Here is a 114412-nt window from a genome sequence, read left to right as displayed (position 1 = left end):
GTGCTGATCAGACTGCACTTTGAAATTTTTATTGTAATCAGCCGACAAGATTGCAGTTTGCAATTCGGAACGCAAACTGCGGACCAGTTTGCAGTTCGCAGTTGGAAACGCGAAATACGAACTGCAGACTAATAATGAAATGCATTCTTGTCCGCAATGCGCTGGACAGTGCTTATCAGACTGCTCTTTGAAATTTGATTCGTAAATTGTAGCCCAGTTTACAGTTCGCAATACGAATCCCGAACTGAAGAGCAGTTTGCAGTTCGAATTCGAATCGCGAACTGCAGACCAGTTTGCAGTTTGCAATTCGAATCGCGAACTGCGAACTGCAGACCAGTTTGCAGTTCGCAATTCGAAACGCGAACTGCGAACTGCAGACCAGTTTGCAGATCGCAATAAGAAACACAAACTGCGAACTATAGACCAACTGTGAAATGCATTCTTGTCTGCAATGCGCAAGAAAGTGCTGATCAGACTGCACTTTGAAATTTTCATTGTAATCAGCAGACAAGATTGCAGTTTGCAATTTGGAACGCGAACTGCGGACCAGTTTGCAGATCGCAGTTTGAAACGCGTAATGCGAACTGCAGACTAATTATGAAATGCATTCTTGTCCGCAATGCGCTTGACAGTGCTGACCAGACTGCACTTTGAAATTTGAATCGTAAATTGTAGCCCAGTTTACAGTTTGCAATACGAATCCCGAACTGCAGAGCAGTTTGCAGTTCGAATTCGAATCGCGAACTGCGAACTGCGAACTGCAGACCAGTTTGCAGTTCGCAATTGGAAACACAAACGGCGAACTATAGACCAACTGTGAAATGCATTCTTGTCTGCAATGCGCAAGAAAGTGCTGATCAGACTGCACTTTGAAATTTTTATTGTAATCAGCAGACAAGATTGCAGTTTGCAATTTGAAACGCGAACTGTGGACCAGTTTGCAGTTCGCAGTTGGAAACGCGAAATGCAAACTACAGACTAATTATGAAAAGCATTCTTGTCCGCAATGCGCTGGACAGTGCTGATCAGACTGCACATTGAAATTCGAAACGCGAACTGCAGACCAACTGTGAAATGCATTCTTGTCTGCAATGCGCAGGACAGTGTTGATCAGACTGCACATTGAAATTTGAATCGTAAACTGCAGACTAGTTTGCAGTTCGCAACACGAATCGCGAACTGCAGACCAGTTTGCAGTTCGCAATTCGAAACGCGAACTGCAGACCAACCGTGAAATGCATTCTTGTCTGCAATGCGCAGGATAGTGTAGATCAGACTGCACGTTGACATTTGAATCGTAAAGTGCAGACCAGTTTACAGTTCGCAATTCGAATCGCGAACTGCAGACCAGTTTGCAGTTCGCAATTCGAATCGCGAACTGCGAACTGCAGACCAGTTTGCAGTTCGCAATTCGAAACGCGGACTGCGAACTGCGAACTGCAGACCAACTTAACTGATATTCTTTTATGTAGTTATATTGAAACGTTACGCGGAATGTAAGAAAATGGATGATGGTAACCAATGTTATTTGAAATATAGTTGGGTGAAAGGTTACTTGTTACGGCCATTTTCAAATAAAGAAACTGGCAGTTTGATTTGTAATACCTATTTTTCAGTTTCCGTTGATAATTTGTTGCTTATATACTAAATCTAAGCTCTAAAATTGTTCAAATTTCAGTAGAAAATTGTGGTTTCTTGAATTGAATTGATATTGCCATTAAAACGAAGTCCGTGACCTATATATCTAAATGAAAAATTCAAAAGCGTTGACACTGGTCTATTTAAGGAACACAGCTTCGGCTTTTTATTTTCATTTCAACAATATCCATGAGAATAATGACAGCATGCTGAACGATTTTTCCATGAAAAATGCCAGACGAAGGGTACTGCGGTAAGTGTTTTAATTTGTAAAATTTGTTTGAATAAATGCAAATAGCACGAAAATATAACTAACAAATAATATGTTTTTTAAGCTACATTAACAAGAAAAATAATTTTATTCAATATTTTTTATACGAAATTAGGACAAAGAGCAATATATAAATTATTTTAAACGTCTCTGTTGCCATGGTTACTTTAAACTTTAAGAAAGATAGGGTACCATGTAAAGTGCTTCGTATTTTGCTTATATAATTACCCAAATATTCCATGCTGGTCATTAACAGAATGGCACTGAAGCCGTCGAAAGCCCCGTTTTTATACATAATTGTTTAAAATTGAGAGAAAATGCGTTTCAATGGAAACACGAGCCCCACGGCATATACATTTTAAACTTATATTAGAAAGCTAACGCGCATACTAGTAAAATTATCAATTATGCAGATTTCTACGGATATCAATGAACATTAAATACACTGAAAAGTGTTAAATATCCGTGTTTTTTTGTTGTTTTTTTTTCTTTCTTTCTTTTTTTTTACTTGCGATATCATTAAAAGGTTAACGATATATTTTTTGTATGAGTTGTCGACCGTGACACTAAAATTAAAAAATAGCCGATAAAATTACGTCTGTTGTGAAATCTGGGCATGGTAAAATTTTCGTTTTTCTACTAAAACGTTTCTTTTTTTAAACTTTATTTCGTAGTAAGAAAATTATTATCTAATGTTTGATTTTACTCATCATTGCTTTTTTATATTCAACGGGGAAAAAACCCATTAGAACATTATGGCATGAAAAAAACGAAGCACCTGTCATTCCGTAACAAATCTATGTATTTAAATACAGTTCAATTCAGAAATTGTCTGCATGCAAACGAGTGGCAGAAATGTTCAATTCAAATTACATTGGTTGCATGCATAAAAATGCCAGAAATGTTCTATTCAATTTACATTGGCTGCATGCATACTAGTGCCAGAAATGTTCTATTCCATTTATATTGGCTGAATGCATAAGAAGGACAGAAATATTCCATTCCAATTACATCGGCTGCATGCATCGGAATGCCATAATATGTTCCATTCATATGCCTGCAAATGATAGAAACGTTTTATTCAATTTACACTGAATGCGTGCATACGAACTCCATAAATGCTCCGTTTAAATTACATCGACTACATGTATATGACAGCCAGAAATGTTTCATTTAAATTATCTAGAAAGTTCATAATTTGCGTTCTTGTTATGAGGATGGCTCATGTCTTTTGTTTTTGACTATAAATAATTATGCAGTAAGCTTTTGCAGAGATGTTATTTCCTTTTGGTGTATTTAAAATGTACATCGATGTTTCTTTGATTGTGTAAACATCCATGAATGTAATTTTTGCTTTGTGTATACAATTGGTGGCAAAGTCCAAATTATGCATATTTAGGTGAATTTGGGACTTCCAATTGTAAAGAAAGTATGTAAAGAACATACTTAAAGCTTTGGAATGAGAACAAGCCTTTCCCATTTAAGCGTGTTATGCACGTTAGATAAACCGGAAGTAATGGCGTAATGTCATGTATCAGGATAACGTGGAATAAATCATTGACTCGACATACGGGAATGAAAATCATTTTATAAATACGTGTTAACTTGTATATAATTTATTTAAATGGCAGCCTTACTTTCTTTCTACAAATTAAACATACTATTAAAAAGTTTGATACGTTAAATTATTCCAAATTATGACGAATCAGCTTGAAAATAGTGGATGTCTTTACTTAAAGGCAAATATCTCAAAAACAAGCACACGGGCCCATACTTTTTATGTCGCTGTATTATAGAATGTATGTTTATTTACGACTGTGAAAAATTGTAGAAAAATTCTTTTCAAAAATATTATCAAAATTGTGATTTTCCAAAAGACTCTCATTGTGAAAACTTTTGTAAGATCAATTTTTTTTTTCAAATAAGTCGGCCCTATCATTTTTGTTTGCCGAATTTTCTTATTATATGCCGAAGTTTTTCTTTAAAAAAAAAAAAAACAGGGTTTAATCAAGCTCTACATCGTTGAAAAACATTTAATAATCTAATTACCTTAAGAAGCATAAATTTACAATGAACAATATTATCAACCAAGCAGACACTCCTGGGCATTATGCGTAAACAGTTTAATTAATGATTTGGTATTTTCGTTTGAAGTCAAATATTTTGATACTGATATGTCCTTTTTCCAATGTCAAAAAGACACTTACGCTATCAGTTTATACAAGAATGGCATGTCACGCTATATTATATGCTACTGCTATAAAATATTAGGAAACCATTTGTTATGCTCGTTAACACTTAGAACTTTCCCACTCGTTTGCCATCGATTCAGTGGTACCAGGAGAGACAACTGTTAATTTAAACTGTGTTCTCAAAGGTCTATCGAATCTGGATATCATTGTCTTCTCTGACGCTTAGATTACTCCGATATTCGAAGTGAATAAAAACGGTCTACAGATTGGCCTGCTTTGAACAAATTTGCTTAATATTTTATCCTGAAAAATAAATCTTTCTTGATTAAACTTTCTAAATTCTATAAGAAACGTTTCAGAAACGACCACATACTCTTGTTGCTACAACTGTTCCTGAAAACTGTTCCGTTATATGTACATCTGTAACCATGCGGCTGTCTACACGCATTTATGTTTTTATCATTTTTATGTAAATAGTTAAATGGCAAAGCCCGTATTGTACAGAATTGCTGCGAATTAAACCAAACGTTTTATGTTCTCAGATTTTTGTACGTGGCAAAATGGTAACGACGGCTGAGTTCAGATGTCCTTCGCCGCGCTGTGGACTTGAAATCCCGCAAGCGATATATAACTCGTTCATGTGAAGTTTGTTTATAGAAGGTTGTTGACTCTACCCATGTGCCCCCATATGCCTGAAGAGTGATCCGATTGTTTTTTCACCATTACAAAGCTGCAAAATTGCCGCATATCACCTCGACTGAGAATCCAATTAAACACATTCCACAAAAGAAGTAAAACTATGTATGTGTCTTTAACATAAACGTATACGTATGTTTATCTTTCCAGACTAATCGCTTTTGTGTCTGTCCTTGTTGTTATGTCTATTTTGACCTCCATGGTTTACTTAAGTATTGGCGATCGCCATGTCTACCTAACTGTACGATTTAACGATGATGAACGGAACTATGCTGCTGCAGTTGAATACAACAGGAAGATACATGATGAATATAACATGGAAATAGACGGAAAGAGATACCAGAATGCGTCCTTAGAAATAAGACAGCCAGTTACAGAAAACACTAAAATCAGAATGTGCAATTTTACGGCGACTGAAGATATTGACTTGATGAAAAAGGTATATTTGTTTGAAAGTTTCGTGATTCAGAAAGTCAGATATTACAGCCAAGCATCATAATATTGGAAAAGCATTTTATTTCAACGTTCTAACAATTTACCATGTTCATTACGTATTCCAACGTTAATTGATGTTATACTTAAGTCAATTATTAGTAAACTTAAGCGTCATCCTTGTCCAGGGTATTTCGTTAACCGTTATAAAAAGTAATTTATCTTGCATTTGACTATATGTAAAACGTTACACATTTGTACTTTTGTTTTGAAATAAGTTATAAAAGCATTGTATATTCCTAGATAACATTTAATATTGTATAGTGGAAAAATATTGCCCTGAAATCTATGGTCCTCCAATATAGCCCTCTTTTTAATACCAACGTGTATTTTATTAAATACACTCTAAGAATATCAGTAATGCTTTTCCACTTTTCTAGTTGAAGAAAAATATTACGTACTGTATTTTAGAGCTAAACTTTTTGACAGAATTTTACTCATTATTGATTTCAGCCAAAACTGCCTTTTATTGAAAGATTTAAGAACCCATGTTGGTATGAAGGCGAAACACTCCTGTGTTTGCCATATATGTACCTTGTCGGTGCTGCTAAGTGTGGTACAACTGACCTATACATGAAGATAGCACAGCATCCTGATTTTATGCATCCAGTGAGGAAAGAAAATAACTGGATGAATAGTAGGCGATTTTGTAAGTACTGGACACAGTACTGTAAGTATATTACAGGTCCCTGGTGTGTATTCATTAACATCAGAACATACATGCTAAACTGAAACAAGAACTGAAACTGAAATTGTCGGCAGCTGAACGAGTCTAACGTTGATCAGTACGGGCAAAGTGATTACGTGTAGTACATTATTATTTACATTTTTACATTTTTAATTCAAAAGTTGTATGATTAACATTTAGATGTCGTACGAAATACAAGCTATGCACTAGTATATAACCGCCATTTTTCCGTTCAATCTATATGCATATTTTTCTAATCGAAGGCAGACTGTGTATACTTTCAAATCAGAAATGGTTTATTCCATTTGTGTGCGTAGTAGTTCAAAATATCGAAGCGAAGATCGAACTCACGTGGACGCCAAAAGATATACTTTAGAATATACTGCGTATATACGACTTCACTGTGCAGATATGATGGTAGTAAACCGTGACTATGCTCTCCATGAAACACCCGAATGTTGTCCGTATTAATATATAGTGCAGTAAAGACCATTTCCATACCAGATAAAAGTTTCATCAAAGGAGAATTTCTATGGAAGTCGGCATTTTCCTACCGCATGCTCGATAAAATGATAGCGTTGGAACTTTAAGTCTCGGAAAAAAACAACATTGAAAGCGAAGACGGTTCTATTTAACGAATTGTAGCTTTCATATATATATAACTTAACAACACTTTTTCTTTTTATTTTTCCGTAGAAACGATATAGTTCTTTACGGGAATTAAGTCTCTGAAAAACTTGTATGCTAGAAAATTAAAAATTTGACATAAACGTGATTTATATGAAATAAAGCACAGCCAAATTACGTAATGTTCAAACTATAAGGAACACTACATGGCTGTTTTGCCAGCCTCCTCGAAAATCAATCGAAAGGTTATTGATCAATTTCAAACGATGTAAAATGACGTAATGTCTTTAAAGTCTTAAAGTTCATACATCTTTTTGACTTTAGACCCATTTTATGACCTGAGGAGACTATTCTAGAAGATTATTGGACGTAGCAAGTGCCTTTTGTCACAATTCAGCTTTAAAACTGTTTCAATGTTATTGAAATTAGCACTTTGTAATTGAAAATAACAAATACTTTGACGATTAAATAGACCCTGAATTAAACATGCATGAAAAAGATTGTTTTTGCACATGGCTATATTTTGCATATCTCTTGAACGGGGTGATCTGTATTAAATGCTCATTTCTCCAGATTTTCTCAATATTTTTGAACAAATTAAACAAATCATTATGAAACCAGTGTATCTTGAAAATGGATGCTAATTCCGAATAAAATTCAAATAAAAGGTTTTCTTATAAACTGATCACTACCAAATCAAATGTAAGCCTACGCTTAACACATCTTTTTCTTTCTCTATAGTAGCGATATATATATACACACAGAAGAACAGCCGGATTTAGTGGTGTTAAGCCATATCGGCCATTTTGATATTTTATAAACTGTGACGTCGATGGAAGTCTTGTACAATAGGAACAATATAGGAAAGACACCGTTGACTTACGATATCAATTATATTCATTTGACAATAAAACACTTTCATATTTTTGAGCGTCAGCAAGCTTCATTAGTACGTCATACATACATAAGTACGCATGGTTAAAATGTTAATGCGCATGTCAACTCTTTATTACAGTAACTGTATAATGGCATTTTACTTACAGTTGGAAATAGTTCCTTGTCCTTCTACGCTTCATACTTTTTCCGTTTCATTCGTGAGAGGCTAGACAAGGAAACTGGACCTTCCAACCTTATCACAGGTACGTAAATATAAACTTTAAGATCTTAATCTGAAAACCACCGCTTTTGATACAATGTACATGTATGCATTCATTCAAACTTTCAAAACAACATGCAGTCTACAGATATCTAAAATATTTTTTTCTTATAAGTCCAAATTTTAAAGCAGTTCATAGTCGCCACTTTCGGCACTATCGTCCCTTTCAAATTTTTTTAATAAAAGGACAATGACGTCAGATTCAATATTCATGCTTTAAGCCTTAAACGATCAATTATGTAAAACAGACATGTTGAAAAACTGAATATTCACCTTTATACAAAAAACACAAGTAGTAACGTTTAATTCGGGATTTTTATGTTCCAACATTAAAATTTGTTGGGGAATATAGTTTTCCCCATGTCCGTGTGACCGTTTGTCAGTACGTACATGTATATGTTTGTGTACACAAAAAACGTGTCCGGCCGATAGCTTTGTTATGCATTTTCTGATTTTTTAAATAGATTGGCGCAAATAATCACCATAACGAGATAACATTTCGAGAGTTATACTCAGAACCCTAGCGAATACGTCATGATCACTATGGGAGGTCGAATGTTTATTGTAAATGTTCTTGTGTACTAAATATATCCATGGATATTCAAATAATATACCTTGACTCTTTTATCATAACAAGAGAAATGGCCATGTTGCGTTTAAGGCACATACCCCTACCTTAATTGTCATTGTAACACTTACTTGTCAAAAATTAGACCTACATAGGAGATACTTAGTCCTACTTAGTACTTAATATCCCCTGCGTATAGGAGATACTAAGTCCTACGTAGGAGATAGTATGTCATGCGTAGGAGATACTATGTCCTACAACAGAGATACTAAGTCCAACGTAGAAGATAATATTTCCTACGTAGTACTTGATTTCTCCGAACTCCTACGTAGGAGATACTAAGTCTTACGTAGGAGATACTAAGTCTTACGTAGGAGATACTAACACCTACGTAGGAGATACTAAGTCTTACGTAGGAGATACTAACACCTACGTAGGAGATACTAAGTCCTGCGTAGGAGATACTAACACCTACGTAGGAGATACTAACACCTACGTAGGAGATACTAAGTCCTACGTAGGAGATACTAACACCTACGTAGGAGATACTAACACCTACGTAGGAGATACTAAGTCCTACGTAGGTGATACTAAGTCCTATGTAAGAGATGCTAACACCTACGTAAGAGATGCTAACACCTACCTAGGAGATACTAACACCTACCTAGGAGATACTAAGTCCTACGTAGGAGATACTAAGTCCTATGTAAGAGATGCTAACACCTACCTAGGAGATGCTAACACCTACGTAGGAGATAGGAGATACTAACACCTACGTAGGAGATACTAACACCTACCTAGGAGATGCTAACACCTACGTAGGAGATAGGAGATACTAACACCTACGTAGGAGATACTAACACCTACGTAGGAGATACTAACACCTACGTAGGAGATACTAACACCTACGTAGGAAATGCTAACACCTACCTAGGAGATACTAACACCTACCTAGGAGATACTAAGTCCTGCGTAGGAGATACTAAGTCCTATGTAAGAGATGCTAACACCTACGTAAGAGATGCTAACACCTACCTAGGAGATACTAACACCTACCTAGGAGATACTAAGTCCTACGTAGGAGATACTAAGTCCTATGTAAGAGATGCTAACACCTTTGTAAGAGATGCTAACACCTATCTAGGAGATACTAACACCTACCTAGGAGATACTAAGTCCTACGTAGGAGATACTAAGTCCTATGTAAGAGATGCTAACACCTACGTAAGAGATGCTAACACCTACCTAGGAGATGCTAACACCTACCTAGGAGATGCTAACACCTACCTAGGAGATACTAAGTCCTACGTAGGAGATACTAAGTCCTATGTAAGAGATGCTAACACCTACGTAAGAGACGCTAACACCTACCTAGGAGATACTTACACCTACCTAGGAGATACTAAGTCCTACGTAGGAGATAATAACTCCTACGTAGGAGATGCTAACACCTACGTAGGAGATACTAAGTCCTACGTAGGACATACTAAAACCTACGTAGGAGATACTAACTCCTAGGTAGGAGATGCTAACACCTACGTAGGAGATGCTAACAACTTCGTAGGAGATACTAAGTCGTACATAAGACAAACTTAGATGTCTCTGCTGGCACCAGGATGCTGCCATGCCATAATTCTTTACTGCCAAACATTACTGCCAAGCATTAATATTTCTATTCAATGAAATTTGTACAGGTCAGTGGTATTCATTTTATTACTGCTCTAAGTTGTAAAAACTCTTTCTTCACAATTAGGTGATGCGACGGTTTTTAACTTACAAGGTGCGATAAAATGGCAACACCTTGGACAGAATATTGGCAAAGACGAACCGGTGGAAAACACTGCAGATTATCTGCATCATCTTAACAGCAACACCAGAATCCTTATCAACGTGAGAAACCCAGTTGACAGGTGGGATTTTAATTTTTATAAAAACGAATTATACTGAGCAGTGAAAATTATATGTTACATCTATGGTGATTTGAAATAATATAAATTTGACTTTCAATGAATCTACTTGAATTATTATCTAACCAAGTCAAAGAATTAAACAAACTGTAGTAAACTTTGTCTTGTTGGCGACAATTGTACAGCGTGTCGTGCGCAACACCCAGATTTTCTGTTTCAGAAATTGAAATTGCATTTTAGGGTCAAAAAGAAATGTCTGGTCATGTCCGGACTGCTACTGCGACATGCTGAAGTCATTCTATTTGTAATTGAAATAAACAGTTGTCACAGTAAGACGACCTTTTTTTGTTCAAGACATAGGGGTTTGAGGTCTATTTTGTTTGCAGTGACAATATCCATCTTGTAGACATGTTTGTCTGAATGAGACGGCGCGTCTTTGAAAAACACAGACCCCTTCCTCAAACATCAATGTTATAGTCAGGGGCCAACTATTCGAAATTTTAACAGACTGTTACACTAATCGCCTGTTGAATTTTGATTCAAAATACTAGTCTTGTTGGGAAACACTAGTACGATGTTTCAGTTTTACTGTAAAGACGTTTTAGTGTTCATAATACTTAAATCATACATTTGTTTTTTCCAAGTTTTCTAAAATGTCAAAATATTACTCTAAAAGTTAATCGACTGTTAGCTTAACAACTGTTAAAGTTTCAAACAACTGGGCCCAGGTCTGCTTTTGTCGAGACTCTTAATTCAACATGCATAAACATAATGCGCAGTTATATTTACCTCAACTAGCAGACGAACCGACCTCAATACCCAAGTCTCCATCTCAAACGCCAATGTCACACTTATTTCTAACAAGTATATACTAAAACAAAGCTTGCTCGTGGTCTGATTTTGACATTTACTGAATATAACTCAGTGGTTCAAGGAGTCGTAAAGCACAAAATCCTACGTTCAAACACAGAAGTCAGGCCCTTCATCTCCAAACTCACACTAGATGTTATGGTTCATGTCTAACACAATCCGCGCTGTCACTTCAACTGATGAAACATTTTTTTTCATTAAACCCTCTTTGTTTTAAAATTTCAGAAATTACTTAGAAAATTCGACATATAAAAATAAAGACAAGATCACGTGTTTGATTTCTTGCAAGGCTGATTTGAAAAAAAAAGGTTGGACCTCGCGGAAGTTTTCATAATGGTCGTCTATGGGAAAATCACAATTTTGATGATATTTTCGCTAATAGAAATTTTTCTAAAATGTAGACTTTAATGAAATTTCTCAAGTTGTAAATAAACATATGGTCTACAATACGGTTAAAACAATAGACTTACAAAGTCTGTTGAGATCAAGTTATCTGTATTAAAGTTTATTCTTTCTTCATACTGACACTAATATTTTCCAAGAAAAAACATTTTCTCTCTAGGCTCATCTCAACAGTAACAGTTAGAGTCAGAGGTTAGAGATATTGTAAAAAATTTTAGAAAGTGCTATCAAAGAGGATTGATTTTATGGCCAAGTGCTTTACATTTAATGACTCTAACGACTGATGCCAGTCTATTAAAACAAGTATAGGTCTATTTGTTTGTTCTGAACATTACACGCCGATTTTAAGAGAGTTTTTACATTTTTTTAACTTTCGAAACATTAAACATCATATTCTATCTTTAGAAGATAGTAAAATTGAAATCTTACTAAATTTACTCACAGGTTTGCCATTTATTTATAAATCAATTTTCATTTCAGTATTCCGAGTCCAGGCTTTATTCTACGTTTTCCGAATAAATAACGTTACGCAATTATCTCGGTTTTTCAAACGTGCAGAAATAATCTATTTAGTCTTGGAATTTATTGCGAGAAATGAACACTTTAATGTGACCCTGGACTCAAGTTTCATTCTTCTTTTTTAAGGATTAGACTCTAGTTATTTATGAATTATTTTAATTCAGCCACGAATTGCTGACAAAGCATTGTTGCCCATTGAGCATCAAAGTTACTTAAAGAGTTGTATCTGGCACAAATGTTGACTTCAGTTATAGTTCTCACGAATATGTTTTGCTTGGAAAACTCTCGTCCATTTTAGCGCCATTCGAGGACAATAGACATACGGTTAAATGTGGTATACCATAGTCATTCATCACATTTTGCTTTATTTTTATGACTAACAGGTTATGGTCAGAGTACCTTGCCCTTTCCAGAACTCGAGAAAAATCAGCAGTACGTTTTCACGAGATAGTTGTGAGGCAGTTACGCTTGTATAACGACTGTCTGAAGAACAGGACACTTAGAAGCTGTATATACGATATTGGTCTTGCTCAGCTAGCAATGGTAACTGCTTTATCGTCATCACAACGTCATTGACATTATCATCAATAAACAGAACAGTATCAGTATCAAAGTCATCACGACACGATTCATCATTTTTAAACAAAGAAGGCTGAAAATTGTGACACGGTAAATTTTTCTGACATACCAATTACTACGTCATAGCGTCAAACGGCATAGCGGCGCGGTGGGAAAGAAACCAACAGAAAACAAGGAAATATTTGATAGATGCCGTTAATGATGTACTAAAACATCCTTGATAACGTATGAGAATCGATATGATATATCTCATTTAGTGATTTTATCTTGAATAAAATCATTGTCTCTCGTTCGGATGCGAATTTTTATATGCGCCCCCGTGATACAATTCCTTCGCATCTAATCTTCAAACAATTTTATTCAACGACAAATCACAAAATGAGGTTTCTTAATTATAATTATATTAATGCGACCTACGTATTTTGTTTAAAAGTAAATAAATACTATGACATTGTTGACCACTCAAGATTGTAAGCTGCACACTTTTGATTGGTCAATATAAATTCAAGTTGAGGCTCCAGAACATTAGTACTGCGTCCTTCGTGCCTAACCTCTTTAAATCGCTGGTATAACAACGGACTTCGAATGACTGTAACACACACCAGGACCATATCACTTTAAACGTTGGTAACTTACACTGTCTTGAAGAACATTCCGAGTGCCGAATAAAAATCAAAAGAAAAGTTCATGTCATGTTCATGGGGTCATGTTTGATAAAAGAAAAATGTATACAGTCAACAAATACACTGTAACGAGATTTCATGTTGTAGTGCTGATGTATCACCGAAGTTTCTGTGACAAATTTTGTAATGCTATTATTTAATGCCACCTAAAATGTCAAAAATAGACCTGTAATGTGATTTCAGCAAAAATAAATGCAATGAAGTTAAGAAAAATAGCTCTACATAGAAAAAACCAAACTGAGAACTATCTGAAACTTCTATTTTGTCGCGCCATTCCCTTAATTAGTGTTTGTTTAACTTCACAGCGACCTGAATTGATATTGCTGTTGTTATTGTTGTGAACTACATGGTAATTTTAATTTCAGTTGACTGACAGAGAAATTGCCTTGAAGCAAGAACGATGTACGACTCCACCAACTGAAATAGTAAGCATAGATTTTCAGTGTTCTGAATAAAACTGTAAGGAATAAGGCTCAACTTTCGATATCACTAACCAAGACATAGCATGACCGACAGAAAGAAAACAAATCCTTTCGCAAACATTTTGCGTTAAAGAATACAATTCATAATGAGTTTTGTTATTACTTTGTCGCTACTGTTGTTGTGTCATTGTTGCTAAAAGTTAAAATGTCGCGTTAGCAAAAATTTATTAAACAACATTCTATTTAGCATTTAAACAATAATTACCTTACTAACATCACTAATATATTTGTGTACTTTAGCAGTTGTGTCTCTGTCAATATAAACACTTTTACAGATATCTGAAAATATTCGAAATTCTAACACTTCCCGATTTCCTATTTAACGAAAAAGGCTTAAAATTGCGTGTTATCTATAACCTATACTTATACTATTTTTAAAATGTATGTTATGTAAAAGAAAATTGCTAATCCATGTTTGCATATTAGACGAGTGTATAATCTAAACTGTTTCTGAAATCCCTTCTCTCAACAATGAAGCATAGAGGCATCTCTATGTTGTCCTTTATGACTAGATGAAATATGCTACGGATTCACAGAAAGTTCTACGCAACACAAGTATATAACATTACTTTGGGCTTAAAAGGTTGGTTGTTTGATCGGTGTCTTTTGTATTATATCTAGATCCAAAAAGCTACATATCGAGCTCTGAAACTTTTGGCAATGTTATATTTCACATTATTATACCTCACATAAATGTCTAATGCAAATTTCCAATTAGTTTAACTTGAATAATATATCATATTCCCCAGTGATTTTATATCACATGCGCAAAATCGTTATTTTCAATTTCTGCGCAGGTGATATGATCCATAATTTCATGTCACATGCGCAACAGCGTTATTTTGTTTTTCTGCGCATGTGATATTATTTTTTCATATCACCCGTTGAGAGATTGATACTTTCGCATTGATTAAAAGACTGAGTCGATAAATTTTCAGACGAGGCGCTTACATAATTGTACTTTAGGATTAATACCCTTTTCTGGCATGTGAGAACACGGCCGAATTTTCTTTTTTATGCTACGTGCAAAATATTTCGAAAACAAATTTTCATCAAATATCGAATCGAAACTACCACAATAAGTTTGGAAATGATCTGACTAAGAAAATAAGTGCTCACACTTATATGTTTCGTTTAGAAAAAAGAAAGTTATCGCTGTTTTTCGAATGCTACTGATTGACACAATGTTGAAATATTAGAATAAATATAGAGGTCAGCGATATGTAAACGTCCCGACTAAATCTATAAAAAAAGTCTTATTACACAGCAAAGTCGCCACAAATTATGAGTGCTGACAAGTAAAGAGTCTTTAATTCTGTCTTCATTATTTGGTTAGTAATTACTTTTTAATGTTAGATAAATCATTATGTTGATTTTCCAGTAAATGCTTTGATCCTTATAATCTTTCGGTATAATAAAATAAATATTGCATTCCTGAGAGGGTGATATGAAAAATGTTCACCCCTCGAAATATGAATATAGACCTCGGCTGGCGCCTCGGTCAATATTCATATATCTCGCGGTGAACATTTTTCATATCACCCTCTCAGGAATGCAATATTTATATAATATTGCCATTCGTTATCTTCAAGGGTACATTCAGAATGAATCAATCAGGTACCAGAGTACTCCACATGTTCATTCTCTGAAGCATGAGATTCCACTGCCTACATATTTCAAACCCATTACAACATTTCAAATAATGTTCATACATTCCAGGTGATGTTACGTACTGGGGTATACCATGTATTTATCAAAGATTACCTCAAGCCATTTCCACGTGATCAAGTACTTATACAAAGGCTTGAAGACATTGCAGCCGATACTGAGGGCTCCACACGACGGACGTTTGAATTTCTAGGTTTAGGTATGTCTTTTTCAAACATTGATAAACAAAGTCTAACACTAGAAAAAATCAAAAGATATATTTAATAGAATATATCTTTGAAACAGACGGGTCAGTCATTAAATTTATGTATCATTTAGACATGTTCAGACTCAGCGTCCCAGCTAATGGGTAAACATAAGTCCGTGTACGAAAATGCGGAAAAAACAAGCTCTGTACAAAAAAGCAATGTTAGTCGTTCCAGAGTCTTCTTTTGATAGGTTATATTTTGATTTCAGTTCTACCTTATGCGTGGTAACAGGAATTGTTAAAATATTTTTGAATGAAATCTACGCATATGATAACTAACCCGAGAATGGCTATGGGTCATATTAAGCACGTGACACCGATACGTCAGACGTACATGACAATGCTACACATATTTTTTTTTGTATTTTCAGAAATGCTATCAGATGATAGGATGAAAGAAATATCCATTATGGATGTATTTAATGCAAGAAGACCTGCCAACGTGGATAAAGGAGACATGTTTGAATCCACAAGGCGTATATTGTATCAATTTTACAAGCCACACAACGAACAGCTGTCAGTACTCCTAAATGATGCTAAATATAACTATGGACCACGTGATTAACATCAACACTTACCCGTGTTTAATTACTTTTCGAGTACCAAAGATGGAAAACATTATCGACATCAAAAGATTTACTCAACTGGTTTTTAGTTATAAGACTTTCTGTAAAATTTTGCATGTACAAATAGTTTTCCCTTCTTCTCTTTAAAAGTCAAATAATCATATTATATTGTAAACGACAAAAATGTAAAAAAAAAAAGAAAGGAAAGGATTCTGTCATACTGTTTGTCTATAAAGTCATAGGTTTTACCAAAGTGTATATAGATCCTACAGATAGCTACAGAAAATTTTGAAGTGTTTCAGTATATTTTCTGGTTGGTGTTGCAATTACATGACTCCTTATACGAATTGCCGGTCGATAGTTTGTGCTATATATGACCGGCCTATATTCAACACAGGTTAATGGTGCTAATAAGTCAAAATGTTCGAAATAAAACTAAAAAATACTGTCGAATTCCATGTAATTAAACACTTACTGTATGGTTTTCCGGTCAGTAGTCAAAACTATTAACCCTCTGTCCTCTGGACCTCGGGCAATAATTATAGGTTATTAGCTTTGTATCTGCGCGACTTTAGGAGCGCAGTATTCTTCCGCTGAAGAACGAGTGCATATTTCCCGATGCAAAGATATAACCTTTTTATTACATACGCATCTACACGTATAAATATTATGTACATATCATAAATATGTTCAATAGCCTGAATAGGATTGACAATACTGAACTAAATAGAAAAAAATAGTGCAACAACACACACTAAATTACGTCACGCACCCGATATGAAATTCAGGCGTCAGTGTATGGAAAAATACTGACGTTTCCGGTACCAGTGTAACTTAACGGGGAATAGAAACGAGTATGTAATCATTTTGTCTATTGAGCGGCATACCATTCAATAATTTTATATCATAGTACAAAGGACATTTGTTTGTTTCCTCGAGTGAAAATCAGGAGCAATTTTTTCATGGGTGGCGTAGTCAAGGGTGCAAATATAAGATATTTTTGTTCACGAGTTGTAAAGGTCGTTGATTTACAACGTAATGCGTCTTATGTTAGCCACTTTAAGTCAGACAAATAATCTATTTTGTTTCAAAGTAACATTAACAACTTTTGACATTTATTGAAGTTTTCTAGCTTATTGTGGATATAGACTAAATGCGCACTTGATGGCCTGGCATCATTCTGTCAGCTGCAGTCAACTACGTAGAACAGTCAAATAGCAAGACAACGGAGAAAGAACTCGATAATCATGAGGTTGGAACCCACAGTAACGAATGGCAATCGATTTCTAGTAGAGACCACTAAAGTACGGAGGTCACAGAAAAATATACTTGATCGGGTCTGCCATCACGCGTCGCTCTAAATCTATTTCTTTTAAAGGTGATTTCATTAATTCTAATGTTTGTCTGTGTAAGTATTATACACATTTAGACCACTTGCATGCGCGTTAGTGCTTCCATAGAGTATCTTTGCATTGAAAGTTGGAAATTAGAATAAAGACAGATGAACGTCTGAATCAAGAGAAAAGCTCTTGGCACCAAAATTTACGACACAATATAACGAAATTGTCAGTCTGTAGTAAAACTGTTCTAACATAGCACTACATTCTCTGATTTCTGAAAAGTTCTATCAATGAAAATAACTTATACTCAACTGTTTTTATTTCGAAACCAGTGATAGCTGCACCACGGAAATGCCGACAGCTCCTTTCTTTAAGACCACATTTTGGTGGAGGAGCTGAGACTTTGTAGCCGTGCACCGTGCACTTCGCCAACAGCGTGCCAGTATCAGTGTGTAGTAGTAGCTCTTTTTCAGGGTGGAAGGGTGATAATAATGAAATGTATTTGCATTTTGTCACGCTTAAGTTGTCTAGCTTTATTAAATATGCCGCGGGCACACTACGATCTTATCAGCCATTATTACCTCCCTTTATATTTGCTTTAAGTATCTGTATTATCGACAAAAGTAGTGTATTGTTAAACCCTTCATTCACGTATAAAAACTTCTATTTAAATACGATAAAACTTCGACCCATGTCTAATACATAAGCGATAACGTCCTGCATATTTAACGGGTGTGATTGTATTTATAAACAACTTTTGTGGAGTGTTTAAAATCTGTCTAAATCAGTCAAACTCTGCTACTTGCGACCTTAATAGTTACAATTTATATTAATCTGGAAGTAGACTATCTATCGTTATCAAGGGGCGTGTCTGATCTGGTTATCGTGTCATACATCAATGTATTGTTAGATAATTTAAGTAGAACACGTAGTAAGCATATAGTAAATATCAATTCATTTATTTCGATTTTTTCTGAAAATGCGGATTAACATGTGATTATCACCTGCATAAAAGTAGTCCTAAATACGAATACATATCAAAGATAGCAAGTGTTCGGATAAAACTGATGTTCTGAATGAACTATAGAAGAACATGGATTTCAACAGGTGCGAATAAGTTCAGATAATAATAGGATAACACAGAAGTTTGACTTATGGGTGAAAGCGGAGGTCAGCCCGTCATGGACGAACAGTGGGTTCGAATCCAGGAGACAACGTTCAAAAACTGGTGCAATGAGCAACTGAAGGTCAGCGGTCGGTCCATAGAGAACCTGGCCACAGATATGTGTGACGGAGTTTGTCTGGCAGCCTTGGTGGAGTCCTTACAGGTACGTCACATAAAATAGGGGCATGGGGTTCAATCGTTTTATATGCAGTTGATATGTATGGCTACTAAGTAATGATTCAACTAGAACTGTGATAAACATAATTAATTCAACGTTTTGATTGTAAATTATATCAGTTACAAGCTCTGACATCAAAGTAATTGCAAACGCCGGACTTTGATTATCAAGTAATTTCAAAAGTCGTGACCGATATCAAGTAACTTCAAATGCTGCACCTGAAATCAGATTATTCCTACAAGATAAGGAATATACATGTAGTGCAACCTAACAAATAATGATGGACGTGATACCAAATAAAGATGCACTGTCGGGTAAAAACCGCATGCTGTCTGGAGGGGGCGGGGGGTCTACTGAATATTTCAGAGTTTTCCTTTATTCAGGGTGTATAAATTCAGTAGTTGAATGGCTAATTTTCTTTGCGATTTATATTGTTATACACAGTTGAAGTACAAACCTATACAAGTGTTGATAATTAGATGTATAAAGTTGAAGTTTCACGCATGTGAATGTCAAATACTGTAGGTGTATGATAAAAGGGAAAACTTTACACTCCATTGATTCGTTTACCCAAAACTTTAAGTATATGAATTATTTACGTCGGTATAGATACCATTCAGGGATTTTAATTTATACGCAGAATGACTCAAACGTTTCAAATTTACAACAAGCACTGAAATAGTTTTAATGCATGCTAATAAACCTTGTCGATATTGTCTTCCTACGTATATAGTATACAATGCTTTAAATTGCAACGGTTTCGTTTGTTAGATGATTTATACAAACGTTATATGCACCACCACGCCAACATGCAAACGCATTTCGTGTACAATTGTACCTTGAGACATTAAATGCAAAATATGGCGATATTTGCACTTTTAGTTGATGATATGGTAAAATCAAAATGTAACAAAATAAATCATATTTTTATTATGACGTAATTTAAGAACATGGAGAAACATTTTCATTGTACACGTTAAACTTCTGATTGTTCGGCATAATCATGTGTTTTGAGTTGGGTTTTAAGACACATGGACACAACTTTCGTCATATTCGCTTTTCCAGCGTCTGATAGTGGAGAAGGACCCCAGGTGCTCTCCGGGCTTTGTTTGAAGCATTGGTTTGCACTTATATAGAGCCACTGACCTTTTGTCAGCCACCTGGATGACTTCCTCACACGAAGACTTCGAACCCACATAGATGAGGGGCAAGTGGCACGAAGTCAGCGGCCTTAACCACTCGGACACAGAGACTCCTGAAATATAGTGTGCCTTGTTAAAAGAATGTAATACGATGAAGGTTTCAAACTCACTATCTTGTGAAATATGTGTTTTAACCACTGCACAATAATGCACACGTTGGCTTTAAATGCGTAGCGGTTTAGTTCAGGCTGATATCTGTTGTCAAGTCAAAGTAATATCTGATTTGCTCAAAAACTTGACATCCCAAATATAGTACATGTCAAACTATAATACTTAATTACAAATTGAAAAGTGCAAAAGTTTTGAATTTCATATCTGAGGTCTATTGTAAAGACATTTATTTTCTGTGCAATATATAAGTTGTTTTCGTTGTTTGCAAATGAATGTTTTACTTGCATAAGTTAGGTAAAAACTGATTAACTTTGTGTCTATTCCAGTTCCGAAAGATTGGACGGGTTTATACCAAACCTACCTCAAAGATTCAGAAACTACAGAATGTATCACTTGCCCTGAAGGCTATCACAGACGACAATGTTAAGCTGGTCAATGTGGGTAAGGAAGCATTGAGAGGTTGCAAGTTCAATACCTGAATGCGTTAAGTGACCTGTTGTGAATCACTGTATGAAAATAATAAGCGTCTGCTAAAACGTGTTTTAGAAATGATATATCCTAAACAGTGATTTATAGTTGAATAAAATCATTGTTTGAAGTACAGATGCGAAGGAATAATATCACGAGGGCATAGCCCGAGCTATATAAAAATACGCATCTGAACAACAAGCAATGATTTTATTCAACGATAAATCACTGTTTTAGATATATTATTTCGATTCTAACACAATATCAAGCATTTTATCTACATCTTTGACGACATCCATCAAATATTTGCATTTATTGCGTGGTTTTCTTTTTCAGTGTGCCGCTATCACGTTTGACGCTCTGACTTTATCGTCTGATTTACCACGGTTCAGAGTTCCGATGCGTAGAAATTGAACCACGAGGGCGTTAGCCCGAGTGGTTAAATTCTGAAGCATCTGAACAATGAACCGTGGTAAATTAGACGATAAATTACAAGAAGGCCTTGATTGTTTTCATTCTGACACGCTCATTGATATGTTTTAATAAATGTTATGCTGGACTTCATTTACCCGAGGAGTAATGTACCGGACGTCATGTGGCAATTTGACGTCATAACTGACGTCATAATGTTCTCTTACCGGTCCGCGCGTCAACCGTTGTTTATCGCAGAATATACAGAGCTTGATTTCTTTCTTTGTTTAACTGGAAATCAAACCGAGTCATGTTAGAATGAATAATAACATACAGTTTCAGTCTTGTTTGTTTAAGAGGAAAATCAACGAATTGCTCGCGCTATAGGCAACTATTGCAACTTCGACGTAAACCTTTGACGTCTACAACGTTTATACCCAGACGTCAGTCGAGATAAAGACTGAAATCATACGCGTACACGTAACCGTACAAGTACGAAAATGCAGCCTCTCAACGTTTTGTTTGTGCGGGCTACCAATCACATGATCAGTTTTGCCTGTCTGTATTTTAGTACATTATGTTTATATTTATTTTTGTACTACAATTAATGGATCTGTATTGGAAATATAAGAATAATTGCTTCATCGTTTAGAGTAAGAATCTAAACACCACCTGTATATCTGATGCGACCTGCTATACCTTTTCTCGATATGCTATCTTCTGTGAAAAAAAATACTTGGAAATTCAATCATAATGTAAATATTCAGTTTTTTATATGGTATTCCACGTACAAGTTCTACGTACCACTTAAGTAAAGTGAATACTTCCGCCCTAATATTTTTCAATGAATTTTACTCGATTAAAATATAATGATCATGTTCGCATAGCAGGAGCCAAGTTTACATTAGAGGCGGTCTATTTGATTATTTGCGATTGCACCTATCTTCGTTCTTGCAATCTTGACTATGTCAAATACTGAAATATTTCAAGTACACTTAAAGCTGTGACATTAGACTGATAACATGTTGAATTGCACAAAGCTAGCATTGATTTTTCAGCTATAATACTCGAATACGTGAGACACACTTTTGACTACATTGAATTTTCATTCAGCAAGTCATGTTCGTTAGAATGGAATGTGTGCATTAAAATGATCCATCCTGCTGGTTTTAGGAAGGTCTGTGTGCATTCTAGGTGTCCACAGGCCGGAGATCTACCTCAAACTGGTAATGTCGTCACATTACTTAATTAAGACTAAAATCCCAGTAAAATAAGACAAATATAGACTTGAAACATATTAGTTTTATTTTCTACCCAAATATTAATGTGCATTCGCAAAGCACATTTTGACATTTTGAAAAATGTAATAGTTTAAGCAAAAAAAAAAAACACTCCTAAGGTGGCGGATAGCATCAGAAAGTTTCTTGCAATCAGTCAGGGAAACACGATTGGACGTATATATAAGTTATACATGTAGCTTGCAGTTCTTCTGTTACCATGTCAGCCAATATGACATTTTGATTTAAAAAATAGAATGTTTTCTTATTTCTGCATATACTTCATGTTGGAAACAATTAGAAACGTTTGGTAATCAGAGTTACGACGAAATGGTTAATTGACTATTGGGAGAAATAACTGTTTTTGTATGTATTGCGATAAATATGACATAGAGGACGAGTATCATTTAATTTCGATATGTTCATGTTATACTGATTTAAGAAAAATCCAGTAAAAAGTATTACTATGTTGGACAAGTATGGACCAAGTACGTTTAAATTTATTGAATTATTAAATTTTCTTGAGAAAGTAATTAAAACTATGTTAAAAACTCAGTGTCGTTGAAAACTTCGGTAATCCATATGTAACAGAGTTTATTTCTTTACCTATACAAATGTATATTATGTACTAACCAGACCCTGGCATGATGATAAGTGGAGTGTAATCTACCAAATTACAATTACTTTATTTTTGAAATGTTATCAATGTTTTGTTTCGTAAATAGAAAATATGTACGCATACACATACCAAAATACATGTGACAATGTTTAGCTCTTTTTCTGATTCAAAATACTCTCTAAACCAAAGTTATATTTTGAAGAGTATGAATAAATTTCCTGTCATGATAAGATATGAAATTTAACATAGCCTAACATATGATTAATGAAAATTGTTTAATTATTATGTAGCTGACAAGTATGATAGATATCCTGTAATTACAAACACTTAGGGAAATAAGAAGTCTCAGTTTCTTGAAGTGTTGCAGATAATCAGATTGTGATTGTGGTTGAAATCTATGTAGTTTTATGACACGTTTATGTTGCCATATGATAGGTTGTATTTTAGATTTATTGCAAATGTTGCTTCAGTAGTACCCCATATTATTCATATTAGTTTTCTGCCTAGCAGTCTGACAAATATAGATTACCATGCAACTAAGCGCTTATGCATGTACCGATATAAAACAAAAAGCTTTAATCCTACTAAATTTACTCTTTTGTTCAAGAGAAAGTAAAATTCTTTTTTGCAGGCGGTGACGACATTGTTAATGGAAACATAAAAATTATATTTGGACTAATATGGAGCTTGGTGCAAAGGTACCAGATTTCCGGAAGGAAAAGTAAAGCGCCACCTAAGAAATTAATGACGATCTGGTTCCGGTCATTACTTCCGGAATTAGATGTGACAAATTTTACAACAGACTGGAATGATGGTGTTGCATTACAGTAAGTTCCTGTTGTTGTTGTTGTTGTTGTTGTTTCAAACTCACAGCAAGCGTGCACCCACGTGCAGACAGGGAGAGATGATAATAGGGAGAGATAGAATTAGAGAGAGTGTTAATAGGGACAAGGGTGATGGGAGGAAAGTATCTTACAGAATAGAGCTGGATAGATGATTTATGAATAAAACACCTTGTTTTTAACAATTTGTAATATACACCACCATTCCACCACTTTTCCTTATCGCGCGTCTGTTTTTGTATTTTCTGTAAAAGTTATGGCTTGTAAACCCATCAATATCAATATTAGAGTTCTTTTTTCATAAAATTTAGATCACACACCACCACTACAATTTGGGGTCTCATATTGTAGCTGATTTTGCAGTTTGCATGTTTGACTCATTTTTTTTCTTTCATCAATCACGACTCACACTTTTCGTTTGATTTTTATTCACCACTGAAAAGATTCTTCAAGAAAATGTTAGTTACATTTAAAATGTGTCACCTGATGTGTGCTGCAGCCACTGGAAATATGTCAATTTTATATAGAATAAAGGAAAACTGCTATTGAGTGTGTTGTAGCCTGCACCAGGAGAGAAATGGAATAGGAAGGCTTCAAATGATAAAGCATAAATGCTATCAAATGTTAGTTAATAACCACTGATGATTCTATTACAAAGGAATACCTGTGCTACATTTTTACATTGCAGCGCATTGATAGATCATCTTAAACCAGGAGCATCACCAGACTGGAGAAAACTTAACAGAAATGACAGGTTAGTAAATATGTTTATTGGAAATCATTAAACTAGAAGGGCCGTTCTTGCAACAATGGCAGATCTAATCTTCATGCTGTTGATTGATATAATAAAAACGTTTTTGTCCATTTCTTTATCAATTCATTTATTTCAGTATCATACACCGAACAAAAAGTGCTAAGTATCCCGATAGTTTACAACTATTTTAAGAAAATGACATGTAACTTTCAGGGAATATACCCAAAGCAACAAAACATTATCTTACGAAATCAAATGTAAGCAACTTTTGTTTAGATCGTTACATTTTGTAAATTGTGAAAATAACATTAGGTTATTTAACATTGTTCTGTACAATACGGTGATATATTTGGACGAGTACCCAGCTGAGAAAACCATATTGGACGAGCTGCTAGGCGTCCAGATTTCAAGACGCATAATCTAACTCTGTACACAGAGCGCCTACTTCATCCGATTTACATTCGGAACATTTTCACGCGTTTTGGGCTTTATCGTATGTTTAACATGAGACTGTTGAACCGTCAAAATACAGAAAATACAGGATTTTTTGTACGCACGTGCATCTAAATACCGTAATATATTGTACGGTCACGTGTTGCAAATGAACGTTCGCGATTGGATAGATAAAATAGGTATAGAATAATAATTTGTATAAGCATACTGATATTTTGGCTGAAAATTAAATAAATTTGTTTTTGGTCTACGTATTTTAACTACGATGAAACATGTGTTCTTATGCATTTCCCAAACACTAAAGAAAAGTATTACAGAATTCAATTTTCACCGTATTTCCGATTTCCATCGCAAATCTGTTGCTTTGTGAAGTTGATACTAAAAGAACTTCAGCAAAAAAATATTAAGGCTTATCATCACTTCACAAAATATATGATGATATTTACAACCATTTCAAATGTCATGCCCGTTTCAGTTGTAATAGGGAATCGATCCTACCGATTTTCGTCTCGAAGCGACGAAAATCGGGATCGATCCCTCTATATACCGAATGAGATATACTATCGAATTAAAAAATGTGGTCTTCCGGCACGTGCACAGAGCGTCTGACTCCGGATTTTTTGGAAGAATACGCTTTTTCCTTGTGCTTAATAAGCGTCCACATAACTTGTCCGAACCGCAACGTCTTGCACGTCAGTACAAATATGGGCAGTATTGTTCTTTATTCCAAAATCTGCCTTTAAATTGAAACAAACGCATATTTCTGAGCAAGCTGATGGACTGTAACGATTCCAGATATTTCATATTAAGCGTTCCCAAATTAGCCTGGTACTTAGCAATTTTGTGCAGTATATGCAGGACAAAATGCAAATCATGTGAACTCAGCTTGCGTTTTATTTCTGGTAAAATGTAATACAAGTCAGCTGACACGTCTTGATGATGCATATTTTTTGACAAATAGCCTTAATTATGAGAATTCATTTCATATGTACTATACATGATGTCGTTATGAAAGGTGATTATATTTACATATTTTTGTAGAGTAGAAAACTGTCGGCGAGCAATGGTTATAGCAAAAGAACAACTGAACGTGCCTCGGGTGATCAGTCCAGAAGATTTCGCCAACTCAGCACTGGACGAACTCTCCAGTATGACCTACTTATCTTACTTCGTGAAGCACGAGTCCCCGGGCTACTATCACACCCTAAACTGGGCTTGCAAACAGCTGAGAACAACAAATATCACAAATCTTACGGTACGGGATACACTGACGAATGTTTCCTTCCCTTTTTTGCAAAATATACACAGTTAGAATTTTCTTTAGTAGCTAATTTGATTTCCCTGAAGAAAATAACATCGTATGGAAAATATAGGAAAGAGAAATTATTTGTACTTTCATTTTTGTTTTACCCAGAAAATATAGTTATTTTATAATATATTTTTCCATATACGAACTTTTTTTTAATTATTGATACGGGTATACAATTTCTTTGTGGCGTGTTCTCTTTTACTCCTTTTACTTTTTGCTACCCTAGACCTTTCAGCTTAAAACGGGCATTTGAGTATCCCAGGAGCCTGAGCACTCCGCGTGTATTCACCTACAGATCATTAGTATCTTCTGTTTCAGACGGACTGGAATGACGGTTATTTTTTATGTGCAATAGTTCACTCCCTTGGTGGAAGTATTCCAGGATGGCCGAACCTTGATAGGAAAAATAAAGAAGAAAACTGCAAGAAAGGTAGCTTAAATTAAACGGTTGAATATCTTAAAGATAATTATCTCACACACTCCTAACTCGAAGGTCTGCTTAATCATGAGCTTATTTTATACTTACTTATTTCTTGCTTTAAGTTTATTTGAATCATTCTCGGATCTGCTATCTGGAAAACCGGTACTGGTGTCAAATGAGAAAGTGTGGTCGTGACAAAAGTGGGACTTGAATCCACGACCCCAGGTTAAACGGCCGACATTTTAACTACTAGACCAGTTCAGTTTAGTTATCTGGCAGAGCAAAGAGTCTTCATGGCGATTCAACATTCGTCTTGCACCTACGATTGTCGTGAAAATGCTGTCAATCGTTTGCGGAATTAGGCTGGAAATGGTACGCAGTCCTGGATTATTAAGGCTATAATCTGACAAAAGATTAAATGGTTCTGTAAAAAGGCATTAAAAAAGAAGAACGCATCACACTAATCAACAAGCTTGAGAGTAATGAATTGTAACTATCAAAGTAATTACTTTCTTTCAGGGATTGAAGGTGCTAAAGAACTTGGGGTCGAGCCTCTACTATCTGCCAAAGAGTTTATGGACCCACACCTTGACCACCTGAGCGTAATGAGCTACCTGTCAAGGTTCGAGTCTGTGCAGCCGAGGAAGAGTAATGCTGAAAAACTGCAAATAAGATTTAACTTTGACAACATAAAAACAGGCTCTACTGTAAGTGGTCGTCTAGACAAATTGTATAAAAAGTATATTTAAATCTAGCTTTTTAAAATGAAATACACTGAGCTTAAATTGGCCTATTTATGCATTTCGAATGCCTAAATTAATGCGGTAATATACTTTTTTTTAATACTGACGTAAAGAACGATCACACGTGAGATGAACAACTTGAAAAGGTATCTGATGACGGAACATGTGAACATGAAATTAAGGGAATAGTACATTTAAGTGGAAAAAGACCAGCGCATATCTTTAAATAGCCTGGCTCCCTGGCTGCATGGTTATTTTTTCTATAAATACAGGAAACATTTTATTAGAAAATTTTAAGACTCTAAAATAGCACAATTTTATCTGATGGCTGAACCATACCTATGTTTGAAGCCAGGGGCAATAAAAATATCAATGTAGAAACAACCTTCTGGAGTTACTTCCCTCTTAATGAAGAAAACTGATATATGTAAATAAGAACAAACATAGGGACGGGAGCCAGTCTAATCTTTAAACAATTTTGTCAAAGCGTATCGTTAAGGTAGTAGCAGACCTGTCTATACTGTTCAGTCAGTTGTGTAATTTAGTTTTTGTATTTTACCAAATTCAGGCTGAATTTCAACTAGTCAAAGCAGACGCCGGTTTTGACACGAGCAAAGTAACCGTGCAACTCACATGTGAGACTGGTGAAGTCACGTGCAATGTCGCGTGGTCAAATAAAACAGCCACGTGCTCATTTATACCAACTTCCACGGGTGAACATAAGGTAAGAGTCCTTGTATTTGATAGTATATTGTTGAATGCTTTAAAATTATCATGCTTTGTGGTTATACCGGAAGTTATGACTAAAATCGTAAACCTGCTACAGCTTGTTAAAGGACCTATTTTTCAAATTTGTTCGGGAACAAAATCAACAAAGGACACTATTGTTTCTCTTAACCTTTCATTATATTGCTAAGTTATGCAAAACAGCTACAATGTATTGAAAGAGACACACGTGATGTTGCGTCTTTGCAACGGCGTCAGGTTGTTTAAAGGTTGCAGCATCATGAAATCATACTTATAAAATATACTGAGAATGTCTCTTATACCCCCATCACACCAAGCTTGTTTTCAGTACGTTCTAAAAAATGTAGCCGAACGGGCTCAAACTGTGTGGCAACGGAACAAACGTAGAAGCGACGTTCTACAGTCTGTCTAAGAACTTTATGGACTGGCTCAGACGGGGTTGAACGGGAATGGTGCTCCAGAACTTTGAGCCTACTCAAAAATTTCTGCCGATCATTCCGTCCTACAGTTAGACCGACTGGCAACGTATTAAAAACGGGATGGACGTACTAAGAACTGAACCGCCGTACTTCGATCGTACTAGAGACGTGGTATAACGAAATGCAATCGGGCGTCAATTTAAGTACGTGTGCACACCGACCGGATCCGTTTGTAGCTCGTTTAACCCGTTCACAGAAAGATTTAACTCGACCGCATTACATCCTTAGTGCGTCGTTATTCCGTCTTAATACGATCAAAATAAAATGCTAAGTTTGCAATACGTTTCTAAACAATTCTAAGAGTTTGCAATAAGTTCTCAGTACGCTCCGCACGTTTTTAGTACGTTTATTCACAGTTCCTACAACGTCAATCCCGTCTGCAGTACAATTACACAAGTTAGGGTATAAATACATGCCGTTGCCGTACAGGTTCAAAATTTGGGCACAAGGTTTAGCCAAGTTTATGCCTTTGCTTTTTCTTCTTTGGTTTCTTAATCGGTCCTCCTTCCTCCTCGGACTTGGAGACAGAGTCGTCAAAAGGTGCAGGGAATAAATCACGACGCTCATCATCTCGACTTTCAAGTTCAGGGGCTGACTCAATAGACTCTGTATCAGCTTCTGTGAGACATTGGTCTTTTACAGCTTTAACACTTTACACGCCGTCTCTGTTTGGCTTCACTTTTCTTTGTAGTCGTATTGATACTTGCCTATTGCTGTGGATTTTTTTGTGTCTTGAGAGGTTGAAGAGAAAAACAAGAATGAGAACTGGGCGAAACGTGATGGCTTTTGATAGCCATCGGGCCAGAACGTGATTGCAATTTACGTTCTGAACGTACTAGGGAGAGATGAGCACGTAATCAGAACGAGTTAAACTGTCTGTGAACGAGTTGGTCGAGTTAACAATTATAGTTAGAACGTATTTCGACGTACTCGGAACGAAGTAGGACTAGTTACGAACTTCTTTAATCTGACTACAGACGGACTTGGACTGCCTACAAACGGTGTCCACATGAGGTTAACGGGCATTTTTTCCGAACTGAACTTACTGTAAACGGACTTCAAACGGGATAAAGACGTGAGGGAAGTATCGAGAACTGTTTAAGAACTAACTACGATCGCATTATGGATATTTTCCGGCCAAAGAACAAACGTTCTAGCCAGATCGCAGCCCGTTTTACAATATTTTAGGACGGGTTGTGACGTTTTGAGAACTAGTTTGGTGTGATGGGGGCTTTAGGTCCTTTTTCCTGGACCACCTTAGACTTATGGTTTGAAAATGACATTGATTAACACCCCGTTGCTCATGAATATGACATATTTTAAAAAAAAAATTGTTTCAAATATACAGTAGACTAAATTTAAAGAACAAAATAGTATCCAGGCAATATGATTGCATGAGAATTTACATGTAGATTGATGTGTTCTCGATATAAGCGTTTCACAAGGCATACCATCGGTACTTCTGGCTAGCTTGTCTGTCTTAGTTTAGACATATTCAAACTCTGATTAACCGTTAGCCTTTGCCTTTGCGACCTGGGCAGACCAAGATCAGTCTGCACATCCGTACAGTCTGATCATGGACTGCACTGTTCGCTATTCAGTCAGTAAATTTTCTGTGGACACCCCTTTAACTGTTATATGGTACTGCCGAAATTGAATGACGGATCAGTCCATTTTAGAAATTTAGTGGACTAAAGGTTAAGTGTCATTTCCATGGCATTTACTTTTTAAAGTATCATGTCTTGGCAGTTGTCTTATGTACTACATGTTATATTTTACAGCTTACAGTCGCGTACGACGGTACTGTAATCAAAGGCTGTCCGATAGATTTCATCACGAAGGGAGACCATACCAAAGTTAAACTGCTGACACAGTCATGTAAAATGAAAATGGGCGAAGTGTGTGACGTCAAGGTAAGGCCCAGAACTGTTCTTCTGTCCACCTGTTGATGATCTATTTTCTTTTATTCTTTTGAATCCTTGTCCATCGCCATCGCATAGATATTTGATCTATATTTAAATGTTATTTATGTTTATAAAAATTAGAATAACGGATTGCTTAGTGTGTACACATATGCCGTGTAAACATTTTGTCATAATCTTTAATATATGTAATTAATTGAGTGATATCTTTTTAGACAAAATCTTAATAGAAACACCAGGCCTAATTTCTGTAACTTTAAAACAGTGCTTACATTAAATCTATTTAACGTGGAAGTGAATCACCATAGAAATTGAGAATAATATTACATGAAAATCTATTTAGAAGACAAGACATATATTTACGCAAAACATGATTTAAGCGAATCTTGATCAAGTGAATATCTGAAGCAAATTCTTTTTCAGGTGGACACATCCGGCAGTGGCCGCGGCGAGGTGTTCATGGAATCAACATCACCTACCGGCGAACTACGCTATTTAACAAGTCTCCGAGAGGGAAATATCGTATCTGCCTCCATTCAACCTAAAGAAGTTGGTAGGAAATGTTCCAGTGTAAAATAAAAGGAGAAAATTTAGGAATGATTGACTTTTTTGGTTTTAATTAAAACGGCGTCTACACTCTAAAGCATTTTTCTTTTAAATTTGCAAGTCTTTGGAAGATTTTTTAATTGTTTTTTACGTATTTATTTTCTATGTACATATTATTCTCAAGAAGTACGGTTTTAAATAACTGGAACTCATGCTCAAGGTACTTGAACTGACATTTCAGGCATGTTTAGATTCAGAATTTAAGTTAGGTTTTGCTAGAGGAAAAGTTGAAAAAAAATGCCATCGTATTTTTAAGGTTTCTGTTTTAAATTAATGTTCTTTTACGGCTATTTTCATTGCATACAAATGAATACTATAAGGTTCACGCATTTTTTTTACCTTTTAAACAGGTATATGGGTGATTCACGTGTATTTCGGCGAGGATGAAGTCCAAGGTAGCCCAATTTCCCTGCGTGTAAATGACCCACAGAAAGCATGGTTGTCGGGGCCTGACGAAGGCAATGTCGGTGAAATGGTTGCGTACAAAGGTAGGTTCTACAGAACATGTGTCAAGTACAATCAAATGCTTTGTTTGCATTTTTGTTTTCTATAACTTGTGTTACACATGTAACAAAAGTATACACGTTTAATTATAACATTTCTAGCCTATTTAACATTAAGTTAGTAACTAACACTTAAGTAGTGCCGTTTTCTAATTTTTGTTTGATGTAGTGGGCCTGTAATTACACTCGGCAATTTCCGTGCGATTACGGTAAAACTTCGGCTTCCTTTGGACTTGATTGTAGAACACGTGTACACGTTATTCCGTAAAAACCGGAGAATGCCGAATTAGCGTATAGAGATTACGTAAATTGCCAATCTAAATTGTTGTTACGGGTCCACGAGAAGTATATATGAGCCGCGTCATGAGAAAACCAGCATATTGGCTTTGCGACCAGCATGGATCCAGACCAGCCTGCGCATCCGCGCAGTCTGGTCAGGATCCGTCCTGTTCGCTTTCAAATCCTATTACAATTAGAGAAACCGTTAGTGAACAGCATGGATCCTGACCAGACAGCGCGGATGCGCAGGCTGGTCTGGATCCATGCTGGTCACAAAGCCACTATGTTGGTTTTCTCTGGCGCGGTTCATATCATCAATCTATACATAATAACTAACGCACCTGTAGCCTGTAGTCTTCATTTAGTCCAAGATAGTAATTTCAGACATAACTGTGTTACTACTGATGTTTTATTATGCTGAATTACGACCACTTCTGCATATTTCTAAAAAAAAATAATGAGGTTGGATTACCATTCATCGAACAAAAAGAAGAATTATGATAGCCGTTTCTTGTGGATTATTATATGGACCGAGATTAAAGGAACGTCCCCGCAACTTGTTGGTGAAAATGAAATTTATTTACAAAAACTGAATTTTATAAGCGTGGCTTTTGATACTCAGTCAATGGCTTCTATTTTATAACTTTTCGCGAACGCGTTGAAAAAACCAACCTTTATTGCAATGGGTTGAACATTCCCTTTTTAGCTCATTTGATTTTTTGAAAAAAAATGATGAGTTATTGTCATCACTTGAGCGGTTGTCGGCGTCGGCGTCGGCGTCGGCGTTGCCTGGTTAAGTTTTATGTTTAGGTCAGCTTTTCTCCTAAACTATCAAAGCTATTGCTTTGAAACTTGGAATACTTGTTCACCATCATAAGCTGACCCTGTATAGCAAGAAACATAACTCCATCTTGCATTTTGCAAGATTTATGGCCCCTTTTGGACTTAGAAAATATCAGATTTCTTGGTTAAGTTTTATGTTTAGGTCAACTTTTCTCCTAAACTATCAAAGCTATTGCTTTGAAACTTGGAATACTTGTTCACCATCATAAGCAGACCCTGTACATCAAGAAACATAACTCCATCTTGCTTTTTGCAAGATTTATTGCCCCTTTTGGACTTAGAAAATCAGTTTTCTTGGGTAAGTTTTATGTTTAGGTCAGCTTTTATCCTAAACTATCAAAGTTATTGCTTTAAAACTTGCAACACTTGTTCACCATCATAAGTTGACCCTGTACAGCAAGAAACATAACTCCATCCTGCTTTTTGCAAGATTAATGGCCCCTTTTGGACTTAGAAAATATCAGATTTCTTGGTTAAGTTTTATGTTTAGGTCAACTTTTTTCTCTTAAACTATCTAAGCTATTGCTTTGAAACTTGCAACACTTGTTCACAATCATAAGCTGACTCTGTACAGCAAGCAACATAACTCCATCCTGCTTTTTGCAATAATTATTGCCCCTTTTGGACTTAGAAAATCATTTTCTTGGTTGAGTATTATGTTTAAGTCAACTTTTCTCATAAACTATCAAAGATATTGCTTTAAAACTTGCAACAGTTTTTCACCATCATAAGTGGACACTGTACATCAAGAAACATTACTCTATTCTGCTTTTTGCAAGAATGATGGCCCTTTTTAGACTTAGAAAATCATGGGTAGGACAATATTTCTATTACACAAAAAAATCAGATGAGCGTCAGCACCCGCAAGGCGGTGCTCTTGTTTATTTCTGCCAGTAAGTCAAAAGCAGGCAATCAGATAAAAGTTCATTCGTCATTTTCGAAAGTCTAGAACTGATATGCTTGATTTGAAATCGATCAGTAGTTTCACAGAAATGCCACTTTAATCAATTACTTAACTCTACTAACCATGCAATCACCATGACTACAGTTAATTGCAAAAGCGCGGGAGAAGGTGAGGTCAAGGTCAGTGTCTCATGTAACCATAGTGACGTACCATACGACATTGGCCGTGATACTGAAGATGGTGATAACTATACTGTGATGTTTTGCCCCGAAGAATCTGGAGTTTATGAGATTCGTGCCAAGTTTAATGACCTTGAAATCCGTGGTAAGTAAACATTGTATTGTACAGACGTCACTGACACGAATAAACAAACAGTGTGCCCATACCACGTGACTTTGACGTCATTTTATGGCTAAGACGGCAAGCCAAATTCCGTCGATTCGATTCTTCGAAGTGGCGTAAGTTCTTTATTTATTGATCAAATATGACCAAATAAAGTGCAGGCTAAGGAAAAAAGTGAGTACTTCACTCACAAGTAAACGGTTTTATCAACAGATGAACAGTTTTGGCCTGAAAACGGGAAAACTGTTTTGTTTAGAGAAAATGAGCATGGTAAGACGGCAAGCAAGGGTCCTTTTTGACAGAAAAACGGATGATTGTACACATCAAAGAAGTCGCACGTATTACCGATTCACAGGAATTTAATGCTGGCTCTGTGGGAGGCCTTAATTGACAAAAATGTAGCCGAATTATTTAAAAACTTTTTAAAAATCCAAAATATGCTAAGACGGCAAGTCCGCTAAGACGGCAAGTCATTTTTATTAGATATACCTGGTTGCACCAACTTACGTAATTCAAAACTTCCGTTGTTACAGGCCGTCCATCCTTCTATCAATCCGTCCGTCAATAACATTTTGACTATGTTTTATCAATGCTTGTGAAATAAAATAGAGAAAAGTGGAAACTTTACAGATCGCCCAACACGACAAAAACGAAAATGTTGCAGGCTCGGTTTGACTGAGCCTGTTCATGGACGGCAGTGGAAATGCATGCTACCGTCCACGCTCTCTAGCCCCGGGTTGAGCAGAACTCAACATTTACACATGCTAAAAGTACAAAAAGCAATTTAGAGACATCCGCAGATGTATTCAAACGGCGGTGAACATGGAACCTTCAATGAACACTTACATAAAAGTTCAGTGACATTCATTGATCATCTTTCATCTTCTCCTTAAATCACTAGTGCTGGGCAAAAGAGATATGAACGGTTTATCCTCACTGTTTTCTCATTAAGGTAAAACAATTATTTTAATTAACTTTGGACCATACACCGTTTTGGTGGAATTACACACTATCATTGAAATTACCATCTGCATCGCCGGATGAATACATCATCGGATGTTGCTAAATTGATTTTTAGGTTGAACCCACGAAGTGGTTGAGACCTATAATATACCGTATTCCAGAACTTGCAAAAATATCAGCCTAACCATTTTCACTGAAAGACAGATTAATCCGCAGTAAGGTTTTTGCCCGTTTTTTCGGGCTAATCGCCAGATATTCTTATTGATGTTTTCTGAACATTGTTCTACAGTCGGTTGATATTTTCATACATATGTAAATACAATAAGGTTAAAGAATGCGTCATTTCGTATTAAAATTATGTTTTTAAGTCTGTTGATCCATCGAGCACGACTAAGTTGAAAAGCGAAGATGTATTCCTTTAAAACAATTCAGAAAAACCTCAGACGTGACCGAAGCGCATAAAAATATGCCATGAAAAAAATAGTTCAAAACGTATAAGAAAGATTTCTCTAGTTTATCCTTAATACATAATGCACTCGTCAGTAATAAAACAGCATAATTTTGATCTGAATCATTTTTTCAAGTTGTATAGGATAAAGATCTGTATGCGATTTTTTCTACCTGTCCTGATTCGAATGACAAGGGAGATCACTGTGTATGAGTAAGTTAAATGATAAACTGCTTTATTTAATTTAAAAATAGATTTTCTTTCTGAATTACTTCCCTTTATTCTTATTTTACCCTTATTTTTGTACAGCTTTTATAACGACTGATTCATATTAGTTATTAATTTACATTTTGCTTTATCGTTTTAAAATCTCTGTAAGGCTGAGACAAAATATTTGTTTAAGATTTCCTTTTTATAAATAATTATATATGTAGTATATTAATTGCTACAGTGCTCCACTGTTACATGGAAAGCTACACGTTACAGGTAAAAGCCCTGCTCCGCGGCTATTCACATTCTTTTGTGTGTATGCAACCCGTGATTACAATAGGTAACAGTTAACGGCCACGTGCCAACCTTTAGCACGCAAAACCACAGGTATTTCATATAGAATTTCATATACAATAGACTCTATTTTGACAGACGTCACTGTTCATAGTCAGGATTTTCATGCTTTTTCAGTGACAATTCAATTTAAAAGGTAGGACGGGAGCAGGGCTTTAAGGAAAATGGTCGTGATGCAAGTACACGTTTGGTTAACTTACCTATTTGTCTCGATATTTAATGTAATAACCTATATTAATACTTACAAGATAAATAATTGACATTCCTTGCAAATACTGAATACATTTAGATGTTAGGGGTACTTTACTATGACTTTTAACAACATTACATCAGTCCCGGATTATTATAATTGTTACTGAATTGAAAAATTTACGTGAAAGTTGTCATTTTGATAAACGTTAATAAAACAGAGTAAAAGCTACAGAGTTTTTAAAATAGATTATGAAGCAAAATAGAATCATAACAGTACATAACGAGAATTCCTAGTCGGTAAAAAATCTCATCAGAGCTAATGTTACTTGTAATTTGACTTTCCGACTCAATTAATAAATCTTATCTTAGTATATCAAATGTTGATGTTTGCCTGATGTGAAGTTTCTAAGTATGTGTGCCCGATAAATGAAACTGTTTGATTTCTTTTAAGCAAAATTGAATCAAAGCATATCAACGGGGCATTTGCGTCTTCTCCCGATGATTTTCATGTGTATGGTTCTTTTTCTTATCTCAAAACTGCACGGAAGTCGAAACAGCAGGATCTTGGGGTAGATACAGGTCTAGTTTCCAGTTTGGCGGACCCCACTGACTTCTACTGTTGTTGAAGCAGGGTCGGTCGTTTGTACAAACATTTTAACAAGGTAGTGGAGTTTAAAGACAACAACCCATGAATTAAAGAAGTAGGGTTGCAACATTTTTTATGTTTTGGTGTCAAGATTACTTAAAATAGAAAAAAGTGGAAACTTCACAGGTCGTTAAGTCGTGACATCAGTACATTTTATTTTATTAGGCTCGGCTAAACAAGTAGTTGATTTTGCAGAAATGTGTAGAATTATACAACCCTTTCTCCAAGAATTGTGAAAGTTGGTGTATTTGTGGGTGGTTCCAATACTCCCGCTTTCATAGCCTTGGGTATTGTTTAATCACCCCTTGGATATGGTGTCTGCTTTTTAATTGTGTCTTTTGACTGTTCCTGTGAAACGCAGGTTCCATAACCTCAGATCCCCTTCCTAAATTCTAGTTTGTTTAGTTCTGCCCATTGTTTTCTCGTTTGGGGCAAACCCTTTATTTTATCTGGGGACCAAACGCCGCTCTTCATGGAATTACACGCCTCAACACGTGTATCACGTGAAGGTTCCATGTTCATCATCGTTTGAATACATCTGCGGATGTCTCTAAATTGCTTTTTGTACTTTTAGCATGTGTAAATGATGAGCTCTGGTCAAGCCGGGGCTAGAGGGCGTGGACGGTAGCATGCATTTCCACTACCATCCACGAACAGGCTCAATCAAACCTAGCCTGCAACATTTTCGTTTTTGTTGTGTTGAGCGACCTGTGGAGTTTCCATTTCTATTTTAATCTGTGATATCGTGTTAAATTTTGGGGAAAATATAAGATTTTTCTATTCTACTTAATACTTTGAACACAGCTACATAGAAATACTTTTTAAATCATGTCTTCTAGCTTATAGACTGAGTTAAGCATAAGATTCTTATTTGTCAAAACATTATTCTATATATCTGAAAATTGTGTTTTTGATTTGTGGAAGTCGACAGAATGGCTGTTCTTAATAAGTAGCCTTATTTTTAATACGTAACGATTTGTCAAGAAAACATTCACTCAAACATATGTACAACAGACTTGTGAACATATAAAGTAGTATTGATTAGGTCAAAAATGTGTATTATTTGTTGTTGCCTGCTGCATACTGTATATTTGTTCTTTAGTTTTCGAACCGCTTTAACATACTTTAATCTTAAAGACCGACACGCAGAGGTACATCCAAGATGATATACATGTGTAGCTTTTGAATTCTTAACCTTTCTAGAACAGTTCTCACTTATATGCCAATCCAGCTAGAGCAAATCATAATTCTCGTTTAATTTATCTATTAAGCCTCACAATTTAGCAACTGTACAAAAGAAAAAAAAAAAAAAAAAAAGGCATATAAGGTAGTTCAAAACATCATATGGCTTCACTTATATAACGGTTCTTTGATGTTTACCTATAGTTTTGACAAGAAGTAGAATGATCTACTATTGGTAAACATCCAGTGACCACTTATAGAGAAGTGCGACTCCATAGACGATATTACTATAAAAAATGACTTGCCGTCTTAGCGGACTTGCCGTCTTAGCATATTTTGGATTTTTAAAAAGTTTTTAAATAATTCGGCTACATTTTTGTCAATTAAGGCCTCCCACAGAGCCAGCATTAAATTCCTGTGAATCGGTAATACGTGCGACACCTCTGATGTGTACAATCATCCGTTTTTCTGTCAAAAAGGGCCCTTCCTTGCCGTCTTACCATGCTCATTTTCTCTAAACAAAACAGTTTTCCCGTTTTCAGGCCAAAACTGTTCATCTGTTGATAAAACCGTTTACTTGTGAGTGAAGTACTCACTTTTTTCCTTTGCCTGCGCTTGATTTGGTCATATTTGATCAAGAAATAAAGAACTTACGCCACTTTGAAGAATCGAATCGACGGAATTTGGCTTGCCGTCTTAGCCATAAAATGACGTCAAAGTCACGTGGTATGGGCACACTGACAAAGCTATTTATTTTACAGCGAGGTAATTGCCCAGTAGCTGATGACTAGACTTGTTTTATCCAGATTTATGTAATACTATATATATAATATTCATCAACCACTGCGTTTATTCTAAAAGTTAGACTTAGTTATGATGATGCAATTTTACTGATATGTCTGCAGCTCCAGGTGTACATTCAGGTAAAGTTTTCTTACAAAGTGTGCTGTTTTAATAAAGATGGACGAAAAGGAAACTTTTGCATTGCAAAGTCTTAAACACACCGTTGGTAAATACGGACACATGACTCTCGTTTTCGGTCTGGCACAGTGGATGCAAAATTGTTGTACAGGTCTAGCATTGTTATCTTATTAACACGGAACTTCCTGAAATACCTAGACTCAATATACAACACTCGGATCCGTAAACTCATTTTTCATCATCCCTTCTTTAGGTATAAATTGCTCTGAGTGTTTAAATCAGACCACAGTGTCTTGTCATTTCTTTCAATTACATCTTTTTACTATTTATACAATTGTGGCTCTATGTTATAAAATTTTGATTTTGTTTCCATAATTACGTTAATTCTTTTTCACTTTAATCCCAGTTTTTTGCCTTTGATTGGTATATGACAGGAAGCAGAGAACGTAGAGCTTTATACACGATGCTGATTTCTCATCACAAGTGTTCTGTAAATATAGACGTATAATTATGTGGGGAGACATATTGTTTTTGCCCTGTCCGTCCGTCCGTCTGTACGTCACACTTCATTTCCGATCAATAACTGGAGAACCATTTGATCTAGAACCTTCAAACTTCATAGGGTTATAGGGCTGCTGGAGTAGACGACCCCTATTGTTTCTGGGGTCACTCCGTCAAAGGTCAAGGTCACAGGGGCCTGAACATTGAAAACCATTTCCGATCAATAACTAGAGAACCACTCGACCCAGAATGTTGAAACTCCATAGGATGATTTGTCATGTAGTATAGATGACCCCTATTGTTTTTGGGGTCACTCCGTCAAAGGTCAAGGTCACAGGGGCCTGAACATTGAAAACCATTTCCGATCAGTAACTTGAGTACCACTTGACCCAGAATGTTGAAACTTCATAGGATGATTGGTCATGCAGAGTAGATGACCCCTATAGATTTTGGGATCACTCTGTTAAAGGTCAAGATCACAGGGGCCTGAACATTGAAAACCGTTTCCGATCAACAACTTGAGAACCTCTCGACCCAGATTGTTGAAACTTCATAGGATGATTGTTCCTGCAGAGTACATGACTCGTATTGTTTTTGGGGTCACTCCGTTAAAGGTCAAAGTCACATGGGCCTCAACATTGATAACCATTTCCGATCAATAACTTGAGAACCTCTTGATCCAGAATGTTGAAACTTCATAGGATGATTGAACATGCGGAGTAGATGGCCCCTATCGATTTTGGGGTCACTCTGTTAAAGGTCAAGGTCACAGGAGCTTTAACATGGATAACAATTTCCGATCAATAACTTGAGAACTACTTGATCCAGAATGTTCAAACTTCATAGGATGATTAAACATGCAGAGTAGATGATCCCTATTGATTTTTGGGTCAGTCTATTAAAGGTCAAGGTCAAGGGGACCTGGTCATGTAAAATCATTTCCGGAAAATAACTCGAGAACCACTTGACCTAGAATGTTAAAAATTAATAGGATGATTGGACATGCAGAGTAGATGACTCCTATTTATTTTGGGGTCACTTGATCAAAGGCCAAGGTCAGAGGAGCCTGAACAGTGACTTGAGAACCACTAGGCCAAGAGTGTTGAAACTTAGCGGGATGATTGGACATGCCAAGTAGATGATCCCTACTGCAGCCAACCATCAGTGTCTCTTTGACTTTCGCTCCTGACCCCTATTGACTTCTTGCCTATAGGACTTTGCATTGGGGGAGACATGCGCGTTTTTACAAAAGCAATTTCTAGTTTACAAATATGCATGCACACATGTGTACTGTTTTTTATATCCTATGTACATTACTAGTTTATTCCGCGTATGTCAAATATTATGGGGAGAATTCGAATTATTACAGAGAAAATATGTTGCAGAAAAAAAAAGAAAATTGAAAACCATGTAAAGAATGTTTTTCAGAGTTAGAGCCGAAACTAAATTCGTATTATAATGCCAAAAGTTATTAGGTATAAAGACATACAATGTGTTGCTGTATACCGGTATTTCAACTTTAGACAAAAAACTGTGTGTACGCTAACTGTATATGTATAATAATTCATGTCGCCTTTTGTAAATATTTTCAGTGATTTTTTTGCCATTTTGGGAAAAGGTCCGGTACCGGATAAATTAGGAAAGATAGCGAGGTTTTTACTTAGATTGGGAATTTTTATAGTTATTAAAATAATAACATTTAATATGCTTCTTCCTTTAATTCCATGCAAATAGCATCAAACAAACTGTTTAAATGGTTAAATCATGGTGAATGTCAATGTAAGTAAGTTTTCCTTCTGCAGTCATCAAAATGCAAACTTAATTTGGTCATTTGGGGAAATTTTGGATGATAATTGGGAAAAAAGATTGCATTTTTCAATCGGGAAAAGGTCCTTTTAGGGTTACTTTATAAAGAAGGAAAAAAATCACTGATTTTATTGTTTTAGCGATGCACATAGTGTACTTTTACTTCTGAATGTTATAGGGTCTCCAGGGCGTGTCACTATACAGGACCCTAGCCAGATATCAGTGACGGGTGAAGGTGTGGCACGTGGTACTAAAGGTGAAGAGACGTCGTTCACCGTGAACGCCAGTGGTGTCGGAGGCAACATCAAAGTGGAAATATCAGGTGAAATTTTAATTAGAGGCAGGGAATGCTGAACATATTGCCTTTGGCATATCCATAACTTATGAAAATTTGCAAACTTTAACAAATTCTCTTCAGAAAATTTACTTGTATATTGTGATTTGATTTATAAACGCTAGAATTCTTGTAATGCATAAACAGACATATTTTGCTATTTTCTTCTTGAATTGAGATACAGCAGCATTTGCATATATAGCATTGAATGTTGTTTTATATATATTATAGACATATCATTTGCAATCTTCCCTACATTACGTTAATTTGGTATTAGTAGTTTATTGTAAATCAAACACTGTTATATATCATAAAATTAAAAAAAAACAAACATAAAAATCACGTTATTAATAAATTATGTATGCTTCAAATACATTGAAGGCGTTGATATCCTGTAAGTGAAGGGTTACATCTGTGTAGAAAGTCTAAGGATCTTAGGGTGCGTTAGCCCTTCAGTGGAATGTTCACTTGATGACTTAACCTTTCTAACCTGCTATATGAAGCAACGAATGGCTATGATCAAATAAAACCTTAAGAAGAATAGAACGCAGTCGAAGTAACGTAATAGCAGACTCGGTTCGATTAATTCTGATAATGAGAGGCAATAGAATGTGCAAATCCCCTCAAGACACCTAGCACCACCATAAGCGGAGTCGTATTACAATACTAGTAAAATTGAATGTTCTCAATAGTCCCAAAGGACGTTCAGGCCTAGTGTAATGCCACAATATTGATTTGGTAACTTAGAATGTTACATTTATATATTTTAGCCAAAGGGACACCAATAGACTGTAAATGGAACCAGGTGAACCCCGATGTGTACGAGTTCAAATACCGACCTCCTAACGCCGGGGTGTATGATATAAAAGTCTTATGGAACGGCAGAGACGTACCCGGTAATAATTCAATAATAGTGTAGTCATGTCTAAAAGGGATAAAACGTTTCAAGTCTGTTTGGAATCCCAAACCCGACTTGTTTTAAATACAAAAGTATGTAATAGATATAAACGTTCTGACCCCCGAATCAAAATTGCAGATATTTCAACCGGGTGGTCCTTTGTAGTATAATGTCAAGGTGAGTATCTACGATTCTGCATGTTTCTCACCAAGATTAAAGAACAAAATCTTGTGGTATTCCGTTTTAAAAGAAGTAATAAACAGTTTACGAAAATATACACTTTTACCATTTTTTTTTAAATGGAGCAAGTTCAAAAAAGTAGTTAAGTTTCGTAATAATGAAGGCATTATTCAAATTTAAATGTGTTTTATTTTCCAGCAATAAAAGAATACTTTCTCACACGACGGCATACTTTTCCCGACATTCTGTTTCAAAGAATTCTTATATTTGATGTCCGATCTGTACTTAGTAAAACACCGAAAATCAATTAAGAAAACTTAATTTTAAAACAAAACACACTTATTCTGATTACAGTCACTGATCATTGGGCACTGTAAAACTAATGTTGACCGCAACTAGAGCATAGGTCAAAAATTACAAAACCAAACCGATCGATGTTTGTTTTCATTTTCACTTTATGGTCTTGATCGTAGAGGGGTTGTTAAAATGTGTAAATATGATAATACCTATTTACATTATTTGTACTTACCGTTTCAAAGCAATAAGACCAAAGATCAAATATGTCTATTTCTTTTTACGGGAAAGCTTCTCAAGTTTTGTGATTTGGACAGTTATGTGTTGCTTTAAAAAAATGGAACTGTAGTCAGATGCTTATTTCAATTTAAATTATGAAATAGGGGAAACGTGAGAAAAGACACAATTTGGTCTTGGACTTTTGTGAATTGTATGAATATAGATTTTGTGTTGTACTTTTCTATGGAATGCATGTCTTTTCCTAAATATAGTTACTTATAAAATTGATATACTTTTACCAGTTTGTTTTTGAATTGTGAAAGTTGCATTAGAAGATAATAGAGATTCTGTTTGTGTAGAATCCGTACGTAATTTAAATTCTGCGGTTTTGGATGTTATTTCAGGAAGCCCGTTTCACCCACAGATCACTGACCGCTCCAAGGTGTACCTGATGGATGACCTGACGGACCAGAAGGACGAGAATGACCACCTTGCACTCAAGTGTGACTCCGAGACTATCCTCAACTTTAACACAGGAGAAGCCGGACCTGGTAATCATATTTTTTCCGTACTACCTGTGCTATTCCGAGTTCTGTGAAGATAACTACTACATTTTCATATGATCCGCACCACGAGAAAACTAAAATAGTGCGTTTGCGATCAGCATGGATCCAGACCAACCTGCGCATCCGCGCAGTCTGATCAGGATCCATGCTGTTCGCTAACAGTTTCTCTAATTACAATAGGTTTTGAAAGCGAACAGCATGGATCCTGACCAGACAGTGTGAAATTAAATTTATAAAGGTAATTTTATATCCGTGAATATGCATAATATAGTTTGTACTTATTAGTACTGTGAAAGAAATGAGAGATGAACTTTTTAATGAAGTTTTTAATATGTCACCAGGTGTTCTGATTTGTCCTCTGTGGACTGCTGACGCTGCTGTTTCATGGGACTGAATCTTATTTGATAAATGCTCATTATATTTGAATGAATTCAATTTCAGGATCATTTACTGCTGAGGTCCTATCACCCGATGGCCGTCTACCGGTTAACATAAGGAAACCAGACCCGGGAAAAGTGCAAGTTGGTTTTACAGCTAAAGTTGAAGGTAAGTTGTTTATAAAATATTCATGTATGACACTTTCTCCATAAGATTAGTTTTACAAAAATTTTAATGTAGCATTATATTGTTTTTACCTATGGAAGTTGTCAACAGTTAATAGAGAGTACTACACATACTGATTTGAAATATCTTGGAATTACTGCTTTTCCTCGGGAAAAAATGGATAAAATAGCGTTTCAATCGAAAAATACCAGTTTTAGTAATCATCCTTTCTTAGACTAGCTAAACGATAGGTATGAGATATGAGTGAAAGAGTTTCTTGCGTAACATCTGATTATCTGTATTCCAGCGAAACGTGTTTAATTTTTCTTCAGGTGACCATTACATACATCTTTACTGGTCCTCCGTACCTTTGGAAAAGTCACCAATTCTGGCCTACTGTCCGGGTCCCGTGCTTCCCGTGAATCATGCGCACGTGCTTGTTACTGGTGATGGCTGTCGCACTGCACGTGCAACTGTCCCAACAGAATTTATGGTAGATGGGAAGAAAGCTGGTCCAGGTATAGATCTGTTGAATATTTAACAGATGTATCTACTGGTTGATTCACCTTTTTAACATGTTTGTTTTCGTGGATTTTGCAAGGTTGGATCACACTCGGCGCTTGTGCGCCTCGTGAGATCCGATCTGGCAAAAATCCACTCGAGCTATAACCGGTATTATAATAACCCTATTTTATAAGTTAAAATCAAAGTACAATACATATATCTATGTACATGTTCAATTATCATACCGAAACAACATGAAAATATTAGAATAGGCCTATCTTCATTACCATATCATATATAAATTAACATGCCTATAACTCAATCCAGTATGAATAAAATTAATATTCACTTCGTTTCTCTATTAACAGGCACTCTTGCCAGGCATTTCAGAAACGTATATTCTTAAGACTTGTTTAGCTTTATTTTTGATGTTTCAGGAATACCACGTGTACGTATGACAGGTGTAAAGACAAACGTTGACGTTGAAATGAGAGCCATGAAATACGACCGTTACAAATGCAAATATGCAGCCCCTTATCCAGGTATATTGTTTCATACATTTAGACATTGAAACTTAACACACATGTTCACTGTGATAATTTTACTTATTACATACTCGTTTCTATTCCCCGTTAAGTTACACTGGTACCGGAAACGTCAATATTTTTCCATATACTGACGCCTGACTTTCATATCGGGTGCGTAACGTAATTCCACGTGTGCTGTTGCACTATTTTTCAAATTTATTTCAGTATTGTTAATCCTATTCAGGCTGTTGAATTAATTCATGATAGTAACATTATATTTATACTTGTAGATGCGTATGTAATAAAAAGGTTATTATCTTTGCATCGGAAAATATGCACTCGTTCTTAAGCGGAAGAATATTGCGCTCCTAAAGTCGCGCAATATTTCCGCTAAAGAACTCGTGCATATTTCCCGATACAAAGCTAATAACCTATAAATACAATGTACATCTTCTGGACTGAAGATATACGAACACACACACACACACAAGCACACACGCACGCACAACACGATAGCTAAACAGAAAAGTATCCGCAATTAACTGAAATATTAACTAAAGTGTATCAACATCTTTGGAGAAATTATTGACTGGCTGAGCCACCAACCGTCAACACTTCACTAGTTCAAAGATGTTGCTATCTATTTAGAAGAAAATGTAATTTTTATATTTATCTGGAGTCATGTAAAATTAATATTTACCTAGTATCTGGTTCTCTTCAAAAGCAGCGACAAAGCAAGAAATTGGCTACTTGATTAATAATACTTGTCGAATTATATGCTTCTTCCGGACATTGGCAACTTTTAGTTCACTATTGAATATTTTATTGACTTGGTTTATTGTCAAGTAAATGTTAGTATATATTGAATATCATTTGTAATTTTCAGGTGGATACTTACTGCACGTAGAATGGTCTGGTTTCCAGGTGCCTGGATCGCCTTTCAAGGTCAATATCACGACAAAAGGTCATAGTGACAAGGTCAAGGTCGATGGACCTGGACTCAGGGGTGGCTATGTAGGACAGGAGTTACGGGCCGTAGTAGACACAACAGAAGCAGGAAATGGTAATATACTTGCTTTTTTTGTATTTTCTGACAAAAGTAGTGGTTAATTACTCATTTGTGTTGTCTGAGAACCATACCACGGTATACAACTTTAATACAAAAAATAATGTTTTTCCGTTTGCGATTCGTATTCAGTGTTTAGTACATAATGACGGATTTCTTTAAAATATATTTGTAAAGTACAAAATAAATTCTGAAAAAATCCAGAAAAATAAGATTTTATAGAAAATATACGAGACCATACTTCAATACAATGTTCTCCTTTACATTCACTTTTAAGACACTGATTTGCTTAATCTCCTGCCACGAAAGAAATCGTAAAGACATATATATATGAGCCGCGCCATGAGAAAACCAACATAGTGCGTTTGCGACCAGCATGGATCCAGACCATCCTGCGCATCCGCGCAGTCTGATCAGAATCCATGCTGTCCGCTAACGGTTTCTCTGATTGCAATAGGCTTTGAAAGCAAACAGCATGGATCCTGACCAGACTGCGCGGATTCGCAGGCTGGTCTGGATCCATGCTGGTCGCAATCGCACTATGTTGGTTTTCTCATGGCGCGGCTCATATATTATAATCCTGTAGATCACGAGTTTTTTTCTTTTCACTGAACATTTTCCTTGAAATCTATCTTTTCCTTAGGAGAAGTACTTGCCGATTGTCGCGGTTTACGGCACAATGCACGCTGTGACCTAATTGATCACCGTAACGGAAAGTACACGTTACGGATGTTTCCTACTGAAGCTTGTAGACACAAACTGGAAATTAGATACGACGGGGAAGATGTACCAGGTATGAACGGGATCATCATTCCTTTTCAATGTGCTGTTTAACAGAACAGAACAAAAAGTTGCATGCATGTTTTTGTTTAATCTTTTCTGTGCTGCAGTTTTGCACACTTCTTATAGACTAATTATATGTATTAGTGTCGTTCTGATGCATTTTCCTAAATTACTTTAAAAGTTCAAGTTTGTGATGCCATTGCAAGGAAATGGCGTGTGATCAACTTCAAGATTATTTGGCATCATAATCAATTTATATACCGTATTTTTTATGCTTGAATGAAAACAGAATTACATAATTCTCTCCAAAAAGCGCTAATCAATATTTCCTTAACATGGTTACAGGAAGCCCTTTCACTGTGCCTATTGGGGAGCCACCTGATCCTAGGAAGGTGAAGGTATTCGGTCCCGGTATCGAACCTGGCGTCATACAGAGGTTTGAGAGTAAATTTATCGTAGAAACGTTTGGAGCTGGCGCTGGACAACTGTCTGTAAGGATTCGAGGACCAAGAAGTAATATAAAATTTAATTGTTTGTTTATGTTTTAAGGTAATATAAAGCTTAAATGTGTGTTTATATTTTTAATGATAAAGACAGCATATCCGCATTAATCTCTCTCTCTCCCTTCCCGCTCCCCCCCCCCCCCCCCCCACTCCTTGCCCTCTCTCTTTTTCCGCCTTCCCCTGTCTCTCTCTCTCTCTCCCTCCCTCCCTCTCTTTCCCTCCTCTCTCCCCCCCCCCCCCCCCCTCTCTCTCTCTCTCTCTCTCTCTCTCTCTCTCCCCCTCCCCCCTCGCCTCAACCTCCCCTCCTCCTCTCTCTATACCTCCCCCATCCCCCTCTCTCTCTCCCTCCCCTACCCCTGTCTCTCTCCCTCCCCCTCCCCCTCTCTCTATCCCTCTACCCCTCCCCCTCTCTCTCGTCCCCCTGCCCCCTCTCTCTCTCTCTATCCCTCTCCCTCTCTCTCCCTCCCCCACCCCCCTCTCTCTTCTCTTCCTCCCACTCGTCCCTCCCTCTGTCGAAAAATAAACCTTAGATGCATGACTGATTTCTCTACATGTCAAAAACTACTTACGTCTGAGCCGCTTCATAAAAGCAAAATGATTTGAATTTGAATCTTAAGATTCGGAAGACATTAAATCATACAGGTTTGTATGTATGAAAGGTTATACATGATCCAGCTATTGAACACACGACAAGCGCTATAGTTCTAGCTGGTTGTTTCTCTTATTGTACGTTCTTTGGTGAAGTTTTTTTTTCGGTTTGTTGTTTGATGGGGAGTAGGGGGACGAAACTATGTAAAATGTGACGTCTTAATTCTGGATTCTTATCTACACTATTAAAGTTAATTCTTAGAATAGGCGTTTATTGATCAGTTTTATACTCTTTTGCAATTGATGACTAACATGTGTACAATTTAACAATACAACGTACAAGCACAGCGATCTGCACTTTGTTCTACATATGGTACAGACAGACGGATATAAAAGTAAATATTGAGCACTCAATTACATTCTTATACACGATCAAATCTGTGTATTTATTAATGAACACCCCTTTTTTACAGGTGCATTCCATGTGGATATGAAGAGAGACCGGGAGGAGGAAAGAACTATTGTTTGCCGGTACGACCCGGAGGAACCCGGTGAATATATCATCATGGTGAAATGGTCAGGTGTGCACGTGCCAGGCAGCCCATTCAGTGTACCTGTGTTCGAGTCTCTTGAGGCGCTATATAAGCATGTTAAACAGACTAAACAAGTTGAACTTATAGCAGATTATCAGTGGAAAGAAGAAATTTAGTCCCATTAATTTTCATGAAATGGAATCTGTTAATTTTTGCATATTCTACAGATGTGTAAAATAGACTGTCAGGCATTTTACCGTTATTCTGCAAACTAGCCGACAATCAGAATTGAAGGCCAAAGTTTAATATGAGCCGTGCCATGAGAAAACCAACATAGTGGGTTTGCGACCAGCATGGATCCAGACCAGCCTGCGCATCCGCGCAGTCTGGTCAGGATCCATGCTGTTCGCTAACAGTTTCTCCACTTCCAATAGGCTTTAAAAGCGAACAGCATGGAGCCTGACCAGACTGCGCGGATGAGAAAACCAACATAGTGGGTTTGCGACCAGCATGGATCCAGACCAGCCTGCGCATCCGCGCAGTCTGGTCAGGATCCATGCTGTTCGCTAACAGTTTCTCCAATTCCAATAGGCTTTAAAAGCGAACAGCATGGAGCCTGACAAGACTGCGCGGATGCGCAGGCTGGTCTGGATCCATGCTGGTCGCAAACCCACTATGCTGGTTTTCCCATGGCACGGCTCATATATATTTTATTAAAACACATTGAAAGTATAATACATAAGTTGTGAAAATATAAAAAAGAGCATGCCTTTAAGTGGACTATTTTAGATATACACGTTTTTTCTGGAATTACTTCGAAATTACGACATTCTAGTATGAAAGTATGTATTACTGAAACCCGTATGTTACTGCAAACATTTTCAGAAAATGATGACCGCAAGCCAATTACATTGTTTATATGAAGATACTATTATGATAAAATAAACTTTGTTAGGTATAATACTTGTACACATTTACCAACGTGAATGAAATTAACAGCATAAGGTAGATTTAATCGAGCGGTCAAGTTGACGTTTTTTTTTCAATGTATCTTAGCTTGAATTTATTGCCTTTTGTTCAAATTAAGCTTTGTGAAACTGTTGTGTTCATAGACTATACTGACAATCAATCAGTGTAGCAGAATCTATACTGTGCTAGATGTGTAATCATTGACTTACAGTACTGATTGATTAATTGGTTAACCAATCAATCAAAAGAATGATTGAATTAAGTTTATGACAATGGAAACAACATCTATTTCAAATAACGACAGGCATGTAATGTCTGTATGCATATTTATCAGCATTGTGTGCCGGATTAATTTAAAGTTCCATTTAAAGTAGGAACCTCCTCGCAAGTGACGCAGACAGAGGGGGAATGACGTTAGAATTCCTCGTAGATATTTTTAAGAAGAAACCATACTTCGGTGTTGGAGCTAATATCAAAAGAGATCTACATGCATGATGGACAATTGGAAACCTTAGTTTTTCGTTTATAGGACTTGATTATGTTATAGATGAATGTGCAGCTATTCTGTTCGATCGATAATATTTTCATAAGAAATATAAATGTTTATTTCATGCTTTTCAGTGGTTTACTGAAATATAATGGTAGATTATATCCTGGTAAACCCACAGTGAAATTTATCAAAATATAATTTTCACTGTGCCGGACTACTTTCTTCCCCCAATTGGACACCTCTCTATGTACATGTATATACATGAGGTGACAGGTTGGTTGTAGTAGCTTCCCTTTGTTTACATGTTTGTAACAACAACAACAACACCTGTCAAATCTGACGTCTGCTTTAGTATACAATCAAGATGTCTGTAGAAGAACTGGATCCAGAGGTCTTGAATGACATTTTCACAAATTTCTTTGACCAGGAGGAATATGGAGACTTTCAGGTTGCAGACAGGAACTTTAGACAAGTAGATGCTGACCAGTTTCTTAAAGAAAATGAAAATAAAAATACCCAAAAGAAGACAGAGAGTGACATGAAGTTATTCTTCTCTTTTCTGATGTCAAAAAATGAAATGAGAAAACCAGAATACATTCCCCCATATCAGCTTAATTCATTACTGTGTGAATTTATCTTGGGTGTTACCAAGAAAGATGGCAGGGAATATGAGCCTACAACTTTGGGGGGCTTTATAAGCTCTGTTGACAGGTATCTAAAAGCAAGTGGCAGCAATGTTGCCATATTCAAGGACAGAGAATTTTCCAAAACACGAGCTGTCCTTTCAAGAAAACAGCAACAGCTGAAAGGCCAGGGACTTGGCAATAAGCCGAGAGCTGCAGAAACCATGACAGAGTCTATCATTGACCAGATGCATGAAGCCAGGACACTAGGTGACTACACTCCAAGGTCTTTGTTACACTCCATGTGGTTTGTATGACAAACCATTTTGGAATGCGGACAGGCAAAGAATGCCGTGATCTCTGCTGGGGAGATATTCATCTTAGAATGGACGAAACTTCTGGTGAGGAGTATCTTATATATGACCAAGAGAGACAAACCAAAACCAGATCTGGTTCAAATCCTCGGGACATTAGGTACGTTTCAATTGCATTTTTATTTAATGGCTTTATTACACTCCCGCAACGTCGAACATGTGATAAATAGCGGATATTACATGAGTGTCTTTTCATATTGAATTTATTAAACTCGTTGAATAAAATGATAAAATGCGAGGCTCTGCCGAGCATTTTATCAATTTTATTCACGAGTTTAATAAATTAAATGTCGAAAGACACAAATGTAATATTCTTTTCATCACATGTTAGCTATTCATGTCGAAACATCAAAAATTCAACTTTCTTTTACTATACAAATAAGTCAATTTGTCCAGCGTCTCTATACTGTAAACGACGTCGACGTCAAAGCGTTATTACACTAGTGTATTATCATTTTTATTTAATGGCTTTATTACACTCCCGCAAAGTCGAACATGTGATAAAGTAATTTAATTCATATACAGTAGATCTACCATAATTTTTGTGTTGTTTTTTTTCAGTGTCACTGAATGAGCACTAAAATTAGTAATTTCAAAATTTGTGTCACAAATTGAAATATCTCATTCTTCCACTGATATTTCTTTTCGGTTTATTTCATGCACAAAATGCTTTAAATATTTTGTATTTTTGATACCATCTTAAAATATCTTTAAAATTGCACAAGCTTTCCTTGTGAAAATGTGAAATCTGTGAAATAAAAAAAAAAATATATGTGAAATCTGATATTACAGGAGTGTCTTTTCATATTGAATTTATTAAACAAGTTGAATAAAATAATAAAATGCGAGGCTCTGCAGAGCATTTTATCAATTTTACTCATCGAGTTTAAAGGCACTGACCTCCAGATTTGGATAAATAATATTTTTTCTTTCAAATTGAACTTTGGTCATATTACGAACATTAGAATATGAGTTTTTGTTTCTAAAATAATTTAAAAATCCTATTCAAGAAAAAAAGATGACCGTCTCGGCAATCGAACCCGGACAACCACGGCAATAAAGACATTTTCCCGTCTTCGTAACCAATAAAGCTATTGAGGAATTAGTGAGTTATGATTTCAAAATACAGATTTTTATAATTGAGACAGTTTACCTGGAGTAATGCGTTACAAACGCATTTCGATTTTCATCGTAAAAAGTAGAAAAAACAGCAAATTCTAATGTGTTTCCGTAACATGATATAGTTTGTCAGTAATTAAGTTTTAACCCTTCTTAAGAAATATAGCATTTATTTCCAGATATCTAAAAAATCTTTTAGTAGACTAGTAGAATGATCTGGAGGCCAGTCCCTTTAATAAACTCAATGTGGAAAGTCACAAATGTCATATTCTTTTTTCCCCACATGATAACCTTCCCTGGCGAAACATCAAAAATTCTACTTTCTTTTACTAGATTATATGAATAAGTCAATTTGACTAACGTCTCCTATACTATAAACAACGTCCACGCGTTTACTGAAATATAATGGTAGATTATTTGTAATGATAACGATAAACAACAAAACAGCTATCCAAACTGGGATTCGAACCCAGGCCTACTGCTACTTAGTAACAGCCGTCCTTCCGCTAGACTATTTGGATGCACAACTGTTGTATGTTGCTACAATCACCATTACGATTTAGAGTTTTAGACTTGCATTTTTTCTGTAAAATGTCTGTCAAAAGGTTAGAGACTGTAATAAAGATAAATGTTTTAATGATGTATAACAGTGTAAATTTCATTACTTCAGAGGTACAAAACCCAAAGCCTATGCCACTGCTGACGCCCAGAGAGATCCTGTACATCTGTACAAGCTGTACAGCCAGAAACGACCGGACGAAATGTGCAAACCTGACAGCCCATTCTTCCTTACACCAAATGATAAACCACAGAGATGCTGGTTCAAAAAAAACCCCACTTGGAATAAATAAACTTTACAACATTATGAGAGACATGAAGGCTGAAGCAGGAATTGAAAATCCCAGAATAACGCCTTACAGGTGTGCATATTATACATCTATATTCTTATTTTATGCTTTTCCATGGTTTATTCTAGATATAATAAATGAACAGCTGAAAATATCCTGATATAGCAACGTTTTATAAGCCTGATTTTATAGCCGATATTGTTCTGAGTTCCAAACTGAAAATTTTTCCCCCCATTTTTCTGCAAACATTTTCAATTCAGAGCTTTAAAACGACAGTTTTACTGGAATGTCAAGTACGTAAATTATAAGCCGTCATATGGATACTAAAACTTTTTCCGACAATCAAAAAAATTCAAATCTGACATCTATTGATCTTTTCTTTCCTTTTCAAATTCATTTCTGAAAAAAAGAAACACCCTAAAACTGTAAAATATCTACTTTTGAAATACCCTTACCAAAGTCATACCTGCATAAATTCAGTATATTTAAAGTAGTTTGATAACAAGAATCTTCAAGTACTTATCAGACTGTAAGCCCAGGCCTCCAGATAATTTTTCATGCAATTAGTGTTTCAATTCTTTGTTTTTTCACAACCAAATTCAATCAGTATTAGTTTTGCATCGCAAACATTTAATCTTTCTTAGTTAGTTTTTTTTTTTTTTTTTGCTGGAGGGAGTGCATCTATCATTTTTTGTCCGTTTTCAATGACTTTAGTAATTTTTCTGTTACGTTTTAGTATTTCGCTATTCATCATGGGCTATTTCCAACCAGAATCAATGACATTTGTTATGATGTCCGTACAATTCCACCTGCGATTTCTTCATTAAGATTTTTTCCGTTCTTGTCATAAAATTAACCATAGAAGGACATGCACTGTCAGTTTGATGCTTTGCTCATCCTCGCTTTCTTACTGCCGACGTCATATTCGCAATTTCTTAGAAGGTGATATCATTCTAGCAAGCTAATAAATGGCACGATTAAGATTTTATCGCTGACTTGAATTAGCCGTGAAATTAAGAAAATTTTAGTAATAAGTTCCCAAACATGGTTTATCGTAGAATAACCCGTGTTTTCTGTGTTCTTATGCGTACATGTAAGAATGTATCAAGAAGGCCGTATTATTTTAAATACTGTTTCGCATAAGAACGAAAAACTCGTGTTATTCTACGATAAATCACACTTGGGAACTTGTTATTTCGATTCTAACACTACATACTAGTATCAACAGTGTAAGAAAAAACTACTTTTTACAACCGTGCTATGCACCTGGATCGGTAACGTCACTGCACGCGAGTGGTTTATTTAAGAAATAATATATCTCATCGGTGATTTGTCGCTGAATAAATCACTGTTTGGAGTTCAGATGCGAAGGAATTATATCACGAGGGCGGAGCCCGAGTTGTATAATACTACGCAGCTGAACGACAAACACTGATTTATTCAAGAGCAAATCACTAAATGAGATGTATTATTTTGATTCTAACACGTTACCAAGGACGGGACACCTGCACTTTACCAGTACGCACATTAAATAAACACTCCCCATTTATTCTTATGGGGGCTACTGCCCCCACACCCCCGTTTTTCTGTTTTCTTTAATGAATAGATTATTGTTACAATTTATTTAAATGATTGTAACGAGCACATCCTACCTTTTACAATCCTAGCAAAAAGTGCGTACCAGTAAAGCGCATTCTAGCCCCAAGGACTTTAAAGTACATCTTTGCCAGCATTCATTAATTATTTGCCCGTTTTCAATCGGTTTCTTTCTAGCGCGCTGCTACGCCGTTTGACGCAATAATTGTGACGTCAGAACAGTGAATTGTTGTTTGATAATTCACTGATTCCAGCCTTCTTTGTTTAATAGTAAAATGAATCGGATCGTGTTAGAATGCAGAATGAGAATAACCCGAGAGCCCTCCATGTCAGCCAACTTAGAAAAACGAACTTATGCCTGCATACTTATTCTAAAGAAAATGCACTTGTACAAAATAATTTATGCCTTCAAATAATTTCATAGGTCAATGATATGAAAATTCCATTCATTTTTTTTTTCAGCTCCAGAAAACATCTGGTTCAAACTCTAAACGATGCTGGGGTCCCTGCCAACCAAATCATGCAAATTTCTGGTCACAAGAATGTGAATTCTATAAACAACTACAGTAAAATCAACAACGACCAGTCGAGAAATATTTCTAAAATACTGTCGAATCAGAGAAATGAAACCAACCTTCAAACTCAAGGAAGTGGTGCTGCCAGTGCTCCGGAGCCATGGACTGGGCCTTTCGGATCCAATCGCTCTCGCAGTCTTTTTGCAAGCAGCACTTTCCACGGACCTGTGACTTTCAATTTCCACAGTACATCTGTATCGGAAACACTGTCACAAATGTCCACAGTTAACGTAGGCCGAAGTAATGCAACTGCTGAAGAGTCCGTTTCCAACATGCTCGATTCGCCAGTTGCCACTGCCAGACCATTCAAACGAATAAGAATGATTCCAGAAAGTGACAGTGACTAACTGTAACACTCACGACACGAGAGTTTACATATAAGTCCATTTAAAATCCCACTGTTACACTGTTCGTATTGTTTCTCCAGTTATTTGTTCTAACTGTTTACCGATTGACTGAAGTAAACAAAATGGCGGACTCGAATTTTGACAAGCGCAAGTGCGCGTATCTGCGCGTATGAATTTCACACATTGTTTGTTTAAATATATCTGAAGTTACATGAATAAAATTTTTGAAGTACCAAATATATTATTATATCCCTTACAAATAAATTAATCTCCTTTCTTCTGTTAGACAAAACACAACCTGGACCAAATTTGTAGAACTATTTGGGACGCATAACACAGCGCTGACAGTCGTAAACAGTGGGGCTCCCTGCGGGGGAATTTTTAAAAAGTAAAACGATTTTATAAAAGAAACCACTGAATAAGCATGAAATAAACAGAAAATTTGTTTGTTTCGGTGAAAGATCGAAATTTATTTCATCTCGTGAACATCACATGTTAATATTTTCACTCGTGGCTTCGCCACTCGTGAAAATATTCATGTGATGTTCACTCGATGAAATAAATTTTCGATCTTACACCGAAACAAACAAATATCCTCTATTTAAAAAAGTGTATGTTTTATATTTTACAGCGAGGTCTCTCAACAACTGAGACTTTATATTATTTGAAGCTGATGTACAAGAATAAATATTATCATATGTTTGACGTCTTGAAATAACGCCATGCCATATTGTCGTCCCCAGCCGAAGTCGAAGGGATGTAGATTTGACGTTGTCTTTCCGTCAGTTTGTGCGTCTGTGCTTGCATGCGTGCGTCCGTCCTTCCGAAATGGAAAACTCTTATAATTCAAAAAGTATTTTAGCTAGAATCACCAAACTTCACATAATTGTTATAAAAAAACATGATATTTGTTCTCCCCTTGACACAGTAAAAGCAGTGTTTTAAAATCAGGATTTCTTACCTATCTGAGCAGCCTATTGATGCATCTTCTTGAAACCTAATACAAATGTAGATCTCTATGGGGCGGTGGTGCACGCGCAACTTTCGTCGGGAGCGTTTCAGTAACTGTTTAAATCATTGCTCTTTAATTGTTTTAGAATTCAGAAAATTCCTGCATAACAAAGTAACCAGTTGATGGATCTAGATAATTTTTAGATAAAGTATCTATCCACTTTTTTTCAAGATATATTCACTAATGTAAGAGTTGTTTTAAAGTCCTTAAATTCCAACATAAACCATAAAGCCAATTGATAGAAATCAATACTAAAACGTATTAAAGGACGAATTATTTTAAATCTTTATCATACATGTACGACTGATAATACCAATTCACCGAATTTGCTGGCTGATATATTCCTTAGTGAGATATCCGTTTGAGGTATGAAAGTCGTTGAATGAACTAACTTTGTCTACAGTATACTGCCTGCATGGGTGATAAAGACTAATTTCAGTGTTTCGACAGAAAAGGCAATAATACGATCTATAGATCACAAGCCTGTGTTTTTCCGTATTGAATTTATCAAACTCGCTGTCAGAATGAGAATGATAAAAAAGCCCGACAGAGACTCGCATTTTTTTTTATAAAACTCGTTAAATAAATTCAATATGAAAAGACACTCGTGAAAGAGATGCGTTTTAATTTGTAATGTATGGCGGCTGATATAGGACATTTCGTTTTGTCGTGTTGGCGTGCGCGTGCTTTTTGTTTATAGGTAGCACATTTCGTCGTGTCGTCCTGGCGCGTACATGAACGCTCCAGAAAAAAGAAAGTTGTGCGTGTCGTTATGGCGTGCGCGCCAAGGGACAAAACGAAACTAACATTGCGACACAACGTAACATATAACGTGACAGAGTGAAACTTTCTATTTCGTGTTCTGGTATTAATCATTTATGAAAACGTAGCATTTAAATAGATAGATAGAAACACGTAAACACATTGATACGGAAGAAACACATCTATTGTTCATACAAAGATCTGTTAGTAAGAAAAAGTTAATATTTTCATGACAGTTAATTGGTTCACTCATTAACCTTTACCCTGCTAAATTTCTAAAATCGACTGGTCTGTCAATCAACTTCGGCAGTACCTTTTGTTATTCGAAGTGGGGTTCACTGAAAATTTACTGACTGAACAGAGACCAGTGCAGACCATGATCAGCCTGCACGTGCAGGCTGATCTTGGTCTGCACTGGTCTCAAAGCTAGAATTACTTGCAGGCAGCAGGCTAAAGGTTAAATAATAAACGAACTGCTGAACTGACATGTTCTCCTGAACGATTAGTACAATTTCAATTGTCCTGTATTTAGTAAGTATGATGTACCGTTAGGGCCATCGCCTGCTTCCTATGAACGCGATGCGCGACGGTACGATGATACGATGACGAAGTGCGACAGTGCGATGACGATAACACGACAGTAAATACAGTAATAAGTTCTGAAATAGATCTGTGTGTGATGAATGTCTCGGGTAAGCAAGTATACGTGGAACTTTAAGAAGGGAGAATTTTACTATAATAAAACTATTTTACTGTGGGGTACGTACTTTGTTTATTTCAAGTGAGTTTGATCTATGCTGTATATTGAGGATTTAGAAATGTACCTAGTAGTGACTATGCAACCTCTAGGTTTACGGAAACGACACCATTAGAAAGAACAAAGAAAAGTAATGGAAGTCACATGATGATTTAGAAAAATAAACAACGTGTGTTCTTAGAGGGAGAAAACTCGTATACTCGATCCGCAGGCTATTTAAACTGGAGTTACTTTCCCTTCATAAATCAATAATAATCAGCAGAGGGCGACCTTGAAGTGATGCTGGATACATTGCAGATATAAAAGTGGAAACAAAATATCATTAAAAAAGTTCTTACACACTCTCTGATTGTTTTTACTGTCAAAAGTAATGGAGAATATATTTTGGAATATGAATCTGTTCGTTATAGGTGAGTATTGCTAATGTTTATAGATTTTCTGTGTAATGGTGAGAAAATATTTATGTGTTTTCAATGTTCTGACATTGGCACTCAGCCGAAATATTATATATCAGTACAGTTGTATGAGTGTATGTTGTTTTTTACGCTTAACATCATATCAGATCATATAAAACGTAACTGGAGACATGTATGCAAACGATTGTTAACGAGAATAAAGAACTATTATCGATCTATGTGTCTTAGCTGATAAGGTAGCAGATTGTTTCTAATCGCTTGGCAGTTCATTAATATTTAGACACATGTGCGTGGGTTCTTACCGGCGTTAATACATTTGTTCATGTTCCTTTATTACATATATTTCATATGCGTATTGCTTAATGCTATTGAGATACTTATGCAGCAAATTTTCATCAAAATTTTCCAAACTTGAAAAAAAAATCTCTTAAATTATATGTCTGATGTTGTGAAATAAAATACTATTTGAATGGCCTTTCAGTCAGTAGTCCAAACTATTGACCGACAAGCCATTCCGTAAGTGTATAATATGGATCTTTCTCACTGATTAACACACCAGGATATTGTATGAAGATCAAGCAAGTCGAGCACGAAAAAATAACAAAAGCAACAAAAAATGTTTTCGTAAAATAAAAATAGTGCATAAATAAAGTTGTTTAGCAGTGAATGCAAAATTTTTGTACAAATATATCTTGCATTCTGACAATTTATTGATAAGTTCTGAAGATCAATGATCCATTCTCCTTGCAGTTTAATTGCATATTCATGAGATGTTACATGCATGCTAGTATTTATCAGGGGAGTTCATTGTTACATTAGCAGAAATATTGTATTCACAGATACCTTGAAGACCCTTAAAGCTTTTGATTAAAATCTGACGGACACGTGGAATGTGCCCTAAAATTATAAATTATATGTATTGTAATTTTTTACATTATATGTTTCATATACGGTCCGGTGTGGTATCTTGGGTCTTTCTTCACCATCAATAACTGGAAAGTCAGTTTGACTTTAAGGAATAAAAAATATATTATAGCTAAAATCAAATCATTAACATACATTTGAGTATCGATCAAAGAAAGATGAGTCATTTTACATTTTACGCCTTCTGTGTGTATTTCTAACTTTTATAATAATACAAACAGTTTTTTTTTTGTTCAGGAAATGATTTTTTTTTTCAGTCTGATAGAATGATATAAATTATTAACGTTCACTTGTCCGGGACAGTCCAAATATCACTGTAATGTTGGTTATGTGAAATGGTGTACTTTCTTCATTTAATATAATGATTATTCTGCGGAATATGAATATTTCACTAGAGTAAATCAATGACTGTGACGGCTGCATTGTCTGTGGATCTCGCCCGGAATGAATAAAACATCAATTTCATTGTGTTTCTTGCTAGCTGATATCGACCAAATGTATTAATCATTCCATTTACAGAGAAAACTCATTCTCCCGAACGATTGCCCCTCTATCTACTCCCTACTGTGGTGTAATTTGTTATGACTTTCTATCGATCCGCTCCATCATCCAATATTGATTGATACAAGTAACTTGTTTAAAATGACTGTCTGCCGGTTTTAATTGAACCTAGGATTACGTATCGTATAACATGCTGCATGTTAGCATGCTGAAGCAAAAACGCGTGATTGTATCTCGTTATTCACGAATATTGAAGTTTTGCCAGGTGAATACATACCTCGAACTCTGTTTATGCCAACAGTGTGGCTAAAATTAGCTCTATCAAAATCATATAGCCTCACAGTATTCACAACATGTTGTTGATTTTATATCGTTGTCAATTATTTGTTGTTGCTTTTCTATAATAATTTACATTTTTCTGTAAAAATGCGGATGATTTCCCTCTTAAACAAGAACCTTGTGACTTTATACAGATATCTAACATGTCTAATGCGTATAGAACTCAGTGTAAGTAAGGGCATGGATTAAACTCAGATAAGGATTTGACAGTTTGTGTCCGAGCTATGAATTCTAGAAATGCTCGTACAAGTAACAAGCACCAATTTGCTGTAGGCTGGGGGACTTGTCGTGCGCTCGTCATACTACCTAACGAACACGCCACCGAGTCCTTTGCAAGAGCTAGAAAAAAAAACCCATGTTAACACCGGTCTTGTGTACATGTATGATGTTTGGTTTCTATACAGACCGAAATACAGTAATTTGGGTAAAATTCGCGATTTTAATTTCCGCAGATATTCGCGATCTCGTTCGTTCGCAAATTATAAAATTTTCGCATATTAAATTGTTATTACATTTAGTACAAGATTGTTTTCAAATCTCGAATTCTTGGTATCGTGAATAAAGCCTGACACTAACGAAAGCGAAATAAAGATGATTGCCCAGTCTGCAGTAGTAGGACATTTTCTTTTTTAACGGGTGGTAATGAAGTAGATATTTTAATCAGTATCTGTTCTGCGTGACTAACGCACATAAGAGTTTCTTCATTATCTTATTGACATAAAGAGTGTTTTGGCGGCGGTACATACTTTCCACTTATCTGCATGAAATTCGGCAAAGTACTTCCCTTCCTGCTGAAGTGTTTGTCAAGTTATGTAACTGCACTTGTGGTTAACTTGTATTTAATTGTAAGATGTTCATAACCTGTATTTGCTGAAGATGTTGTAAACTTCTGGTCTACTGTTGACTTTTATTTAATATTCTAAACTAATAAGAAATCATAAGGCACGGTGTGCAAATTCACTCCGGTAACAGGCAGCAATTCAAGTCACTCAATACATTCATGTAGCCTATTCATATCATAAAATGAGTCGCGCCATGAGAAAACCAACATAGTGGCTTATCGAACAGCATGGATCCAGACCAGCCTATGCATCCGCGCAGTCTGGTCTGTTCGCTTTTAAAGCCTATTGCAATTAGAGAAACCGTCAGCGAACAGCATGGATCCAGACCTGATCTGGATCCATGCTGGTCGCAAACGCACTATGTTGGTTTTCTTATGGTGCGGCTCAAATGGACATTTTTCTGTGAAAAAAAACCCCAACGTTTTAATTATACTGTAACTCATATATAGGGAATTTGCATATATATTTCATCTCTAGAAGAAAGATAATTGGGAATATTAATGTAAAAAAATGGCGATTGCATTCGTGCTATATATTAAAACGTAATTGAAATACGGCTAATTTGTCTGGGGCATATATCGATCATATTTCGGTTCATATCGTGATACAGTGTGTCATGACATATATAGAGGATATTTGTTTGTTTTGAGTGAATATGGAATATATCTCACCTCGAAGTAGCGCGAGTGAAAATATTTGAAATTTTCTCACTTCGAGGTGAGATATATTCCATATTCACGAAAACAAACAAATTTTCTTTTTATTTTATGCTCAGTTACGTTGAGATTTGTATTTTGCAACTATTTTTAATCTCAGCGCGGGAAACAGACGCGCGTAAACAGACATGACGTGAGACGTGCTGTGACGTTATAAAGACGCACACAACATAAAGTTCCATTTCATTTTATTTTTTGCTGCATAACGTTATGAAATTCTCTTTAGGTTAACTTATTTGAATCGAGAAATAAACTACAAAAAACAAAGTGCGACTACAATTTTCATCCTGTTTTAAGCAAATAATTTAAAATTCATACACAATGTAATGAGGGGGTGGTGCTATATCTCTCACAGTGTGAAAATATAGATTTCATATTTTCACAGTGTGAGTGATGAAATATGAAAATATTTAACTGATAGAATACAGTATTTCATTAGTTAGCATAAAATAAATGTATATTCAATGTCAAATGGTCAAGGTCATGTGAGCAGCCTCGGGCCATTTTGACTGCAGTGCATTGTTTACTTTCTATAAATTGAAGGACCGAGTGCGCTGGTTTTATAGTAAATATGCTTTCCAGAACAACTGGAGAAAATAAACGTTTTATATCTTAATGAGCCATTATTGAAAACATTAATTTTACATTAATGTTTCAAAACTATAATAGAAGAAATACTTAGGTAAAAAAATAACTATTTAAAGCGTGTCCTTTTCAGTAACTGTGCTATCATTGGTAAAATACGGGGTCCATGGTGGCTGCGTGGCTGATAAAACGGCAACGGTAAAGCCCTGCTTTGACCAGCTCAAGACAAATATGGAATCCCAGAATCCAACGGATATTAACGACTTTTTATGCGGGTATCAAACCTTTATATAATGTCATTCTGTACTTCTATCTAATTGTAACAACAGAGCAGATATTCTATTTACTGTGGTTATGTATTGTTCAATCCAGACTGCTTTACATAAATCTAAAGTCCTAGTGCTGATTACTGAATACAATAGTGGTTTTACGGCGAGTTAGTCCCATTATCAGGTGGACGTCCCCGCCATCGGGCTCTCCACGACGTCCAAAAGATATGCACAGACCGAGAATACCTGACTGGAAGAAGAGCTGACTACCTTTTCCATCTCTTCCTTCCTTCCATCCTTCAGTCTTTGACCCTAACCACTGTGAGCCTGATTCTCCATGCCGCCAGATGTCGCTTTGGCTTCCCGTCCGATGACCCAAGTGTAGCCACATGTGTACCAGTTTATTACACATTGTTATGATAAATATATTAGTAAACAACACTTTTTTGAGAATAATCATTGACAAAATAAAATAGTTCAATCTTTCTACAAAAATTGTATGATATTTCTTATTTCAGTGATTCGCAGAAAGATCGTCTTGACTGTGTTATTAAAGGTTTCAACGATTGCCGAGATTTTAAGGATGAATCTTTCATTGGCGATCTGAAACATGCATCAGGATTCCATGCAAAGGACCTTTTTCATGTTAGCTCAGCGGATGAGTTTTGCAGTAAGTTAACCCTTTCCCTGCTAAATTTCTATAATGAACTTGTCCATCTTCCATTTTGGACAGTACTATTAACTGTTAAAAGGGGTACTTACCAAAAGATACTGACTGAATAGCGAACAGTGCAGACCATGATCCGTCTGCACGGATGTGCAGGCTGATCTTGGTCTGCACCGATCGCAAAGGCAGAATCACTTGCCGCCACCAAGCTAAGGTTAAACAAGTTCATTTTGTAATTTTAGCTTAAACACAGAAGCCTGTGTTAAAGACCACATGAACATGATGGGCATGGACCCCGTCTGGATTTATAGACTACTGCTCTCATATGCGATTTGAAAACCTACAGTGTATTGTAACCTATGAGAAAAGACCACTTTCTGGCTTTTCTAAGCATGGCCTATATATACAGGGTTGACTATAACTAGTATCCACTGTTACGAGTTTGGTAGTTTCATTTTCAAAGCTTGAGGCATTGTATCCGTAATAGCATTCAGCAGTTTCCGTGTGATTCCCACTTTTAGGTCGTGAATGTAGACCATGCGAGCTGCGATTTCGACGACGGTTTTAAATGCTTTGAATTGTTCAGTTGTGTATCTATTTCATGAAATGCAAAATAGTCGAAGAACGTGTACATCTGTGTAAACACAAATTACTGCACTTCGATATTTTCTATCTGCATTTTTGCAATTGCCTGGCCATCTTACCTGAATTCTGTTCTAGTCTTCCTTATTTCAGATGTTGTTGTTAGCTCACCTGAGCAATGCTCATGGTGAGCTATTGTGATCACGCTGTTGTCCGTCGTTCGACGTCCATCGTCCGTGCTTGCGTGCGTGCGTCCGTCGCCAACATTTGTGTTTAAAAGACATCTTCTCCATAACCACTGAATGGATTTTGATGGAACTTGGCATGGATGTTCCTTGGACTGTCCTCTACCAATGTTTTTCAAACGGTTCCGCTTGATTGCACATAGGGGCCGCCAGAGCTAAAAATCGAAAAATCTTTAAACGACATCTCCTAAACTGATAGTCCGATTTTGAAATAATTTTCACACAAATGGTCCTTCTGTCACCGTCTACCAAGATTGTTCAAATTAAATTGTTTCGTCAAAAAACGGCCACCAGAGGGCGTGGTCACTTTTCCCTATATGTATATAGTGGAAACTTTAAAAGTCTTTTCGTGTGATACTGCTGGTCCGATTTTAGAATAATTTTACACAAATGGTCCTTTTGTGACCCTCTACCAAGATTGTTTAAATTATTTTGAGATGATTTGTCAAAAAACATGGCCGCCAGAGGGCGTGGTCACTTTTCCCTATATCGTCATGTCAGTGCAATAACTCAATAAGTGCATATATATTATATAAGCACTTATTGAGTTATTGCGCTGACATGACGATATGTATATAGTGGAAACTTTAAAAAATTTCTTGTGTGAAACTGCTAGCCCGATTCTAAAATAATTTTACACAATTGGTTCTTGTGTGACCCTCTACCAAGATTATTCAAATTATTCCGATTCGTCAAAAACCATGGCTGCCAGGAAACGTGGTCACTTTTCCCTTATGTATACCATACTTGTCTAAATTATTGCCCTAAGGTCAAAAGATGGCCACACCCCTGTGTCTGACATGTACTTACTATAGTCTACCGTAGTTGTTCAAATTATTGCCCTAGGTTCAAAGTGTGTGCGACATGTATGTAACATAGAAGAAACCTAACTCTGTACTTATACAAGCACACTTGAAGCCTTGTACACACGTGAGAGCTTTAGGGTCAATGACTCTCTTGTTTTGTTATCACTTACGTTTATGACTCCAGTTTTCATGTTTTTTTTTTATCGTTATCCCAGTATCGATGTCATTACTTCCTTCCTACATATGCAGTATAGGTTTCTTGTCTTTAAAACATGATTTTTTTACACAGAATGTGCACCAACATTTACTTGTATGGAAAAGATAGAGACGGAAAAGTTAGGTATTGACCTTGACGAAGGCCCCTGGGAGCAAATTGCCAATCAGGAATACATTTGCGGGTATGTATTATTCTTCAAGGTACTTGAGATGATTATGAGACTAACGGGTAATACGGATTTTGTTGTGCCGCCTCCGTTGCGTGGCAGTAACAGCGGGATCCCAATAAAGGTCTAATTGGCTGTTAATTAATAAGCGTCGGCGTTGATTTAATACAGTAGAATAACCCTATTTATTATGAGGTAATTGATACAAAGGTCAAGATCACAGTGACCTTTGAATGGAAAAAGTTTGCCCGCTCAATTTCTTGATAATTCCTATACTTGAGATCCTCCAACTTCATGTGAATATTGGTACTTGTTATTAATAGTAGAATAACCTGTGTCCTATATTAAATTAAAAAATGACCTTCAAGTAGAAGAGCTTGACCATTCAATATTTAACATTACCAGCATGCATCGATGCTTGCCAGAAACTGAACCCTATTCAGTTTGGAGGTCATCAAGGCAAAGGTCAAGGTCTCAGTGACCATTGAATTGAAAAGCTTGTCTGTTCAATATCTTGAAAATGTCTGCAGTGTCCAACGGTAGTACGTACTGAACAGCAAATGAACTTAAATCGTTTTTAAATCTTTTGCTGAATATTAAAACATTAAGTTTAGGTTCTAAAAGTCGCACATCTAATTTCAGTTTAGGCCGCAATAATATTGACTGTGTTGCCAAGTCACTTCCAACTTGTGTTGACTATTTACAATATAAGCACAACGAAACAGTTGGAGACAACTTGGAAGGACATGTGGACGTGAACAGCTTGCAGTATGCATCGAATTATGCTGAAAGGCAATGCAAAAACTGGCCAGATGGTATGATTTTTGATACTCTCACTAACTGTTAAAGCGCAATCTGGTATATTGTCACTATTTGTGTCAACTTCCGGTAATCGTTACAATTGTTTTCCTAATTGTACCAGCGAACGGTTACGGTACATATTACAGCCAATATTTGTTAAAAATGATAGTGTTTGAAAAATTTATTACTTAGTGTAATGGCTGATACAGACACCAGATTTAGCTCGAAGTTCGGAACTTTTGCCAAAACTTTTTTTGTTACATTCAAGGTAAGACTGTAACAGTTGTCATCTGTTGATACAGTTAGGACAAAAAGTGTTACTTTACTGACATATGTTGAAAAGCAAAGGTATAACAAAGATATACAATGTATACCTATCTTCAATTTAAGTTACCGTAACGGCCTGTATTTTTAAATCTACAACTTCTGTAGGAATCAATTTCTGAAGAGTGATTGTGTTGTTTGATACTTAACAAATGATAATATAAAAAGGGATTTGACAAGAGTGCCCTTATGTTGACCAAATAACGGAAGACTATTTTGGAAATGGTCAAATTTGTAAATAAGTGCGGAAATTGTGACATGGATTAATCCATGCATAGGCAAAGAAGCGAATAAAACAGATGCGTTCAGATGCGTCGTAAATAATCACTGAGGCATTCGGCTTTCGTGATTAGATTACTACGCATCTGAACTCAAACCCGTGTTTTAGTTGCCAACAAAGCACGCAAAACTAAAATATATTTCCCTTTTTTGTTCCAGCCCGGATTGATCAGTTACTATCATTTCTTGTCTAAATGAAAGAAGCAGAAAATGTTCAGTAATCAATAACATCAAGCATTTCTTGATGTTCGTTTCTTATTGATACACTAACAATTCACATATTAAATTATGCGCCTTTAACACAACAAAATTAATCAGTTTAGCATCACTTCTTTTATTATTGTTTGTGCATACTGTTGTTTTCCCCATAAATGTTGATTACCGCATGCAAACATTTCTTTGTCAGGCGTGGCAGGCTTTTCGACTAGTCGTCTGCTAATAAGAACAGCACACCCCTCCCAATATCCGAACATGTATTCAAATCGAGTGGTTTTAAAGATGTAAGCAGGGTACAAGTGATGGACTGTTCAGTTTCATGATCTCCTTAAATGTTAACTTTAATCTGTTGAGGTACGAATGTCATTGAGAACGAATGGCTCATCCATGCTGTCTGTCATCTGTTGAATACTGCGGAACACATAATACAAACTAAACTAGTAGAAACTTCTCACAGAAGCATATTTTCCATCGTTAAAATCGTTCGTCCCCGACTGGAGTTTATTAGTCTAAGAATAACTCAAGTGCCAACCTGAAATAATATTTACACGCATTAAAAGTTATTAAAACAGACTCCGTGATCTTACAGTTTACAGATACCGGGAATTATATCTGTAAAGGCTATAAAATGATGTGGTGTGAAAATTATTACTAATTTCAAAAAATCCAATACAGTTACCCAGCGTGAAATATGCCAGTTAGCAGGTTTAACGATATTTAAGTGTAATGGGAAACAACTACAACGGCGTACAAGGCAAAAAATAATTACCGACAAGAGTTGCAGTTCTCGTATATCTTACTCTCAAAGTTTGGAATGAATTTATTTAAGTGCTTCAAGTTGTTATTGTTGGTATCTTCATTTCCGTTTTATGGTTGAACTACATTAACCTCTATTTCCTAAAGCATATTATTTATAAAATGCATTGTGTTTATAGTGCTGTTACACATAGCCAGGACAATCCTTACCTCATTTCGAAAGATTGTCTTCAAATTGACAAAAATCAAAAGAGATTTTACCTGTCACAGTTGCTTACCTCAACAGCACATCAAAAGTGCAATGTTGTGATCTGCTGTTACTACTAATACTAAACTGGACTAATACTTATGATATAGTTTGATAACCAACTAAATGTTCATGCATCAACACATTTTAAAATGAAAACCATGATAAAAAAGATGGTTTATTACCCTGCAGATTCCTGATATTTGCTCAGTATCATTTCCAAGGAATTGTCTAGCAATAAATTAACAGCATGCAACGTATGTCATTTTAACAGAAAAAAAATGACTTACAGTAATGTTTGAGCTTGTGAACCTTATAACAAGCAAATAAACTCGCTTAGGTTGGCCTTTGTCTACTTTGACAAAAAAAAAGGTATCACGCAGTGTAAAGACACATAAACGGACAGGTTAATCATTCCAGTATATTGCTGTTGTTGTCGGAGTTTCCTGTCGTTGTGCGTGGTGTAATAACTTTTGTTTGTTGCTGCTTCAATTGTTAGTGACTAAGTCGTTTTCTATAAGGCATTTGCTTGCAAGAGGTACTAGCAGAAAGGGTAAGGGTAACAGGCATGGATACTGAAGAAGACAAGAATCCTATTGTGAAGCACAAGTCAGCACCACCTGTTGAGGAGAATATTGCACTGTATCAGAATATTTCGGGCCATAGAAATGGTGAAGAACAGAAGTGCATAAATGAAATTTAAATCTATAGTGAAGGATATGATAGCAAACATTACATTTGAAATGATGTTAAATGTTGCACTTACAAGGAAGACTGATAAATACCATATCATAACATATACAGGCATTCGTAAGGATGGTTATCTCTCTTCCTCCGCGATCAATCATTATCTTTACAAAATTTTTTCTAATAAAACTGGATTATAATATCTGTTTTGTTCAAAATGACAAACAATCCATTCTCTTAGAATTATTGCATGATGGGCATCACGCATACAACGATGCTATGGTACACTGGTGTGATGGCACAAAGGTGTGATGGTACAACGGTATCATGATACAACTGTGTTATGGTACAACGGTGTGATGGTACAACGGTGTTATGGTACAATGGTCATAGCGTGGATGTCCTTAGCGGTCTGGTGCAATGGTAACGCTACAGCATCCTGGTGTTATGGTCGACGATATATTGGTACAGCAGTAGCCGCAGTACAGCAGCACATGGATAGCTATGCACGATGATTCATTTCACTTCTTGAATCATCCAGTGTTGACTGCGCAAATCTAAGTCAAAACTCTATTACTCCGTGATGTAACTCTTGCACTATCTCTTAACTGATGTTCACTGATGTATCCGTGATGTCCGACTAGTGAACTATTATCGCCTAACTGATGTTCACCGATGTCTCCGTGGTGTTCCACTAGCAAACTGCTAACGCCTAATTGATGTCTCCGTGATGTCCCACTAGCAAACTGCTAACGCCTAATTGATGTCTCCGTGATGTCCCACTAGCAAACCACTATTGCCTCATTGATCTTCACCGATTTCTCCGTAAGGTCCCACTAGCGGACTACTATCGCCTAACTGATCTTCACTGATGTCTCCGTGATGTCCCACTAGCAAACCACTATTGCCTTATTGATCTTCACCGATTTCTCCGTAAGGTCCCACTAGCGGACTACTATCGCCTAGCTGATGTTCACCGATGTCTCCATGATGTCCCACTAGCAAACTGCTAACGCCTAACCGATGTCTCCGTGATGTCCCACTAGCAAACTGCTAACGCCTAACCGATGTCTCCGTGATGTCCCACTAGCAAACTGCTAACGCCTAACCGATGTCTCCGTGATATCCCACTAGCAGACTGCTAACGCCTAACTGATGTCTCCGTGATGTCCCACTAGCAAACTGCTAACGCCTAACCGATGTCTCCGTGATATCCCACTAGCAGACTGCTAACGCCTAACTGATGTCTCCGTGATGTCCCTCTAGCAAACTGCTAGCGCCTAATTGATGTCTCCGTGATGTCCCACTAGCAAACTGCTAACGCCTAATTGATGTCTCTGTGATGTCCCACTAGCAAACCACTATTGTCTCATTGATCCTCACCGATTTCTCCGTAAGGTCCCACTAGCGGACTAGTATCGCCTAGCTGATGTTCACCGATGTCTCCATGATGTCCCACTAGCAAACTGCTAACGCCTAACTGATGTCTCCGTGATGTCCCACTAGCAAACTGCTAACGCCTAACCGATGTCTCCGTGATGTCCCACTAGCAAACTGCTAACGCCTAACCGATGTCTCCGTGATGTCCCACTAGCAAACTGCTAACGCCTAACCGATGTCTCCGTGAGGTCCCACTAGCAAACTGCTAACGCCTAACCGATGTCTCCGTGATATCCCACTAGAAAACTGCTAACGCCTAACTGATGTCTCCGTGATGTCCCACTAGCAAACTGCTAGCGCCTAATTGATGTCTCCGTGATGTCCCACTAGCAAACTGCTAACGCCTAATTGATGTCTCCGTGATGTCCCACTAGCAAACCACTATTGTCTCATTGATCTTCACCGATTTCTCCGTAAGGTCCCACTAGCAAACTACTATCGCCTAACTGATGTTCACTGATGTCTCCGTGATGTCCCAAAAGTAGACTACTATCGCCTCCAACACGATGAAACCTTGTTTGAAATGCTTTAATGAATTGTATATAATCATTGTTCATTATGATAGGATTGTGTGGGTGAAAATTGTACTTCATGTAAGGATGCACATGTTTATTTAATTTTGCGCTTTTTTTTAAATACTAAGTCTATAGTCTGATGTCTCTAGTCTAGTACTAGTCTCGATACTATGTCTATATCGTTACGGTTATTATTTCGAAGAGTTTAATTGATTTTATCTATTTTCTAAACTTGAAATCATATTCATGTTCTTTAAAATAGTTCGACCTTAGAAAAGGCGAGACTAACATTCAGGGGTCAGATACTTTAGATAAAGTATGTGAAATGCCACAGTTGTACCTATCCGGCGTGGTGATACTTATCGCAATTATAAGATGTTACTGGACAGTTTTCCTTAATCAAATATGCCTTATTAGAATATATTATATACTTGCACCACTAAAATGGCATGAGCAATTATCCGCAGTTGACACATCATTCTTCACGATTTTGCTATATAACCCTGGTCTCTGTGACACTGTAGGTAGGGACGACGGAACACCTTAGCTAGGCGGCACTTTAGCTGCAGAGCGCCTTTAAGTAGCTTCCGGACAGAACTGCAAGATCATGGGTGTCTCTAAATTTTGGCATGTACGTTTCTAAAGTATAACTATTAAAATCTGTTTTATTTTTGAAAGACAATTTCTGAACTATGGATGAATTAATTGATGAAAGATATATTATTAATTCTAAATGTGCATCTAGAGAGAGAGAGATTTTATGTGTTACTGAAATAATTCATGATAATTTCGGGCATTGGATTGAATAAAGATTGAATGAATCATATTTAAAGAACTATGTATCTTATGTTTTTATGTACTAAATAAAAATCCACTATACGATCGACTAATGAATTTATAAACGGCTGACATGGTCACAAGGTGCATGTGACACCGCGACCGCGGCCGCTGTACGAGGTTGATATACGGCTAACACACCGTCGAACTACTCGTCAGTCCAAACCTGAGGAATAGGAGGTCAATAAAATTTTCTTTTTTATTGTTTTTTTCCTGCACATTTAATTTACGTATAGCTTATGATTATTGTAGTCACACAGATATGAGACAATATGCAAGGGCCACGTGACTATCTATCCGAGCGTTTGTAATTCCAGAATCAACCAGACAGCATAAATGGTTCGGATACCTGACGTTATCTCTTATTAAATGATTACAAATTTTATGTGCCCCGGTGCCAAATATCTGGGAGGCATAAAGTGTTTGGACAGTCCGTTTTTTTCGTTATTCCGTCTGTCCATTATGCTATCTTGTGTAGCCTACTCAACTCATACAGTTTTCACGATTCAAATTAAACTTGGTATATATCAACATCTGGTTGACATGTTGTCGGGACGTCCATGTCCGTTTATGGCCTGATTTTTTTTTTACATTAAAATACTATCTAATTTCTACAGATCGTACAGTTTTTATGTGGGTTCGAAACCTCATTTTGGGCGTCCTTTCCCATGACAACATTCAATACATTCCAAAGTGTATGCAAGATAGCCTGAAAAGTATCAGGGTATTTAGCAAAAGCTTAAAATGCTCGCAATTTTATTATCTTCTTTTTTCAAATACACTGAAGTTTAAATTGAAATGTGTTTTGTAGGCAACATCGCATTAAGAATAATTATAGACTTAGACCCTCTGGAAAGGAATTAATATCTGAGTGAAATACATGTACATGTATAACATAGTTGTACTGCATGTAATATAACTGAAATCACATTTAATCTAAAATTAAAGTTTCTTCTATCTGTATTGAAAATAATTATTATCTTTGCCATAAAACAATGTATTAAGGGTGGATAAAAGTGAGAGTGCGTGTTTGTATGTATGTGTATTGGGGGTGGGGGCAGGGGCGAGTAAAATTGGGCGAGTATACATTTTTATAGCCAAAGATTGAGTTCTTTGGTTTGCTCCGCTTTCAATATTTATAATCACTGAAGTGGTGGATCGGACGATAGTCAAACTAAACTATTATCAGCTCGGTCATATTGTTTTTATGTGCCAAATAGACATGCTCAAACTATATTAAATATACCTCAGATTGCATTATTTGAGTTATACATCCCAAAAATTGTACGAGGAGGCATATTCACGTACCCCCTATAGAAACTCCGCGCTCCCCCAATTGAAAATACTCGATTCGCCCCTGTATACAATGCACATTTTCCATGTGTATTAGAAGAGCACACTTTCCGAATCTTGTAAAAAAGAATACACTACAGTAACAACCATTAATCTCATAGATAAACGTAACTGAAATATAAAATCAGAGAAACGTTCAGCTTTGGAATTTCAGCCTTGTACCAATATGATTTACATTATTTCGTATTAGAATTGCCGACCATTCGATGGAACGAGCTCGAAATAATTATGTAACAGTGTATATGCTAATAATTAAATATATTGATATTATATTAATAATATGCGTGTATCCCACCCAACTAGAGGACTGTACTGGTTCTTCCCAGGAAAGACGGCTTCGCGTGTAACGGTGCTATACACAGGGCACGTTAAAGAACCAGACTGTCTATTCGAAATGAGCTAGGCTAAGTTAGCCAGACACGTCTGTATCTGAAAAGTTCTCCCTGTCTGTTCTGGCGGCTTTATCTCACTCTGTTCGTCTGGTCAGATCAAATATTTTCATTTAAATCGTCATGTTAAATATGAAGCAACTCGTTGTCCTAGCCTTCCTCTATATAGCGAGTAAGATATGGAACAAAAAATGGCAAAGATATTCCCGTTTGTTAAGAAAGCACCAAATTTTGCATGAAATTACTTTAAGTTATCCCAAATCCTACAAGAGGAGGAGACACGCTATATCTGCCCTGAAACCTCCTTTTAAATCAGTTTAAAAAAGGGAGGTAAAAATGTCTTGAAAATTATTTTTTTCCCCTTTGAATTGAAATTTATCTATAAAGCAATGTTTCATATGATCTAAACATGGATAACATATCACTAGCATAGACAAACAACCATTTGGTATTGTCAAATATACAAAGTTTACTACAAAATACTCTTATTTTTCAAGATACATACTAAAAGGGAGGTAATCAGATTTTACTGTATGTTAAATTTCAAAACTGCGTGTGAAAAGATGTTTCGTATGAAGAAAGCATGAAAGTTTGTATTTAAGTATTATAAAGTATACTGGATCAGAAATGGACTACATATACGATTTGTTGGCTTGAATAAACCAAAACATGAGGCCCCAAAGGGGAACTACCTTTTATTTATTTCAATTAAATATATCTAGAACAATTTCAAAAATGTTAATTCATTACCTTAACCAATTATAACCCTTGAAACAAAATTTATTCAATTAGATTTTATACGCATTCAATACACATGACTCAGGAAAAATAATATGAGGTCCTTCAAGGGAAAATTGTTAAAAATCATATTTAAAGGGCAAATTATTATTTCATTCGTTAAAATATCATATTACTGAACTTAACATAAGTAAAGAAACAGAATTCATGGATCTTATATATAAAATATCAAAAAAGTAAAAATATTCTCATGTTTAGGTCCACGAGGTAACCTATATATCTGGATTTATTAGGGCAATATATTTATATAAAAAAGAGAGGCCTTTCAATGGACCATTTTTATGTTACATAACAGTATATGCAATAATTATGTTTTCAAATCAAATGATTCATCCAAAAACCCATAAATAAAAGAAACTTATATTTACACCCATTCAATAGATATCTTAGAATTCTAATTCTAGGTTTTCCAGTGCTTCTCTAATACATTTGTTTGACAAACTTATATTTACATGAATGTGTTATTGCATTGGCATTTGATTGGTTCTATGAAGTGTACATAGTAATGAAAGTCAAGTGTCATAAATGGTCAATCCAGATTCAACAGAATTAAGCAATGCAAGGGTCACGATTAAGGTATATAGAAACTGGCGCCGAAAAAATAATCATGGTAGTGGCAAAATGGCGCATTCAAAAAGTCCTCCTACATTGCTCTGTAGAGCTTTTTTCCTTCCCTTTTTACATTTTCTTGCTGAAATCACATAATAGATCTATCCTTGACATATAGGAAGCATTTTCGCAATAATATGATAGCATGACAGATTTATTATGGAAATGTAGGTCATACAATTTGGAGTATTATTTTTAGATGATATTGTACTTGGTTTCATGGTACACATTTGTTTGCCGCAGATGCATAAAAACAAAACCACAAGGGGATAATTTTACGAGCAACCAGCACTGAAACACACCGGTATTTTCTATAATAAAACAGTTAGCTAGTTGTAAGCTGTAGCTTTATTTGGCTGTTCCAAACAGTTCTAGTACATGCTGACTAATTCCGTAGCAAGCCGTCTTTTTGCTATAAAAACAAGGACAAAAATCCAACAGGAAAAGACACATCCAAGAACGTAGACTTAAAGCTAACATTCTTTATAATGCATTATCTTGTTGTGATACTGTCTCAATACGTTTGCAAGGCATAGGATATCTTTACTTATGGCTATGCCGTTTTAAAAGATTCAAGAAGCGCACATGGCATCTGGAAGGATAGGTTGTTCTATCATACAAATAAATATCAAAATGAAGCCAGAGAACATATTTTCCTAAGCAATTAGACGTAATGAAAGCAAACCCCTAAGAGATGTTCACGTATGTAGCAAATAATATTGTATCAAGCAGGTTGTAAACAGGCATTTATAGCATGCATTGACATTGCTAATCCTGTCAACTGGAAATGGTCAAGAGAACTGGTACTTGGCTTTGACTATGTAATATGCTTCATAATTAGCTGCTATAAGTTGGAGGAAACTCATCACTGTAACTACAAGAATACATACAAAGTCAGACATAAATGCATCAAGCCAATCCGGTGTACTTAGACATTTTGCAGACGTGTGCTAGAGAGTGAAATACATGTACTGGCAAATTACAGTTTTAGTTAAATATTCAAATGGCTGTTACACATAAAACTAAAAGTTGTTTGATTAGGGTATCCTGATCGTAACTTTTCTTTCAACTTTTGTAAGTTTATCAGATACATGATATTATTATATGGGCCAATTTGGAACCTAAGACAGAAAATACACTATTTCGTTATTTATCAAAATATGCAAAATAACTGTAGCTCAGTATATTTTAAGGATACATTGTTTATAAACTAATCGATTAATCTTTATTTTAAAAAAAATACATCTAACTCTATTTGGTATGACTTCCTTTATTTCTGTATCATATTTTCATATTAAACATATTTTTATATTAACTATTTGCGTTCTTGGGAAATCACTGCTCTTTGGAGTGGTTCAGTGAGGGAGACCGTCTAGTGGTAAAGGTGTTGTCAGATAAATAGGAAGGTCGTTGGTTAAAACCGTACAAAGGTTAATCTATCATACAATACCAGTACTATTTTTAAATAGCTGATTCTAAAACTTTACATCTTAATCAAATTCAAATGAATTAAAATCATTGAATATAGTATAAATTAGCAATAATAAATAAAACAATACATTTAGCTCACATTCCATTTTCTTTTGTTGTAAAGAAAGCATTAGGATGATCGTATGCTTTAGCTTGAAGTCATTAATTGTCTTGAAAAACATAGAAATTATGTTTTGTATAATACGTTTTACATGAATTTACATTAGTTATTGAATTAACAAAAAAAAAAACACAAAATAACCCCTTTTTTAGCTACTCTTTTGAATGCTTAAGTTAATAATAATATTCATAGGGAAATTGAACTATCGGTACTCCATGTAAAGTATAAGTACTGTAAAGTTGATTGTATGAATTACAGCATGTACCTATATGTGAACTTGTTTTATAAAATACCCTTAATGAACCTCAAAATGTAAAGAATGTTTAAATAATATTTTGATATAATTCTAAAAATACCAAAATAAGTTTTGTTTACCAGAGTGATATAATATTCACACTTAAAGATAAAGTCATCCCGTAAATGAAATTTTTAAACAATTTCCCCCCTTTCAGGGCCTGATCTATGTCATTTGTCAGTGTCCTATATAATAAATGTGTATAAAATGTAACTAAATAAATATCATGTCAATAATAGTTACTTATCTAGGTTGTAAATTAACCTTTTGGACATTGCTTACAAAAATATATGATTAAAATACATAGAATATAGGTCCCTTTTTGGGGCCTCATTTTAAGCTAATTGAGGTTAGGGAACAGCGTGTCTCCTCCTGTTTTTGGATTCAGCATACTTCAAAATAGTTACATACAAAGTTTGGTGCTTTCTTCACAAAAGGAAACATCTTTTTCCTATAACCTACTCACTAATAGAGTCTATATGACTATGTCAAGATATTTGAAATACTATCGCCCCGAGCTAGATGTATTAATCCATGCAATGTTACCTGCAGATGATTATAAACTAAGGCATTATAAACAATGAATGTTATCTTTACAAATGGATTAATCCATGTTTATATGATGTAAATTTTTCAAAAATTGAGAATAAATACAGCGGTCTTCCAATTGTCAATTTATCTTACTTCGGCGACTGATATGTACACTGAATCTTGTCATATCGCTGACACATTGCTAGATATCTAGGGTGAAAGACAAACGTGTTCAACAGCTACTGAGCAGTCCTAGAAGTCGTCAGGTCGCACCATTTATTCTAGCCATACGCAAAATGTTCGCGGGCCCACTCCGGACCCGGTTGATGGCAGGAAGATACCCCTCCCAAACCCATACCCTCTGTCGCCCCAATGTTCAAATCGTCCCTACGCCCCTGACACTTGGAAAAAAATCGAAATGAAAGCTTTTTATTCGTTTCTTTGGCAATGCATAAATTAATCCATGTCAAAAGTCCAACATCTATTGAAAAATTTGGTCATTTCCTAAATAGTTCTTCGTTATTTGGTCAAAACAAGGACACCCTAAATGGTGTATACTACCCCCAAACAGGGATTGTTTTGTCATGTATCCCTTTTTATAAAATCATCAGTTATTTATTAAATGTTCTCATTTATTGCTTCATTGTCTATTACTTTATTTTCAGAGGATAATGACCATGTTTGTACAATGAAAAGGGTAGGCTGGCAGTCTGTAGAATACTGTCATGATGATATAGATCATCTTGTAAAAGATTCTGATAAAATATGCGGGTAGGTAAACCATTTTTCAAAAAAATCTGACTGGTAGACAATCTTATAAAAGGCTCTGATATGATATGCGGACATCTTGTAAACATTTCTGATAAAATACTAGTATGCGAAAAGGTGGACAAATGTTTTGGTAAAAAATGCGGGCAGATAGACAGTCTTTTGAAAGGTTCCGAGCTAATACGCAGGACAGGTAGGTCATCTTGTAAAATATTGTGATGAGAAATTTCTTACACCGTGAAATATGCATAAACTAGCGTTTTTTAATTTCTTTTAATTTCAGAATGCGATCATGTGTTGAAAAGGCGATGTCTACTTGCCCAAAAGGTGAAATGGAATATTTTATCGACGCCATCAATGTATTCAGCGACACCAAGATCAGTACAGTAAAATGTTCGTCAGCTAAAGGCATAGTTGCCTCGATGTTCAGTACAATCTTCCTATGTTTAGTGTGTATTCTATTCTAGAGTTATTCCATTTCCTAGGTTTGCTTTTATACATCGTTGTAGTTACCTCCAAGTCAATAGCTCAATAAACTACGACCCGCATTCATCAACGCTTTTAACTTTGAATTTGAAAGGTCTTGAAGTATTTTCATGAAACTTCACTTGAAGATAATTGCTGTAATAAGTCTTTTCAGGAAAAGGTCTGTACATTTGCAAAATGATTATTTTCTCTATTTGGAATACCGGTTTGAATCGTTGATAAATATGGGCCCAGGACCTTATGATTATTAGTATAACTGAAATAGTTGATACATACAACATTTGCTGATCCAAAACTAAACATTTTTTTATATATGTATATCGTTTTGACCTTCAAGAAGGTCAATAAACCAAAAATAATTGGTGCACGCATTATTTGCTGTTTCAAAACCAAAACAATTGATGAGAAGTTATCCTTGATGAAAGGCCCTTTGAATATATGTTTAACTCACATAGCATTCACTGAGTTTGAACTATAGACAAAACAATATTTTATTCAGTCCTAGATATAAATAGATATCGAATGATGAACATAACTTGATGTGAGCGCTGATGGATGGTAATTATGCTTTATGCAAAATACTTGTAGTGTAACTGTGTATCAAAACTGTGTTAGTTTTTTTTTCTACCTTTTTAACATAATATTAAATGGAATCTGTAAATGCAAAAAATACATTGAAAACTTTATCCTGAAAACACATGTTTTTATCTCGTTTAACTTTTCATTTTAAATTCAAAACTAGACACATGTATACATTCAAGCCTCGGCACATTCGATGACCTCGTTGTATCTCAGCAAACCCTTTTAATAAGCAAAAGTGCCTTTTAAAATAAGGCATACGTGTCCATGAACATTTTTTTTTATAATTGAGAGACAATTTACAGAAGATTTATTTATTTCATAGCTTACATGAGGAAGATTACAATGTTAATTTAGAACTGGGCCTAGAGATTTTTTCTGAGCATTTACTGTTACAGTAGGCCTATATGATGTAGTAGAATGATGCGACATAACTTTCCTCTTTTTCAACTTCAATATCACGACATAATTCTCCACTTTTGAATTTCAATAACACCACACATTTTACCTCTGAATTTCAATATTACCATTTTTACAAGTTAAGACCCTTTTAGCATCTTTGGCATCTCTCAGACATTACAAAGTGTAGAAAGTCTAATCATAGTTTATCACATTTTCACTTGTATATGAATTACTCTGTTAAATGGGTATCAATGCATTGTTTCTGTGAAACAGATCAAAGATACGTTAAGTCAATTAAAAGAAACAGAAATCTTTATTTTTGGCATTCTATTTAACAATTTCATGCTGCCAAAGTCCCTATTTCACAAGATCTTAAGTTGCGTCAAATCGCCAATAGAAATTTGACCCTGGGGATCTTATAATCTTAACTAGTCGGTGGAGAGAAAATAAATGGTATGTTACTGGGTTTGTTACAATCTACATCACCCCTAACTTGTCATATATACTATAATATAGCTTAGTTTTACGCATTTGTATCATATAAGTACTATACATGAAAACTTACGTTTATATGATAATTCTCTGACAAAGTTGAACATCCATTTAGGCAGTATAATTGTGTTTTTGTACATTTATATATTTTTAGGTTTACTTGTATGATGAGATATATTGACATGTGTATATGTTGCTTAGATATATAGAGCATCTCCTTTTTTAGAGAAAACCATATGTTATTAAATGAATTCTTGTTTGGTTGAAGGTATCATTGCTCATAATTGTGTGTATCTCTTCTGTTCTGATCTATATTAAGTGTGTAAAGCGCCTTTGAGCGTATTTATTATAAAAAGGGCGCTATATAAATGTGGTTTAATGTATAGTATAAAGGTCCGAGGTGTTCACTACTTTATCTACTTATGAAGCCTTACCATGCTGGGCACGATTGATTCTGCCTTTGCGACCAGTGTAGATCATGATCTACAACTGTTCGCTATTCAGCAAGTATCCTTTTGGTAAGCACCCCTTTCAACGGTTAATGGTACTGTCCAAATTGGAAATGGACAAGTTCATTATAACAGAAATTTGGCAAGGTAAGAGTTAAGCTATCCAGTGGATAACTTGGTTCGTATCTGTGTATGATAATACATAATAACTCTATTTGTAACAATAACATTTGTGATATTGAACAGATTTAGTGACGATTCTATTTGTTTCATTGATGTATTTGAAGCACGAAAGTTTTAATATTTAACCAGCACACAACTTAACCTTTTGAGAGATTATAGTTGAAGTACAGAGCGGTTCAGACATTTTGTATGTTTTCAATGTTGGAATAATAACATTGATATTGGGAAAAGAATTTTGTCTAGGAACACCAAAAGTAGTCACATTTAATAAACATATTGTTCTTTTGCACTTTTTCATTATGAGGTGAAGGGCCTATCATTACTATGAGCCAAGTCACATCTGAACCGGTCACTGTATGATATCCTGAAATTGATTTATGCCTTATTGCTTGAAAAATTTTCATAGTGGCATGCATGTTTTTCAGACAGTTCTTTTTACATATCGTTTTGACATCATTCCTTAATTATTTAAAGTTCTTCCATTTGTATGTTAGATTCACATTATGTAGTATCCAGAGCGGTTGTATATAAGATCGAAATTTAATCCAAGTTTCTAGTTAAAAAGCGCAACTTCCGTATTTAAAATGAGGAAACATTGATAAGAAAACCATAAATGTTACAATAGCACATGCATATAGATTCACTATAAGCACACCATGTCGGAATTTTTAAATCACGTAATATGAGCTATTTTATGGCCATAAAATAGCGGTCAAAACTTCTGTCTGTATTTTCATATCTATTTGTGACAAATAAGCAATAATTATTCAATTACTACGAAAAAAAACCTTATATATGTTTTTATTTCTAACTTTGAATTGTGCTGTGTATTTACACATTTTTGTATATTATATTGTCAGTCAGATATTGTGTGAGTATCTGTTGTAATAAAACTGGTGTGAAAGAACCTCTAATTTGTTGTTCTCTTTTTGTATTGTTTCCTTTTTTTCTCTTTGTTTCTGTTATTGATTTTGTTAAAGTATTTCAATGGTTAAAATTAATTACAGCAGAATAAGTACAACAAACACAAATGACTGCCTTTTAAGCACTGATTTCTGAAGGCGCGTATTTAAGAGCGGAAAAATTAAGACATTAAACAGAAATGACGTCATGATGTCTTAAAAGTACAAAACATATTAGACTTTGAAATAACTAAATGTAGTGAGTTGATGCGCAAGACAGTGATCAGAAAGTGACTAAATCAAAGAACTTAGAGTAACAGCATAAATAAGACAATGATCTGTTCATCTGGTAATGCTAGACTGTGCACAGATATTTACTTCTTGAAACATTTATTCTGAAAATAAGAGGATGTGGATATTTTGACGGAAGAGAAACGGCAGAAAATGCATTTTATTAAACTTTTATTAAGTAACTCTAAAGGTGCCTTATTTGCATAAAATTGTCCTTAAGGGGACATGCCACAGTTCCCTATATGTATATAGGGCAAAAAAATTCTTACAGGCAGAAATTCTTCAAATTTTGTGTACTGACTGGGAATAAGTTTAAAATAGAAATATGTATTAACAATCATAGGTATCCAGGCTTGATTTTGAATTATCTGTCCTTGAATGTAGATTTTTTCAGTATTTTCCAACTTTCAAGGGCAGATAATTCATGACCAAGGCTGGGTACCTATGGTTTGTTTTATTTCATATTTTTGTCTTTGATTTGATTCTCTGTCAGTAAAAGAAGTTGAAAGAAGGAATTCCTTCTGTAAGAAAATTTTTGCCCCATGTCAGTATAGAGACTGTTGCAAATGTCAACTATGAACATGACTAAATGATACCGCAAAGTCATAGTCTTTCACATTCTATTAAACTTTATATACTTACTGCAAATGAAGTCTCAAACAGAAATGAAATTTAAAATACACAGTTCTATTGCATTGATCTTGAATTATCTGTCCTTGAATATTGGATTTTTTAGTATTCTCTCATTTTCAAGGGCAGATAATTCAAGATCAAGCCTGGTTACCTATGATTTTAATACATCTTTCCGTTTTAAACTTGATTCTTAGTCAGAACACAAAGTTTAAAGAAATTCTGCCCGTAAGAAAATTTTTGCCTATATACATATTGGTAACTGTCTCATTTCCCCTTAATACATGTTTCACAATGTCATCTTATAATGACTAGTTGAAAAAGAAAATTGTATTTCCTGAATGCACTGAACGGCTTTTAGATAAAGAATGTAGAAAAAAGAGGAGGCTACACGAATATATTTGAGGACGTCGTCAAGGTAGTTTCACTCGCGGTGTCCTGAAAGAATGACTCGAGGGCTTTTTCACCAGAAAACATAAGACATAACATACGAGGAATCCTAACACGACACAATTCATTTTCCCGCTAAACAATGCTAACTGATGCTGATTGATATTATGCAACAAAGTCACAGTTTGTACTCCACAATTACTTCATCACAGTGTAAAACATCATAGCGACACGTTGGAAAAGAAAACCACAGAAACCCGGCAAAGATTTGGCCCCCTCATAATATAATTATGATCGCATTTGAACTCAAAAAATGACCTTTATCAACTACAAATCATAGACTCGGGCTGCGCCCTCGTGATATTATTACTTCGCATCTGAATTTCAAACAACGATCTTATTCAACTACATATCACCGTCTGTGATATAATTTTTAAACGAAGAAGACTTAGACTGAGTAAAATTTTGTAGCAATGTCACAATTTGTACGTTTTAATTATGACGTCATAGCTTGAAGCGCTGGAAAAGAAAACCCCAAAAGTAGGCAAACATTCGGCGTATGATCCCAGTGGTATCGATATAAATGTACACTCAACAAAATTTCTAATCGGTCACTTTTATATTGTATTACTATTTTATTAATAAAGCATGTATTCACACGAAATTCCACATACCGACATCTGAATAGGTACTGCAGCTAATTATTAATTTACTTTTGCCGACTCGCGGTCAAAGTAACCACATTAGGCGTTTTGACTAAAATTGCATATTTTGCATTTGCAAGGCATGTGCACCAACATGCACGTGTTCGTTTCCACTTTTGGCATTACTGACGAAAGTCCCACTAGAAAAAACACATATTATGGTGAAATTGACACAAGAGCTGTTGTTTTTGTGTCAATTTCACGATAATTTGTGTTTTCCTAGTAGGACGTTCGTCAGTAATGCTAACAGTATTCATTAACACGTGCATATTGGTACACTTGCCCCGCACGTGCACAATATGCTATATTTTTCAAAACCCCTAAAGCGGTTACGTTGGCCGTGAGTCGGCCAAAAATAAATCAATAATTAGCTGCAGTACCTATTCAAATGTCGGTATGTGAAATATCTTGTAAATACATGCATTATTAACAAAATAGTAATACAATATAAACTGACCAATTAGGAATTTTGTTGAGTGTAGACATCGTTTTAGAATTGAAATTATGCATCCAAAACGGTACTTTTGTCTTGAAGAAAATCATTGTTTGACGTTCAGATGCGTATTATTTCATAGTTCATTTGCACCTGATTCGTGATTTTATTCAATGACAAATTACTGTTTATGATATATTATTTGTTATATACACATGAAAACTTTATCACAATTCCTGAATAATATCATACTGCTTTTCTTTACATATAAGTCATAAAGATCATAAACTCCTTAATTTGGTACGAAGAAATGAATGACTGGCCGCTCCCATTGAACTGACCCTTTGATGATCAAACACGATTGTTAACACATTTGTCATCAAGAACGAATTCACCTTTCCAGACGGAAATTATAGCTGTTTTATATTATATATATCATAATGTACTGGTTTTTATCAGTATTACATTATAATTTTTCCATCACAGACCTGATTAGTTTTATGTTCCATGCCTCCATAGCGTTATCAAGGTAAATATTTTATAATTTACTTTTTTTATTAATTATTGAATGGTCAGTTGGCATTGCGGCTACCGTTTGGACAAAAATGAACTATTTAATGCTGTGGTTTTATTTTTATGCAAATTGATAGTATCATTCCTAGAATAAAATCTTTGAAACTTTGAAATTTGTTTATTTGCAAAAACGTGTTCGTCTACATATAAAAACATATTCAGCAGCGTTGTACAATAATAAACAGTTCAATGATAATAAAGCAACATTCTTGCATAAAACCTTTGTTTTTTTCCGATTTCGGGCATGCACAAACAGGGAAAAAAACGTGTACAAACAAGGAGATTCTTGTGAGCACGCGCTGTTGGTGAACGTTTTGAATAATTATGCTGTTGCGGGTCCAACGTAATTAAATTATGGATCCCGAATCAATTTTGGCCGAAGTCGAAAGGTCCGAGATTTATGAAATCTTTTCATCTGCATTTTTATTAAAAATATCATTTTCAACCTAACTTTACTTTAACTTGTAATAAGCGCTACCTCTCTTGATACGCGACTGCATTGACGTTCCTTATTATTGTATTATTACGCGTATTTGACTCGAAGTAAGTTTACACGCCGCGGCGATTTAATCCCTGAAAATGATAGGCAAACAACATTTACAAAAATACAATTTCGTTTTCCAAATTAATTTGAGTCGAGAAAGTTGACATGCTAACTTTAAATCTTACACTAAAACTTTTGAAAAATGTTTGTGTCTACTTTACACATCTATGCAGTCTACTGATGTAGTAATGGTGTGTAATGTAAAGCATAAACATGACGAAGCGTAAAGTTTGAAGGATTTTTCCATAGTTAATGAACATTTGATGAACAGAAGGTATTTATTATATATTTTTCAATTTATTTGTAGATCTCACCAACCATGTTTGAGTTTATAAATCCAATCTAAGTTGATTATATCTATGTTGGAAAAATTAAAATTTTTGTGTTTATCAAACTTTGATCGCGATGGGGTGGGGTGCAAAGCAAAAATTTTCTAGTTATAGGCCTAGAGATTTCATTTAACGACATGAAGAATATAGGTATCGATACCAGTTTCTATTAAACGACAATATTTACATTTAAAAAGCGTAAGAGACAGACTATTAATTTAAGCCAAGCAGAGTTGTGTTCTGTCGGCACCTCACCTGCAAATTGTGTAAAGACAGGATGCCGTGTATGCCCTTTTCTCATAATTCCGAGCCTCTAAAGCTAAACTTCCTACCGATATATCGGAAAAAGGGGGAGCCATGCTTATTTTACATATATTTAATATTAAAGAAATTACCACAACAAGAATGTCCGTTCGACATGTAAAAAATATGCACTGTTTCTGTATGCCCTGGAAATGCATAAATAAAACATGTGCCCATAACAACCTGAAACGGCCGACTTCGATCGGCTAATGTCAGCTGAATAGTCTTGTTTTTTCGATATTTCCAGCACCTTAGTTGTGTTTTATGCAAGAATAGCGATAACACACGTTTGTTTCGTGAAACAACATCTGCAGAATCCCTCGGGCTATGTTGGTGCACTCGCCCTACGGGCTCGTGCACCAACCAATCCCTTGGGATTCTGCAGATGTTGTTACACAAAAAAACGTGCGTTAACCCTACAATTATTACATTTATACACATGCAAGCCTCAAATAATCAATCGTCAAAACTAAAAGCACAAAATAATATTATAGTACATTATTTACAAATATTCATTATCCTTATTCTAGTGATATTCAAAAATCGTTTTCGTCTAGTTCCACTTAAATGGACATCAACAAATAGCTTTAAACATCAATTTTCTGTATATTTTTCAGATGCAAGATACCAACAAGAGTGGCGATGATATACTTTACCAGACACAGCACAAAATTTTCAAGCGCCTACTTCCAGTTATTGTTTGTATTGCGATTCTGGGCGCAGTTGGTATCATCGGCAATATTTTGGCGATGATCTTTTACACAACAAAGTCAAAACGAACTACGACTGTCAACTTGATAATAAGCCTTTCAATAGTAGACTTTATGGTGTGTTTACTGGTTATCCCAAACCTTACTGAGGTAATTTTAAACGTGGGGAACAGCCAAAGGTTTCTGTGCAAGGTGACACATTTTCTCAGTTTGTGGAGCATTGCAAGTTCATGTATTTTGTTATGGGTCATTTCAATAGACAGACATAGAAGAATCTGTAAACCTTTTGCTAAACAGATTACAATCCATGCAGTCAAATATATAGTTGCTGGTATTATCATATTTACATTTGCACTGGCAATTAGAAATTTGATCATTTTTGACACAGTTGCTATGGAAATTTCAACATCAAGTATTAACAGGACAACAATTGGATATTACTGTACAGTTACGGACGATCCAGACTTAAAGATTATTGTTTCTTCTTTCTATGCACTGGATTTTCTTCTCATCTTAGTAGCTTGGGTTACCATCATTGTGACATATTCGAATGCAATTTTTATCTTGATGAAGCAGAGACATAAAATGAAGCGGAAACCGCCAAAAGTGCAACACAACATCACACTCGAACTAAGCATAACGGAAACAAGCTGCGGCGCATGTGATGCCGATGGCGGTAGTGAATGGAATATTTCAGAAGACCTTGATATATCAAGAGGGGTGGATAAGGAAAGCCCATATAGAGATGATAATGATAAAGCACAAACGTCTCAGGAGGGAAGTCATCGGCCTCCTATGCTTACTCTCAATCCGAAGGCGCTCACTGTCTGCAATTTATCAAAGCGAAATGCAAATGACATAATAAAGTCTTATGTCAAACTCGTCGCGGTCAAAAGTGTCATAGAACGGAATCTTACCATTATGATGTTTGCGGCATCAATTGTTTTCATTCTGAGTTTTACACCTTTCTTTGTGATAAGAGTAATCATGAGGATTTATCTTGGTGCTGGGATAGATTACGAACTGAAAACAGGAATCCAGTTTGCATTAAAATTACCAGTTCTAAACAGTGTCTTCAATCCGGTCATTTACTGTGTGTTCAATTCCAAGTTTAGGAAGTTCTTAAAATGTGGATTTTGACGGTTTTGACAAAAAAATAAATGCAAGGACTAGCGTGATCCACGTTAAAAGTATAAAATGCAGTGATAACTTTAAATACTAAACTGAACTGAACAACCAAGAGACTAAAACTGTACAAATTGTGTATCACCAAATGTAGAGGGATTGGTTGCTTTTCGTAGTATATTTTGTCCCCCCCCCCCCCCCCCCCACCACCACCACCACTCAATAAAAGAATAAAGAATTCAACTGTTCATTTTAGTCTCATATCATTTGTTTATAAAATATCAATGCGTATATCTACTGTTTCGAAATTTATAATATGATAATATTGTTGTAAATGTAATACATTTAAAAAAAAGTCGGTATATAGCATATTTAAACCATCTATATTGTTCTTCTGTATACGTATTCCTTTAGACGGCTTCAACACCAGATCTGACATTTTACATGTTGATAAAATTTTCAATTTCGAATGTGAATACATTTTATTTATAATTTGGATTACATAGTTTTATAGAACCTACAATGTCTGACAACATGAATGGGGAGAATGATCATTGTGTAAGTAGGACCCTCGCTACAGTTTCGTTTTTTTTTTTTTCTCAATAATAGATTTTGATGAAATGTTTTGTATTAAAAATCATGTTATGATGTATTGAAAAATGAAATAAAAATACTAGGTCACCAGCTTTGTTTCAATTTTATTTGCCCCTAGATCTGATGCTATTTTTAACATTTTTCAAAATTTCTATAATCCGAAAATAATTACATTTCAGTAAATTAAAATAACCAGCATGAACTTGATATCTAAGTATTTTTATAACGAAAAACAATATATCTATTTGAAACATGCTCAGAGAAATCAAACGAAAATGATTTTGTAAAGAAAGGAATACTTCTTCAACAGACCCAAAGGCTATTTTGCATATTTGTCCAATCTTAAGTTGGTACTTCTCCTATTTTGTCGAGTTTCACATAATAGAATTTAATCAAACTCTGCACATACCTTTGGTAATGTCTACCTAATCTGAAACAAAAAGAAAATTGATAGGTCACCATATTAGATTTCGCTTAAATCAAATTACAACGAGGTGGGGTCTGAAGCATTTTAATGTCATAGAACCAGGTAAGTTTCCGCCATCTCCGAACAAAACCTATCGTTTACGAATACGGATGTACGATAAGGGTACGGTACGGGATTAGAAACAGCTGTGACTCAATGCAGAGTTGGAGCGCCGGTATAAATTACAGACTCCAGTATTTGTCGGATTGAAGCAATTGGAACTAAATGTACTGTAAATGTATATATTTTGTAATCATGGTGATACTTACCCTTACATTTAGTCAGAATAGTATACATGTTTTACATTAAATGCATGCGAAGATACAATAATTTGCGAATTTTTGCCGTACGCGACATTAGATAATCACTTCTGGGCATGCGCAGAAGACCGCTCCAACTCTGTAGTGGTTACAATCAGCTAAATAGTTTTTCCTATATATTCTATATAAAACTGACCTTTTTTAAAGCACTACCAAACATAGCTAGACCCATTTCAGAGAACAAATCCTTACCTCATTTGAAAGAGTTATGATAAAACTGATATAAAATGAAGAGAAAAGTAGGGGTCATAAGGTCACATTTGCTTACTGTAAACTGACATCAAAATCACACTGCTGTAACCTGGAAGTACTACTCATACTAAAATTGAGCTTCACTTCACCAAATACAACCTACTCTCCCATTTTTCATACCAAAATGTCAAAAATACATCCACAATGAAATTTAAACAGAAATTAGCTTCAGTTTAGACCTGTATTGCCATGCCAATGAAAAATTAGTGTTCAAATACCTGGCAGCCATTACGTGACTAGACCAGATGGCTCCCACGTTGGTTCCTTTAGTTTAGTTAGGCCTATAAGAAAAACTGTTTTTCTGTAAAAGTCTCAATTTCATTTGTATAGTACCAATAATATCTGCATGAAAAATACCAAGTTTCAGCTTGATTAAATCAGTTTTCCAGGTTTTATGGCATTTTCAGTAACGCGGGTCCCTGCGCCAATTTTCCTTCAAAATTGATGTCGCGACATCATTTGTAACCACTTCTTCTAGCCAGAGCTGGATTTTGCCCTATTTCATGAATTTTCACTAAAATATGCAAGCAAATAACAAACTTACACTTTAAAATATACCAAATGTCCCCTCTGAACGGTAAAGATGGGCAAAATTTAGAGTGTAAATGTGCATTAAAAAAATACACCCAAAACAGTGAAAATGTGATTTTTTTGGTGTTTTATCAATGTTTGCAGCAAAATTTCAATCAAATGCCAATTTTTTTAACTAAATCTGACCAAACTAGTTCATTTATATCAATATCTGGACAAATCTTAATTTTTGCCCACATTTTGTTATGGGTCACAATCAGCTAAATAGTTTTTCCTATATATTCTATATAAAACTGACCTTTTTTAAAGAGCTACCAAACATATACATGTAGCAAACGCAGCCACACACGGCGCGAAATTCATCTTCTACTAGTACAGACACAGAACGAGATGACCAAGAGGAACAGAGTGAGATAAAGCCCCTAGAACAGATAGAGAGAAATTATTTTTAGATACAGACCTGTCCGGCTAACGTAGCCCAGCTCTTTGCAAATAGACAGTCTGGTTCTTTAACGTGTCCGGTGTATCGCACCATAACATGCGAACCGTCTTTCCTGTGAAGACTCAATACATGTCTCTTAGTTAGGAGGGAGGCACTCAAAGCATTTCAGAAATTTCCAGTGCCTGAACAGGGATTCTGGATTGACAGTCAAGCGTGTAACCAAGAGACCACCGTCCCACCATAATAATAATAATGATGTGTCAGTAACATGCTGGAATTAATAATCCTCAATCTATTTAGCGCCACTATTTGGAGAATAAGGTGCTATTCTACTCGGCCCGGCGTCGGCGTCGGTGTCGGCATTGGCGAGAGCTTTTTTGGCTAAAGGTTTTCAGCAACCTTTGACTTCTTTTTTATTATTGCTTATATCTTACTATAACTTAAAATAAAAATTGTCCAACATATAAACATAGTATGTGCAGGGACTAGGCCCATGATATATATGGTGAAGGTCACCAAGGTGTTCTACTTATGTTATTTTTAAGGTTAAAGTTTTCGGCAACATTTGTTTTTCTGTCGTTTCTTTGTTCAGTGACAAGGTGGAAACAATCCTTTCAGCTCCACTATTATGAAAATAGTGGTGCTATTTTACTCGCCCTGGCGTCGGCGTCGGCATGAGGTTTCTGGTTAAAGTTTTTCGACAACATTTGTTTTTCTTTGTTACTATTGCTTATATCCTACTGTAACAATTTGTAAAACAAACAAACAAACAAACAAAAACATACTAAAGGCCCGACAAAACAGAACTAAAGACAAGACTTAATATCAAAACAATTCAATTCCCGTTTGCTTTCCTGTAGTCTACATCTAGTTCCGTGAGACAAAAGGGTGTACAAATACAAAAAGACACTATACTATTATACTGTAACAGGATGCCTTGGTAACACGTAAGCGTTTTCTGCATTTTTGAAGAATAACCATAATTGTTTCATACCAAACTAACGACGAAAGATTATATATTAATAAAATACTATTTTATGAGCATCTATTTATTTTATTTTTTTGAGATAACAATATGATATTATATTAAACTCTATAACTGTCTTCAAATACTTTCATCGTTTTCACCCATACTTCTGATCAGCCAAATCAATGTGTTCAGTGTGGGAGTTTCATGAACTACCAAACTTATTTCATGTATGGTATCCATTTCCTTCCACGTTGAATTAAAGGCTTTATAATTCAAGAACGACTCTATTTATTAGAAGGTACCAACCACCCTTCGAATAAAAATATTACCAATGTTTATGCAATTTTCTTCACAAACAATTGAATTACTTCAGATACTTTACAAAATTGCACATTTTCCTTTAGAGAAAAAGGGCGATTGTATATTAAGACTATAAACTGCCATTACCCTTCTAGACTGGCTCCCGTCCCTGTGTTTGTTCTGTCATATTTTTCAAATGTAAAGTTTTCATCATTAGCAGGGGAAGTAACTCCAGCCGATTTTTTTCTGTATCAACAGTTTTTCTTTCCCCTGGATCCGTAAATATGATTAAGACATCAGATAAAATTGTTTATGGAATTTTCTTCTCATATAATTGAATTACTTCAGATACTTTACAAAACTGCACATTTTCCTTAGAGAAAAAGGGCGATTGTATATTAAGACTATAAACTGTTCCTTTACTCTTCTAGAGTGTTTGTTCTGTCATATTTTTCACATGTAAAGTTTTCATCATTAGCAGGGGAAGTAACTCCAGAAGATTGTTTCTGTGTCAACAGTTTTTCTTTCCCTTGGATCCGTAAGTATGGTTCAGACATCAGATAAAAATGTGCTATTTTAGAGGCTACAATTTACTTTATTTGATTTATAAATAAAACAATACTAAGTAATCATGTAGCCAGGACGCCTGGCTATCTCTGTTCTACTAACAATTCAGACAACTTCAATTAACCTAATAGTTTAGAAGTATTTCCAGACATTCGACCTTATTCAGACTTAATATAAATGCTTTACTCCTTCTCAGGAAGAATAAGCCAGAATTCCGTTATATTTATTTGCTAAAAACCGTCCATTAGGTTACATACAAATATAAAAGGAAAGAGAAGACTGGTTGGAAGCAATATACAAAGTCAACAAAACCAGAGCAACACTTCAAAAAGTAGGCCCAATACAGATAGAACCTGAAGTGGAAAGATGTATCATAAAAGGTTCTTTTTTACACACACCTACAAATTCATTTAAATTACATGTATATTGAAAATAACAAAATCAGGAGGAGGCGAACAGGAGAGGGGGAGAGGGTAAGTAAAAAGGGAGAGAACATAAAAAGTGGGGCATCAAAAGGGGATATATTAAAACATATATATATATATATAAATCAAATAAATAAAATGACCTCACATGCCTTTCCAACAGTATTTAATTATAAAAATACAAGCTAGTTTCGCCTATCGGCTCATCATATATATAAAACCATAGCATAAAGAAAATGGTAATCTGTTAATTCGTTAAATGGAATACGTGGCTGATGATCTAAGAAAAACCGTGACTAAATGTATAGCCTGATTGTTCCCAGCAAAAGGTTATGTTGTGTAAACATAAGAAAAATGTATACCGTTTATCCTTAAAATCCATTCAATAAAGTTTCCTTTTGAATTTTCAATTTGAAGATTTGAAGATTTTGCCATCTGATTGAGAAAAGTGTGATCAATTCATTTTAACTAAAAAAGAAAAACACTTTGCCCAAAATATTCCATTTCATTACTTCGAGTGTCTTATAACTTTACAAAACATAAACAGAATTTTTCATAACATCTCCAGTAAAAACTTTTATATACCTTGTCGCTGAAGTCTTTGAATTTGTAATTCAAAACCAAAGCTGAATTTCGATAATAAGGTTTTGGTACTGTTTAGTTTCTCAACATGACCGTTTCGGCCTGGATGGTTCCAATACTCACGTTTTCATAGCCTTGGGTATTGTTTAATCACCCCTTGGATAGTGTGTCTGCTTTTTAATTTTGTCTTTTGACAGTTTTTGTGATACGCAGGCTCTATAACCTCAGATCCCCTTCCTAAATTCGTGTTGGTTTAGTTCTGCCCTTGTTTTCTCATTTGGATCAAACCCTTTGCTTTATCTGGGAATAAAATGCCGCTCTTCGTGGCATTACACGCCTCAGCACGTGTATCATTGAAGGCTTTATGTTCTCCGCCATTTGATTACATCTGCGGATGTCTCTAAATTGCTTTTTGTACTTTTAGCATGTGTAAATGTTAAGTTCTGCTCAACCCGGGGCTAGAGGGTGTGGACGGTAGCATGCATTTCCACTACCGTTCATGAACAGGCTCAATCAAACCGAGCCTGCAACATTTTCGTTTTTGTCGTGTTGTGCGACCTGCGAAGTTTCCACTTTTCTCTATTTTAGTCAAATATATATGCCGATAATATGAGATGGACAATGGAGCGCGAGGATAGTGCTAGAAGAAGACCAACCTGAAAAAAATTAGCACAGAGCAACTATCGTACTATTGTCCGGGTCTTTAATAGACATGTCAAATGATGTTAATCGTTATACATGTACGTTTTTCCTACATAACACTGACAATGTATTTTTAAAAACCTATAAATTGAAAGAAGACTTTCGCCACTACATGTATGCTTCGAACAAAGTCTATAAACTAATTGTCCTAATATAAAATCCAATCTACAAGATTATTCACTGGGTTACTAATAGAATCACTTAATCATCACTCAGGCGATTAAAACAAAGATGTTAAGACATCACTAATGTGTCGCATAAAATTCCTACATAGGCATCAAAGACACTTAGATGTACATTGTATACTGTCTTGCACCATACTGTTTACTTCTAAGATGAACAGTATCAGCGATTCCGTATGTGTGTTGCTTTTTCTGTTGTTATTTTTGTTGTTGCTGTTGCTGTTGCTGTTGTTATTGTAGCAGCCATTGCAAATTGTGAGGCTGATAGATTTTATACTTGACGTTAGAAACATTAACAACAACATAAATTATATGAATCAAAATTAGGACTGTAGGGAATTTAATTTGTCCTTTTTGAATTTAAAAATTGCATAGAGCAATGTCTATGATTATTCTTTGTTATAAAAGCTATAAAGTAATGATAAATTACAATGTGTCCAGGTGGCAAATATTTCCTTAAATATGCCAGATATTTCTAATAACATGTCATGTCAGAAAAATAAGCAAGGACATTACTGGGCAGACAACTCATACAGAAGGACTTTTATTTAAATACTCCTTTCATCTATTTAAATATTAAGTTTTATTTGATAATATATATATTTAAAGTAATGGAAACTTTCTCTGATAACATTATTTATAGCTTCTTATATCAACCCATTGTTGTATATGAACGAGCAGAAATCGAAATGAAGGATTGTTGTTTATCATTTTTTATAATACTTTGTAAAAATGAAGCTGCCGTGATTCAATATTCTGACACGATATAACCATATTATAGTTTCATATTAGTTTCATATGTAATAATTTGTCTCCATGTGTTCATACATTTCATGCTGCAATAAATCTAGAACAAGTTTCGAGTTTATTTATTTATTAACGGTATATTATATGCATGAGACTATGACAACATTATACAAATAAAACAGCAATGTGGAATGCATATGGTTGACCAAGTACGCATATGAATTGCTGCTACTGTATTTTATCAAGAAAATGCTTATTTATGAAAAATGTATACACATGTCATTTTATATGCATGTATGGCATAACTATAGGTTAAGTGTACCATGAATATTTAAAGAAACCCAGTACGGTAGGTAAATATATAAACATAAGATATTTCAGTGAAAGATGGGTAACCTAAGATGGTTAAAATGCTGGGCAGAACTACAATCAGCAACAGACAGCTCAAGTAAAGTACGCCATTTTGATTTTGAAGTTACAGAAAATCGGTGTGAAGAAATGCTGCTCTACGATTGGTCAATGCTACAGTGTTGAAGTAAGTGCCTTTCAAATTCTTTAAATAGTGTTAACTAATCAATACCTTGCATAATAGGTAGTGCAGAACTCTATACATGGCGGTAAAATTATATCCAAATTTAGATCACTTCCGTCTTTTTCAGATGATTTACGTTTGTAGCGGGATAAATTTAAGAAATAATATATCTCATTTAGTGATTTGTCGCTGAATAAATCATTGTTTGGAGTTCAGATGCGAAGGAATTATATCGCGAGGGCGCAGCCCGAGTGGTATATTAATACGCATCTCAACGACAAACAATGATTTTATTCAAGAACAAACCACTAAATGAGATATATTATTTCGATTCTTACACGTTATCAGCGACTTTAAAGTACATTCTTGACGGCATTCGTCAAATATTAATTTTGCCCGTTTTCTGTCGGTTTCTTTTCCAGCGCGCCGCTATGCCGTTTGACACCATGACGTAATGATTGTGACGTCAGAACAGTGGATCGTATAATAATTCACTGTTTTCAGCCCTCTTTGTTTAATACGAAAATGAATCGGATCGTGTTAGAATATAAATAAAACGAAAACAACGTCACTAAATACAATTTGGTCAGAAACATCCGAAAAGAAATGTGTAGATATAATTAATACATTCTTTTTAATTTAGATAAAATGATTTTATGCAACCTACAATGTCTGACAACTCATGAATAGGGAGAATGAACCTTGTGTACGAATAAAATCATATTGCGGATGGTGGTGAAAATAAAAAAATGGAAAGCACAAAACATTAAATATGGAAACGAACAGCTTAACAGCATCCTTCCCCGTGAGCCTTACTTACCACTACCTGGTTACTGGTGCCATCACTTACTGCTTCAAACATACTACACAATACTTACACAGTTATATTTAAAAGATAAAGTTGAAGATGTTAGATTACAATATTAATTTAGAACTGGGCATAGAGTTGATTTTTTTTCTGAGCATTTACTGTTACAGTAGGCCTATAAGATGTAGACGAATAACACGACATAAGTTTCCACTTTTTCAATTTCAATATCACGACATTATTCTCCACTTTTGAATTCCAAAAACACGACATATTTTACTTCTGAACTTCAACATCACCATTTTTACATGTTAAGACCCTTTTAGCATCTTTAGCATCTCTCTTACACATTGCCAGTATCAAAAGTCATATCATAGTTTATCGTATTTTCACATGATTTGATTCAGTTGGGTTTAACGTCGCTACGACACAATTCAGGTCATATGGCGACTTTCCAGATTTGATGATGGAGGAATATCCCAGGGGCCCCTCCGTGCATTATTTTATCACGAGCGGGCTGGGTACCTGGGTAGAACCACCGGCCTTCCGTAAGCCAAGTGAATAGCTTCCTCACATGAAGAATTCAACGCCCCGAGTGAGGCTCGAACCCACATCAATGAGCGGCAAGTGATTTGAAGTCAGCGACATTTTCACTTGAATATGAGTTACTCGTGTTAAATGGGTCATACATTAAAGGGATATCAAGGCATTGTTTTTGTGAAATAGATCTTATTTAACAATTTCCTGCAGTTTAAATTACTTTTTCACAAGATCTAAAGTTGCGTCAAATCGCCAAAAGAAACAATTGATCCTGGGAATCTTATAATCTTATCTAGTCGGTAGAAATAAATAAATGTATATACTGAAATGTTTAAATCGACATCAATTTTCAACGCCACAGCCTAACCTGTCGTATATAGCTCAGTTTTAAGCATTTGTATGATATAAGAACTATACCTGAAAACTTGTATTTCTATGATAGTTCTCTGACAAAGTTGAACATCCATTTAAGCAGTCTAGTTGGGTTTGGAGTTATTGTACATTTATATATTTTGTATGTTTACTTGTGTAATGAGTATGTTGCTTAGACATATAGAGCTTCTCCTTTGTTTTAGAGAAAACCATTGTCACAAATTGACATACGGGCCTTATTTTATCTGTAGTGTAAATGCAGGTATCGCATCATCTTTTTGTAAATTTTTGAGTTATTGAGGTAAATGTCAGATTTCACGCATAAAATACCTCTCATGTTTTTCTGTATTTCATAACTTAAATATCCATGTAAATTTCATTAAATTCGGTTCAGTAATAAGAAAGTTGATATTTTATAAACTTCAGTAATTTATATTTTTATCCCCAAAACCACTATAATGGGCCTCAAATTGTCAATTTAAATCCGCGCCAAAGTAGTCAGATTTCCCGGCTATATCGTGAATCCCGTGGAAATAGAAATAGTAAGAGTTCACGCATAGGCCGTGAATCCCATGAAATTTAGCATTTGGCGGGACATTATCCTTTAAATAGACTGGACTAGATATGCCTTGCGCACACCACTTTCCGACATTATAGACGAATCTATGTCTGAATTATTTTCTTGCTAGAAATTTATGCTCGATCGAGGTAAGAAATTTATTTGTTAGATTTTTGTATGATTTTTGCATTACGATTTTTATTTGGTAAATTTTTGTGCATTCTACAGAATTCTGTAACATTTACTTTTCGGCATATGATTTTGGCTAGTTTCGGTATGTCAGGATGATTTATTAAATTTTTCAGACTTTTGTAAATTATTTCGAAAGAGGAATCTAAAATGTTTCATTTATATAAGATGTAAAATTTGTACTGAAATTTGTATCGTGATAATTGTAAAGCACTGTTTCAAAAACTTATGTCAAACATTTTGTTAATTATGGAACGCCGTTACTGCATTGTATTGTTATGTATAAATCTATATGGCAAGTCTAGTACCATGTATGTAATATATTATTGTAATATGAAATTGTGTGACAGTCTATTGCATACACATACAATGTCCGTTTTGTTGTATGGCATTAGATATTATATGGATGCCAACTATCATATAACGTTTGATTTACATTGAATTTTGTTAATTTGTAGTTGTAAATAATGGCTGCAGTTTATCATTTCCATTACTATAATCTTTCATCATATACTTTTCATATCTTTTTCATACTTTAACTTTAGTCTTTTAAGTAAGTATTTTTTGTAATAATGGAAGTAATTAGTGACGTATTTTAATCATGTGACGTCTGAACTTAGTAGCACATATGTTTTGTATAAGTAGCACGTATTATCTATGGGAGCCTACGGAGGTATGGTGTACCCAAAGGAGCAGTTTTATGCCCTGACTTATTTGTTTTGCTATGGTGCTTACCATATGTTATATATTTTAACTTCTTCCGCCAGACGATTTTACCTGGTGATGTCATAACCCGGAAGTACAATGCCCTAGGTTCACTTGTCTTCACTCGCCTGGATGTGATATTCCCAGCGCAGAGCTTTCGTCCCATGGTTTTCGTTTCGTTTTGGTTTTAACGCCGTTTTTCAACAGTATTTCAGTCATGTAACGGCGGGCAGTTAACCTAACCAGTGTTCCTGGATTCTGTACCAGTACAAACCTGTTCTCCGCAAGTAACTGCCAACTTCCCCACATGAATTATCAGAGGTGGAGGACTAATGATTTCAGACACAATGTCGTTTATCAAATAGTCACGGAGAACATACGCCCCGCCCGAGGATCGAACTCGCGACCCCGCGATCCGTAGACCAACGCTCTTACCTACTGAGCTAAGCGGGCGGGCTTTCGTCCCATGGTTGTGCCGTAAACCGCAAAGACGATGATTTTTGTTATCCTCTGAAGTCAGCTCATGGATGCAATCACCTACCACCATAGGGAGCCAATACGGAATCAACGTATTCACGGTTTAAAGGGACTCTATTTCAAGATACGTTTTGATATTGTTGGTGCTACTTAAAGTTCGCAATTAAATTAAAGAACTGTACCTCGTCACATTAGAATGGAACTATACGAACTTTGTATCTGGTGATACTGAACTTTTATTTTTTTTTCTTATAATCAGTTTTTTTCTTCATATCATCTATTCATTGTAAATAATCATCTTATGTAAATAAATTTGTAAATATTGTAAAGGGTGTTGATTTGTTCTGATGGTTACTGTCGCCGGTACGGCCTTTCCTGTCACAACCATAATTATGTTATCAAATGAATTCTTGTTCGATTAAAGATGTTATAACTCGTTTTATGTATATCTCTTTTGATGTATGCAAAGCGTCTTTGAATGTGTTTATCATGAAAAGGGCGCTATATAAATCAGGTATAATATATGATATAAATAGTTCCATACACTATACACTTCAAATTAAACAACTTAAATATTGCATTTTACAACAAACCGGGCTTGCTACATAAATGTTTGTTTTTATGTATGATATTTTTTAGTGGGTGGGGGTGTCATTAAATCACTGACGGAAGAAATAGCATTGAGTATAGTCGGGCTAAAACAATCCTCCACGTAGTGGACCTGTAATGACAGTTGGTAATTTCCGTTGGACTACGTTTTTTCATATGTGATTTTGGCATTCTCCGGTTGTTACGGAAACCATTGATAATATGAGCTAGATTCATTGCCGAAGAATACCGAAGTAGCAGACGAGACTACGTAATCGCACGGAAATTACCTAGTTTTTGATGTTGATACTGGGAGAAGACTTTTGTCTAGGGACACCAAAAGTAGTCGCATTTAATAAACATATTGTTCATTTGCATTTTTTTTATTAGGTGAAGGGCCTGTTATTACTATGAGCCAATTTACCTCTGAACCTGACACTGTATGAAATCCTTAAATTATACTTTTTATTACAGAATTATGCCTTATTGCTTGACAAATTTTCATAGTGGCATGCATGCTTTTATACAGTTTTTTACATATCTTCTTAGCATCATTCCTTAACTATTTAAAGTTTTCCATTTGTATGTTAGATTCACACAATCATGTGCTATCCAGATCGGTTGTACAGAAAATCGAAATTTATTCCAAGTTTCTAGACAAAAGGCGCAATTTTCTTATTTAAAATGAGGAAACATTGATAAGAAAACCATAAATGATACAATAGTACATGCATAAAAATTCGCTATAAGCACACCAAGTCTGACTTTTTTTACTCACATAATATGAGCTATTCTATGGCCATAACCTATATAATCTATATGTTCATATCTATTTGTGATAAATAAGCAATAATTATTCAACTGACTACGAAACAAATGATGATATAAGTTTTTATTTCTAACATTGGATTGCGCTGTGTATTTTCACATTTTTTGCATATTATAATGTTAGACAGATATTTTGATATCTGACAGCCGCGTATTTAAGCAGAGTGCGGAAAAATAAGACATTAAACAGAAATGACGTCATGATGTCTTAAAATCAAAGTACAAAACATAGTAGACGTTGAAGTAACTAAATGTAGTGGGTGGATGCGCAAGGCAGCGATCAGAAAGTGACTGAATCAAGGAACTGAGAGTAAAGACATAAATAAGACAATGTTTAGTTCAGGTGATGCTAGACTGTGCATAGATATTTACTTCTTGAAACATAAGATGCATTTTATTCTGAAAATAAGGGGGTGGGGGAATAATTTGACGGAAGAAAAACTGCAGAAAATGCATTGTATGAAGATCTTCATTAAGTCACTCTAAAGGTGCCTTATTTGCTTAAAATTGTCCTTATTATAATGACTAGTTGGAAAAGAAAATTGTATTTGCTGAATGCATTTAACGGCTTTTAGGTAAAGAATATGGAAAAGGAGGAGGCTACACAAATATATTTGAGGACGTCGTCAAGCTAGTTTCACTCGCGTTGTCCTGAAATAATGACTAGAAGGCTGCTTCATCAGAAAAGGTAAGACAGAAAATATATATATATATATATATATATATATATATCCTAACACGACATAATTCATTTTCCCGCTAAACAATGCTAACTGATGCTGTCAACCTAGCTTTATTCGCGTTGTCCTGAAATAATAACTCGAGGACTTCATCACCAGAAAAGATGAGACATAACATATTATATATCATAATACGACCCAATTTGTTTTTCCTGTTAAACAAAGCAAACTGCTGCTGTTTGTTATTATGCAACAAAGTCACAGTTTGTACTCCACAATTATTTCTTTACAGTATAAAACATCATAGCGACACGTTGGAAAAGAAAACCACAAAAAAAAATCGGCAAAGATTTGGTGCCCTCGTAATATAATTATCGCATTTGAACTAAAAATGACCTTAATCAACTATAAATCACAGTCTCGGGCTGCGCCCTCGTGATATTATTTCTTCACATCTGAACTTCAAACAATTATCTTATTCAACTACATATCACCGTCTGGGATATAATTATAAAACAAAGAAGCCTATGACAGTGTATCATTTTGTAGCAAGGTCACAATTTTTTACGTTATAATTATTACGTCATAGCTTGAAACGCTGGAAAAGAAATTAAACCACAAAAACAGGCAAACATTCGGCGGATGGTCCCCATGGATATCAATACAAATGTAGACATCGTGTTAGAATTGAAATTATGTATCCCAAATGGTATTTTTGTCTGCTTTTCTTTAATATAAGTCATGAAGATCTTAAACTTCTTTTTAATTTGGTACGAAGGAAATGAATGACTGGCAGCACTCATTGAACCTCTTTGATCCTTTGATGATCAAACACAATTGTTAACAAATTACTCATCATGTACGAAAATCATCTTGCTGGGTGGAAGTTATAGCTATTTTATATTATAGTGTACTAGTTTATATAATCATTATTACATTATTATTCAAACTTTCCACAACATACCTGGTTCGTTTTATGTTCCATGTCCCCATAGCGTTATCAAGGTAAATATTTTAATAATTTACTCTTTTTATTGAATGGTCAGCTGACATTGCGAGTATCGCTTGAAAATGACTATTTAATGGTTTGATGTATTTCTTATGCAATTTTCTAAGGTATTTATCGTTTGTGTCTAGTTCCAAGGAAATGGACATCGACTGATAGCTATAAAATGCTTTTATGGACATAAACATCGATTTACTGTATATTTTAGATGCAAGATTCCAACAAGAGTGGCGATGACATACTTTACCGGACACAGCACCAAAAGTTCATGCGCCTACTTCCAGTTATTGTGTGTATTGCAATTCTGGGCGCTGTTGGTATCATCGGCAATATTTTGGCGATGATATTTTACACAACAAAGTCAAAACGAACCACGACTGTCAACTTGATAATAATCCTTTCAATAGTAGACTTTATGGTGTGTTTACTGGTTATTCCAAATCTTGTTCTGGTAGTTTTAAACGTGGGAAACAACCAAACGTTTCTTTGCAAGGTGACATTTTTTCTAAATCATTGGACCATTGCAAGTTCAATTATTTTGTTATGGGTCATATCAATAGACAGGCATAGAAGAATCTGTAAACCTTTTGCTAAACAGATCACAATCCATGCAGTCAAATATATAGTTGCCGGTATTATCACATTTTCATTTGCACTTGGAATTAGAAATTTGATCATTTATGACACAGTTGCTATCGAAATTTCAACATCAAGTATTAACAGGACTACAACTGGATATTGCTGTACAGTTACGGACGATCCAGACTTAAATATTATTGTTTATTCTTTGAATTCACTGGATGTTCTTATCATCTTAGTAATTTGGGTTACCATCATTGTGACATATTCGAATGCAATTTTTATCTTGATGAAGCAGAGACATAGAATGAAGCGGGAATCGCCAAAAGTGCAACACAACATCAAACGCAAACAGAGCATAACGGAAACGAGCTCCGTCACATGTGATACCGATGGTGGTAGAGACTGGAATATTTCAGAAGACCTTGATGTATCAAGAGGGGTGGATAAGGAAAGTTCATATAGAGATAATAATGATAAAGCACAAGCGTCTCAGGAGGGAAGTCATCGGCCTCCTGTGCTTACTCTCAATCCGAGAGTGCTCACTGTCTGCAATTTTTCAAAGCGAAATGCAAATGACATAATAAAGTCTGATGTCAAACTCGTCGCGGTCAAAAGTGTCATAGAAAGGAATCTTACCATTATGATGTTTGCGGCATCAATGGTTTTCATTCTGTGTTTTGCACCTTACTTTGTGATAAGAGTTATCATGAGGGTTTATCTTGGTATTGGGATAGATTTTGAAATGAAAACAGGAAGCCAGTTTGCATTACTATTGCCAATTCTAAACAGTGTCTTCAATCCGGTCATTTACTGTGTTTTCAATCCCGACTTTAGGAAGTTCTTAAAATGTGGATTTTGACGGTTTTGACAAAAATAAATGCAAAGGCTAGTATGATCCACGTAAAAATTATAAAATGCAGTTATAGTTTTAAATACTAAATTACTAAAATTTCATTTTCCTGGAATATATTTCGAAACTATGATCATTGTGAAAAATTGTCTAAATATTGATCTTTGGTAAGGGAGGATCTTGATTAGATGATATGTCAAATTATCACTTATAGCGAAAATGGACTCATTTAGCGTGTTTCAATGAGGACTACAACTGGATATTGCTGTACAGTTACGGACGATCCAGACTTAAATATTATTGTTTATTCTTTGAATTCACTGGATGTTCTTATCATCTTAGTAATTTGGGTTACCATCATCGTGACATATTCGAATGCAATTTTTATCTTGATGAAGCAGAGACATAAAATGAAGCGGGAATCGCCAAAAGTGCAACACAACATCAAACGCAAACAGAGCATAACGGAAACGAGCTCCGTCACATGTGATACCGATGGTGGTAGAGACTGGAATATTTCAGAAGACCTTGATGTATCAAGAGGGGTGGATAAGGAAAGTTCATATAGAGATAATAATGATAAAGCACAAGCGTCTCAGGAGGGAAGTCATCGGCCTCCTGTGCTTACTCTCAATCCGAGAGTGCTCACTGTCTGCAATTTTTCAAAGCGAAATGCAAATGACATAATAAAGTCTGATGTCAAACTCGTCGCGGTCAAAAGTGTCATAGAAAGGAATCTTACCATTATGATGTTTGCGGCATCAATGGTTTTCATTCTGTGTTTCGCACCTTACTTTATGATAAGAGTTATCATGAGGGTTTATCTTGGTATTGGGATAGATTTCGAAATGAAAACAGGAAGCCAGTTTGCATTACTATTGCCAATTCTAAACAGTGTCTTCAATCCGGTCTTTTACTGTGTTTTCAATCCCGACTTTAGGAAGTTCTTAAAATGTGGATTTTGACGGTTTTGACAAAAATAAATGCAAAGGCTAGTTTGATCCACGTAAAAATTATAAAATGCAGTTATAGTTTTAAATACTAAACTACTAAAATTTCATTCTCCTGGAATATATTTCGAAACTATGATCATTGTGAAAAATTGTCTAAATATTGATCTTTGGTAAGGGAGGATCTTGATTAGATGATATGTCAAATTATTACTTATAGCGAAAATGGACTCATTTAGCGTGTTTCAATGAGACACTCAAGAGCATTTCAGAAATTTCCAGTGCTGAACGGAGATTTGATCTCCGGACCTCTGGATTAACAGTCAAGCGTGTCACCAAGAGACCATCTCCATTAAAAAAAATTATATACCTTGTCGCAAAAGTCTTAGAATTTTGTTTCAAAACTAAAGCTAAATTTCGATAATAAGGTTTTGTTTTGTTTTGTTGGATTTAACGTCGCATCGACACATGATAGGTCATATGGCGACTTTCCAGCTTTTAGTGGTGGAGGAAGACCCTCCGTGCATTATTTCATCACGAGCGGGCACCTGGGTAGAACCACCGACCTTCCGTAAGCCAGCTGGATGGCTTCCTCACATGAAGAAGCCAACGCCCCGAGTGAGGCTCGAACATCGATGAGGGGCAAGTGATTTGAAGTTAGCGACCTTAACCACTCGGCCACGGAGGCCCCTAATAAGGTTTTGTAAAATATATATTCCGATAATATAAGATGGACAAGCGAACGCGAGGATAGTGCTACAAGAAGACCAACCTGAAAAAAATAGCACAGTTTGAGAAACTATCGTAATACTGCCCGAGTCTTTAATAGACATGCCAAATGATGTTAATTGTAATAGGTTTTAATAACATAACACTGACAATGTATTTTAAAAACCGATGAAAGAAGACACTCGCCACTACATGTATGCTTCGAACAAAGTCTATATACTGTTTGTCCTAATATAAAATCCCGTCTAGTACGAAATTATTCACTGGATTACTAACAGAATCACTTAATCATCACTCGGGTGATTATAACAAAGACGTTAAGACATCACTAATGTGTCACATAAAATTCCTACATAGGCATCAAAGACACTTAGAAGTACATTGTATACTGTCTTGCACAATACTGTTTATTTGTAAGATGTACAGTATCAGCGATTCCGTATGTGCGTTATTTTTCTTTGTTTTCTGTTGTTGTTGTTGTTGCTGCTGCTGCTGTTGTTGTTGTTGCAGCAATAACATTGCCAGCAGCCCTTGCAAATTATGAGGCTAATAGATATTATACTTGACGTTAGAAATATTAAGAACAACATAAATCATATGAATCAAAATTAGGACTGGAGGGAATTTAATTTGTCCTTTTAGAATTTAAAAATACTGCATAGAGCAATGTGTATGGTTATTCTTTGTTATGAAAGCTATAGTGTAATGATCAATTACAATGTGTCCAAGTGGCAAATATTTCCTTGAATACGCAAAATATTTCTTATAAAATGTCATGTCAGAAAAATAAACAAGGCCATTACTGGGAAGACATCTCGTAAAAAAATACTTTTATTCAAGTACTCCTTTCATCTATTTAAATGTTAAGTTTTAATTGATAATATAAAGTATTTGTTGAAAGTAAATGGAGACTTAACGTTATTCATATCTTCTTATATCGACCCATTGTTTTATGTAAAAGAGATAAAATCGAAATGAAGGATTGTTGTATATCTTTTTGTGTATTACATTGTAAAATATGTAATTGCCGTGGTTCAATATCCTGACACGATATAACCATATTATAGTTTCATATTAGTTTCATATGTAATTATATGTCTCCACGTGTTCATAAATTTCATGCTAGAATAAATCTAGGACCAAGTTCACATGTGAAATGTTGCCTCTGTGTTCATCCAGAAAATGATTATTTATGAAAAATGTATACACATGTCATTATATATGTATGTATGGCATAACTATAGGTTACGTATACCATGAATATTTAAAGATACCCAGTGCCCATCTTTCAGTACATGTTTTGTGTTTAGATATTTAGATCTACTTCAACTGTTGAAAATTCTCATAAAATGTATTCAATTTTACTTACACAGTTATATTTAAAAGATAAAGTTGAAGATGTTAGATTACAATATTAATTTAATTAATTATATATTAATTTAGAATTGGGCCTAGAGTTGTTTTATTTTTCTGTGCATTTACTGTTACAGTAGGCCTATACGATGTAGACGAATGACATGACATTTTCCACTTTTTCAATTTCAATATCACGACAAAATTCTCCACATTTGAATTCTAATAACACGACGTACTTTACCTCTGAATTTCAATATCACCATTGTTACAAGTTAAGACCCTTTTAGCATCTTTTGCATCTTTCAGACCTTACACATTGTCAATATTGAAAGTCTTATCATAGTTTATCATATTTTTACTTGAATCTAATTATTCGTGTTAAATGGGTCATATGTTAATGCATCGTTTTTTTTGTGAAAAAGACAACTTTAGTCAATTAAATGGAAACAGACAACTTTATTTTTGGCATTTTATTTAACAATTTACTGCAGTCAAAGTCACTATTTCACAAGATCTAAAGTTGCGTCAAATTGTCAATGGAAAATTTGACCCTTGGAAGCTTATAATCTTACCTAGTTGGCGGAAAATAACAAATGTATAAACTGGTTTGTTACAATCTACATCAATTTTCAACGCTACATTCTAACCTGTCATATATAGCTCAGTTTTATGTATTTATATCATATAAGTACTATACACGAAAACTTATGATAATTCTCTGACAAAGTTGAACATCCATTGAAGCAGTATAATTGTGTTGGGAGTTTTTGTACATTTATATATTTGGTATGTTTACTTGTGTGATGAGATATATTGACATGTTCATATATTACTTAGACATATAGAGCTTCTCTTTTGTTGTAGAGAAAACCATATGTTATCAAATGAATTCTTGTTGGGTTGAGTATCATTACTCATATGTATATCTCTTCTGTTCTGATCTACATTAAGTAGGGCAGTGCTTTTGAACGTATTTAACATAAAAAGGGAGCCTTTGCTGTTGATGTTGGGACAAGGACCGACTTGTTCAAATCTTTATCTACTAATTTAGCCCTTCCATGCTTTGTTTGATTGATTTTGCCTTTGCAGCCGGTGTAGATCATGATCTACAACTATTAAGCCAGTATCATTTTGGTAAGCACACCTTTCAACAGTTAATGGTGCTGTCCAAATACGGAAATGGACAAGTTCATTATAAACATTTAGCAAGGTAAGGGGTTAAGCTATCCAGTGATTAACTTTGTTCTTATCTGTGTATGATAATACATAATAATTCTAATTGTAACAATATTATTTGCGAAAATCAGAGCGGTGCAGGCATTTTGGACGTTTTGAAAGTTGGAATTATGGCATTGATAATAGGGAAAGACTTTTGTTTAGGGACACCAAAAGTAGTCGCATGTAATAAACATATTATTCTTTTGTATTTTTTATAATTAGGTGAAGGACCTATTATTACGATAAGCCAATTCACATTTTAACCTGTCAATGTATGATATCCTTAAATTGTACTTTATATTACTGATTAATGCCTATTGTTTGATAGATTTTATATAGTGGCATACATGTTTTACAATCTGCTCTTTTTTCTTTTTATATATCGATTTGACATCTTTCCTTAATTATTCAATTTTCCATCTGTATGTTAGATTCACATATTAGTATCCAGATCGGTTGTACAGAAAATTGAAATTTCTTCAAGTTTCTAGTCAAAAGGCACAAATTCCTTATTTAAAATGAGGAAACATGATAAGAAAACCATAAATGTTACAATAGCACATGCACAAAATTCACTGTAAGGCCATACCAAATTGATTTGTCGTTCGTCGGAACTACCGCATCAATGATTTCATTCCCGAGAAAAAGAAAAAAAAAATTCACCCGCCCGCACGTACATAAAAATCGCCGAAATTTTTTTTTTTTTTTTCTGATTACGCGGTCCGGAATGATAACGGTAAACAGGTTTTATCGCTGTTTTAATGCGTCAAAGTGATATTGACCGGAATCCATGCGTTCGTAATACATGTAGCTGATGACACAAACTCAAAAAGTCAGGAATTATGGTGTTGTTCATCATTTGTTTTAAATCTGAAGTGTCTGTGCTAGTGCCACACATGGCCTTCGATGTGCCGGTAGGTGATGAAGTAGGCACGTTCTACGATTGTTCAAATTATACGGTGAAAAGTACAAAGCCGGACTTGTAAGACGTGCACGGCCACGGGGATTCAAATTGAAAATATTTGGATTAAACATAGAAATATTGTTCAGATAAAGTTTTCAAACCATTTGTTATTAGTGTGTTTAGTTAAATATTTTAGATCTAGAGCCAAAGCCAGTGCTTTCTTATAAAAAAAAGTTTGTTCACAGATCCTGACTGATCCATCACATTAATTGTCTCGGGCCCAAATTGTTTTGAACGTAACTTCTTTAGTATGGCAGTCAGATATTCTATCAAAATGCATATATTCATTTTTAAAAAATGTTTAGCTTTTCAAATAAGTTGTGTAGATATAAAAAATAATTTCTGTCGTATTGTAACCCCAATTTTCCTGGTTTGAATATTAATTGGCTGTGAATTGATTGAAAGAAAGAATCTGAAAAAAACAGACCTTCCCAACTCAAAATTTCTTGGTCAATCAAAGCACAACAAATAACACTTTTAATGAGTGGCCATATTGGGATCATTTTTTGTCCGTCTGTTATCATTTTTGACTGAAATGAACCTCTACCACAAAAACTTAAGCTAAGTTTATCTGTTAAGAAATTATTCCAGTGGATTCGAGCAATGTCGAAGCATTTGTGTGCCCAACTCCGTTTGGTCTCATTGGTCAAGTGAATTATTACTTTCCCCTCACCTCTGCCGTTTGGAGTTTCACTAGGGGCACAAAGTTGCTCATGTGTCAAAGCCATCTAACTGGGTTTCGGAAGATATGTTATTCCGCTTGGGTGCCTGTTTTGTCTTAAATATTCGTCATCCTCTGCCGTTAAATGGGCACGCCTTCAGATTAATGTAGAACAATCAAAATTAAAAATAAGACACTCATCCCTCAGTAATTATAAAAACAAAATAAAAACAAAGTGATTCAATGAGTTTTAGCAAGAATTTATTTACAAAACCATTCATGTAGTCTTTAAAACATACAGAAAAGCTATCTACTGTCTTAGACACACTGTAAATATTTAAGTTCTGTGTTATTCTTAAAGAAATGTTAACTTCATGTATAATCATAACTGCAAAAAAAAAAAAAAATACCCGCTCGCTCCATGTAAAAGCTTCCCGCCTCTGAAAAAATCAAAATTGAGAAAAAAAAAATTCGCTCGCTCGCTCCCATTTTTTTTGAAAATTTTCCGAAGAACTATTAATCAATTTGGTATGGCCTAAGCACACCAAGACTGAATTTTTTAATCAGGTATTATGAGCTATTTTATGGCCATAAAAAAGCTGTCAAAACGTCTGACTCTATGTTAATTTCTATGTGTGATAGATGAGCAATAAATATTCAGTTACCTACAAAAAATAATGATATTCGTTTTCACTCTAAATTTGATTTGTGCTATGTATTTTCACATTTTTTGTATGTTATAATGTCTATAAATCTATTTGTGATAAATAAGCAATAATTTTTCAATTACTACTTAAAGACATCTAATCGTGATATATGTTTTATTTCTAACTTTGAATTGTGCTCTGTATTTACACATTTTTGTATATTATAACGTTTGTCAGATATTGTGTGGGTGTCTGTTGTAATAAAACTGGTATGAAAGAACCTCGAATTTGTTGTTCATTTTTTGTTTTGTTTTCTTTTCTTTTATTTTGTTTCTGTTACTGTACAGTTTTTGTTAAAGGATCTCACTGGTTTTAGTTGCGTTTTCTACAAAATTAATAGCAGATTAAGTACAACAAACGAAGTAACTGCCTTTAATAAGCATATTGTTCTTTTGCTTATTATTACTATGAGCCAATCCATATTTGAGCCTGTATGATATCCTGAAATTGTAATTTATATTACAGATATAATGACAGTCGCGTATTTAATCAGAGTGCGGAAAATTAAGACATTAAACTGACATGACGTCATAATGTTATGAATGTACAAAACATAGTAGACTTGAAATAACTAATTGTAAGTGTGAGTGGATGCGCAAGGCAGCTATCAGAAAGTGACTGAATCAAGGAACTGAGAGTAATGACATAAATAAGACAATGTTCTGTTTAGGTGATGCTAGACTGTGTCTTGAAATATTATATGCATTTTATTTTGAAAATGAGGGAGTGGGGGATATTTGACGAAAGAGAAACAGCAGAAAAGATCTTCATTTAGTCACTCTAAAGGTGCCTTATTTGCATAAATGATACGCGTTTCTCATCTAAGAATTACTATTTGAAAAAGAATATTGTTCTTGCTGAATGCAGATAGAGGGTGTGTAAAAGGAGTAGGCTCCCAAAACATATTTGAGAAAGTCGTCAAGCAAGCTTCACTCGCATTGTCCTGAAATAATGACTTGAGGGATTTTTCAACAGAAATTGTTAGACATAACATATCATATATCCTAACACAAACCAATTTATTTTCCCGTTAAACAAAGCAAACTGATGCTGTACTCCACAATCATAAACATCATAGCGGCACGTTGGAAAAGAAAACAACGCAAAACTGGCAAAGATTTGGTACCCTCAAAATACAATTCTCTCGCATTTGAACTCAAAACAATAACCGTATTCAACTACCAATCACAATCTCTGACTGCGCCCTCGTGATATTATTTCCTCGCATCTGAACTTCAAGCAATGATCTTTTTCAACTTAATATCACCGTCTGGGTTATAATTCTTTAACAAACCGAGACTCTGTATAATTTTGTAGTAAAGTCACCATTTGTGCGTTATAATTACGTCATAGCTTGAAGCGCTGGAACAGAAAACATTTAGACATCGTGTTAGAATTGAAATAATATATCCCGGGATTTTTTTTCTTGAAGAAAATCATTGAATCATTGTTTGTCGTTCAGATACGTATTATTTTATAATTCATTAGCACTTGATTCATGATTTTACTCAGTGACAAATCACTGTTTGTGATATATACGAGGGCTGTTCAAAAATAACGTAGACTTTTGCTGTCAAATGTGGCTTATTGTGTAAATAATAATGTGAAATATATCGTTGTAATTCGGAATCTCTCTGTTATTTGGTCATATATTTTTGTAACATTTTTGCTGATAGGCGAAGCGCGTCGAACGTTTTTATTACCATAACTACGCATAACCGGCGCAGTCGCTTTTTGATCTGTCGCGATTTGAATTCGATCGCTAATGTTCGCAGCTTAAAGTACACTTTTGCCCAAAAATACACCAAAGTGCAGCAACACGTCAGGGCGACATGTACTTAGAGTATGACGTCATTCCGACATGGGAGACGGAAGAAAACAACGTTTGAACTAAGTGAGTATTACTGTTTATGATGCATGTAATGTCGTCATCGACTAACATGGATGATAAGACAGTTGCTTAGTTATGGCGAACAGCAACTGCAAATCATAATTCAATGAAGCAGACGCAACAGCAATGTTCAGTCATCTGTGTCTATACCTTAAAGTGGTATAAACGATTCTCAAATGGTCCAAAATTGCTTAAAACAGCGGAGATCGAGGGAGAAAACGGAAAAACTGCAAATGGACGTTAACGCCAATGTATGACACCGTAGATAAAGACCAAGTACTCACGTTGAGTACCCTGTCTGAGATGCGTGTCGTAAGTGTTCATACATATTTAGTATTCTAACCAAACAATTTGTTTTGACTTAAGTATTGCTCATGAAAATTTATATAATAAATTTATAAATATGAATTAATGCAGACTTAATGAAAGCATCACAATGAAGGCACGACGTCGTTAGCGTCGTTGAAATATGATCGCCGTGCGCGGGGTCCGTGTAAGTGACTGTTTTCGAGGAAGCGTAACTCCTGAATCATGCATGATCATAATCGCGTCAAATTTGCAGTGCAGTTAGTAGAAAGACTGCAAATCATGATGGTATATTTCTTGTTTTGCTTCATTAAAGTTTATAAAAGCTAGAGAAAAAGTCTACGTTACTAGTATTTTTGAAAGCCCTCGTATATTATCGTTATATACAATAAAAAGTTTACCACAATTCCTGAATAATATCCTATTGCTTTTCTTTACATATAATTCATAAAGATCTTAAACTTCTTCTTAATTTGGTATAAAGGAAATGAATGACTGGCCGCTTCCACTAATCTATTGTCCCTTTGATGATCAAACACAATTGTTAACAAATTTGTCATCAAGAACTAAATCACCTTTCTAGGCGGAAATTATAGCTGTTTTATATTATAATGTACTAGGTTATATTATTATTACATTATTATCTTAACTTTCCATGAGAGACTTGATTAGTTTTATGTTCCGTGTCTCTATAGCGTTATCAAGGTAAATATTTTATGATTTATAATTTTATTATTGAATGGTCAGTTGGCATTGCGGCTACCGTTTGAAAAAAAAATGAATATTTAATGGTGTGATTTTATTCTTATGTAAATTGATAGTATCATTCCTAGAATTAAGTCTTTGAAACTTTGAAACTTGTTTATCTGCCTAAACGCCTACTTCTACCTATAAAACATATTCAGCGGGGCGTTGTACACTAATAAACAGTTATATGCCAATAAAGCAACAATTACTACATAAATACACATGCAAACCTCAAATAATCAATCGTATAACTGAGAGCAAAACGTAATATTATAGTACATTATTTACAAAAATTCATTATCCTTATGTCAGTGATATTTAAAAATCGTTTCCGTCTAGTTCCACTAAAATGGACATCAACAAATAGCTTGAAACATCGATTTTCTGAATATTTTTTCAGATGCAAGATTCGAACAAGAGTGGCGATGATATACTTTACCAGACACAGCACCAAATTTTCAAGCGCCTACTTCCAGTTATTGTTTGGGGTGCGATTCTGGGCGCTGTTGGGATCATCGGCAACATTTTGGCGATGATCTTTTACACAACAAAATCAACACGAACTACGACTGTCAACATGATAATAAGCCTTTCAATAGTAGACTTTATGGTGTGTTTACTGGTTATCCCAAATCTTGTTGAGGTAATTTTAAACTTGAGAAACAGTCGAAGGTTTCTGTGCAAGGTGACACATTTTCTAAATCGTTGGACCATTGCAGGTTCATGTATTTTGTTATGTGTCATTTCAATAGACAGGCATAGAAGAATATGTAAACCTTTTGCTAAACAGATCACAATCCATGCAGTCAAATATATAGTTGCCGGTATTATCATATTTTCATTTGCACTGGCTATTAGAAATTTGATCATGTATGACACAGTTTCTATGGAAATGTCTTCTCTTTACTGCAAATAAGCTCAACAAATATATACATTTCGCCTTGTAGCGATGCACCCTGGCTACGAGAGGCCGTTTATTACGATACACATTATACAATTATACAGTGTTATACAAATGATACTATAACTCATTGTGGCTCTCTCAATTTTCCACCTCACCGGAAAACACGACGTCCAGGAAAAAACAGAGAATTTAGCTCTGAAAACCTGTGTCCAAACCCCCCCCCCCCCCCCCCCACCCCCCCAAAAAAAACAAGTTCAGTGCCTTCCTCAGTGGTGTGTGTGGACTTCACACATATATTGTAAAATTTATTTGACCTGTCAAAAACTGCTCCCGGACCCCACAAAATTCTGTTCAGGCCTGTATAAGAATAACATGAATGCCCGAAACGTGCTCCGACAGGACAACTAGATAGAACAATACGACAGTATTTAAAATGTTATACAGTTTTTTTAAACAATTGCTAACATGAGAATATTGAAATCTAAAGATTTTTTCATGTATGTATATCACAGATGAAATTTTAATCTTAAAATTTCTAAAATTTG

At 35.3% G+C, this 114412-nt stretch overlaps 6 protein-coding genes across 8 annotated transcripts; all 6 read left to right on the top strand.

The window, feature by feature from the left end:
- The first annotated feature begins 18300 nt into the window (after window positions 1-18300).
- LOC123554375 (filamin-B-like) lies at window positions 18301-50505 on the top strand. Of its 2 annotated transcripts, XM_045344470.2 has the most exons (22): window positions 18301-18919; window positions 20574-20688; window positions 23654-23849; window positions 24553-24618; window positions 26113-26326; window positions 26699-26810; window positions 27321-27508; window positions 28113-28268; window positions 30552-30683; window positions 31116-31245; window positions 31649-31786; window positions 33972-34151; window positions 41571-41714; window positions 42497-42622; window positions 43722-43868; window positions 44325-44429; window positions 44759-44944; window positions 45368-45472; window positions 46344-46520; window positions 47167-47316; window positions 47652-47819; window positions 48871-50505. In XM_045344470.2, exons 1-22 carry the CDS (start codon window positions 18746-18748, stop codon window positions 49104-49106), a joined length of 3345 nt encoding a protein of 1114 aa, XP_045200405.2. In that variant the 5' UTR covers window positions 18301-18745; the 3' UTR covers window positions 49107-50505. The 2 variants fall into 2 exon arrangements, with proteins under 2 accessions (XP_045200405.2, XP_045200406.2); XM_045344471.2 differs by lacking the exon at window positions 33972-34151.
- A 619-nt stretch (window positions 50506-51124) lies between these two features.
- Window positions 51125-56006, top strand: LOC123534129 (uncharacterized). Of its 2 annotated transcripts, XM_053548209.1 has the most exons (3): window positions 51125-51486; window positions 53176-53425; window positions 55412-56005. In XM_053548209.1, exons 1-3 carry the CDS (start codon window positions 51432-51434, stop codon window positions 55869-55871), a joined length of 765 nt encoding a protein of 254 aa, XP_053404184.1. In that variant the 5' UTR covers window positions 51125-51431; the 3' UTR covers window positions 55872-56005. The 2 variants fall into 2 exon arrangements, with proteins under 2 accessions (XP_053404184.1, XP_053404183.1); XM_053548208.1 differs by lacking the exon at window positions 51125-51486 and having other exon boundaries at window positions 52432-53425; window positions 55412-56006.
- A 2643-nt stretch (window positions 56007-58649) lies between these two features.
- LOC123554374 (uncharacterized) lies at window positions 58650-81611 on the top strand. Its single transcript, XM_045344469.2, has 7 exons — window positions 58650-58812; window positions 62859-63000; window positions 63513-63664; window positions 65584-65692; window positions 66320-66492; window positions 78011-78116; window positions 78397-81611. Exons 1-7 carry the CDS (start codon window positions 58773-58775, stop codon window positions 78578-78580), a joined length of 906 nt encoding a protein of 301 aa, XP_045200404.2. The 5' UTR covers window positions 58650-58772; the 3' UTR covers window positions 78581-81611.
- Window positions 81612-84533: 2922 nt separating this feature from the next.
- LOC123555479 (D(3) dopamine receptor-like) lies at window positions 84534-87824 on the top strand. The gene is made up of 2 exons (XM_045346090.2): window positions 84534-84583; window positions 86421-87824. The coding sequence occupies exon 2, from the start codon at window positions 86421-86423 to the stop codon at window positions 87651-87653; it is 1233 nt and encodes a 410-aa protein (XP_045202025.2). The 5' UTR covers window positions 84534-84583; the 3' UTR covers window positions 87654-87824.
- Window positions 87825-101955: 14131 nt separating this feature from the next.
- LOC123555478 (5-hydroxytryptamine receptor 1A-like) lies at window positions 101956-110242 on the top strand. Its single transcript, XM_045346089.2, has 2 exons — window positions 101956-102001; window positions 102211-110242. The coding sequence occupies exon 2, from the start codon at window positions 102211-102213 to the stop codon at window positions 103441-103443; it is 1233 nt and encodes a 410-aa protein (XP_045202024.2). The 5' UTR covers window positions 101956-102001; the 3' UTR covers window positions 103444-110242.
- LOC123555922 (5-hydroxytryptamine receptor 1A-like) lies at window positions 103827-104399 on the top strand. Its single transcript, XM_045346509.2, has one exon. The coding sequence runs from the start codon at window positions 103827-103829 to the stop codon at window positions 104397-104399; it is 573 nt and encodes a 190-aa protein (XP_045202444.2).
- Window positions 110243-114412: the final 4170 nt, after the last annotated feature.

Source organism: Mercenaria mercenaria, chromosome 7 (genome assembly GCF_021730395.1).
Source record: "Mercenaria mercenaria strain notata chromosome 7, MADL_Memer_1, whole genome shotgun sequence".
NCBI classification, from domain to species: domain Eukaryota; kingdom Metazoa; phylum Mollusca; class Bivalvia; order Venerida; family Veneridae; genus Mercenaria; species Mercenaria mercenaria.
The sequence above is the reverse complement of the archived record's forward strand: the minus strand, read 5'-3'. Positions and strand labels throughout refer to the sequence as shown.

Excerpts from the sequence above, each read along its gene's own strand:
- LOC123554375 (XM_045344470.2), top strand. The coding sequence starts at position 18,746 with ATGGGTGAAAGCGGAGGTCAGCCCGTCATGGACGAACAGTGGGTTCGA. Across the intron at positions 28,269-30,551 it reads CTTCCACGGGTGAACATAAG|CTTACAGTCGCGTACGACGG; the intron begins GTAAGAGTCCTT and ends TATATTTTACAG. Across the intron at positions 41,715-42,496 it reads CATCAAAGTGGAAATATCAG|CCAAAGGGACACCAATAGAC; the intron begins GTGAAATTTTAA and ends TATATATTTTAG.
- LOC123534129 (XM_053548208.1), top strand. The coding sequence starts at position 53,025 with ATGCACAACTGTTGTATGTTGCTACAATCACCATTACGATTTAGAGTT. Across the intron at positions 53,426-55,411 it reads CCCAGAATAACGCCTTACAG|CTCCAGAAAACATCTGGTTC; the intron begins GTGTGCATATTA and ends TTTTTTTTTCAG.
- LOC123554374 (XM_045344469.2), top strand. The coding sequence starts at position 58,773 with ATGGAGAATATATTTTGGAATATGAATCTGTTCGTTATAG. Across the intron at positions 58,813-62,858 it reads TATGAATCTGTTCGTTATAG|TAACTGTGCTATCATTGGTA; the intron begins GTGAGTATTGCT and ends TGTCCTTTTCAG. Across the intron at positions 63,001-63,512 it reads ATTAACGACTTTTTATGCGG|TGATTCGCAGAAAGATCGTC; the intron begins GTATCAAACCTT and ends TTCTTATTTCAG.
- LOC123555479 (XM_045346090.2), top strand. The coding sequence starts at position 86,421 with ATGCAAGATACCAACAAGAGTGGCGATGATATACTTTACCAGACACAG.
- LOC123555478 (XM_045346089.2), top strand. The coding sequence starts at position 102,211 with ATGCAAGATTCCAACAAGAGTGGCGATGACATACTTTACCGGACACAG.
- LOC123555922 (XM_045346509.2), top strand. The coding sequence starts at position 103,827 with ATGAAGCAGAGACATAAAATGAAGCGGGAATCGCCAAAAGTGCAACAC.